This window comes from Haliotis asinina, chromosome 8 (genome assembly GCF_037392515.1).
Source record: "Haliotis asinina isolate JCU_RB_2024 chromosome 8, JCU_Hal_asi_v2, whole genome shotgun sequence".
NCBI classification, from domain to species: domain Eukaryota; kingdom Metazoa; phylum Mollusca; class Gastropoda; order Lepetellida; family Haliotidae; genus Haliotis; species Haliotis asinina.
Window position 1 is genome coordinate 41,081,448 of NC_090287.1, and position 144,179 is coordinate 41,225,626.

Consider the following 144,179-nt stretch of genomic DNA (forward strand, 5'->3'; position numbering starts at 1 on the left):
CAAACAAAAACAGACACACAACACAAACGGCATATACGCAGTACCGGCAGGAGTAAACTACCAGGATTTCTGTGAGGCTAACGTAACGTCATACGATGAATCATACCGAAAAAGATTCTGAAAATATAGGGAAAATGCTTATCTGATCACTGCATGCACGAAACAAGGTAATTAACTGAAGCGAAAGAAGATAAGGAGTCCAAAATACACAGGACAAGTGGTGGTTACGGTGGTGGTCTTGCAGACAGCCCTGGAACATGAAGAAAGATTGGTTTTATGCAGCATTTCTCTTAAGTCAGGCCTTATAAGCTGCGTCTGGGAAGAAAGCTCAAAGGGCTGCAAGTTGTTTACCTTTTGGTTAAACCCACAATCATGGTTCTCATGCTGAAAGGTCCCTGGAAAGAAAACGCGGTCGAGTTGAGAGGGATTCTTGATTAAGGTAATATTCAAAACATTTCAATGAATATAATTGAGTCTGGATGACAAATGCCTTCTTGGTGTGACATAACTTCCTCATTCTTGTGAAAGGAGGTTGATTATAGTAATTATCTGGTCTGGTATCGTTTAGTATATTGCGCATTTGGGAGACTTTTATTAGTAATTAACAGACATCAAATTTAATAGTAACAAGACATAGACGAGTCGTATTACTACACACGTCTCCGAAAGTCATTACAAGCAAAGGGCTATTTGTTTTACAAAGAAATCTCTTTGGTACGTTCATGTTAAAATCAACTATAAAAAACAATTCTGCCTTTTTTGAGTACATTTAAGGCTATTTTGTCTAAGCATCATTTTACATGTGTTTATTGTAAGTCCAAAATAGGAGCTCTTGTTCACCCCTACAGTCAACTATTTACCTACTCATGCAGTCACAGAGGAACAGAAGTGAACGGAGTTGCTCTCCCATTACCCGAATCCCCCCATCAGTCGACAAACTGTGGAGTCGCCCAGTCACGCAACAGTTGAACGCTATAGACTGCTCTGTAGCATATCATCGGCTGTACACAACAATTTGGATGACACTTGATTCTCTCTTCAATTCTGATTTTGCATTGGATTCCACAGTTTAAAGGAAAATGCACTTTGACAAGGTGTTGTGTGCACTTTGTATTACGTTGTTCAACAGTTTACCCCTCACAGATGGTAACTGTATTGTTAACGATTTACCCACTCAACCCAACTTTGACCTCGATAAGGTAAGCCATATTTGATGCATTTATTTACATAGTCTTTCTACTGGATGGGGATGTATGCTTAGGCAGCCTAAATTTGCCTTAAATTATGCATTTAATGTTTTGTACATTTTGGAACCACCGTTGACTGTGACATAGAAAGCTACAAATGTCGCAGTGCAATGTTTGTCTTAACTATGTCACCAGTGATAACATTGTGTTGGAAGTAGAAGATGTGTCTACTGGAAATGATCGTATTATACATGTACATGGACATTCCATCCCAACACTGCCAGAACGATTTGGGGGCAGCCTAGTAGCTGAAGCCTCGACTTCGAAGACCCAGGTTCGATTCCCCACATGGGTACAATATGTGAAGCCCATTTCTGGTGTCCCCCGTCTTGATATTACTGGAATATTGCTAAAAGCAACGTAAAGCTAACTCACTCAGAACGATTTGACTCGCGTGAGATGATTAGATCAAAGTGGTGGTACATGGATCATCAACAGGTATCTGACCTGATGTTCGTCATTTGCATGAGGCAGTTTCAATGAATGAATGAATGAATGAATATTGCTTAATACTGTAGATTGTACAACTTTCCTTTCAGTTTCGTGTTTATCCGTGAAGACGCGATTAGAATTGGTCCCCAGTAACCTATGTTTGTTGTAAGAAGCGATGGTCACGCCTTAGTAGACCTACGTCATCGTATCCCAGTTGCATAGATCGATGTAAATGCAGTTAATCACTAGATTGTCCAGACTAAATTACTGAACTCCGCCATATGGCTTGAATTTGCTGAGTGCGGCGTAAAACTGAACTCACTCCATCAGTTTCCATTCTGCCCGTTTCCAAAAGAATTCATTAAAATTTGCATTTGGTGGTGTTGATCTTTTGACCATGAAAACACATGTACATATCGAAAAGAAACTATCCGCAGTGTATCAACTATTGACACAAATACAAAGAGTAACCAAGGTGAGCATATAGTACTAGTTCCTTTGTTCATAGATACAAACATGACAGGGTACAGGGTAAAAATGACTTCTTTCACATGTTAGATATATGTTAGATACATATACACACATGCACAAAAGTTCACTGCCACCCAATATTTTTGTGATCTTATGGATATGGATACTTATGGATACACAACGGTAATCTATGACTGTCATTGGCATCGTTGGTTTGATTATGTTTGGCAACTAAACGGGTGATGACGGAGTGATGACGACCCATTTGCCTTGCAATGGCCCTGCATGACATGCCAGCATTTGTCATGCCTATATCACATGCCATCTCTCAGTGGTAGTTAACTGTCTCCTCACCATGACTGATCTCAGAACAGACAGTGAAACCAAGTGTGTGAAATTTGATTTTCAAGATTCAGATGGTAGAGAAATGGAGTTGCCCATGCAGAACGTCTTGACAATCTTAGGTTCAAGAATGTATGGAAGGCTAATTCAGTCTTACACATTTATAGTTTTTCTGATTTATGTATTTCTGATCTTCAGTGGTGAAATCAAGACATGAAAATAGTAGCCCTTAACTTTTGTGCATGTGTATACATCGGTACTTACTTGTTACCTACCACTGAAACTCTATATGCGTTTTTGTTACGCATTCATATGCAAAAATGCTAGTACTATCACCGGAGGGCTTGGGGAATTTGAATTACAAATGACATTTTATGTCAAGAAACGAGATCATGACAAACAGTACTGTAAATGTGTGGCATGACCATACACGTCTCCAGTGTCCTTCATGTTGCAGTATGTAGGCAAGTGGTATGAATATCAATGGCATACCAAGATCTACTATCCGCCAGAAGATAGATACAACGACTATTACCACTACTATGTTCAAACAACGAGTGGCAACATCACAAACTACATCAATGGACGGTAAGACACAAGAGTAAAGTTTGTCATTTGTACTTGCATTGATAAGCATGCCTATTAACTGGTCTTCAGCAAGACATGCTTGTCTAAAGAGGCGATTAACGTGAACAGATGGTCAGGTTTACTGATTTGATTGCTTCACGCCACTTTGTCCTGATAACATAGATTGTCTGGTCCAGAACATATTATTTAAAGACCTCTATCACACTCGTAGTTGGATCATAAATGAGATTGGTGTTTAATAACAAGCAAATAAATAAACACTGGAAACCTGTCTGAAGTAATGTGGTTATGGGGATTTAGAAAGTTCATTCTATTTCAAGAGTATTTGAATCGGTAGTCACTGTTGGAAGGTTCTGCTGTAAGTAGATGGTTACTTCTTTGTGTAAAACCCACTATGTTGGATGTTGGTACTGATCGCGGTAATCAGAAATAATAAGAGAAAACAAATTCACCAGAGGGAAAAGAGTATGTTGTGCTTATGAGCGGTTTGAATAGTCAGCATAACTGAGTGACAGGAGTGCATGTTATTACGAGTTTACCTAAGATGTAAAGGCAAAGTGACGAATGTGATGTAAAGAAACCTGAAGCATAGTCTGGGCGAACTTCGATTGGAACCTGCGGAAATGAAAAGCAACTAGAGTGTGGGGAAACAGCATTCACGCAGTTCACCAGTATCGTACAGATACGCTGGTAGTGAGTGGAACATATTGGAGCAGATAACACGGAAATATGACATATACACATTCAAAACCGCTAATTCATTTTCCTTTTCAGTGACCCCACAGCCCCGGATGGAAAATGCTTTTTCGTGAATTTCAATCTCTACCCAACAAACAGTCCTGGAAAACTCATCTACACATCCGGAAGTAAGAATCGACAGTGCATTAAATATAAACACGCAATCTGCAAACAAGGTATAACAGCCGTTCCTATCTTCAGGCTGAGAACGAACAAAACTACAAGGTATCTGCTTACAAAAGTTAGTGGTCTCGTGCAACGTAAAACACAACTTTACAGATTTTTATACCTTTCAGTATGCACTTAACGAAACAAATCATCAAAAAATGCCAATTCTACCTACAAAGATGAATACAACCGCAATGAAAAAAGCCCGTAAAATCGTAGTTGCAACGATTCACTAATCTTTCCCCAGCGCTTGGGGAAAAGGGGTTTCAACAGCTATGACCCGCGGTGCTCATATTCGCGAAATTGCATCAGACCATTTCGACAGAATTATATTAATAAACATTAAAAGCAAAACACAAATGATCAAAAACGTTGAAAGTCCGACCCAATGACACGGACGACACAAATCTGACAACGGGGTTCAGTGAAAGGTTAGGAGTCAGTTTGAGATCTACACCAACTGTAACAGCGAAGAGCTATGGCTAGAGGAATGCAATAGCAGGTTACACAAAAACATTGGTCCCTATCGGTATGTTTCATTACGTGATAGTCTGATGGAAGTAAAAGGACCTATTAAAAGACTTAATACAATAGACTAAAGTACATATGGTTTTTGTAGGTTTAGAGTGTTTCTGTGACTGTCAAACACATTATCTCTCTGATATGGACACATGCTACACAGCTATTCATCCGTTGTTATAATTGTCAATATGTCAAACGGTCAAAGAAAGTCATATCAGCAAAATATGTAAAATGCGTAACAGTAATAGTTTGGAAGATGTACCATATTTTCTAATTGTTTGTGATGCATATGCCAATTTAAGAAACAAATATTTACCAGAATTACATTGTCCATCTACCATAGGCAAATATTGTAAGTTGTTAACATGCAAACATAAGAATCTACTTATAAAACTTGCGCTATTTATTAAACATGCTCTATATAAAAGGAATGAAACTGTGCAACACCTTGGGAGAGGATGTCCACCGCTGGCACAAATACAGTGTCTTCAGCAGTATAATGGTGTTACTCATTTGTTAAGTTTCACTACCGTCATGGTCACTGTGGCTTGGAGCTGCACTATAGAATCAGTCTCAGACCTATCTAAAACAACAAACCTGACCTTGTACCTTGGCTGATATTGGGTGAGGTGTCCTGTCAAGAACACAGCCCATCTAATACTCGGCGGAAGACACAGCAGTGTAGTGGATCCTACAAATTCTCCGCAATGTTTTTGACTGGGCAGGTCTTCTTGTGAGACGTCCCGTTTACTGCCCAGACTACATGTAAAAGGAGCTATTTTCCTGAAAATCCTGAATATGAGTCTCACTAACCTGATTGTGGATCACCCAAACTCAGCTTTGATGCATTCTCTTATTCTATTCTTTAACTGAGAATAACAGTAATTTTGATACTGATCGACATCTTCAGCTCCATCTCACGACAGATTAATATATTTGGATTTGTTTAAAAAGCAAATGTGCCATTTCTCTATGACTTAACCTGTTAGCTTTTCTTTAAGAGGGAGAATTTCCGTACTGGGTGTTGGAAACCGACTACACCCGATACGCTTTCGTCTATGGCTGTTATAACGTCTCCAACGACGGGACATGCAATGAGGCCCAATCGTGGATCTGGAGCCGCACTCCAACGTTTCCACAGATTATCAAGGACAAAGCTCCATCCTGGTACAATCTTACCTGCCTCCCAGCTTCTTCCTTCCTTGACACTAAACAAGAAAAAGGTAAATACTGAAAGCATAATTGTTTGACAAGACAAGTATGTGTGAAACTACTAGTAAGTGAAAAAAAACTGTATTGCTTTGCAGCTGTATGCAATCATTCAGCAACAATTTGAAAAATAAGTATACCAGCGATTACACACAGTGCCCTTAACAATATATTTATGTACTACTTTTTCTTAAACCCACTTGATTTTTTCATATATATGTATGATTTAAGCATACTTCAATTGGATTAAGACAGTGACCTCTTCATATGTCTTTGTAGATAGTGTACACTTTTAAAACGTTTTCTCACTTCACATATGTACATGTGTATAACCAGTAAAAAGACCACACAACGTTATACCACCATAAACGTATTTGATTAGTACTTAATCCCTTCCACCGATACAGTACAATGTCACAAATATCTAAACTGGTGTTCTTATAACTAACATCCCAATTACTCATTTCCCTTTCCACAGAATGCGATGTACCTGCCCAATACAAGATAACACCAGACCAAAGCTGTCTGGTCTCCGATGTACCGATACAACCGAACTTCAACATCACACTGGTAAGTGGTGAATGCTCAGTTGTAATGTTGATACGAACATATATAGACACATATCACTGACTGATTCTTAGCACTGATAGTTTCACCGCTCTGCTTTCCCTTCGGAATCTTGGAAGAGGAGCTTCATAAAACGTAATCTGAATATCATTAAATTGTGTCACTGTGATCTCTGTGTGTTTCAGTTTAACGGGACCTGGTATGAGATGAGATGGTTGGCACAGGTATTCATCCCTGCATCGGAGTTGTTCCAGGATTACCAGCATGAGTACATACTTCAAGAGGATGGATCTCTCAAGGGGTACATCAGAGGAAGGTCGGAACAATTTAAGTTGGTCTCTGGTCACGAGTGAACAACGTATTTATCTTACCGAACACCTGAATTTTAATTTTGAACTGTTTGAAATGTCTTTTGAATGTAAGGCGAATCGTTTCGTCGCCATTAGGCAGACGACACAAGGAAAATGAATTTAGAGTTATCTCCCTTCCATTCACTTCCAATCACAAAACATCGGTAATTTCCGTTCATCATGCGTGATTCAATGTTATTAGAAATAAAGAACAGTACTACCATGAAGAACCAAATGAGTTCCACATTCCCAGCGGTGTACATTGAAAAAAATACATCGTCTGCAAGCGTGGTACATCGACAAAAAATACAAGGGCGCTTAGCCAATCAGAAAGCGACATTCATGTGTGAGGTAAGAGTTTAGTTTAGTTTTACACCGCACACTACCTTTCACTGATCTGCTTTTACGATGTGTAGTTTCTTAGTTTAAACGAGGCATCTCATGTTATTGATTGTATGAAACAATTGATTTAATGGTAACCTGTTATTTTTCTGACTGGAATGTAGTGACTGAGTGAGTTTCGTTTTACGCCGCGCCCAGCAATATTTCAGCTATATGGAGGCGGTCTGTAAATAATCGAGTCTGTACCAGACAATCCAGTGATTAACAACATGAGCATCGATCTGCGCAATTGGGAACAGATGACATGTGTCAACCAAGTCAGTGAGCCTGACCACCCGATCCCGTTACTCGCCTCTTACGATAAGCACAGTCACCTTTTATGGCAAGCATGGGTTGCTGATGGCCTATTCTACCCCGGGACCTTCACGGGTCTCACTGGTCACGAGAGGGGCATGGGTTGATGCACCCTCCATGTCTGTTTATGTCCCCAGAACCCGAAGGGCGAGGGGAATATGAACAAAAATCGAGGTATCTCAACCCATGGTCCCCTTGGGACCAGTAAACAACGTGTTTATTTTACTGAACACCTCAATGTTAATTTTGAACTGTTTGACGCATGGTTATCGGATCGTACACTTCAGCCAACCTGTGTGAATCAAACAATTCGAATCTTATATCTTGCTGGGTTTTTTTTTTCCAGCAGGTATTGTCTAGTAGTGTTGCCGCGATATAATTACCCTCCTTAATATTCCCAGGGATTACATTTGAACGTTTTGTCAAAATTTATGTTTGGAATGCGAGTCCAGTGTTGTAATAGCCATCACTAAATTTTACGAACAATACAAGAAAAACAGATTTAGAATTATCTCCCTTCCAAGGATTTGCATTCGCAAAACATTGTGATTCAATGTTATTCGAGATAAAGAAGTAACTATCACGAAGTACTGAATGAGTTGATACTGGCAATGGGACACAAATGAATTTCAACTATTTCTCTAAATGGTTGCAAGAAACACTTATTCCTAATCCACCCCAACTCAGTATATCATGTAGATGCACTTCTGAAAACCCATTGGCATACTATTCCCTGCATACTTCCATATCACGCCGATTTCAATGCCATATGAATTATTTGGCGAATTTGAAAAATTGGATCTGGTCCCAGAATTTAGATGTCAAATTGGCTTCTGTACAGAGGGCTGGCGATGAACGATTGTCATCTAGGAATGGTCAGACTGTTGCAGACATGTGATGGAAATCAAAGATCGTTACTGGCATCGAGAAATTGTTCTAGAGAATGAAATCGAAAAACTTGTCATCAAATCTTGGCGTCGATACTGATGACAGTGATATCAGTGATATTGATGACGAGTAGCAGATTCAAGAAGCTTACATGTCGCAAGTAGCAGATAATCTACCACTGAGCAGTCAAATCACTAAGGTGTTTCTTGTATTAGTCTGTTTATTGTATTAGTACCCCTTTTGAATTTACATGACGTTTTTCATTCCCATCGAGGACAGCACAAACGCATTATCCATAAAATATTCACACATAGAGAATCTTGCCTAAGACAGAAAATAACCACTCGGTATTTCTTTATTGTTAAACACAAAATGTCGAGTGTTGTATTGGGCTGTGTATGGAAATAGTCAACTGCAAAATTGTAAACAGAACTCGTTCAACTAGTGCGAGAGTAGACTGACACGTTTCACAATGGTTTATCGCTGTACATACCCTCGGCCCCTAAATGGTAAAATGGACTGTATCGCTATTCAGATTCACATGGTCAAATGACATGTCGGCATTATTCTTAAGTACGTCTCACCATATGTCTTCTATTTTAAAAAAATATTTTGGCAAAAGGCCACAGCTGCGTTTCATTTGCTGTTCAGTATATTGTTTTTGACAGGTCAACGTTATCATGACTGGAGACAAATACATTTTTAATACAACTACCAACAACTACTATTGCCTGAATGTAGAAATCCCAACGTATGAAACGATTAAGGACATCATGTAAATTTTCTAAGATCTGCATATTCCATCTGTTTATTTCCAGGAATGACAAGAGATGTTTCTACAGACAGGCATCCTTAACGCTATCTGAAACACCCGGCAAACTACATTTCAACCTCACACAGGGAGGATCGGGTACGCAATAACCATGAATGTACATTTCGCTTTCGACATTTGCTCATATGTTTTAGGGTTTTGTTCACTCCAACGAGAGTGATTCAACAGTTCCTCGTTTCACGCGGCTGACCTCACTCTTTCTCCTTCAGTGCTTCTCCCCTGAACCTGAAGTATAGTTTGCATAAAATGCGGTATGCGGCATAGTGAAGTTTGTATTTTAATTATTGGCACAGAGAGCTACCCATACTGGATCGTCGATACTGACTACAACAACTACGCTGTCATGTACGGTTGCCTGAACGTGAGCACAAGTGGAAATTGCACCAGGGCGAGATCTACTGTATGGAGCCGTCGCAAGTCTCTTGCTCCAGATTTCCAGTACCGCGCTAATTCTGTCCTTCAGAATCTGTGTGTGAACCCTGCTGCGCTCCTATCGACGTCCCAGAACAACCGTAATTGTACCTTTATTGTTTCTTAAGGGCCAGTCAAGTAATCCCATTAAACTTCAAATTTTAAGGGATATCTAATTGTTCCTGAATAGGATACGTGTCATGTTTTGTTTCTTTGCTTGGTATTAATCGCCACATTTAGCATTTCTCCAGCCATATTGAAATCATTAAGCCAGACAACCCAGTGATTTACATCATGTGCACTGACCCGATCAAATACAGCAACCAAATCTGTAAGCCTAGTAACCCAATATCGTGAATCCCTTCTTACAAGAATCATGTTAAGCTGAGCACATAACCTAAGTCGTCATGGCCCATGTATCATGTGGATGAATGCCTCACCGAAATATTCAGGCCATGTTTGTAAGACATGAAGAATACAATGCGTCTCTTTCTTTCAACAGCGTGTACACCGTGTTACAACAAGCAGCCCTGTGGAACAGGTAGGTTGTGACCACATAAAAAAGCCAACCCCTGTGATCGGAATCCGCACATGGATTTGTCAGCAATGTATTTACGACAAATGTTAGATGTACTTCTCAGACGTGGGCATAGTCAAACTGGATTTTTAGAACATTCATGCAGTAAGGGAAACAAATATATGAACGCACAGAAGTACAAGTCTGCCTTTATTCTTTTCTAGGTTTTTTCACAACCTTTGTATAACACTGAGAGTGAAGCTCTAAGAATAGATATAGGAACACTGCAACTAGGTGGTGCTGTTTCCCTCAGTATATATTCCAACTTCACTCTTTACACTAACAAACACGAGGAGACACTGCTATAAAAAATGTTTCCACACGCCAGCGAGCATTGATAAGCGAGTATTACGATTCTTACCTTTATTCTTTATATAGAACATTCTAAAACATTCTGTTCATGATGACTATGTGAAAAATGTACATAATGCTTCATGAAGATATTTCTCGTTCGCGAAGCATATACCAGTTCGTTATTGCCAGAAAAGACTGTCATTTCCTTATTGTTGATCTGCTTTTCATTTTGCAGAAACTGACGGAGGAACTACTTACATCTCTAACTATCAGCTTACCCTACTTGCACTTGTCATCCTATTCTCTATGTGATGAAGCACATGCATGAATGCATGAGGTAGAACATACCACTGGAAGCATAGATAGAACACTTTTGGCGACGTTTGATGAGGGTTGCGGCATTTGCACTAAGGAACAATCATGGGTGCAGTGACGTGGGGGAATCAGATGCGTCAACATATTTCAATCCAAGAGTACATATTTACACCATTTCATTTACATAAGTTTACATTTTATTTTTAAGATATGTATGAGAAAGAGCCTATCATTTAAAGTATTGACTGCTGATCTCGGTTGATGCAAAGCGTCGGGATATTTGCATAAAAGCACAATTATTTCAGTAGTCAGTGACTCAAATTGTATCAGGTGCATTTACATGTAGTTGTCACATATATGTGGGTGAGAGTGAAGATTCCTATTTACATATAATTTAAATTGTGTAAATGTGAATCAGTATAATTGCAAATTCATTTAGATCAAATTAGACCAGTCTGCTCAATAAGTTTATAACTGAAAACAAATAAACATTGTTCCTGAATCAGTGAGAAACCATTCACCCAAAACACAAACCAGCCGAAGTACCGGTCAGGTTACATAGGATTTGTTTGATTGAAGGTACCAGTGGAATTGAACCATGAACTATGCTGGTGCAATAAGACATCTTTTTAACTGTTGCCTAAACTTGTGGGTTGGGCACCCGATACTAATGTTTGAATTACAGGGGAAGTACAGGGGGAATATGGGTTAAACTTTATGCTCATTGCAGGGTTTTGTATTCTTCTGGGCATCAAAACAAATTGCGAGAGGAAGAGACTTGCTCAGCCAGGGAAGCACCTTTGATAATCATATGGACTTCTTCTTTATCAGTTATTAACTGAAGTCAATGTGTCAGTGAAATCTGTTCTTCCACATGCGCTAGGCTGTTGTGCTTGGGTATTTGAATCAAACATGGTGCTGATGTATTTCAGCACCTTTGTTTTTCGCTGTTTTTGACACTGTTCCATTTCACTCCAACTCACACGAATATTGACTCGGTTGTTTCACTGCATGCTGTAGCATGCCGTGTAAAGTGGCCGTTAGGCACACACAAAGTTACACTTACCTTAGAGTATCAATGACCACGTTTAAGTTTATATATGACTATCAAATTTTAGGGTGTTCCTATACGTTTTATTTGTAGAATATATTTAGCTCTCTTGCTGTATATAATACCGTCTCTTCCAGATGTGTGTGTACAGTTCTAGTATTTCTCAGTAAACATCATTTTTCAATCGCACCTTCTTTGTTTGTTCACACAAAATCGTTATGTTTTCTTCACAAGAATTATTTACAGTCATGTTGAAACGATACTTGCAATCCATAACACAAGCACAACGATGTATATATTAATACTCACCATAGTGGATGCGATCAATAACACAGACAACAAGAAACACGTTTCAGTGAGCTAATCTTCGACGATTGTTTTAATTGATTTACTTAAATCATTTGGTTTCCGTTGAGAGTTTTTTTCCATATTTCTTGTCACACAAGTACACTTAGCCCCGCAATATTAATCCGTCCGTGACCTCCACAACATCACATACCTCCATGACCTCCACAACATCACATCCGTCCGTGACCTCCACAACACCATATCCCTCCATGACCTCCACAACATCACATCCCTCCATGACCTCCACAACATCACATCCGTCCGTGACCTCCACAACATCACATACCTCCATGACCTCCACAACATCACATCCGTCCGTGACCTCCACAACACCATATCCCTCCATGACCTCCACAACATCACATCCCTCCATGACCTCCACAACATCACATCCCTCCATGACCTCCACAACATCACATCCCTCCATGACCTCCACAACATCACATACCTCCATGACCTCCACAACATCACATCCCTCCGTGACCTCCACAACATCACATCCCTCCATGACCTCCACAACATCACATCCCTCCATGACCTCCACAACATCACATACCTCCATGACCTCCACAACATCACATCCCTCCGTGACCTCCACAACATCACAACCGTCCGTGACCTCCACAACATCACATTCGTCCATGACCTCCACAACATCACATCCGTCCATGAACTCCACATCACATCCCTCCGTGACCTCCACAACATCACATCCCTCCGTGACCTCCACAACATCACATCCCTCCGTGACCTCCACAACATCACATCCCTCCATGACCTCCACAACATCACATCCGTCCGTGACCTCCACAACATCACATCCGTCCGTGACTTCCACAACATCACATCCGTCCGTGACCTCCACAACATCACATTCGTCCATGACCTCCACAACATCACATTCGTCCATGACCTCCACAGCATCACATCCCTCCGTGACCTCCACATCATGTCACGTAGTCCAGCAGGTAATATACGACTGCAGAAGACGTTACACCCAATCCTTCTGATCTTGTCTTGTTTAATTTTCCGTTTCTTATTTATCGAATGGCAACAAGTTGGTCGAGATACGAACGGTGCCGAGTGTAGCGACAAGAACTGTGATACGACCAGAACAGGGATAACAACCATGTCCTCTTGAAATAGATGTGAAATTCACTGAGCTCTTCATAGCAGCTTGAACTCGTTATTCTATGCTCTGTCTGTCAGCAATAATAATAATGTCAATTATACCCGATATACCTCTCCCCTCTTCCATTCTGTATGGTGTAGGATACATATTCGATATACCCTTCCCTCCTTTTATTTTGTATGGTGTCAGTTATATACCCGATATACCTTTCACGCCTTTCATTCTGTGAGGTGGAAGTTATATATCCGATGCGCCCCTCTCGCCTTTCATTCTGTGTGTGAAAGTTATATTGAACAAAATACCCTTCCCTACCTCGCCGACCCAGTCCCAGTCTCTCTCTCTCTCTCTCCCTCTCTCTCTCTCTCTCTCTCTCTGTGTGTGTTTGCGTGTGTGTGTGTTCTCCGTGATAGGAGGAATGTATACGACACAGAGCCTCCTTATCTTTCAGCCTGAATTATATTACATAACGCACACGCACACGCATACGCACACGCACACGCACACGCACACGCACACGCACATGCACACGCACACGCACACTCTATCTTGTTTTCAACACTTTTATCTAAGGAATAGATCATAATTGATGGAGTGTGATGCTGATTTGTATGGAGAAGCATGTACAAGTGAATGACACTCCCCACTTACAATTTATGTACAAAGTATAAGTGAAATTTCCATTAACGTGGACCATTATATGATATTTATTGCGTGATCTAAATAACAATATGCTTGCATTATGAAACAACACAGTTAATGAAAATGAAACGTCGCACACTATGATAGGTTTGCTTGAGTAGGAATTGCCGCACGATATATACGATTGAATAACTGACGAGTTGAAAATAATCAGAAACTCTTATGTTAATTTTCAGGGTTTCCGTGTTTCCCCACAGCATAACCTAAATCATGCTTCGTGCATAGATCATTTTAAGTTTTAGAGTTAACCGGCAGCAGTGCTGCAGTAAATGGGGATTTACGAAAGTTATCCCAGATCTGGCCGTATCCCAGTTCTGGTAGCTACACCCAAAACTCCTTTAACATGGTGACCTATGAGATTCTACATTGTGGAACAATACGTAAGTAGATAAATGTGATGTCATTAGTTCAATAGAGGTCGGAAGACCTAACTATGTGTGAGAGCAGACATGATTTCACATTCCCCTGTGGAATTTAACAAAGATCCTTCCTAAATTTACTTCATGAAAATCATTTATGATCCACTGAAATAAAACGTTACTCTATGGAAACTATATAAGTGTCCGAACACACCTGGCGCGGGTCTGTATGAGTAGATGAGGTGTTAGCTCGTCACAATGAAGACCCGGGTTCAAGTCCCCACATAGGTATTTTGTCTGAAACCGTCGCCGTGATATTGCTAAAGGCGACGTAAAACCCATTTCACTCTCTCACAAGTAAAACCCCAAATGATTCTTACACTGCATTCTGCATTACAGCAATCCAGTATGTACCTGGTGCATTTGTTTGACATCTGGACAAGAAAATATGACAGTAACGCGCCAAACCAAATGTGACATGACTGAATCAGTATATTATGGAAATGAGAATGGTGCTATCCATGATGTGACACGACTGAGTGATTTGCCTGAAAGAGTATGCTATTTAATGAGAGACGCAGTTTGTGATTCACCAATTACAACAACATCACATGTACCTTGCAAAACATGTTCACATAATAAATCCGAGATCTACACTCTTCCAAAATAGACAACAATAGGTGTTTTCGGCAGTTCATTTCGACACTTTTTGACAGCTGTAGTAATTGTGTAGACAAGTTCTGTGTTAAAATCCATTAATCATGTCGTGGTTGTTGAGTATTGCGCGCAAACGCACACCTAAATGTGTTTGTAAACGCTTGTCTTTCAACGTGAAAACGATACAGTGGAAGCTGTATAAACAGGCACTCATCGGGACTAATGAAATAATCCAGTTTAGACAACGTGCCGGATGGTAGAGTTGATGATAAATGTTCAAGCCACAGACGGGATTGAGATGTTATGCTGGTGCTGACATCTTGCCGGATTGGGCAGATGCCGGTTTTGACAGCTTCCACTGCACATTAAAAGTGCAAAAAGCGTCTTCCGCGTAGTGCATGTGTAATATGACCACACATGAGTAGAGAGTTGAATGAATGGTCATACCAAATTCATCAGTTAATGTCACTGATCGAATTATCGCCAACCATCGTTGTAAGCAGGGGAGCCCCACCCTGCCCTTGCAAGACACTTCAGTGTCCACCATAGCACCATATCCTGATGATGACATGCATACAGTGATAGATGTGGATTGGGTGTTCCAGTGGTGCGGTGGTGGGTGTAGTTGTGTCGTAATTAGTGGTGGCTGTGTTGCGTCCCATGTTGTATCGCTGGCTGTGGTGTCTATATATAATTGTTCATGCGGGTGGTGCCCCTTGTATTGGTGGATGTTGTGGTGTCCCATGTAATGCCGGTGGTGGTGCGCTATGTATAGGTGAATGTGATGGTGGTGTCTCATGTGCAGGTATAGTGGTGTCCGATGTTGAGATGATTTCTCACTTTCAACAAAAAGTAAACCATACATAGTGAAATTAATATTGCGAATCCACATAATTTTATCTTGCCAACTGAAAATTACAGTCTTAGAATTTTATTCAACTTAGGATAAAAGTTGTTTAACAAACGATCGTTTTATTTAATGTGCATACCCCCTTGTAATACAAACAAAGAAAATGATATGAAATGACGATTGTTAAACAACTTTCATCCAAAGTTGAATAAAATTCTGAGAATTAGATGCTCAGTTGGCAAGGTAAAATTAATATGATAATTTGCAATCTTAATTTCACTTTATTCGATTTACATTTTGTTTAAAAAGACATTCATCGGTACGTTTTCACGGCAAACAGACTATTGTCGCAGATTAACACGAGTGAGTCACGAATGCGATGAGCAGTGATAAGCACATCACAATTTACAACATTCCCACCCAAGGACGACAGTTTGTTTTAATTCATTTGTATTGAATGAGCCATACACCTATGTCACTTTTGGTTTAACTTGTAATTGTGAATTTACAGTGCGTCATACCTGTATCGTATTAGCCGTTGATTGTGTTTTAATCATGTTGTCTTACATAAATAAATATGTAATTAATGAAAGAAATTTTTGTTTCGTTTTATCTCGATAAAGAATATTACCAGGTCTTACCTGGTTCACGCTAAATCAGAAAACATGTCTCTGTGCAAACAGTTGTGATTGAGGTGTTTTCAATAGCTTTAATCCATTGTTTCGGGTTTGGCAACTGGGACTAGGTTACGTAAGGTGGCTGGTTTGCACTTTGTCGGTTCCAGCTGCATAAAACCACACTTACTCGCTGTTGTTAAACCAGTCTACATACGTGAGAAAAGTGATTCCGGATGCGTATTCATGACTGATTTCTTTCAGACGCAGGAATCCTGGCACATTCTGGATTTGGTGTTGTGTCCCACTAAACCCTTCCACTTTGACTTTAGTAAACTGGCTTTCCAAGGGACCGATGGGATGAGCTTTTGTCTCATGGTGGCTCCATCGTACGTCCGCTCTCCGCGTAGCCCCCTGCCGACTGTACATGGAGTAGGTTCGGTGCTAGGGCCTGATTGTACAGTCAGGATGGTTGTTACAACAACCCAACTAGTTTAGGGTTGGCACACTCTGTGGCCCCAGTCTTTTCAGCATCCCCAGTAGGCCCAATGCTGACTGCACTTGACTGGTAGATTTAGGTGGTAGTGTAGATAGGGCCCCCTTCGTGCATTCCCTGTACGATGCTATCTATAGATGGCATAACTTAGTGTTAACCCACCATTCCGTCCTTCAGTAGGTAGTTCGAGACAAAGCAAGTCCCGGATGGTCACTTTGAGAGTCAGTGTACTAATCGACTACGTGGCCACCAGCTGGTAAAGTCTTTCAATATTTCAGTTTAATATTTAGATTAAAGTTTGTTTTTCACGTCCTGACATATTTCTTTTCCATTTAAATCTATGGGGATCGTCGAATAACCGAATGGTTAAAGCTTTCGCTCATGACACTCCAAACAACCCTAATTTGATTTCCCATATGAGAGTGATGTGTGAAGCATATATATTTGTTGTTTCTCACCGTGATATAGTTGGTATATTGTTAAAAGCAGTGTAAAAAGTACACTCACGCAATCATAATCTGTGTGGGAAGCATACATTATGTAAAGTGCTCTTTGCCTATTTCCTCACGAAAAGCATATACATTGTTTGCAATGACGTCTACTGCAAAGTCAGAACTTGAGTTTCATGTTTAAGCTGTTTTTTCGTAGAGGCATATATCTTGCATTAATATACACAGTATCAATGATGTAATATATGTTTACCTTTGTTAGCAGGAGCGTTGATGCCATGGTTCTGGTGGGCAGAAATGGACCCTGAAGTCCCCCAGAGGCAAGAAGACATGGACAGAAGATTCTTCTGGAACGTGATGTGAATGTTTTACTGTTCGTACATTTTGTGACAATGAACTATGCGTGTCTACTACTGTAAACTCTCCAGTAGAATAGGTAGCGATGCATACGTTGAGGGAACACGGTTCCAGAGTTGTTTTTTTCCTCAAAAACGTTTTTTATCTCTGGTTTTACGTGTCGGGCTTCAGCTACCTGTGGCCTAGTTCAAATCTCAACTTTGAATAGGGTCAATTTAGACACACATTCTGCGGCAGCAATGCCGGTGTTCGAGGATTTGGTACTGTTCCATGTTGTGACTGATGACATTAAAAACTTAATCCGCCCACCTGGTCCAGTTGTACTTGTTTGTTTTGTTGTTTTGTTTTTGAAAGTTGTCAACTCGAGAAGAACGGTTTTTGTCCATGGAAATTGGATGTGCCCGACGTTATCGCCGTGTAGGAGTTCTTGTTTTTGCCATATACTGCCATACACTGCCAACACAAAAACACATCAAGAAACAAGTCCAACAAAAATGCATGAGTACATGGGCGTATTATAATATCTACAAACCAGAACTTACAATACAAAAGCCTATAAACATTACCAGATTGCACAGACTTTCAGTTTAATGTATGTACTAAACAATCCAGTGATGTCTTTAGATGAGACAAGACATTAAATGAAAAGCTCCCACCAACATCCAGCAGTCTAGAATATGACATTGAGCAAGTAAACTATCAAGTGCATGTTTGGAAACAGTATCTGCAGCCAATCATATTCCTTCACCAGTTGATCATGGTTGGAGCATTTGTGATGGCCATCTTATCCCTTTTCTGGTGTTCTGATGTCGAGAGATTCTGCTCCCCGATGATTGGTTGAACTGCCAGCAGAGAGATCTGTGTCAATGCAGATGAACCGTTTTATTGTGAACAGAGACATGTCTTTTTGTTTGGCAGGTGATTGTTGCCCGACCAGCTTTGGTTTTTAGATGACTTCAATTCTGACATGATGTAACATATGACATGAAAGAAAGTGAAGATGTGAGTCACTTGTAAGCTTCTGAATGTATTAAAAGTGATTAAGAGTTATCTGACAGACCACTTTGAATATCTACAACAAGAGCTTAACGTAGTTATCGATCGTGAAACATACTAATACTTTGGATAATGTTATTTCATCAAATATTTTAGAAAGGTGAAGCGTTTATTAACCATACCACTGAAAATTAGTTGTTTTTTTCTATATTGTGTTAAATATGTGACACTAAATGAATTGTTTGTGTACATATCAGTACAAACATAGTCCTCTGCCATGTATAAGTAGTAAAACTACAGTGGCGGCCATTTTGAATTCTGTATAATATGAAACATGCTGTCACTCTAGAAGATAACAGGAAACAAAAACAGCTGATTCTAGTTGCAAGAATAATGTTAACTTTCAATAAATAAATCATCACCACACATTTCCATGAAAAGTCGGAGAATCGCTAAAATCCCCTGTCTCAAAGAATAAGCTGTAAGACATAATATTACCACGACATGACCATACAGGATTACTTGTTTGTGCCCAAGCCACCACTAGAAGAGACAAGACTCAAAACATCAAAAGTTTCAACATTGGATGTGAATGGACACATTCGGTGTTAATCTTTATGTAAATGTAACTGCCGAGAAGGCTTCACTCGACAATTCTAGATGGCGGCCAAAATGGCGGCCATTTTGATTATTTCCAAAAGCAAAAATATGTCAAATTCTACATCCTTTTAGCAATACACAAAAATCAAAATGAAAGTGATCAGATTGTTAGTAGTAAAACTATCCATGATTAACTTTGAGATGTTGTCGGACAGCAAACCAAATGTCATGAAAATGCTCTCAGAGTCCCCACCACCTAAATGAGACCAAGACTTGATACTAAATAAAAATAGTGTCAAACCAAATCAGTACTCGGGAGGCCACATCAGATTTTTCAGCTGCCTCCTCCTGGACTAGGAGCATCACACACTACACACAAATCACACTCTTCACAATCACTGTTTCCCTCAAAATACTTACGGTTATTTCATGCTAGTCACTAATGTTTGGATGGTAAACAAAAAATCTACTTCATACAATACACCCATTTGAACACGAATGTGCTCGAATAAAGATAGTGACATTGTTTCCTTTTCACACATGAAAAAATATGTGTTCACAATATGTAGCTGCCATAACATCAGATCTGGTCTCCTTTGGCAAACACCCCTATTCGGAAACAGTTCAGGATGTATTCAATCTCCTTGACACCTCCCTGCTGAAGTATGAGAATATTCACTGTTGGGATATTTTCTATTGCAAACGTGGATGAATAGTTTCTTCGTCTGATGGTTTGGAAGTACATCTTTTATTAACTAGGCCATGAGTAACCACTTTTGTTGTAAGGAAGACTGTATGCCTGCTTCACAAACTCATGTTACTCCTTGACAAGAGCACTGTATGAATAGCACTGTCCAAATATCAAATTACTATTCAGACATACCAAGAATCCATCTTTTGACCTCTCAATGTAGGTTAAACTAATGTTCCTCTTCTTGTCACGCACCGATGCGTGCGAGTCCAATAGCTTCATGTTGGCTTCTACATTACATTACTGCTCACATCAGATGACAGGAATGCATTCCGATACATTCCACAAACCAATTAATCAAATAATTGGAGTGTCGACTGAGAGGGACAGATGAAAACGAAACTGCCTCAATAAACAGACTCAGTGAACAGATATAATTCCAAACTTCCACAATTTAATTTTGCTAATGTTTTACTCAAGCATACGACAATATTTCCAACCCACTCTTTCTCTCATTCCAACGACAACGACATCTACAACAATCATTTATATCACAACAACTGTGACTCCAACTCCCCCACCGACAACCGCCAGTAATATGCATACAGATTAAAATTATCTTGTGGGTATGTGGGTAATTATCTTATGGCGCATTAGTATTCACAGTACGATAAAGAACAGGGAAACAGCGATCGTCACCACCAGCTTCTATACGCCCACCTTTGTGAACATGAATAATAATGGTGTCATAGAGCTTGCTATACGAACTGAATAAAAAACATATTAGCCTCTGCATTTCAAGCGATTGAATGATTGAAATAACTTTTCAAATGAGACATCTGACAGCGATGTCTTTTCAACTGCACTTTAAACTATTCATCCTGCGTGAACAGGCAGTCAGTCCCTTTTGCTTTGCATGTCTAAGAATGTATGTGCAAAACGTTTGGAAAGAAGATCGATTTCAACTTTCCCTACACGTCGAGCACTATTCAATAAGCTCCAGCTTTATTCATGCAGCTTTAAAGACCATTGAGGTGCAACCCAGCATGCTCTTTCTGTCAAAGAGAGGCCTGCAGGCCTTTTGATCAAGACATTCACAGTCTCAGGTAAGCGTTGAATACGTTTTACTTGGAGGATGTTCAAACTTAAAGGTGTCGTATAGTGGCAATAATTGTGTTCGATGCAAATTCTAATATTTGAGTTGTACTAAAGTACCATGTTTTAATGTTAAACTTAGGCAAACATTTGATTTGCCTCTGTACGTGTTTGTGAGGCATGACTCGTTTAGCTATTTGACAGTGATTAATAAACACATGTTCATGAGAGATTAGGAATCAAGTTCTTAGATTCTCATGGCGCTGGTACATATCATAGACAATAAAATCTGGGTGCAATTCAAATGAATTCAGTTCATGCATTGTCCTTCATTTTGCTTCAGTAGATATGTTAAATGAAGACGTACCAACACATATATCTTCGAATGTTTAATATAAATAAAGCAAGGACATTAAACCTTTGGTTCCTCCGGATGAAGTGTACAGACGGAGAGAAGAGAAGGGAGAAATTCATCCTGTGAAGAAAACGCCTGTAGACTAGCCACGGGGACTAATGTTTGATATTTTCCTTTTTTTCTTTGCTTTGAACTTGTTGTTCGTAAAGAATCATCGTCAACAGAGAAATAGCAAATGAGCGGTACTGATAATTGTGAATATTTTGTGATCATTACTAACCGAGTTCCTTTCCAACCGAAACAGTTTAAAATTACAATTCGAAGCTAAAGTCGCATTGCTGACGTCGTTCTGGGGCGTCTTTTGGACTGTAGAAATTCATGATGTGAAGAAAAAACAGATGTTATGTGTGAACTTTCTCATTTTTCAACACATTTTCTGTTCGTAACAACTCTCCGTCATAGTCATAATGGCCAATGATTTTATGGGCGGTATTGATAGTTGTGAATATTTCGTGTTCCTTGCGGACAGAGAGTTCCTTGCGGAGAGGGAGTACCATCCTAGGAAGTGTAAATTTGAAATGCCGAAGGTCATCCGTGTTTCGGAAGGAGGAAATTGATCATTCGAAGAAAAAACATGTGAACAAGCAATTCATATTTTCTTAAGTTTTCTTCGGATTTGCTGTCCATACAAGGGAGAACAGCCGATGGTTTCATGAGCTGTACTGATAATTGTGAATATTTTGTATTCACTGCGAAAAGACAACCAAAATATTCAAAAGCTGAAATGCGAAAATACCCGTCGCGGTTCGAATGTATACTCTATTGGCGTCGCAATGAAGCGTCGTCCGGATGTAAGAAATCCGTCAAGTTTACTCATCTATGCACAGGGTCATTGCATTTTGGCAAGCAATGAAAGGAATGGGGTGTCATTTTACCATTAAATAAAATTTCCACACTTTTTTACACTGTAAAAGTGCGTCCCAAAAAACGGGACAATATGCAGATCAGGGAATCTATTAGGCGTAGGTAGGAGGAAATCAAGCTCGTAAGGCTGACAGTTTACACTTTCCATTTGAAAGCTTTCAAGGAATAGAAAGGAACTGACATTTATATGAATCAGTGTGTATTGACAAATTGACACCTGAACATTTCATGGGCATTCCTTGTCCTATAAAATGTTCTGATGAACTCAACATGCTGTCCCTCACGTATGAAAACCAAGGGTACAGAGTTATTTTTGCGTGATAGGTAGGTGCATTCATACCCACATCTGGAGGAAATGAGGGCCTTGGGTAAGTATTTCTTAGGATTTCATAATAAATCATGTACATATTTACTTCTAGCTCTTACATAAACCTCATTTTATGCCAGTAAGTAGACTATTGGTTTGTAAGTGCCAAACTAAGTAATAGCAAAACCATGCGTTCCATGGTTTAGCAAACGCAGCTAGATAGTGAAATTTGTCGATCATTTGATGGATCGGTAAGGTCACGGCCTTAACATTAGCATGACGCCATGAAGAAGGCAATTCCAAATACTTTCAAAACTATCTGAAAGGGTTTCTAAACACTTTGTAAGTGCTTCAGGAGTTGATACCATATGGTATCAGTTCCTGCAGAAGTATCTTGAGCATGTTTAAGAACTTCATGAAGATGATGAATAGAAAACAGTTCTTTATAATCTTCCACAGCAGAGGGCTTTGGGGTACATTCACAACTAGGAAGTTTCGTTCATCCGAAAACATTTTTTGGGATCAACAGTACGTATGAAATGTGCAGGTTTCCATTTGATAATACACATAGTTGCATATATAAGCCAGTTTGATTAAACTCCATGAAAGCTTTTGAATTATAAGACTCAATTTTAAGATTTCAGATGTTGATCTCCCACCACCTATGTCTAATATAGTAACTAATTTAAATTAACTTAATCTGCGTTAGTGGAAAATTGAGTGTGGAAAAAATGCAAACCATTTTCATTGTATTTTTCTATTTGAACAACGGTAGTTTCAGACACATTCTAATGAACTTCGGGACCAATAAAACAATCACCGTACGTCACACTACGTCGAATTAGCAGGCGGCCTGTCTTGCTGGAAGTGGCCATGCTTAAAGAACTTAAACTGCACAAGCAATGTCAATGGTTGGTTCAATCACCAAACAATTTACTCAGCTTCATTTACGTTACTGCAAGTTTCCTTTTTTCAACAATTGGAGAGACATGATTTTTAAGCAACCGTAAAAAGGGACGATATGTATAAATTTCTTTATAACGCGTTGTGTGTTCATATGTGTTGGCCATGTCATGAGGAGTGCACAAACCAGCTACTGTAGAAAAGGGGTCTTCCAATGTATCAGTCACAATGAAGAACACGTTCTAGTATATGTTCTTTACTGAGAAAGAGCAATGCGAAATTTAACATACATTACAATGGTCCCAGTTGCTCGTGCATCTACTGACTTTTTGCTTACTGTTGCTGATATATTTTCGACTATTATATACTGTCATCGTAGTGTATAGTAATTTACAGTAATTTTAATAATTTGCAAACCTAGTAATTGTTCAATACAGTTGGCAACCTGTCAGTGTTTGCTAGATTCATTTTCAGTTCTTTCGTCAACAGAATTCTGGGTTAATCTTATGTTTCGATTAAAGGTTCACTGAAGTTTTGAGCGAAACAACAGGTGCAAAATCTTAACAGTATTGTATGTAAAAAGAGAATCACAGTTTAAAAATAAATAATACTTTTAAAGGTTGAAACATGTCCCGTTGAATAATAGGCCCTACAGTTCAGGCAGATGAGGAACAGGGGGTAAATTTTGACGGAGGTGCTGTGATTACTGTGAGATGTCTTTGGGGGAGAATGGACTCGTTATTCTTTTTACGTTTCAGCTCAGGTAAGGTACTTTTTGAGCACTGAAACACAGATCATAATACCGGTGACGGTTCTGGTTTCAGCAGACACACAGTCACAAGTATGTGTCATTAATTCTCGGATCGAGTTAGTGAGTGAGTATGATTTGGTGGTGGTGTGTCGTCTTGTGCATATAACTCACAGATCAGATGAAATTAAGTTGGGTGCGGAGAGTAGATCGATGGGTGCCCGTGTTTGGCAGTTTGACTCCTGAGAGTTTCTAGGACATCCTGAGCCACAACTAAGCACACCTTAGACATGTGGTTTTGAACAAAATTGCTTCTGTTCACCCAGCAGAAAATGGGTACCCGGTGGGATAGGCAATGTGACTATATCATATTGTTACTAGTATGATATCATGCCGTTTTTAGCCAAATTCCAGTAATTGCAGTTAAGGAAATGAGGACATGTATTTACATATCGGTTTCAGGTCATTCGAATTCTATCACTATTCATTTTAACCATGTATCTTTTTGTGCATACACGTGAAGGTCCGTAGTAGAATGGGCCTTCAGCAACCCATGCCTGTCATGAAAGGTGACTATGCTTGTCGTAAGAAACTACAAAGGGGATCGACTGGCCAGGATCGCTGACATGTCATCGATTCCCAATTGCATAGATCGATGCTCATGCTGATCATCACTGGACTGTGTTGTCCAGACTCGATTATTTACAAACCACCGCTTTATAGCTGGAATATTGCTGAGTGCGGCGTAAAACTAAACTCACTCACTACTGAAGATCAATCCTAATCCGGATCTTCAAGGCTCCTAACGTTCAGAACATGACATGCATGCATATATCATTTATGAAGAAGTGGATGTGGACAATAAGGAAAAGGCATTTTACTTCAGGAACCTTTTTTTCAGGTACACTGAAAATTAATGGATCTTCAACTTTACCGTATAAAACTAATCTCACTCACACACTTCTTGAGTATGCTTTCATCTTTTCATCGCGTTTTGTTTTGTCTTTTTTTAACTTAATAGGTTGAATTGGCATTTTTGATGAATTGTTTCGATAAGTGCATACCGAAAGGTGTCAGGATCTGCAAAGTTGTATTTTATGTTGCATGTGACCTTTAATGTTGACAATCCAAACGTATTTACGTCCTAGTTACGATAAACTGTGTGGTGCGTGATCTGGCTTCATGTAAGGTTAAAGTGTTAATGCTCACACTGACGTGGAGCGCTTTAGTCACTATATGTTGAGTATATACATACGTTGTTCGCTGTTCACTGGTCACGATGTTTATTTATGTTAAGCAAACGTCGAGGATAGCTCAACGCATGGTCCCCGAGGTACCAGTCAACGACGCAGTTATCTTACCGAGCATCCCAATGTTAATTTTGAAGCATGGGTGTCAGATCATACACTTCAGCCAACCTGTGTGAATCAAACAGTTCGAATCTCGCATCTTGCTGTTTCCCGTAGGTATTGTTTTCGTAAAGTCGCCGCGATGTAATTCCCCTTCATAATATTCACTGGCACCACATTTGAACGTTTTGATGAAATTTGTTCATTGGAAAGAGAGCAAAATGTTTTCGTAGCCATTGTTAGATTTTACGGACGACACAAGAAATACAGATTTAGAGTTATCTCCCTCCTGCCGCTTACATCGTGCGGCATTCAATGTCATTCTGCATGAAAAGGTAGCTGACACATAGTACCGAATGAGTCGCTGTTGGCAGCGGGGTGTGTTGTATTTACAGACAGGTACTCTTAGTATCCTCAATCGTGCACTTAGCTAATATAGTCGTATGTATGTAAGAGAGTGCGCATAATTTTAGTCTGAACGGGAAGGCAATAGGTACTCTCAGTTTATTCATTCGTGCACATAAATAAAACAGTCATGTATATAACAATGCACATGTGTTTCCTTTCACTTGGAATATATGGGTTACAGATGGACATGGACAAAACTCGGCCAATCATGCATATTAGACATATATAGAAGTGTATAAAAATACAGCATTTACATAAATTTATATCATTCTCTTCTCAATTTCAATTTCAGTATGACGAAAACCTTGGACTCAAATGTCGGTCATATCTTTTGTTTTGAGAGGATGTAATACTATGTCCTGTCCTATGTTGCTGTGTAGCTAAAATAACGCTGATGTGACGTAAAATCATAACTCTCTCACACACTGTGAGTTTTTATTAGAATGTATATTAATATCATTTTCGTATTTCTCAGGAAACGGTGCAAATTGAGGCTGCAAAGACGAGTTTTCAGCCTGTCTAATCACTTTAGGTTTTTAGATACGCTTGCTAAATGAGACATGAAAGGAAGGAAGCTGTCATTTCTGAAACGCTACCAACAAGACACGTTATATAAGAATAAAAATAGGTATATTCCCTTAAGCACTTACAGTTATCAATAGGAAGCAACTTAAAATAGTTAAAGCTAAAGCTAAATTAAATGTCTTCTTTAAAATTGTGGTCATCTTAAATTGAATATTTCAACTGCGTACTTACTAATGTAAATGTAATTATATAACATATATTAGGTGAAAACACATTAAAACTGGGAACTTTCTGTTTAGGTCGGAACCCCTCTATCCTCGTAACACTGCTTTTGACAAAAGATGAGTTTAAAATGTTGACTAACAAAGATAACACAGAAACAAGTATCTAGACTGAGTTGATAATCACTCACATCCGCCAACGGTTTCTTTAAATTCCAAACGTGACTTATAATTAAGAGTGAGATGTGCGATGTCTCGCGGGGCAACCGTACGTGACATAGCGTATGTGTGACTTTCTCTAGTTGATATGAAAAATTGCACATCACCATCTACTTTGTGACGGAACATATCGACTCATATTACTTTATATACATATATACATATATATATAGATATATATATATAGATATATAGATATATAGATATATATAGATATAGATAGATAGATAGATAGATAGATAGATAGATAGATAGATAGATGTATGTATGTATGTATGTATGTATGTATGTATGTATGTATGTATGTATAACACATAACATCTCTATAATCTATGACAACATCAACACATAACATCTCTATAAGTTATGACAACGTCTACACATAACATTTCTATAATCCAATCAAAATAACATCAAACCATCAACACATAACATCATCTTGACACCTGCTGTTTTGCGACTTACCAGAACACTCTCCACAAAGATGGTAACATTTGGTAACATTCAATGCTTTAAAAAACCTTCCAGACTACACACACCAGGGATGCACATGTTTGTGGAATCACCTCAGTGTTCAGATACCTTGTGTCAACCTGGCACTACCTTCACGCACGTGTGAGTTACAGTCCAACGTTGCTTAAAACGCCATGCCAGAAGAGAAGCAATTAATGTAAAATGAAATAAAACGAAATGTACTTGGTTTGGAATAGCAGTATATTGATATATGCATGACATAGAGATCTTTGCAAAGGTAAGAAAGTGATAGATAAAGCATGTTCACGTCCTGTTCATCAACACACTGACCGCGTATGTGAATAATCTCCAAGCATGTTTCTGGGTTACTGTCAGGGGTAGTTGTATACAGCCGCTACTCTGTCACGGAACATTAACACTATAAATACCTACCATTAAACGGCAACATGTGTCTGTCAGCTATGGAGTTTCATTACAGTACAACTTTGCATCTGTTTCAGGTTTTGCAACGAGACCGTCCCGTGGACAAACATACTTCTGCTACACCGTAACAGTGTTTCCTCATATATGACCGAACCCCCATACACGAACAACTGGAATGGTAAAAAAAAAACAGCTGTTCGGTATGAAGGTTTACCCATGACCTTTGCAGAGAAACGACCTTCACCTGATTGAGGTCAATGTGCTAAGTGAGCTGTCATAATTCAAGTCAAGCATCGGTGTGTACGTGAGCTGGTCTAGCGTTCAACGTTGCATCAGCATGTATCGTGCAGTGCTCCGACTCTGTAGGAAACAGGTATTACCCAAAGCAATTCAAAGTCTGGATCAGGAATGCCGTTTTCTTGGATCGGCCATCTGCTACAATTCAAAAAGATTTGCAAGCCGAACAGGTATTGTAAATACATTTCTGTATCTCTCTCTCGGCATAGTGTGAGAATTTAATTATTCTGAATTTCCAAATACCGCGAATGGTAGCAGCATTGCTGACACAGCGGTATTATTTAATTGCTAAAGTCCCTATAGGTCACAGGAACGGTTTCATGAGTTTAAGGTCTCTAAAGGTAAAGACTTTATATATTATCTGTAGCAATTCCCGATGGTTTCACTTCTTGCTATCTTTCATAGTCTTTGAAGGTCAGTTAAATTCCGTGTTGAAACAACTGCGAAATCGACGACTGATCCGTAAAACATTATTTACACACTGCAATACATTACCTTCTTCGATGTTACCTTGTTTTATTGTATTTCAGTAAAACATAGTTAAACGTCTTTGCAACCAGATTATCATACAGTCTTGGGATGAGATAAAATGGGGACTAAAGACGTGCAAAATATTTTTTTCGCTCACATGACGACGTGTATTCGTGTGTGTCTGTGGCTGCTTGTACTAGCCCAAACGTAACCTGGTTTTATAGTACTAGCTCACTGAGATACCATGCCGCAATTAAGCATAAATACTCCACACAGACACATTATACTGACTCCGGGCCGACTAGTCCTTGTAGTACCCAGGCAGAGATTATATTTTAACGTCGTGTGGTATGACGCGGTCGGCGATTGATCCCGCCTCCTTCCTCTGGGTGGATGCTCTAACTACTACACTTCAGAGGTGTCCCATACATCATTGAAACTGACAAACCAGGTGGTCGTGATGACGAATATTAACACAGTTATCAGGATACTATTTTCTCCTTCATGGAGAAATGTCACGCCACCAGTATTCCCTCTAACTCGACCCATGATAAAGTGTAAACCAATACTAACTGATTTAATACTGCAACTCTTAAAACAGCAGATGGTGTTGATATTATCTTTACATGGTGTTGTGCTTGTAATGTAGTGAAATGTAGCCTCACATCAGCATTGCTGACACAGATTACAATACGTTTGTCAGTATTATAAAACAAAACCTTTGAAATTATTGAGCGCTTAGTTTCCAACCATGAAAAAGTAGAAAATGCTGTTATTCCTTCCGATGTAGAAGATTAGGAAAGAGCTTATAGATACCCAGAGTGGGCAGAAATCCGTGAGCGAATCATTTCAAATACATATTTAACTTTTTTTTTACATAATCCTTTATAACACGTTCCAAAATCAATTTATCTACAGAGACGATGGGTTAGCCTAGTGGTTATAGCGTTCGCATGTCTCGTCGAAGGTCCGAGTTCGAATCACCACATGGGTACAATGTGTGAAGCCCATGTCTGATGTCCCCTATACGTGCTATTGCTGGAATATGTGTTGCTAAAAGCGGCGTAAAATTAAACTCACTGCCATTTAGTTAGCTCGTGTTGAAGTCATGACAAGATCCATTAAATGCGCAGCCCATCCGCCCAGTGCCAGCACTGACCTCGTCACAGTAGTTTGTCGATGGCAACCCATGAAGATAAGGGTTAGAATCTTCAGTAACCCTTGCTACACGCAAAAGGAGGCTAACAGGATCGGGTGGTCGGGTCCTCTGACTTTGATGACACATGTCATCGTTTCCCAATTTCGTAGTTCAATGTTTATGTTGTTGACCACGTGACTGTCTGGTTCACATTCGATTATTTACAGACCGTCGTCATATTGCTAGACTATTGGTGAGTGCCAAAAACTAAACTCACTCACTGTGTCGATGGTGTTTTACAAACACAAGTGTACCATTTAGGATAATTCATGTTCTTGCTATTTCTGCACTTCCATCAGAAATACAAGGATAAATGTCTTATTTTACACAAAAAAACAGTCGAGGAATAACATCAACACTAATCCTACTCGCAGTATTCCAGACATACACGGGTCGATCGACAGACCGGTCGACCGTTCGTTTTTCGTCTTATCAAGGCGCTCCTATCACTCTCGGTTGATTGAAACACGTCCGTCATTCGGAGTGCAGACGGGGCATTTGCCTCTAAATTTGAAAATGCTGAACAAACGTAGGGTGCTAAATGTGAACGAATAAATAGAGGATACTAAACGACCTTCCGTGTAATACCATTTTTATTAAACAAGTTAATGATTTGGTATCAAACGAGCGAAAGCGAGTTTGATACAAAATCTTTAAAGAGTTTAATGAAAATGGGATTTCATGGAGGCGAGTTTAGTATTCTGTTTATTACTCGCCAACATAAATTGACAGAAACCGCGGCGAAATTGCCTACAGTGTGAGGACACTCAGCTTTCAAGTCAAGCAAGGTCTAGTAAACTCGCGACATCAACATTAGCATTGTGACGTCACAACTTTGAACCATTTTGACGTCATACGTCAAGCGGTATTACACTAAAGTAATACTGAAGTGAAAAATATTACACTGCAATATCTTCCACGGGCGAGTAATAATAGGTAGTACTTAGTTTCACTATAGATTCATCATCCATCTTCTCCATGAATTGTCAATGGACATGTATTCACCGCAATCGCAAGACATGTCAATGAGCATGTATAGATTAAGTGTGTGAGGCTGCGTGATTTATATGGTTGAGACAGTCTGGCGGTCAGGCAGTTTGGATTATCAATGCTTTGGTCAGTATCAATACTGAGCCGTTGCCTTGTGGGACCTTGAACACATATTGTTCAGTATGATTTCCATCATTAGTGACGTCATACCCATGCATGCATCCATTTGTTTGTCTTTATAAGAAGCGTCAGTGGTGTAATTCCAGCAAGTGTTCAATGGTGATAAGTCAGATTGTTTGAAAGGTTGAAGGACGACACATGTTCGTTGACAGCAGCAATTTAGCTAATCCTCCAATGTCCCCAGATAGAGTGAGTTAGTTTAGATCTAGGCTACACTCAAAAATATTCCAGATACATCCATGTGGTGGCGGTCTGTAAATAATTGAGACTGGACCAGGCAGTCCAGTGATCAAGACCATGACCATCCTTCTGTGCAACGGGGATACGATGACATGTGTCAACAACGTCAGCCAGAATAACCACCTTATCCAACTAGTCGCCTCTTACGACAACACTATGGGTTTGTGAAGATCAAATTATAACCTGGATCTGTACGGGTCGTCCCCAAATAAAACCATAGACAATCGAACCAGAAAAACTGAAGTTTAGGCACATACCTCACCGAACGTTGGGTTTTTTCATCCATGAGGCAGGCATGGTATGGTATGTTCATTTCTGAGTGTAGTTATTTGGTCCCAATCTGCCGGTTATTTACATGACTTTCATCCCCGTCTAGATTTCCTAACTCACTCCGCTTTTAATCACAGACACAATATGATTTTAATCAAATAGGTGACTTGAAATTGTTGTCTCAGCTAGATAACGTTTTAAAAAGAAGTCAGAACCGAACAAACGAAATCCAGAAACACATGCTCAGTGAATCCAGTTGGAATCGGATCAACCTCGCTAACTCTGGTGTGTATGTTTTAAGATGTCTTCCTCGAGTGAAGGTATGTTTCCTCGTTCAAGAGTACAACTGGCTACAAAATATTTGTTATTAAAAGAAACATGTGAAAACTTCAACCCTTATAAAATGTCATGTGTGTGTGCGAATCCGTGGGCACCAGCGTGTGTGTTCCTCTTTGCCAAATCTTTTGCGTCACTACTGTTCAATTTCCAGCCCCATCCACCTCAACGTCCAGTTATGAGAGTCTGGTCGAAAGACAACTATTTCTAGAAACAGCGGTAAGTCCACTTTATCAAGCAAAAACAAACGTAGTATTAAATACGGTGCTAGACAGTATCGTAATTTCAATGTTTCGTGGGAGAATGCATTATTCTATAAATTAAGTTTATGAATGAATGAATGAATGAATGAATGAATGAACCATTTGTATGATATATATTTTCCTTTTTAACTGAAGCATCACAGAAACTTCATTACCTCTGAAATTGAGATAGAAGTATTTCAAAACGTTAATGATTTTGTGTTTACGAACCAAAATGAAAAGAAATGCAATTATATATGATACATACGTCACCGTATCACCCGGCAGTATTCAAGGTCAGCAGGTGCCAAGGCCGCAAGCGTAACAATAGTTGACGGTGGCAAAAATGTTGAAATCAAATGGGACGATGGTAGCATATCAAGGTAAGACCTAAAGATTAATAAAACCATGTTAAGACGAAATTATAATGTCTTCCATGCATTGATGAGTGTCACAAACATTCAAGATACACACAACAATGTAATTATTTAACAGATGGATAACTGTTCCAATATGATTTCCAGTAATTAAGAAATAACCCTCCACATTTCCCATTGTTCTAAGTTTATCTTAACGTCTCATACACATGTAAGTTCCCATGTATTACCTATCCTGTATCAATATTTTAGATAAAATAGAGCTAACTTATTGACGGAAACATGCTTCAAGCAGTCTGTAGCATATGTTAATCTACATGTAAGATATCCAAAGATCGTCTTCTCTTATCATTTGTCATCGTTTTGCTTCGTGTCCTGATCTTGCTGGATCATACAGGCTGCATTGAACTTTATACACGAAGGCAATTATAAACAACTCAAATATATGTATGAATCATTTGCGTTCATAATGTTTATTATGATCCCAAGGGCGTTGGGATTGATATTTGTGAAGTTTGAGACATCCAAGGATCGACGGGAAAACAAAGCGCCTTTGAGCGGGTGATCTGGATATTATGATATTATTAAATGTGAAATTAAAACGAACTTTGGCACACATACACAATGAAATATCTGTTAATACTCTCCGAAATAAACAAAGACTGGTGTCGTCGATGTAATAATGATTAAGGTGCACAATCCTAGGACACTGAACATCAGAGCCTAGATGTTCGAAGCTTGCCTAGACCTAAGATAGTCGTAAGTGCCATACATTTTCATTATCTGACGACTATCGTGACGCTAACAGAGCGTCGAAAATCTAGGCCAACGTACACTAGCATGTCTTTCTACTTGTGCTGAATCTGTTCAAAATGACGTTTCTATTCTTAATACATTATGATAATGAGTACCACACGGACAAGAGGTCTGATAGAGTTCGAATTGCCATAGCTGCGATTATACATATTTAGCTTTCTTTATACAGATATCACAGTATGTGGCTGCGTCAATCATGTCACTGTCCTTCCTGCCGTCTGTCCACCAACCAGCCTATTGTGAACTTCAAGGATGTCGACATAGATGCCATTGTGACAGCTGTCCAGTTGGACGGTATGCCCAGGTTTTTGATAACAAACGCCATCCCTAAATATCTCATTTTGGTTTTTTGGATCACATAAACCTAACATTACTTAACTATTTAAATACAGTGTCCAGCGGACAACCAAGTCTGTCGAAACAATCAACATGTTACCTGAATTTACATATCAACGATAAATCATGATCATGGATTACAGTTAAGGTGACCAGAAGAAACGACATATCCTTGATGATTTAACATATAACATTTTCGTTTTTGAACATTCCTACTGACATAACTTTGGATTTACGGTTACCTTCACTCCGATCTTCACTGGACAGGTGACAAGGTGCTCAAGGTAATCTGGAGTGATGACAAGGACCACACAGGAATATTCCCCGTACCTTTTCTCAAACACTACAGCTACAGTGACGAATCCTTGGCAGAAATAAAAAAACAACGGAAGATGGTCTTCAACAATGAGGTAAGGCATCATTTTCACCTTGTGATGATGCTTGCTCAGCGGTAATTTCAGTAACTCAAATGATGGTTTGTCGTCTGTTTTAAAGACATTCCTACTGTTTAAGACACGGTCTTCAACGCTGGTACAAGGCATTAGTTCCCCTTGTGGTCACAGATGTGGCAGAGGTGTCACTTCATGATGTATTATGACAGGATTTATTTTCCAGTGTTTTTAACACATTCCTTCCAGAGTTTTAATCATCTGAGACAGCTATACATGTTCGCCAAGCAGCGTGGTTTGATAAGAATATTTTGAAGTTTTAATTCAAGTATTGCTCAGAGGGTAACAGAAGGTAAACTATATCATGACCTTGGCCTTCAGTGGTGATGATGGTTGTTGAGAATGATATGGCTATCCTTTCTGTAACCATCTGCTGTAACTTTCAGTTGTTCATGAATACAGACTTTCAAACTGATTACTAGGGTTTCATTTGTTTATTATCTCGATTTTTTCCCCTATTACTATTTTCATGTGTTCTACACCATAAGACTCGGATTCCTGAGGTAACGTACAGTGACGTTATGGAGAGCGACACCGGTCTATTCAAGTAAGTTGTACTTTGATGTACGATTTTACACCGCATTTAGAAACATGCCAGAAATGTAACGACAGTGGTCAGAAAATAGCGTCAAGCATTGTGCCCATGTTCAGCGTGACGAACGAACACCTTAACCACTAGACTACCCCACCGCCCCTTACTATTTAACTGACAAATATCTTTTTCTATCGGTTCTGTAGAAGAAATCAGGTTCTGTGAGAATATAGACGTATATTTGATGATGTATCATTATCAGATGGCTAAACTACCTCAGCCAGTATGGGATATGTCTGGTGAAAAACGTACCGACCCAGGAGATGACAATTAGAAAGGTGAGAAGCTGTTCCATGTGAATGAATACCTTAAACATCTAATTAAATCTCAAATTACAAAATATAATTGAGTTTACGCATGAGCATCACCTTGTAATGTTATGTATTGAAGATTAATGTTGAAAATAGTTTTGTATCACGAAATGCATTTAACACAAGATAAGTTATTTTCATTATTGTATTCTGTATACCAGGTGGTAGAGAGAATCGCTCCCATCCAATCGTCTGTGTACGGAGAGGTAAGAGATACGCATCAGCTGCGTCTTATGTCCTAACAATCCTTGTACTGACAGCATATCACGGTATGAAGCTAAGAAGAATGACAATTAGAATGATACACTGTCCAAATACTGTTGAGTCATGCATTAGGCGCAATTTAGATTTGTTTACAAATTTGTCTTGATTGCATTCTATGCTGGATGGTCACTATCAATTACGTGAAATAACAATTGATCATTCAAAAAGACGTTCCAGAACATATGAAAAATATATTGAACATTATGGTTTGAATATTGAAGCTTGACCTCACCTCATCTTTTCAAAGATATTTGACGTTAAAGACACACCACAGCCTATCAATTTCGCCTACTCACCGGTGAGACTGGAGCTACACATGGACCAGCCAATGTACGAGTCTCCACCAGGGCTACAGTTCCTACACTGTCTCAGGTTAGCACAGCTTGTTTATTCAACTTTATTCACTTTACTGCAACATTAAGATGACAGCACGTATAAACTCACTTATTAGGTAGACATTTTCTTACATACCTTTGCAGTAGACACATTAGTATGCTGACTAACTGACACACTGGTAGACACCGCTGATAGGCTGACATATTAGTGAGTGAGTGAGTGAGTTTAGTTTTACGCCACACTCGGCAATATTCCAGCTATATGGCACCGGTCTGTAAATAATCGAGTCAGGACCAGACAATCTAGTGACCAACAACATGAGCATTGACTGCTGATGGCCTATTCTACCCCGGGACCATCACGGGTCGACATATTAGTAGACAGCCCTGACTGACTGACACAATAGTGGACATCACTGACTGACACTTTTTAGACGGTTGCACTTTCCAACGTACAATAATATGTTCTCTTGTCATGTCTCATATCAGATTTGACAAGCAAGTCACCGGAGGAAAGAACTTCTTTGTGGACTTGTTCCATGTTGCTCACAAGCTTAGAGAGGAATACCCAAAGGAGTTCCAGATCCTTGCACGGATTCCTGTCAACTGGGAAACTGTACACTATGACAGGTACAGATGCTTTTCTTTCAGTAGCATTTTAAAAGTTGGGGAAACAAGCTTGACACCTTTACAAGAATGTGTATGGAAATGACGTCACGCTCATGACATTTAAGAGGTTAGGTTATTGATAATCTTTGTCTAAAATATATATCTGAATAGGGACACGAATATTGATGAAAATGGTTTCAGTTTTTCTGTTAAACATGACAGCTGTAGCTTCCAAAATACTTTCAGATGTGACCAACATTTCATAATGTAGAGGAGCGTCACTGCAGCGGTTAATGTAGGCTTTCATGAAACATCAATAGCGTATAATAACAGACCCTGTGAAAATATCGGGCGTTTACTAGAAATCTAGATCAAATCAATCTACCTAGTATACACAATACTTGCATCTTTGTTTCAGAGACTTTCCTGTTCACATGTCTTACCAACGACCACACATAACGCTCAACGGTGACGAAGAGGTAATACAGAGATGGTTTGTGTGACTTGGACAAATGTGCGTATGGTGTTAGGTGTAGTTGACAGTTACATACCAACAATAGCTTCAAGCTGTATAATTGTCTTCTGTTTCAGATTGTTGGTGTTACATGGCACCCGGGTCTTGGTGGGCCTCTGCTTACTCAAGAGGTACTGAGTGAAATAGAGATCGGATAAACAATCACCTTTGTTCAAAAGCATACACAACTTGTACATTGGGGCCGTTCTGACAAAAGGAGCTAGCGAAAAATAACTACCTACACGGAATCGCATCAGCGTTTTTAATGCAATGTATTTTAAATTCAGTGTATGGCTGTAGGTTCAAGATTGAATTGTCTCGTCTTTGTTCCTTTTGTTCCTTCCGTGGAGATACTTTGGCTTAGATACGAAAATATATATCCCTAGAAATTCTTAATAACGGAAATGTTCTCTGGGATGTTTTGCGACTCCCTTTCTGTTTTTGATATTATAGAAGAACGTGGAGCCCTACTTCAGAGCTTACAAAGTCATGGCAACTTTGCTAAACAACTTCCCGTCACAGGTAAATAAATTCCCAAGTTCTTCAGTTTTATTTCTGTTGTTTTCACTGGAACTGAACAGTTCCAGCTTCCAGCAAGACAATGACGTTTGAAGATCTACTAATTAAACATTTGTGTAAAGCGGTTGTTTGTCTGATCATAACTGAAGCAGGTAGGTTTTGATGGTGCTACATTGTTGATTTGTCCCTCAGTACCGATACCGTATGCAGGAAGGGGATATGATCTCATTCAACAACAGACGTGTCCTCCATGGAAGGGAGAGTTTCAATCCTAACGATGGGATCAGACATTACCAGGTACCTCAGCAACAAATGTACTCTTATATATATTCCACTTCCATAATCCAGTACAAATACATTTATTGTCTTTTCATATCATGTCTTTTTCATTCTGATTGTTCTTATTGATAACTTGAATAAGAATGTAAACGTCCGAAGATTTTGAGGTCCTAAAGATCGCATGGTAAATTAACTGTTTGCGTGTTGGAACTATGTCACGTGATTGTTTATATTTAGAAGGACTGAATTACGCGTGCTTGTTTTGAACAACTGGGTCACTATAGTCTAAATGAAAATGTTCTCATGTAAACGTTCAACCCAACCCTCTTCTAAAGAATGGTATGGTATTCATAGATGAGTGTGCCGGTCCAAAAAGTCATGAATCGTGAGACAAATGTGAATGGAAATATCTGTTGTAGCTCCTCACAGCGCTGACAAACCAATAGAAGCATCATGACAAATCCACGATTGGAACCAAAGGTTGTGAACGTTAGTGTAGACTACAGACGCTCCAACTGTTCTGTATGTTAACCTGTCACTAGTCATGCTACCCAGGTTCTCTGTTTACGTTTTGTTGTAGGATATGGCTAATTCCTAATGATAATTCTTTCTTTCAGGGATGTTATGTGCAGATTGACGAGTTCAAAAGCCAAGTTCAGGTGTTCACCAACAAGTTTGGTGATGGCAAACTGGCAACTAGAGTGGGCAACTTAGACATGCAATAATAGCTTATAAGGTTTTTGAAACTTGAAGATGATGATTGTGACAGTGATTTTGCATTGTCAGTCTACGCATTGTACATTTGCTTAAATGTGTATGTACGGTGCCAATGCGGCACAAATTACACTGTCGATCATGCCAGAAGTGTAAAATGTTTTCGGAACTATGATGTGCTAATTGTACAACCTATTCTTCCATTTATTCGTTAACAACACTAACCCGATCGAATAAAGTTAGAACCTCCAATTATTGTATATGCAGCGTTCTCATCATACTTTTGCCAGTGTAACACAGTCGCTTACATACATGTATACGAGCTTTCATTTTATATTCTGCTGTATGTCAGACTTCTGTATTCGATTGAACGCGCCTTTCCAGGCTAGATAATCTGCTCGAAGCCCACAATCTGGTCATTATTACCACGGATAGCCCATGTCTCCTGTTGGGCACAGGAAGGGTAACAGTCACATGACTTATGTCACTGGATATCCATTTTCTGTTCGATGAACAGAGGAAATTTTTAAGGAACTCATTTGCATGAGGTGAGACCACATATATCACATATGCTTCGTTGTGTCTCGAGACAGAAGTTACAGAAACTCTCAGCAGTCACTCTGCCCAATACGGTCACCCATCCACATACTCTCCGCGTCCAGCGTGTGTTTTGTTGTGGGGCAGGGCTGAAGTTACAGGCACCAGCCAGGACACCCCAAGCCAACTTTGCACAACTTCAACTGATTTGTGACCTGAGCTCTTTCCACAGGACCACACTCCAGCATTTCTAAATATTTTGAGCATGGACTAATAACGTATTACTGAACTGCAAATGGTTTTCATAACTCACAATGTCAACCTAGATGTACATCAAATACAAGGTGAATCCTAAACAGATTGCAGGAACGTGTGTGTCAGTATTCCTGCCCTCGTTCTATCATGACAATGCAATATTTTTTACTGTACTTCCAAAATGCTATTAAAAGGTATCGATATTGAATTTGCACGAGTTAGATCATAAATGACGACAGGCACAAAAGAGTCGGACACTGCCACCGCCACATATTAGCGTTTTTAGGTAATGACACTCAAGTGGGATGCGATGACGTGGCATGACTTGACGTGCACAGTTTTACATTAAAGTAGAAATACGAACTTTGCTAGAAAATGACGAAGCAACTCCTTTTCCAAATAATAATACGAATCTTCATGCTGGATGAAGCATAAGTTGCTGAAAACAAAAAACAAATCGTTCACAGGGCATGTTGTGAAGCCTTGAAATCATCTTGACATAAGAACATTTCAGCAAAAAAGCATTTCGACTTCTCCACAACTACACAATTGATACATTCTGTCATTGGGAAAATATATTCACCCGAACATTTTACCGAAAGCTCTGTCGTTCGAATTACAGTATTTGCTTGTACGTGCATTGGATGTTGTGTCACATGTACTGTAACTGTTCATCACACGCGGACCTACCAGATTGGTCCATACATAGGGCTGATGGGACAAGCTGAACCTGGGATAGACGTTAGCCTCCCATTGGCCTGACCTTGACATGACGTGCAGTATGTGATATACATATTATGTACTGTTCTATTTTTGTAGCACGTTGAGGCGAGACTTGAATAAAATATCTGTCTGCATGTCCACAGTTTTTGGATGGGTGGTGTATTTTGGTTTGATTTTTTTTGTTGGTTTGGGGGGGGGGGGGTGTTTGTTTTTTTGTTTTGTTTGTCTTTCTGCGCTTCCATTGTCAATTATTAAGATATGCACATATCGTGATCCATCATTACTGCATTGAGGTCATTAACTGTGATTATTTATAAAGACACTGTCCTTTATCATTGCACAGTCTGTTAATCATCTGTTTTAAGCCATTCCTCTTTTTGTATGAAACAGATTTGTCAACTTGGTCCCGCCAGTGATCCAAACCATTATCTAACACGCGATACTGTAATTTTATTATTAAAATATCACAATTTCCTTGACCTCGTTCTCGGTCGTAAACATACGTATTTACTTTCAAATGCTTAGGACATTTTGTCAAAAACAAATGCAAATGCCAATTGAAGTATACTAAGAAAGCATTAAGTCAGTGATAGACTTTTGTCATTTACAACACCTTTTTGAGTTCTTTGGGTACAACAGGAAGTAATCAATACCGTGAACACCAGCAGTGTTGGCCTCTTTGGGGATCTCTTTCTCTGTGCATATGAATCGAAATCAAAACCTGTTCGCGCTGGTCAAATACAAAGTAATTAGGCCAAGCCCTGAAGTTTATGGTATCAAATAGCCACCCCCCTTTCACTGATTTAACCACTTGATAAAGTGACAAACGAGACCGTCCCCTCTTCATGATGGGTGCCCCTTGTTGGACAGGATGTGCTCAACTTTTCGCGAACGCTTGGTATCATGACATTTTTATAGTGATTCATAAACATATGATGTCAATCGCCGGATTGCCTGATCCATATTCGAAAGCAGTGTTAAGAGCACACATACGCATGCACGCGCGCGCTCACACACGCACATACACGCATGCACGCACACACACGCATGCAAGCATACACACACGCACATCGACAGCTTTTCCTAGCCTAGTCATCATGTCATCCTATCTCATTTACTCATAACGTAGTCAGAATTGTACGATCGTCTCTGGCGAACATTTACCTCATTGCTTTACATCTACATGTATAAACATTAAGGATGCAAGATTTTGTTCTGTCATTTTTGCTGTTAACCATACATTATGGTATCATCTTTTGTTTCTTTGGATTTACTTAAAGATTATGACTATGTATACGTGAAAGTCCCGGGTCTGAAGTGTTTTGATCACCAAACGTTTTTGTATCCAGGAATTACAGGTCTCTCAAATTGTCTCTTAAATATGTAACGTTTGATTGCAATGATTCTGCCTTGCCCAAGCGATGTTCGTTTTGCGAACTGACGTGATGGTATGACAGACATGTCTACTGGATGTCACATTCGGGTCATTAAATGTACCATGCTGAGTGTACCTACATACGGACCATCATAGTATTTTTATTTTCTTGTTCCCTAGAATACTAGTGAAAACGAAGACACCTGTCCTGGAATAGATTATACGCCTGGCAAACACTCTATTAATGTAATCGTGCGGCATCCAGTCGCATATAAGATAACTGTAACATATGCATAGTCATAAAAATGGTGTATGTCATGGGGGTACCGTAAAGACTACTAGAATAGATAAAGTTGCAACATAATATCCCACGGGCCAGTATTTATTATTCATTGGTCTAAAGATATGTACGTGAACAGTACTAATAGTTCTTTGTCGTTGCTGAATACTTCGTGCTGATGATACATTTTATCTGATGCACTCAGTCAGGATTCTGGGTAGCACTGATGTGTATTTTTCCTTGTTGTGAGGGTTAGACACTGTGGATCGGTTGGCTTGATCGTGTGACCGTGATGCTCTGTTTGTTAAGCCTAGATTCCATGTTATCACAAGATGACGAATATAGTGAAATATATAATTGTTGTTTGAACGTAAAACATCATATACTCATCAAGCTCGGATTAGTTTTTACCCCCATCTCTTACACCCATGGAATATTTCTCTTTTTCGTTTCATTTTCTGTTGCTGTAGATGTTAAAAATCGATATTTTGTATCTTCCTTTGAGCAAGATAATAGAATAGGCAATGATAGCCAATATCTCTAGGCAGATTTCAGGTTCCGACAGTTTGCTCTATTTCAAATGACATCATGCGACAAGATCTAATAATTTACGGAACCTATCTCATGATACCCATCAGTTAGAACAGTCCCAGCGCCTTTATGTTCATTTGCACACATAGACAAATACGTTGTTGGTTTTCAATACGACATGGTGACTGTGCTTTACTAATACGAAGGATGACAGTACAGACACAGGTATAACACATAGCAGACTCAGAATGACCTCTGCTCTGTACTGAAGGTTTGAAATTTATCAGGGATAGCGGTGACCTCTGATATCGGGTTCTTGGTGCTTTGCATCGTATTACAATTCCATGGTGACAACTTCCTTCAAAATAATGGCATTGTTTTATTGCTAAATATTATTTAAAGTATTAATGACTAATGGATACAAGCATAATATGTACTGTTCTTGCTTACCTCTAAATATACTGAAGTGAAGATTTCAGTGGGATTAGAAAGCACCTCTGCGACATAAAACCAATTGCCTCAGACCCTGGGAGTCTGTTAACGAAAGTGTCAATGTGTAACGATATCTGGTGAGCTACTATTCTGGTGTGTCGCCATACATCTTTCAATGTCAATGGACCTTTCAAAGTCACTTTTGCCAGACACAATGTTTGAACCCGAACTGAAAAGAATGTGATTCTAAGAGTGATTATAATTAAGGAATAAGACACACAAAAACTTAAATACGCCCTTGTAATGAGGACAAATACCTTCTGATGTGAAGAAACTGATTCAGCATTTTAAGAGAATATGTGTTTTGTATTGTTTAAATGTGGCAGTGAATGAGTGATTGAGTTTACGCCACACTCAGCAATATTTCAGCTATATGGCGGCATTCTGTAAATAATCGAGTCTGCACCAGACAACCCAGTGGCCAACAGCATGAGCATCGATCAAGTCAGCGAGCCTGACCACCCGATCCCGTTAGTCGCCTCGAACGACACGTATAGTCGTCTTTTATGGCAAGCATTGGTTGCTGAAGGCCTGTTCTACCCCGGGACCTTCACGGCTCTTTAAAGGTGGCAGCATATTTGACATTTCCAAAACCAACATAGGTATATGAAATACAATGTGTACAGTTTCCAAAGACAAAAGACCTTATGTTTTGCATTGAAGTATGTTGGTATTCGTTAGCTGATTTTGTTGTAACATTTCAAATAGTCTTTGTTGGAACCTTGGGAACAGTATTTGTTGGAACATTGCAAACGGTATTTGTTGGCACATTGCGAACAGTCCTTGTTGGAACATTTTAAACAGTTTTTGTCTGAACATTACAAACAGTTTTTGTGGGGAAAACAGCATGTACAGGTCGGCAGAAACACCCGTTGGCATGAACTGCAAATATATCAGTTGCACCGTTTCACCAACTGGAACTGGGGAAATTTTAACTCTTACACTTGTAATGTCTTCATATTTACGAAGTCAATTATATCAAACTGTGTCCATATGGGTATTGTGTCACTAGTATCATATGACACTGATGTTAACATGTGTAGACGTGACCGAATATTTCATACATCATTATAACACGTTATGTACGCTCCGAAGGCCTTATGTACAATACCTTATCTTCATAATGTATTCTGCAAAGCACCAATGATTTGACTGATTATGCCTGTTTTTTACGACATTTCAATCGGGTCGGATTGGTTCATTTTCACCCTGAAATCTGAGAATGGCACTTAGAAGTGATCCATGTGGAACATCTAGATGTCAGATATATATATATATATATAAATTCATATTTGTATCTGCCTACCAATTTGATGTAAATATCTAAAATATCTAACAAATTTTGATAAGGTCATTGGTCCTCCAGTCAAGGTTCTGAACTCGTCTGAAATCCAGAATCTCGTTTGTAGAAGGAAAATATGGTATTAATTTTGAGACATGCAGGAAAACGGCTGTTCTCGGAAACAGCTGGACTGAATATTCTTTGTACGTTCTTGGTTTTAAAGTACATCAACATTATTTGGATAAGTCAGTGAAAGATATTCATATCAAAAGCAATCATACTACATGAGCGTATATCACTAACTGAAAAATGTTGTTCATCAAAGGAAGGCACAGTTTTAGAAACCCATGAAATTAATGTTTCGTAGCGCTCTTTTCAATACATGACTGTCAATTTTAATGTTGTTAAACTTGGTGGAATATTACACCGTTCGTATATAGGCGAGGGCAGTACCTAATTCTGCACGTTTCGTTCAAGTCCTATGACACACTTACAAGGGTGTCATAACGTCTTTAGTACCCATTTGATGCATTACATCTGTGCAGTAAAACATCGTAAACTGGTGTGACGCTCTTATTCACTGACATCGCGTTCAATTGTTTAATGACGCCCAAGGGGACGAAATACCGAAACAGTGGTTGCTAGGTAAATGTGATATGTACACAAGTGCACTTATGACGTTTCACCATATAGGGAATACACGTTAAGTCTTGCACGACATTGTGTGATGCTCTATTCCGATTCATCAAAATAAAAATTTAAAGGGTAACGCGTTCGGTTTTCCATTTATTTCAAATCAGCTATAAAGGACCGCAAACTTTAAAACAGGGTGGCTTTATCTTCTAATTATTCCACAAACGTATATATGCCCTGCTCTGTTGCCTAAACTTCCGGATGTACAAACCCGGATGTACGAATCGTGTATATATACGAGGGTAACAGCACTGGAAAGTTGCATACTTTTCCCCCTTTATTTTCTTCACATTGTTGAAATATCTGCGATTACAGCCATATTGAAAATATGTAACTTGTTCATCTATGAGCCAGTCTTTTTCATATGTCAACATGTAGTTTACCATTCTGGGTGAGTGGAATGAACTTTCTTGTTGTTTGGCGTGTTTGGTTTTTCCTGATAAATAAACTCCATAACACTGATAACATTGTATCACCTGTAAAATATAATGTTACAAACATTTCAGAAAAATCTTCATTTAAACCACTGATCCTTGTCATCGACAGGTGTATAGGTCCGGGATTATACATTTTACAAAGTCTGGAAGAGTATGTACATATTGTGACTTGAACAATATCTATATATTACTTGACACTTACATGTCCACTGCTATAGAACATTCGAGTGTAATACATACCATGTGTAAACACGTAAATCGACCTTAAGTGCATTTAATCAACACTTTATTAGGCTTTTGTCAAACACATATTTTCACGCTTTTTAAAATCTGTCATACTTCCGATATGTATTCGTATGCAGAAACGGGCTGAAATGAAACGTGAATGTTTTGTTTAAGTGATCCTATACTGTACTATACGCACTTCATGTATATGGACCTATGTATACGTTTCACACAATAAATGTTTGATTTTTTCAGCCGCATACCACTCATTTTCGATCGAATTGAAGTCTGTACCTTAAAATCTGCGCAATGGGATCGGTGAAAAAGACATCTGTCCATTAAAGACCTTTACCCATAACCTACATGTTTGTCAGACAAAATAGTTTTCACTAGAGAAAACTAGCTATATCCAGTACATACACGATATCCGTGTGTATGTACTATATAAATACGTTTATTTATGTTATAGCAACTATCAACATTGCAGAACCATGCATCGTGCCGTGCTTCGACTCTGTAGAAAACGGGTATTGACAAAAGCAATCCAAGACTGGCAACAAGAATGCCGTGTCCTTGGGTTGTTCGTTGAATCCGGTTCAAAAAGATTTGTAAGCAACGCAGGTATTGTAAATTGATTTGTACTTATATGTATTTCAGAAAGATCTTCATTTAAGCTACTAAGCCTTGTCACTGACGTTGTACAAGTCAGGTGTTACATTTCAAAGTCTGGAAGAGTGTGTACTTGTTTCATTTAAAACAATAGATGTACCACTCTACACCTACCCTTGTGGAAATTTGAAAACAATAAGTACCACATAAATATTCAATTTATGGTGTACCCGAATATTACAACCCTGTCTAACCACAATAGCTGAAGTATTTCTGTTGTAGACTGAAGCAATGTCTACGTTAACATTGAACATCTTCGTCCCCACATTCTTGCAAAAACTTGTTTAATGTAAATACGTTCCAATATCTGACCTGCGAAAGGCGCTGGTCTTTGTTCTCAGCTATATTATCTTATCTTGACTAGACCTGTAAACACGACTGAAAAGGGTTGCATAGATTGGGTGTACCTGACCACCCTTTCGCAATACATTCGTATACATCACTCCTTCAACGCGTAAACCTGAAGGGATCCATAAGACTGATTGTGGAGGTTAGGTGTTGTAACACTTGTCAATTTTGTTGTGTATGTTTGTTGTTGCCTAGAACTGTTATGACCGCGATCGATAAAGAATCGATAATCTGGTTAGATATAAATATGCGTAGCATGGCCACACGAAAGCGCTGACGTCAAACATAGAGGAGAATTTCTAACCCGAAAGGGTCACACTAAGTCAAATAATGCTGAATAATAATGCTGATTTTAAATACTTCTGTACAACTAGGCAAACACAACTATAAAAACGTTGATTTGAATGTTGGGCAATATAAGGACGCATGATTTTAGTTATCCTCGAAACCATTTTAGTATTATCATCGCGGCTGTCATAAGCCTACAGCTGTGCTATTTGGATGCTTGTTACTTCCATTGTGTGGCTGATGTGAGCAAAGGTCGGTTGCTTTCACGCATGTAGCTACATTCCACTAGAAGCTAACCATTTTCAGCTGAACAGTGCCGAAACGTCGTTCACTTAATGGAACTGTACCATCAGATAATACTGTAGTACCTTGAAGGACCAGAACACAATCTCATTTTGGGTGTGGCGTCCTGTGTGCATTTACGGCGACCAGCTGAAGAGATAGTTCCTCAAAACTAGAGATTACAGAAGCGATATTTGCGACGTTGTCAATGATTCAGTTTTTGTCATATTTGATCAGTTCACCAATCATCCAAAATTGATTTTAAACATGTTTAGAATAAACCTGATTTAATTCATAATTTGCTGAGGAATTGGGGTGTATAAGTACTAGTGTATAGTCGATAGCCAAGGGTGCCTGGTCCGTAAGATGGGTCTCAGGGAGGTAATACCAAAACTGACGTGCAGTTAAATACTGACTTTTACCAATATGTTTATTAGGAATTTAGTAATATTCCGAGAGTGTTTGTGTGACCTCAAGTAAACAGCATGAACGTCAAACGCCAGTTCTGTAGTCAGGCCTGAAGTGACGCACTGGTCTAACAACATACCTTCTCACCCCGTGAATCCAATGTTGATCATCATATCATTTTCACGCTCATGCTGATTCGAATACCTATTTTCAGAGTCTCATGCTGATGCACAAACGTCTGTTGGAAAGGTCATATTGATTCCCATATTCCAAAATGTTCTCATGTTGATCCTCACACTTTACGTGGGAATGCCATTTCCATTCACTTACGTCTGTTGGGTATCTCATTTTAAACTAAACGCTAATCTCATAGCCGCAGCGTAGCCGTCCGTTGCGTTTTTCATTTTGATCCGCACATGTCTCAAATGTGATCCATTCACGTCTGTTGAGAAACATGTTGATTCGCACACGTCTGATGATAATCCATCACGAGACATTGTCACACCGTGAATCTCATGTTGAATACCACACGTCACATATTTTAAAATTCACCTTTTGTTTTTTATTCTGTGTGTCATATACGGTCCATGTGATGATTTATTTTTAGGTTTTTGTGGTTGTTGCTGTTTTGTTTGTATGAGGTTTTTGTTTTGTTTTTTCCTTCTTTTCTACTTCAGGATTTAAACCCATCCTAAGACGTCTTAGAATACTTCTCTACAACGACTTGGACACGCGCATCTTTCATGGCTATCCCTACACAATGTACTTTGTTGCTTTGTTGCTTTAAATGCGCATAAACATGTAAATTATGATATTTCTATGCGTTTCATTCTGAAAAAATGTCTTCCATTTGGCATACACATTATATATCATATTTGGATATTCAACAACACAGTAACTAGAGACATATCCACTAGAGACATATCCACTAGAGACATATCCACTCCGGTATTGTCAAACAGACTCAGGACATTATGCACTAACACCAGATCCTCTCCACCCAGTTCATTTTTACGGACCATTATCCTGGTCAGTTACAGTTCATGTTTTAGACACAGTCGTCAGAGAAGGAGCTGAAATCTGAAGATTACATAACATAGTGTTTCATATACAAAAGATTCCACTTGTACTGGATACACGTGTACGACACATTTGTTCTCTTCATCTTCTTCTTCTCCCTCTTCCTCTTCTTCTTCTTCTTCATTGAGACTCCCCATACTACACCGAACGAAATGAAAGGACCAGACTAGATAATCCATTGATTCACCTTCTCAGTAAATTCATTTGATGTGAATGATAGTTTCACTGAAATGTGTCGTTCATGTCAGAAATCTCTGCAGTTGACTATAGATACAATATAGTCACAAGTTATTTCGTTCCATGTCGAAACAGCGACAATATTCTGTAAATACATAAACGAGATATATAGTAAGTAATAGCATCAATACTTATACTAAGTCTCATACACATGTGTATAATGACGAAAGACAGTCTAGAGATCTTTTAGATTTGTTTGAAGTTGTATAAATGGTAGCAGATTATTTCTATTCAAGCTGGTTCACTGTTTGTAAACAGGAGGTTAAATTTTATGTGGTACTAATGCTTTGAAAGTAATTAATTTGGGAGGAAAGGAAATCAAATACGGAGTGTCTTACATCTGAATATTTACTACAAGACATAGTGCTTCATCATCCTCAAGGACTGAGCATTGATCCCAGAGACAATCTTCCAATCACGTAGGTGTACCCTGTTTGTTTGTGAACACTGAAAGTAAAACAACTTGCCTATTTTAACTGTGATAAATATATGTGTTTAAAATATGAAATACATCAGCTATAAATTATACCTGCCCGTAGGTTTCATTAGTCATTGTTTTACAATATTCAGCAGCAGTAGCAGCAGCAGCACCATTGCCCTCAAGTAGCAGCTATGAGAGTTTGGTCGAAAGACGGTTATTTCTCAAGACAGCGGTAAGTCCAACAGCTGACTAAATTTCAGCATTTCAAAGTGTACATTTCATCATAATAGTTCCAAAGTTGGATTAGAGCGTTTATCCTTCAATGTAATATGCAAAGAAAGGTACAACAAACAACACAAATAGCATGACCGTAAACGTAACGGGTATTTGCAGAGGTGTAGCGCAATACATATAGACTTTTTGAAATGGCGTATATGATCAAGACAGAAAGGCGTTGGGTGTTGGGGGTATTAGTGATTTCACTAATCAAAATGAAAACAAGAAATGCGAGGCTATTCTAAACCTGTCATCATATTGACAGTATGCAAGGTCAGCAGATGCGAAGGTCGCCGCTTTGAGGACAATTGACGGAGGAAAAAATATCGAAATCGAATGGGAGGACGGTACCGTATCTAGGTGAGTCATTAATACCGAACCTTTGCTAAAATAAGACAGATACAACTAACAATCGCTTTATGATATACGTATTGAAGTATCAGCGGGCTGTGACATAAGTAACGTTTTGAGGTGTTATCCAATATATACATGCTGTCGTGTATGCATTGTTCCTTAATTGGGACGAATCGTGTGCATTTGCATGTGGATCATTTCAAAGGTATTTTGGAGGTGGGGTGGGGACCCTGCCCGTTTCTGCACTATCAATCTGAGAACGCAGATACTACCTAATCACGCAGTGATATTTTTTAAGTGAAACTGCAGTGTCAAACAGGCTGTAAATGACATGTGTTTATCTGGAGGGTCAGTGATCCACATGTTGTTTTCCCACCATCTGTTATCTGTATATTTTCTTATCTCATCTTGGTTAGTCTGTCTGTAAGTAGGCAACTCGACCTAGAAACGGAGGTGTCAAACCGTACCATCATTATTATACCTCAAGTACTTCATTAAAACCTACACTGCAATATATAATCACGTTTTGTACCTCTGATGTTTCAACACAGAACGCGTTGTGTTTGTGTTTGTGAAATCTAAACAAGGAGGTGATAGTAGCATGGAGATCAACAAACTGTCTTGAAAAAACAAAGATGTGTAACGACATTTTAATAGATTTAAATTTGATTTAATCGAATAGAATATCTCCAAATTACAAGCAAAAGCGTACATTCATACGCATGCCTACATACACAAACTATATTAAATTTCACGTTTAATACCGCCTCACGACATGAATCTGCATACATTTTCCTCTTGTTATATCTATATGTACGCATTGTTTGAAATCATTGACGTGTATACAATCAGTTCAGCCACGTAAAATATTTATTTATTTATGAGCTCTTCGTGAACCACTGGTATGTAATGGTTAGTAATGCTGATGTTTTCCCACACTTTTGGCAACATGTATACTGCTTGCTTTACGCAGATATCACAGTATGTGGCTGCGTCAATCATGTCACTGTCCTTCCTGCCGTCTGTCCACCAACCAGCCTATTGTGAACTTCAAGGATGTCGATATAGATGCCACTGTGACAGCTGTTCAGTTGGACGGTATGCAAGGACGTTTTCCTGTTAACAACAGCTATTCATCCTTTCGTCCTTAAATATTTAATTGTACATTACAAATATAATGCGTGAATATATGTGTTATTGTCACAGGTATCAATATATGCTACTCAAATAAATGACTCAAGACATATGCTACGAGGGGCGGTAAAGAAGTGTTGACAACTCACTACTTAAAGCTGCGAAACTTCTTATTCCGCTGAGTAGAATTGTAAGCATTGATCATTCATGAGATACTTGTGAAAGAACGTGAAAGCACATTGACATGAACAATACTTCTGTACTCAGTTTTAGAATTTCCACTATATCAGTAGTGTATCTCTGTTCAAGGTCTCACAATATTAATGTAGCAGGGCGTGGAGTCATCCCACAGATGACATCCTTACCTTGTCAGCTTGCTGACGGGGTTAACCTCTTTGGTCATGTGGACAAGGCGTCCGACTTCGGATCAGAGGGTCCGTCGTTCGAATCCCAGCACGGGACTCGGAAATTTTGTGGCCGCTACATTAATACTGTTTGTTACGGAATGTATATCATGAATGATCAAAGTATGAATTATTACTAGCGGCAGAGTTGTTTCACAAATTTAGGTAGTGAGTTCTTAATACTTTATTTTACCTCCCCTCGTGTCTCGTACGTTGAAAAGTTGAAGATCCCTAAAAGTATTTAGTGATAGCTTGACTAACTGGAATGACGGAACCACAATTCTGGGAGAACAACTAACAATATTCATAGATCTATAATATCAAGAGTTTGAACATTACGGGTATATGCACACCTGCACCATTAATGTATGTTCACACTTGCTGGAACTATACTGAACTACAAAACAAACACCAGTTTCGAAGAAAATGAATATTCATAAAAGTAAGTGTTCATGACTTCTACTAGTATTTTAAAACTTGACAAAGAGAAGAGAGTTGCATTTCTTTTGTTGTTCAGTATATGCGGTATTTATACGATTGCATTGACTCCGATGGTTAACTTGTCAGGCGACAAGGTGCTCAAGGTAATCTGGAGTGATGACAAGGACCACACAGGAATATTCCCCGTACCGTTTCTCAAACACTACAGCTACAGTGACAAATCCTTGGCAGAAATAAAAAAACAACGCAATATGGTCTTCAACAATGAGGTAAGGCATCATTTTCACCTTGTGATAATGCTCACTCAGCGATACTTTCACCCACTTGAAATTCACTTTCAAAGAAGACGTTCCTGCAGTAACTGTTATATTCATGGACCTCGGGTGACATTTTTATATGTAACATATTTTGGAATAATTCGTTACGATACTCTAGATATTTGTTTACTAAGAAGGTGGCAGAATTCTTCTGATAATTATGATATAGACTCTACCATGATCCTGATATTCCATGTGTTTTTTTGTTGGTCAGAAATAGAATGGTCATCCATTGCTTAGTCATCTCTGCCACTTTTACAGTCATCCGTGAATACGCATTCAGAACGTACTGCTGCCTGTTCATTGTTTCTTAAAGCTGATAAGTCAAACAAACTATGTTCTTTATAAGGCTCGGATTCCTGAGGTGGCCTACAGTGACGTTATGGGCAGTGATGCCGGTCTATTCACGTAAGCTGTACTTTTCATATTTAACTGTAAAGTATTGTAATCCGTCCCACAGAAGAGATCTTCCACACTAATATTAATGTGACGATGTTTCATCTGTATCGCCAGACGGTTGATCACTCAATAAGCATACGTTATGTCTGATGAAGTTTCATCTGTATCGCCAGATGGTTGATCACTCAATAAGCATACGTTATGTCTGATGAAGTTTCATTTGTATCGCCAGACGGTTGATCACTCAATAAGCATACGTTATGTCTGATGAAGTTTCATCTGTATCGCCAGACGGTTGATCACTCAATAAGCATACGTTATGTCTGATGAAGTTTCATCTGTATCGCCAGACGGTTGATCACTCAATAAGCATACGTTATGTCTGATGAAGTTTCATCTGTATCGCCAGACGGTTGATCACTCAATAAGCATACGTTATGTCTGATGAAGTTTCATCTGTATCGCCAGACGGTTGATCACTCAATAAGCATACATTATGTCTGATGAAGTTTCATCTGTATCACCAGATGGTTGGACAAGCTCGACAGGTATGGGATATGTCTGATGAAAAACGTACCGACACAAACTATGACAATTAAGAAGGTGAGTAGTCGTAAACCCAACTGAAAACCATAAACATATCACTGAATGTGTGATAAACATGTCGTTTAATCTCTGATAAACATGTTGCTGAATCTCCGATTAACACGTTATCATACCAGCCGTTCATGAGAACCCAGTATATCTCCATTCTAATGAGTACCTTTAATGTGCTCTGGACACAATTGTTACAATAGCATATTTCCAGTCTTTGACAAATAAACAACGTTGCAACAGATCAGGATTTAGATTAAGATGGCGATGTCAGAGGAAACCTTGCTGGCGGATCATTCTATCATCGACGAATGTCATAATGCTGTATACTAACTGAACGATGGACACAATTTTATCTCCCAAGACATTTGTCACTGATTACAAATTGCCATGTTGCTATATTGTGCTACAACAGGTGGTAGAGAAAATTGCGCCGATCCAGTCAACTGTGTATGGGGAGGTAGGTGATGTATTTGTGTTGTTCGTGAAGTTCTTGTTCTAACAATCCGCACACTGCAGTCATTGCCTTATAATAGGCAGAATGAGAGTATGTTTTTCCCCTGACATCCCAGATATAGACGTTTTCAAATACAGTGTCTAATCCCTCTTGACGGATCACTTTTGTACTCCGAAAGCATAGCTGGCTCTATAATTATTGAAGAACATCCGAAACACCTGCATGCAGCGGGAGTCCGAATAGCTACTCGTGGACGTAAGAGTCGGGATCTTTGGCAGTTCGACCAGGCTGATTGTCCAGTCGTCCCTTTATAACGGGGATCTGTACTGACGTGTCCAGTTAATGGTTTGTGTGATCCACACTCCACTATTCAAGTGTCGATAAGTTATGTAGTGGTTGGGTTACAGCTTGAACAACTGTAACAGAATTAATTTCTCACTCCTACAGAAAAGCTTTCATTAGCATTATAAAAAATAAATCCTGTGGCGGTTATTATAATGTGACCTTCTATAATATAATCGCTTTGATTATTTTAAACTTTTTCCAAAGTTATTTGAAGTGAGGGACACACCACAGCCTATCAATTTCGCCTACTCGACGGTGAGACTGGAGTTACACATGGACCAGCCAATGTACGAGTCTCCACCAGGGCTACAGTTCCTACACTGTCTCAGGTTAGCACAGCTTGTTTATTCAACTTTATTCTCATATATTTAACATTTAGAGGACAACGCTAAGTGACGCTCACACTGAAGGTTAGGTTGCATCTTACCTATAACATATCATCACGTTCATCAGATTCGACAAAGACGTGAAGGGAGGAAGCAACTTCTTCGTGGACGTGTTCCACGTGGCGAACGTGCTCAGAGAGCAATACCCAAAGGAGTTCGAGGACCTCACGCGGATACCTGCCAACTGGGAAACCGTCCACTATGACAGGTGACTATATAGCCATGGATAAAATGAAGGAAGGGTTTAGGGATGTGTTTTACACATTGTCCATCTCGAATATCCAGCTGGTAAGAGATTTCATCAAAAGTGACCATTTTTCAAGACTCAACGAATCCTATCAAATCCTGAGTTTCAAATGGGTTACCCCAAAGCTGTAGAGAAAATGGATACGTACTCAAATGAAGTTAATGTGGGATTATATTTTGTCCAGGCAACACAGCTCTCTAAATTATCTTGTTTTGTTTTTTTATTCGACATAGCTACATAGACACACACACGCACACGCACACGCACACGCACACGCACACGCACACGCACACGCACACACATGAACGCATGTAAAGCCATAGTTGGTATAATCAGTTTGAATATGACGTCTCCTGGAGATGAAGTACAATTTTCGCTTGTGTACATATGTTTGTGGTTTCAGGGACGTTCCTGTTCACATGTCCTACCAAAGACCACACATAAGCCTCAATAAGGACGGAGAGGTAATGTTGATATTAGCTCATGTCTTTGAGATAAGTGTCCTTGGTGTGATGTACTGTCGATGGGTTAGATTAATACCAACTTTGTTTTGTACATTGCTCTTTCTTTTACAGATTGTTGGTGTTTCATGGCACCCAGGCCTGGTTGGACCTCTGCTGACAAACGAGGTACTGTATGGAACAAAAATCACCCTTTGACCAAACTATCAATACATTGCTAGAGCACTGTGGTCGAGACAAGGCAATCGTCATCACCATAGTTGATGGTAACTTAAGCGATCTAAATGTCTATCAATCATGTATGTGTACCCAACGCAGTCAGGGCCAAACGTGCAGTTTACCTAAGTTTATGATATGTCATTGCATTTAAACAGGCATTCGAATAAATTGCTTCTATAATGGAAGCATATGCTGGCTTGCTGCATGAATAATAGTTTTATCACAGTTACTTTGCGGCGATTCGTGAGACCTTAGTTGCAACCTTTCATTATTTATTGTTGAGATTTATTGTTATTGACGATTTTCTTTTTCCTCTTTTTTATGTTCCTTTAACATGAGTTGGTCGAGTCGTTACCTCCTGTCGGTTTCACTGTTTCAGGAGGATGTGGAGTCGTATTACCGTGCTTACAAAGTTATGGCAACTTTGGTGAACACTTTCCCATTAAAGGTAAAGATAATCTTCAGTAAAGTGTTTCATTACTTGATGTTTGATAAGGGTTAAATCAGACCAGAGTGTTTACTAACTAAAACACAATTTTATGTTATATTTCAGGAACATATTTTGGGCATATAACGCCTTCTCTATTTTGTATATTGTATATTTGTTCCACAGTATCACCTCCGTATGCATGAAGGGGACATGATCTCATTCAACAACAGACGCGTCCTCCACGGCCGGGAAGGTTTCAATACCAGTGAAGGCATCAGACATTTCCAGGTAACCTATGGCCTCTCAATAATGTGCGGAGGTTGTAATTATCCTATAATATTAACTTGACTTCGTTCATAAGACTAACTATACCAACCGTCTTTGGTTGCAAAGCTAGCACCACAGATGGATAAAGTGCAGCTTTGAGTATTGTATTCCGTGTTTCAGTGTATTTATTTATTTATTTATTTATTTATTTATTTATTTGATCAAGAAAAAGTACATATTTGCAGTTTGTATCATACGCGCTTTCTCTTATCAACAATCATTGACTGTTACAGGGATGTAACATTCAGATTGACGAGTTCAAGAGCCAAGTGCAAGTGTTCTCGAACAGGTTTGGTGATGGCAAGCTGGCAACTAGAGCGGGCAACCTGGACTTGCAGTAGTTCATGTCACGTTTCCAAACCCAATATATGACGCTTGAAACGAGATGACCGCCCAACATGCATGATACCCGTAAAGTTTGCGTTACATGTGGTGATCTTACATATTCCATTGCTAACATCTGGTATGAGTACTGATTCAATTTCCCAATCATTTACGGTACATCAACCAATAAAGGAAAAGCGATATTTAAACACCAGTATAGTATACTGAGGAGTTAGTGTGAGTTTATCGTGCAACATGTCATGCCTTTGATAAACCAACTTTGTAAATAAATCATAATGGAATGAAAGAAAAAGGTCCGTTTTTGTTTTGTCATAAAAAACTGAAACTGCACTGAAACCCCTGACTGATCAATATGCATGGTAAACTTTTAAGTGGGTGAGTTTAGTTTAACGCCGCCTTTTAAGCAATATTCCAGCAATATTACGGCGGGGGACACCAACAAATAGGCTTCACACATTGTACCCATCTGGGGAATCGAACCTGGGTCTTCGCTGTGACGGGAAAACGCTTTAACCACCCGGCTACCCCACCACCCCGGTAAACTTGACAGTTTATAATTCGTCAGATGGAAAACGGGGTGAATTGAGAGATAAATGGGTATCAAATATATCATTGGTAAACTGTGATGACAGAAGACACATTTATGACAGTTCTCTGTTCAGTATTGCATGTTAACCTCCTTGAGTAACATCAGAATTTGGATAGTTTGGATAGTTGATGGATATGGTGCATCATTTGGATTGTTTGCACACATGAGTACAAACTGGATGACAGGATATGAAATATTTCTATGGCGTTATCACTGGATATGCAGTCTCTGAATATGATACGGAACATCTATATCAATGTAACCTCAGACCTTGCAATCGTAGTTATATCTAGTAGTTGGGTCACACTGTACCAACGTGATTTAGGCTACTGTGTATTGAAATCGTGGAACATATGCTCAGATCGTCGCCGTTGTCATGACATGGACTTCACGCTGACCTCTTGGACTGCTAATGAGGAACAATCAACAAACCTCGTCCATGAAATTAAAACTACGTCAGTATCGACACTCCCATTTCTACCATGGACCAGTGTTCAAAATTAACGTCGGTCCTTAGGCCTGAAGCAGACAGTGAGTGAGTTTAGTTTTACGCCACACTCAGCAATATTCCAGCTATATGACGGCAGTCTGTAAATATCGTGTCTGGACCATACAATCCAGTGATCAACAACATGAGAATGGATCTGCGCAACTGGGAACCGATGGCATGTGTCTACCAAGTCAGCGAGCCTGACTACCCGATCTCGTTAGTCGCTTACGACAAGCATATTTTATGACAAGCATGGGTTGCTGAAGGCCTATTCTACCCCGAGACCTTCACGGATCAAGCAGACAGTAAACCACTCGAGCCTACGGCTTGTTTTTGCGCAGGACCATAACAAATTTTTCATCCCCAAAACTAAGGGTATTATTTCCGTAATAAAATACAGGACCTACACATTCTGATCAGGACCCCAAACTTTTTTGAGGTTTGAGGACGTTATGACCGGCAAGTATAGAAGATTAAGGGCAACACTGCCATGGATGTATGCTTAGTTAAGCATAGAGTGTCCGGGTCCATAGTTTAGGTTTCATTCTCATATTTCATACTAATTATCAATTATCATCAATGTATTATCAATGTGTCATCAATTATCATCAATGTATTATCAACATATCATCAGTGGAATGTCAGTGAACTTGTTGGAATACTGAAATGTAAATGTTCACAGTCATTGATATGATTATCTTAAAATAAACAATTTATCCATGTGTGTTTTAAGTGTTAAAAACTTAAATACTACAGACATTATGAAACAGCTAACATGACAATACTACCTGAATATATAAAAGGAGCAAACACATAATTCATTTTTTTTTTATTGAGTTTTACCTGAAAATCTTCAATAATCTGAATAGACCACCTGTTATCATAAACAACAGAAACAAAATAATCCCTGATATATTCCTGATAGATTCACTTGTAACAGAGATGGGATACCTCAGGTCAATAGCAACAACGATGCATTACCTCTGGTCATTATTACCACAGATGGGTTATCTCGGATCAATATTAACATTAATGGGTTACCTTGAATCACTATTAACATTGAGGGGTTACCTTGGATCAATGGTAACAGATGGGTAACCTCGGATCAATGGTAACATAGATGGGTTACCTTGGATCAATGGTAACATAGATGGCTAACCTCGGATCAATGGTAACATAGATGGTTACCTCGGATCAATGGTAATATCGATGGGTTACCGCAGATCAATGGTAACATTGATGGGTTAGCGCAGATCAATGGTAATAGATGGGTACCCTCGGATCAATCATACCATAAATGGGTCAGTTCAGGTCAATATTAACACAGATGGTTTGCCTCAGATCAAAGACAAAAATCAGATCAGATGCAAAGTCAGATGAAGGGTCACTGATCTGTGAAATTTTATAGCAAATCTGATTTGATTGTGGCCACACTGTTCACAGAGTCTGTACTCTTCATTTGCAGCCTTTCATAACATTACCACAGACAGGTACAGACATAAGACATGGAATATGCAAATATATAATTCATGTTAATAAAACAAAGAGGAAAATCTCATTATGACAAATCTGGTGGTCATACCAGACAAGCAATACTGTGTCCTGTGTGAACTGTGATACCTCAATAATCCAGACTCACTCATTCACTCATTCACTCACTCACTCACCATATAGTGAAAGCTATTAACAATGGTATTGTGCTTACAAAGCCAGAAGAGGCTAGCTGGATGTTAAATGTATGATGTTATGTTTTGGCATGCGATGAACCATGTAGTCAACCTGTGTGTACAGCCAAACAACTTGAAGTTGTTGGAAACAACAGTTCAGCCAAGTCAGAAACACATTTTTACGACCTACACTTATGCATCACGACTAATTAGAAACAATGAAATATACTCATACAAACCAGACTCAACTGTGAGTGAGTTTAATTTTATGCCAGTTTTAGCATAATTCAAGCAATATCATGGTGAGGACACCAGAAATGGGCTTCACACATTTATGTACTCAGATTGAACCCAGGTTGTCAGTGTGATAAGCAAACACTTTAAGCACTAGGCTGCCCCATCAACCCCAAACAAGGAACATACTTCACTATAGCACTTGGGACATGTTGATGCAAGTCTCTGTGCCACTGACCATCCAGGTAGCCTCCGTATCTTCACCAATCAGTGCTCTACAGCGTTGGTCTTCCCTTGTCCATCACCAACCAGCACTTCTTGTGCTGCATGTGGAGGCATGCATATGTGTGTGCACTCACATTCAGATGCAAGGAAAACTAAACACTGTGATGACACAAACTGTATGTTTGCCTACACTACAACCAACTATGCAAACATACAGGATGGTATACCCGTTGTACATCTATACTACAAGCTTACTGCACATTCATCTATACTAAATACCCTTGAGGATCTGGCTTAGAACTGAACTTCAGTAACCCATGCTTGTTGTGAGAGTCGACTTACGGGATTGGTTGGCCAACTAAGTTGGCACATGTCATCATATCCTAATTGAGTATATCAATGCTCATGCTGTTGATCACTGGCTTGTCCAGTCCAAACTTGACCACCCCCATATAGCTGGAACATTGCTGAGTGTGGTGTTAAACAACAAACCAACCAACTGACTAACAGAGAAAAGCAAGAGTTGCAGCAAGACATTTCAAGGACAAGGAGGAAGAGCAAAATGCAGGAGACCTTTACAGGAATCAGGCAAGGAAATTATGTCCAGTTTTACAACTACACTTACTTACAGCTGTATTTTCATTAAGCTACAATACATTATCACATTTTCCTTTACATTAAAACGAAAAACCTTTACAATATTTTCTGTTGTAGACTATTAGTCACGGCAATAGTGAAAGTTAAGACAGATTCTAAAGTTTTGGGTCACAGTGTCATTATTCACTTATCTGTAACAAGGAGTTATTGAGTTTTTTCTGTTTGTAAAACGTTAGGTGAAATGTAACAAATAAATATTCAAAAAACAAAATTATTGCTCGAAGCACCTTTATTGTTAGTGTATGTGATTGACACAAGTTGTAAGAGTTTTCTAGGTCTTCACAGGGCAAACTGCAAAAAGTAAAGAAAGGAAGAAAACAGAACAATATTCTAGATTTGTAGGTAAGCAGAGAACAAGGACATTCTGTAAAAAGAGTAATTTGCTGTGTAGTAAGCAGGGGAAAATATTAATCATGATGACCTCATTAGACAACTTTAATTGGGTAAACAGGCAGAATGTGACAGTGGTGCTATGAATGTTAGAAAGAGAAGAACATAAGGTGTGTTTACAAATTCAGAACTTTTTCAACATATATTACTGTAAACATTCCACAAACCAAAAAGAAAACACTCTAGTACAGATTAATGGAGGGAATATTACTTCAGACGAGGACGTCTGTTTCCATAAAATATAGTATTGTCAAAACATAACAATGTATAGGATATTGCTGATGTAGACAGTATGTTTGAATATTGCATCAATTTAAAATGCTCAATGAGCAGCATGACATAAGTTACATTATAAAAACTCAATTTGGTAGCACACATTATACAGGTTATCACAATACTGAGTCATTATGTCCCTGTTTACAATAATATGTCATTTAACCATATCCAATACATCGTATACGGGCCATAAAAAGAACAATTGTCACTACAATACAGCAAACTATGTTTATAACGAACATGCTCATAGCATGAACTGTTGGATATAATAAACTGTCCATGGGGCATGTCCATTTGTTGTGTATTGTAGCTGAAACGTGTACAACAAACCACAGGTACAACAAATTAAAATCAGAGTTCCCTTTGAGTTCCTTGCAACATAGCCTTAGCCCAGCTAACACACAATGTTGTGTGAAGATTGTAGATTGGTAAGATCATGATTGGTAAGATCAAAGTATTATGTCATTTTATAATACTCTGTCACAATATAATGACAATGTTACAAATTTATGTTGAGGAAACATTATGCTCACAACATCATAACAACGTTTTTCATAACTTGATGTCATGACAGTTATCTGTAAAACTTTAACTTTAAGATTCTTCCTTCACACTTCAGCTACGGCCTCAGAAAACTTACGACCAAAACAACATGCAAATTAATGAATAAACATTAAAGTGAATTTCTTCTATGTTTCTCATGTACTTTTCACTACTGGGATACCTATCAAACTATGAATGTTAAACAGAACTTCAGACAATGTACATAGTAAAATACGGTAGTAAAAAGTAACCTTGTGTCGACGTATGAACAATAGATCACAACGTCTGGACACAACATTGTGAGAAGGTAAATAGGAGTTCACGTTGTTACAATGTGAAATTGCTAACAGGCAGTTTTACATATATTACTTTTAGGTTCATAATGACTCATTGATAACATGAACACAAACAGATAAATACATTAAACTTAAGTAAGTTAAAAAGTGACTCACGGAGTAAAAAAACAATGCTAAACAGATGTTAGTCTGTTATTGCAAAATTCATTGGACAGTGGCACAAATAATGGGTAAATTACACTGTCTGTAAAATTCTCAACCATGGCAACAATCTCACAATTTAACCACCTACTTTGTAAATGTTAGTAGAAGTGATAGACTAGTCTGTAACATAAAGATAGCATCTGATACCTTTCATCACTGTCCACAAGGATGCCTGAAATAAAACAACTCTCTTATATAACCACAACCACACGTGATGAACAAAACAATACAATAGAACCAGTATAAAAAAATAATTCAGTTCTAATAATAGAACAATACAAATAATAAAATGATATTATATTTTTAGATAAACTTTGGTAAGCTTTGGCCTTTTCTTTCATATTCAAATCACGTCTATGTTGAGTTATCCAACACACGCACCCTCTGAAACATATTTGTGATCCTTTCTCCTAGTGTTAGTTCCTCATCCCCATCCAGCAGACGGTAGACTGTGAAGCAGGCCGACGCCACGCCCACTACTGCCATCCCAACACACAGCTTCTTTATCACCTGAAGTAAACAATTTCATCACAAATTATTGTACTGATACAGTGCAGTCACTGTCAGTTTGAAATATATTTTAAGTATGTTATTCTTATGTCAGTAATCAACAGCATAAGCATCAATCTACCAAATGAGATACAAAGACATGCCTCTTTTAGTCACCTACGGCAAGCAGGGTGATATTTAGAATGTGGATATTAAGAATTTACGCATATTTTGTGACAAAAACATTTTTGTTGCTTGTGACTGCGTTTCCAAATTTCGGAACACACATATCAATGAAACTGTCTGGTCCTGACAAAAGAATAGTTTTTCATGGAAACAGTAATCACTCTATATTAAAAAGCATGAATTAAGTATTGTTACATTGGCGTTGATGGGATGAGTTGAGCGATTGCCCTAGCTGTTTAATGCAAGAGAGCATTCCTGGAACAGGTTCAATGGTATTCAGAGTCATTGGCACAGACAGCTGCAATATATCTGATGCGGAATGTTTTCAATATTCACCAACATATTTCAAAACGCTCACTTGATCTTGCCACTTGCGCTTGTTGATACATTCATGATACCTTGTCCGGGTGAAAGAAACCTGAAATTACATTACTGGCACATTCAAAACTACTATAGTCTCTCAACATCCTTCATTTTACTCCACACCTCTCACAAGTCAGCCAGTGTAACGTACATTGACATTATTGCCATATGACCTCAACTACAAACTTTCAATCAGTTCAAGGTGATGGGATCAAGCTGTGATTGTGTATTAAAACCTTAAACGCTTGGAGTCAACTTTGTGTGCAGACTCTCTCTGTGTTGTCGCAACCCCTAGTGTGCAGTACACAATCTGTGCCCTTGATAGAACCTACAAATTCATTGGTAAATGACCAGACAGCAAATTTGAAGGAATTGCAACTCAAATGTAATCAAATGCAGTCCACTCACGAAACAATTGCAGCGATATTGGTAGTTTAGCGGTAAGAACGTAAACACAACAGCCCTATGTCGGTAATACTTGAAACGCGCTAGGCCATCGTCAGAGATTTCTCAGCTCCGTTCCGTGATTTGTCGTTCGCATCCTGAAAGTCACACATCAAAATATGGTGTTACTAGGAAGAGCATCCGTCTCAGTGAGTTTTGTTTTTAGTTTCTACTGTTTCTGACCATCCGTGTTGAATGCGTTTAGGTATGAGGTGTTGTCAGAGTTACAGATTCTTTTTGTAGGAAAAGACCGGAGGTTTCTTATGTTCATACGTAAACAACCTCCTGGGGCATGACTTACAAGTAGAAACTAGAAACAAAACTCGCGTGTGTTCCTAGTCACGCCATGTTTTCATGAGTGAGTTTCAGGACACGACCTACAAATCACAGAATGGAGCCAGGAAATCTCCAAAGATGGCCGAGCGTGTTTCAACTATTACCAACATTGCTTCCAATATGCCCGTTGTGTTTCTGTTATTACCGCTAAACTACCGAATTCATTGCAATTGTTTCGTGAGTGGGCTGACTGTGTTTACATTTGAGATGCAATTCCTTCAAATTTGCCGTAATTCCTTCAATTACTTAGGAGGGCCTGATGTAGATGGGATGGACTATAGCGCGAATACATACACATCTGATAATACTGATACTGACTCAGGCAGTCTTTACATTAAAAGGTTGGGCAACAGCCTGTTTTATGGCATTCATGAACTGACTCTAAATGAACACTCAACTGTAAAGGAAAAAAGTATTTATTCAATATGATACGAAACATAATGCTGTCTGCACCAATGTGAGATGGCAATGATCCACACAATCTGCCATGCATCGCATGCAGTCTAAAGTACATCAGGTGCAATATACTGTGCATAACATGCAGTATACAGTGTGTCCAATGCAGTGTCTGAAAGTGTATGTTGAGAAAAGGTACCAGACGTTGTGTGACAGTGCTATTTAATGTGTCACAATGTTCCAAGTGTAACAGACTTTACATGACAGTTAGGACCAGTGGTGTACTATAGGAAAGACTAGTACTAGATTTATAAATAAAAATCAGGAAGGTGCTACAAACACTCTATTCCAGAATCAACTGCCTCAAAGCAGAGCCAAGTTAGATAAAGGGAGTTAACTCTTGAATCTCATCTCCCATTACGTCAAACCCCTGGAAGACCAACATGTGTGATCATTCTGTATCCAGAATTCTCAGTCCAGGCCTAAATTTGGAAGTTGAACATAATCACAGCACTGTTGGTCTTAGCACTACATAAAAGGATCCTCTTACATAGTGCTAAGACCCTGTTAGTGACAGTACATATCTCAGAAGTAGTTTTTAGCATTACAAGCCCCTGTGAGCATAATCATCACTGTCTTTACTGGGATACAGTATGTAATCCATAATAAAGTACGCAATCACACCATGATGCAAAGAGTAATCTTTGGCCAATAGAGAAAAGGAATATGTTATATATGGTCTTACTGTTGAATACATGAACTCACTATGGTACAAGCATTCACTATTGGTCATTAGAGAGTATGAGTATGTCATAAATGGTCTCACCATGGTATACAATGGAATCCAGGATTTCGGGAAGAGTGTATACAACAAATTATCAATCCGCTTCCTCAACAGGAACAGTGGTGAGTTCACAGACTTCCTCATCTGAAATATTTACAACACTTGTTTGGCATCTATACAGCATATTTCAAAGTAGCCACAAACATGCACAGTGAAACCGGTGTAAACAGGATCTTCATGGACCAAAATAAAGTCCTGGATCTGACACTGATTGCTGCCATTTACACTTGTCAATCTCTTTATCTCTAAAATGCCTCTTATCTTTCCCAAATGTGCAGCAGATGACAGAAAATTATTCATTTGTCACTATGTAACATTGTTCAAATAACAAGTACATATCAGCTTTAGAGCTTCCTGATTATCTAGCCCTCATGTCTACTGTCTAGAATCTCACCCTCATGTCTACTGATATAAATTATATCAACACTCGTTGATAAAAGTAAAAATATCCTTGGCAAGCCTCGATATTTGTTACTCTATCAACTCGTGTTGATATATTTGATATCAGTAGACACATCTGTGAGATATTCTATTATCTTTTATGATGAACAAATTATAGTTTGTATATGAACCTAGCAACTGACTACTAAAAATTAATTAATTGATGTGATCAGTGTTATGAGGCCTACAAGTTGAGGATTTAAGGGATCGTGGCAGAAAGTGAACAAGGCAAAAAGGGATAGATTTCAAGGCTACTGGAATTTTCCTTTTAGTAAACGTAACATGTCTACTTTAGGCATATATTTTTCACATACATACATATATTAATGACATCAATGGCACAAACATGAGAACAGAGAATCACTCACTTCAATGTAGTTGTACATGGCAAGATCACAGATAGCTTGAGCGTCTATGTTTCTGAAGTTTGTGAACTGTTCAATAGATGCAGCTGTAATACAAAAACAAAGTCATGACACATTTATAGATGCACACCTTACTCTAACATGATTTACTGGCAAATAAGGATAAGATGAGCGTCGACCTGACACTTGACTCGTATCAGCATGTATGGACAAGGCATGTCCCGCCCACAGAATCATTGTATCACTGTCATGCACTGCACATGTACTAGCCTACATCTTCTCTCCCTTTCACAAAAGAAAGACAATGTCATAAATATACTCATCATAAATATGTCTACTAACTATGATAACAATATGCCTATATTTTGGTGTGCATATGGCAGAGTGGAAGGGGAGTATTTTAAGGTTTTTCAGTTTTGCTCTGAAAAAAACCCCACTATCACCAAATTCAGTCAAGGTCAAACCTGTTGCTATGGAAGTGCAAAATCATATTATTCAGAAATCCAAATCTACCATAAGGCACTACTTTACCACCAGGCCTATCCATGTGCAAAATTTGGGGAAGAGTAGTGAATGAAAAAGAGCACAACCATCAATTTCAGCCAAGGTCAAACTTCTTGTCATGGAAACCACAAAAAACTAAAATTCACACACTGGTACAATCCTCAAAAGGCACATCTAGGGATCGTTGTGAACATATGTACCAAGTTTAGTAAAGTTACAGTTTCGAGATCTGCTCCAGTCAAAATGACATCCTCAAAGCCACAGCCTAAGTAGTGTTTCCATGGAAATCACAAAAAAATAGAATTCATATGTTGATCTAATCCCCACAAGGCAAATACAAGGATGAAGCTGATGAAGCTAGGATGTATAGTGTGAAGATCTGCTCCTGACAAGATGACATCCTCATCATCAATCACAGTCATGGCCAAAGTAATGTTACCATGGAAACCACAAAAACCAAAATTCATATTTGGGTCTAACACCCAAAAGGCACATCTAGGGATCATGCATGATATGTGTACCAAGTTTTATTAATCTATCAGAAAAAGTTTAGGAAATCTGCTTCAGTCTACTCACACCAGTTAGGGACATTGTTCTGACACACTACAACTTCTTTGCATTGACAGCAAACAGTACCAACTCGCTACATGGGGGATGGTACAGATTCACCAGAAAGTTAGAGTACTGACTCATCACATAGTGATCATGCAGACACTCCATGAGGAGGTGCTAGTGATCACACAGACACACCATAATATGGTTGTATTGATTCACTACATGGTGATTGCATTCACTCACCATTTAGTAGTGTAGCAATGACATTTTTCATGTTCTCTAAATGTCATTTTAATTTGTACAGAACTATTTTATAACTATTGGATAGAAAATGGTGTTGAGTGTTATATTCTTTATAAGTAAAATAACAATAAAAATATCATGTAAATCATAAAAACGTCACTAAAACTCTTCAAAGTTGATGGTAGAGTTCTTAAGTTTGTGGTTTGAAGCACATGTCAAGAATATTGACGTTTGGTTTGAGGTTAGTTCTACGCCGCACTCAGCTATATTCCAGCTATATGACAGCAGTCTGTAAATAATCTGGTCTGGATCATCAATTTGTAAGCTGTATCAGTGTTTGTACTGACTCCCCAGAATGTGGATATACATACTCATCAGATGGTGGTTGTACAGACTCACCAGATGGTGCTTGTAATGACTCACTAGATGGTAATTGTATTGATGTACCAGATGGTGGTTCAACAGGCTCATCAGATAGTGGTTGTACTGACTCACTAGAAGGTGGATGTACAGACTCATCAGATGGTGGTTGTACAGACTCATCAGAAGGTGGTTGTACAGACTCACCAGAAGGAGGCTGTACTGACTCATCAGATAGTGGTTGCACTGACTCAAGAGTAGGTGGAAGTACAGACTCAGCAGATGGTGATTGTACAGATTCACCAGAAGCAGGTTGTACTGACTCACCAGATGGTAATTGTACTGACTTATGAGATGCTCACCAGATGGTAATTGTACTGACTAACCAGATGCTCACCAGATGGTAATTGTATACTGACTCAACAGATGGTGGCTTCACTAGCTCACCACTTTGTTGTTTCCATCATCAACATGTTTCACATCTCACAGGTCATGTCCTACTTACACAGGTCATGTCCTACTTACACAGGTCATGTCCTACTTACACAGGTCATTGTCACATTGGTCCAGTATTTCATCAAATACCAGCAGGTCTTCAAAACCCTGGAACAGGTTAATAGTCACATAAATATGTATCTGGAAAACTTCTGAAAGAAAATGTATAACCAGATGTCATGGGCAGTGAGGAAAATTACATTACTGGATATATAAACAACTAATGAGTAAGTGAGTGAGTATTATGCTACTCTTAACAATATTCCAGCAATATTACAGTGCTGGACACCAGAAATGGGCTGCATATACTTTATCCATGTGAGGAATCAAACAAGCATGTTTCTTCAGCATGATGAACGAATGTTTTAACTAATTGGCTATCCCACTGCCCCACTTGATGAGTGATGACTTCATCAGTACACCCTGAGTCTACATCAGTGTACTCTAACTCTACATCAGCACACCCAGACTCATCAGTGCACCCTGATACTGCAATAGTACACCCTGACTCTGCATGAGTACATCCTGTGTGTACATCTGTACATCCTGACTCTACATCAGTACACCCTGACTCTACATCAGTGCACCCTGACTCTACATCAGTGCACCCTGATACTGCAATAGTACACCCTGCCTCTACATCAGTACATCCTGTGTCTACATCTGTACATCCTGACTCTGCATCAGTACACCCTGACTCTGCATCAGTACACCCTGCCTCTGCATCAGTACATCCTGTGTCTACATCTGTACATCCTGATTCTACATTAGTACACCCAGACTCCACATCAGTACATCCTGTGTCTTACATCCTGATTCTACATCAGTACACCCTTACTCTACATCAGTACACCCCTGACTTTCCATTTCTTTGAAGAAGCATAAATCTTAGGCTGCTATCAAAAAGTACCCAGATTAATCCATTCAGACAGATCAAAATGCTGGTTTCTTGTATTGATGCAGTCAAGCTGTAACATGCTAAAGATAAAAAAGTGTATTTGGAACTTGGGGAATTACTTTGCATAGATTTAAATCAGCTTTAAGTGTGAAAGGGGTATAAAAGCTAGTAAATACATTATATTTCATTTATTTCTAGCAACAGGGGACATCAGTGACATTAGTGACAAACATCTGTCTCTTTTTGTAGATACCACACAGTTTATATGTTTTCTATATGGGTCTCACTGTATAATAGAATCTGAGGTAGCTTAGTGGTCAAAGTGTTTGCTTGTCATGCAGAAGACGCAGGTTTGATTCCCCACATGGGTACAATGTGTGAAGCCTGTTTCTGGTGTCCCAATTGCGATGTTGCTAGAATATTGCTAAAAGCAGCAAAAAAGAAAACATAGTTAAGGGACTGTTCATAATCTATGGCTGGTGGGGGCTGACAATGATTTTAAGAGGTGATCACCCATTTTGTTCTGGAGGGCTAGTATTGGTCATTGATTTTGTACCCATGTACTATAGGTGCTCATCATTTAGTATATGTGATATGCAGATGTGTCATATACTTTGTGTATAAATTTTAAGGGGGGTTGGCATCATTCACAAGAACTTACAGCATTCATTCCTTGCCCATAGAACGGCACCATGGCATGTGCAGCGTCTCCCATGAGTAGCGCCTTGTCGCCAAAGTGGTACGGTGAGCACTGAAACATTGATGTGGACATAAACCTTGCCACAGCAAGACTGATGGGATCTTATCAGTATAATTGCATGCTTATCAGTAATACTCATTCAAGCACTGCAGATTGTGTAGATTGCTGATTGTTGATAACCACATCAGTTGTAAAACATATTGCTTCTGAAGCAGCCAACTGTAAATGCTGTTATCATATCAACACATTGTCACAAATAATTAGAAATAATCTCATGACCTGGCAGACATTTTCATCTGTCATCATTTCAACAACAGCTGAGGTTTCCACTGGTAATCAGGAATTCAATATTTATCTGCATAACCTCAACCCGAAAAATGACAATCAGTGGTAACCAGCTAGTTCAAACTTTTCAATTTCTAAATAGTTTTTAACATAACAACGACATTTTATCTTTATGCTGGCAAATAAATCTTCAAAGCTCTAACCATGACGGGCATCTTGAAAAAGACACAACACATTACCCAGGATGACAAATACTAACAGTTCATGTACTTCCCACAAATACTTATATTTAATAATGACCTTGACATTTGCTTGATAATGATAAGGTTACCTTGATAGACACCATTGGCAAACCTTTACCACTGAAGAAGGTTTTCTTTAATGCATCTCTGTAATACAGATAGATCATGATATTACATGGGGTATGAAATAAGCCAAAAACCCAGACATCAGGGCTGGTACCTGCAAATTGTCACGGCAAGTATAAAGCAAGTGATAACATTGGTGCAAGTTAGTTTTTCATCCAGAGGTTCATCAAGTGCTTAGTTTGTACCAAGCAGGGTTTTTTTTTAAATTGTAGATCTATATATATGTTTTTAATACCCTCATTTCTTGACAACCTACTGTGCATAAAATATGTTCTTAACCACTGTGAAGGCTGTCGCTAAAAATGTCAAAAAAAATCTTGATCATGTAAATGTCCTTCAGAACATCTATCTTCTTCTCTCTTTATCTCATTTATATTTGACAATTTACACAAATTACACTGTTTTCATATGTTAGGATGCTATCCCGGAATTTCATACATTAGGGAATGTTACTGAAAACAAAGTATATTCCTGTTAGGAGATATACAGTTCAATGCTGGTCATATGGGAACTAACATTTTAACCTTTTCATTAAAAAATCCAAAATATTTCACTCCATTGACATAAATTTACCAATAAATTATTTTTTTTCCAGAAGATCACCTATCACACAAAAGATATCAATATATAAAAGTTTGTGTGAACACAGTATGCTTTCCCAGTTTCTGTGATAATAGTTGAGTGACAAAAAGAAAAAAGAAGATATATAATACAAAAACAGAATATTATAAAGTAGGTAAAGATTACACGGAATAAGTCAAGACAAAGAGAATTTTGTATGAAGTATTCCCAGCACCAAGGATGTTTGTAGCGCATCAGGTAACAGTGTGAGTTATCCCCTGTAACTTATGATCTAAACTCCACACCAATGCATGCCACATCAACATTGCTGTGAACAGAGGCGTGTTCAGAATCGCGAGTGCCTGTGAATGCCCGCAAGCGCTCAATCCTGAATGCCTGTGCCCCAACGAACACCTACGAGTGCCCGCAAACCATCCTCACAGCTGCCTCGCCAAGCTAACAAAGATGGCGACCATGTTTAATGGAAAAAACAAACCCATCCAAATCATCATCATTAGTTATCATCCCTCCGACGAAGAGGCGAGGAACAGCCAAGAAACGTTGTGTGAACAATAAAGAAGAAGTTGACATCCATAACATTTTGTCTTTTACTTGTTTAATGTCATTCGTCACCACTCGCCCCTTTCCATAACCTTCAACAAGAAGACAAAAAGCTTTTTCCCGGAATAACACGAGTTGGTCACAAATGGTTTGATGTAAGCAAGCCCTCGCATCCGTTCAGGAACCATGCGAGCACTCACGGGAGGCAATCGCGCAGGTGCTCGCGGTTCTGAACACACCTCAGGTAGTGGCTGTGAGGACCTTGGCAAAGATGTCTGCTGGAGACAGAAGATGCAGAAGATAGTTTTGGGACAGTTGGCAGCATTTTCTCTTATTCATGCCATGGGGAAGACAGATAGGTTAAAGTTTCTAGGATTTGTGAAGGTAAGAGATGAATTTGTTCAGAATTCTTTACACAGAATTTGTTTGAATTCTATACACAGAGCCTTTTTCAGGCACACTGGGAAAAATATAGCATTTTGGTTTAATAAGTGTTTTAATTTGAATTCAGAGGTATTTGAACATTGTTGTAGCTTTGAAATCTCTTCCTGTTCACTGGCCCAGTCAGCTGTGAAACAAAAGTCACCTCTATGCCTTAACATTAGTTTAAAACTATATGCAACTTGAATTGGGAAATTTTATTTCCAGTTTTTGAGTTTTTTTGTCATGTTCTGGTGAGAACATTGTGTTGCATATTGGCCTTTAAGTAAGTCCAAACTAAATTAGTAGTGATACTCTTTGTTTCAGTAATGTGTCTCAAATGTAGGTAAACCATACTTTCCCTGAGATCTACTGTTCCTACCAGTGCTGTATTAGGTGTCCTTCTCCACATTGTACGGTGTGCTCTCTGTAGTTACGTCCAAACTTCTGAATATTTCCTGTGCTGTACATAATGTTCAGAAACAAGTAATAGGTCCATGATCTAGTTGTATAAGTCTTGACTTAGCAGTTTTACTCTTCCAAGATTCATAATTCAACCAAATGTTTATTTTCAACAGGATGCAATGACTTTTTCTTGTGAGTTATTTCAAATAGAACTTATGTTGTAGAAGACTAATGTCAAAAATACACAATACACAAATGTATGGCGCATTACCCTTACAAAAACAGATGCCAAAGGAATGATTTGAAAAGACAAAAATCTTTCATACTGAAAAGATTTAAGTAATTTGATTTTCGTGAAATTTAGCTTTTTGCACTTCTCCTGTCGAATTAAGTGACATATAATGGAGTTGGAGTGATGTGAATCCTGAAATGTCCAAACAACTGTGTTCTGTCACATAACACTTCAATATATCCTCGATCGCTACAAAGATTTTGTGAGGCATCCACTTATTTCTTTCACCAAATGTGGTGGTGATCCCTGACCATATTTGACATGGTATCTGCAGAGAACATTACGATTTGACTTTAAACATTCCTATTTGGGACAGAAAATGGTAATCTGGCCAGTAAGCCTTCCACATTTTCCAGTCCAGTTGCTTATGCTGTTTTCAATAAACTGTTTGTGAGTTTAAAAGTACGTAATTGTAGAAAAATTTCAGGAAAGACAATTGATTTTAGTCACTGTCATTACCATGTTCAGGTGATTCTTCATACAAAAAGATATGAATCTACAAGTTAGGCCCCAATCAAAACATCAACTCACTCTCCAATGAGCGGTATGGAGTCAGGAAACTTTGCTGTGAAGAATTCCATGAGTTCCTTTTCTGATGTGATTTCTTCAAACATGGCAAAAGGCATGAACAGGGTTGCAGTGAATGTCTTGTCTTGATTAGGCAGACCGATCATCATAAACTCATTTCTTGGCCAGATATGCAGGTAGTTGGTAGCCATTGCAAACTGGTAACAGAAACACACTGCTTGTTATCCAAGATGTGTAGTTATAAACGCAATCAGTTTGGTTAACATATGATTAATATATGTCATCAACACATTGCTGAGATCACAACTGTCATCAACACATTGTAGAATGCTGATATCACAACTGTCATCAACATACTGCTGATATCACAAAGGTTGTCAACACTTGACTAGCTATACTGAACATCATTGAAAACGCACCACCTGTAAATTTTGAAATAAGGCAATAGAATCTTTTGGAAATGGAAAATTAATGGTGGGAATTTTGATAATAACACACTAGATCGTAAATAACGCTCTACAGTAAAAAACGGATCGTTCGAACACATCATCGAACACATCACATGAAAACAACAAAATTCATGCACATCACACACGAAGGGCACAAATTGCATGCAGAAAGCATTCGGCACAAAACCGTTCTCATTTTCGCAGTACTTTCGTAAGTAAAGTTTTTTCACCATGCCAAGATTGTCACCAGAGGAGCGAGAACAGGCCTTGGGTATCTTGCAGGTCGGCGCTTCAAGCAGAAACATTGCACGACGATTTGGGTGTCATCATTCGACCATTCTGAGGCTTGCTAACAGATACCAACAAACAGGAACCAGCAGGGACCGGCAACGCCCAGGTCAGGCACGTGTTACCACCCCTCGTCAAGATCGAGACATTGTACGGCGCCATATTCGGGATCGAACCTTGCCCGCTGCCAGAACCGCCAACGCTGTCCAGGGTCGACGTGGTTTGATCAGCGCTTCCACCGTCCGACGCCGTCTCCGTGCGGCAGGGTCACGTTGTCGACGCCCTTACGTTGGACCCATCCTGACTGACAGGCATCGCCGTGAACGCCGACAATGGGCTGAACAGCATCGTGTGTGGTTGTTACGACGTTGGCATGGTGTGGTGTTCTCCGACGAGTCGCGTTTTCACTTGCGAAATGCTGACGGGCGTCTACAGGTATGGCGTTGACAGGGTGAACGTTATCATCAGGATTGTGTTGTGCAAACCAATCGGTGGGGTGGAGGCAGCATTATGGTGTGGGGAGGGATAAGTTATCACCACAGAACCGCTCTGATTCTTTGTCGTGGCAGAGTGAATGCCGTTTACTACCGTGACAACATTCTTCAGAACAACGTCGTTCCCTTCTTTCACCAGCATCAAGATCTGCACACATTTCAACATGACAATGCACGAGCCCACACTGCACGTGTTTCGATACAGTATCTGGCTAACAACAACATTCCTCTACTTCATTGGCCTGCATTGTCACCAGATTTGTCACCCATCGAACACTTGTGGGATTACATCGGCCAACGCCTCGCACGTCGTCCGCAGATCAACAACCTTGGGGAACTCGACAATGCCTTGCAGCAAGAGTGGAATGCAGTGCCTCAGGACTTTATTCAGAGACTTATCCGTTCAATGAGGAGACGTTGCACAGCTTGTGTTGCTGCTAACGGGGGTCATACACGCTACTGACTTTCCATTTTGACCCCATCTTTATTTCATTGTCAGCTGCATTAAATCTTCACTGTTTTGCTTGATTGTTTTTTGCTTCTTTTCTTTATCAAACATTGGTCTACACAAATATGTAAAATTTACATAGATTGCTCACTTCTGCTCTTAGAAATCCACAATTTTAGGGGTGGTGCGTTTTCAATGATGTTCAGTATATTTCAAGAGATTAAACCGCGAATTTGAAGCACTGACTCATTAGTGCATATTGTCAGGATATGAAATTATTGAACTTATATACCACCCAGTTCCAGCAACCTGTTGTCCACTCACCTCACCTGATGATGTAGGCTTAATGACCAGTTCCATGTACCCGTGTGGGATGTACTCCTGGGCATAGTTAAACCTACTGCTCTGTCTAATCATTTCTTTTCTCACAGCTGAGAAGGCGCCATCATTGCCAAGGATTAGATCCACTTTCTGTTTCACCTTCGTTTTATCTGGCCTGAAAGTACATTGAAAATTAACTGTTTATAAAGTTTTACCCTGTTTTATCAAACTTTGGAACCAACAGAAAATCACAAGCTTTAACTTGTGAACCATGATAAAATGATTCAAGCTAAACAACAATATATGTATAGCATTAAGCTAAGCTATCGAGATCTTCAATGGATGACATGAAGATTTATATCTCATTGCTATGGATGGATGATTTTTTTAAAAATATGTACACCTATTAGGTTTTAATAGACAATTACAATGCGCCCATGCATGCACACAGAAAAACAGCGACAAAAATAACTTTATATTGGAATATATCTGTTTTGTCAAAATGATACATGTTTCTGATCATTGCATCAAATTTTCCTAAAACTATATTTAGGGTTATATTCAACTGAATCAGGTTTAAGAGGAGACTAGGGCTAATTTCTATATCCCACTTCTATGAGAAAATATTAAAAATAATAGTTTCTACATATATAGTTAGCTGTGTCTAACAGTGCAAACAATACACTTAAGATGGTAAATCACATGTCCACCAGTAACATATCTGTGGCTTTACATTTTATGCATCAAGTGTGTTATGACCTGTTCCCTTACCTGAATTTTCTGAAGGAATACAATGTAGTTTTTTTGCTGTGTATAATATGACAATATGGCCAACAGCGTCACTAATACACTGGTTGATAATAAAACATGTCAGTTTAGTTACAGCTTTTTCTTGTGTAAATTTTGTTGTAAGCAGTTTCTCTTTCTTCAATAAGCCTATACATGTTGTTTTGTGCTGTAGAGGGAGAACAGATCCAAGCTCAAGGCGAACCAGGTCACCAGGTTACACTTTATAACCAAGTCATATTTTGAATCCCCAAAGAAAAGGCAAACCCATATTTTCAACACCTTCAGTGTTGGAGTGTTGTCATCCTTTAGAGAGTCCCAAGCACAGATATAAAGCAACCCTTTCAAAAAGACTACAACACATACCACTGACTTAATCCATTTCCTGTGTGTTGTGCTAGTGTATTGTGCTGAAATTACACACTTTGCATTGTAAAATCTTTGTATAAGACATCAATCCATCATAATAACAATCACTTTTTCAAAAGCAAGCTGCATGTTTTCCTTGTCGGAAACCCATTGACTGAAAATGTCGCTCTGACCCACATCCACTAAACACATCTTGTCCAAGAACCAACCAACACTCATAATCATTGTATATATTTCTTCAGTAGAGGTGACTGCATCATTTAAGGATTGATTTGTTACAGCACCTTGTTTTGTACACTGTCACATGGCATGATGGCATGACACACAATGTAGTAACAAAAAATGCAAAAAAAATCTTCCAACACAATCACTTGATGAATTTGGAACACTGGATCTTAATTCATTTCTGTTCACCTGTTGCCTAGTTAGTAACAATGGCTAAAGTGGACCATGCCAGACTGTTGAATGCATACAGGTCAACCAACTGAACAATTATTAAGAAAGATGGTCAGGTAAACACAGGTCTGTGGCCTGCTCATACTGAAGACGCACATCTTGGGCTTTTTTAATTAGTGCACAGCACATACATATTCAGGAGGTGCTCAACCCCTTTGCAACCTGCTGTACACCTGTGCACATATTTATTACTTGGACTCATAATGTGTGAACTTTGGGACAGTAGTCTAACTCAGCTGAGGTTACATCTCTTTAAACAGTATTTCAAGGAGTTAATGTGCAAAGATTCACAATTAGGAACCTCCTGATCCTGTGAAGATCCCGCTTAGAACAGATCCTCAGTAACCCATGCTTTTCATGAGAGGTGACTATCTGGATCAGGTGGTCAGGCTCACTGACTTGGTTGACACATATCATTGTATTTCAATGTACACAGACTGAAGTTCAAGCTGTTGATCCCTGGATTGTCTCTTCATGACCCGATTATTATACAGACTGCCACCATATAGCTGGTATATTTTTGTGTGCGGCTCAAAAATAAACTCACTCACTCAAAAGCTAAGGTACATGACTCAAATCAGTGGGCTGTGACCTAATACACCCTGCATGCAACCTCTGTATAGAAGTCATGACGTATTGAATCTGTTGGGAGGTTGATTCTGGTTTCACTGCAGGGAACACCATAATTGGACTTCACACATTGTACACATACAGGGAATGAAAGCCTGGTCTTCAGCATGAGCAAATGTTTTAACCACAAGGCCTATGCCACAATGAATGAATGACCACAGGATCAACTGATATGAACATGTACAAGACTTGTTCTGTTCACATCACATTATTTACTCACTTTTCAAAGATGATCTCCCCAGTTTTTAAGTCACAGTTGACAAGTTTGTGTTCAAAGTGGAGAGTGACATTCTCCCTTTCATCTGCAGCTGGAACATGAAGACATACAGTGAAACAATGGCTCCTCCACTCTCTATATTCACTGCATCTTAACAAACAGGAATCACATAGAAACAAATGTATTGTGACATACCTTGGTTGCCTTCTTTGAAACTTGACTCATTAAGGCCAAGAGACGCATATGTGGGGCAAATTAATTAGGTTCTCACAGCGAGAGCCGCGTATTGGGGGTTTGAAAAGCACCTCTTATTCAGCAAGAGCCGCGTTTTGGGGGTTTTAAATTTTTAAATTCATATTGTACCTATTATTTCAATCAATCTAGCAGTAATGATCAAAGATTAGCTTTTCTTACGAGATAGGTTACTTTCTGTGTTAATCAGAAGAACTATTAATGTGTTTTGATAACAATTGTTTGCAATGTTGGAGGCTTATACTGGCAAATGAACACATGTCTGAGAGAAAGGGGATTATGAGATGTTGTTACAGGAGGTAAGTGTTTGTTACTCGTCATTGGGAGTGAATACTAAGATACTATGTTTGCGCATTGATTGAATTAACGGTGACAAGGTTACAAAACCTTCTTCTAAATTAAATCATTCATTCATTCATTTTGTGGAGTCCATTGTCAATCTTCTGAAATTCGTTTGCTTTCAAAACAAATACAAGTATGCCCATCTTCATAAATATTTGGGGAGATTCAACTGCAAGTGTGTACATCACAATAAATCAGTATCGTGTAACTTATTTTAATTCTATAATACATGCACTTGAATTATGACATTTATTCGTAACAATGTGCAGATTATATTGAAATGTTCAGCAAGCCATTATGTTTGATGTACAAGTAGTGTGCGCAAAATGTATATGCAAATAAATACTATCTCTACTCAATGGTTGGATTGTGTTATCCAGGGTAAAAATAATCAGATTGTAGCGCTTTGAGCGCTTTAAAGAAAAATAAACTTGTCAAAGTGCTTGTTAGTCCTGCATTTCAGGCATCCTTACAATTATGTATGTTCACGATACACAAACGTTTTCATGATAGCTAAAGTTGATAAAATGGAAATCCAGCATATCGATTGGTCAACGATCAAACAAATAGTCAGTTTGTATCCAAGCTGTCTAGTGACCGAATGTGCTCTTAAGAAATTTAGCCCACGCCCCATCACCTGTCATTTCCTCTGTGACAGGTATCTCATGATATGATTGGTCATAGATAACAAATCAGCCACTATATTGAACAGCTGAGATACAAAACGTCCTATTCGGGAACTGTGATGACGCCCATCCCATGACCCTTTGTCTTATGTATGTGCAAGGAAATGCATTATACAATATGCATACATGTATGTTCGTGTGATAACGTATATTTTCTGCGTTAAATCTAGAAGAACCAAAATGACAAACAGTGAATCTGTTCCATGTAAGTCACACATTAGCTTATTAGTACTTACCTTAAAATATTCAGTATATACTAGCAAGGTATCAGCGAAAACGCTTCTTTTATAGAAGATTATTAGGTATGTGCGTAAATTCGTCTTTACTGCCATTGACATAGATATTTTGAACAATTTAAACCTCACACAATGATATGAGAGGGACAATTTGTTTAATTATGTCTTACATACAAAGAATACAAACATGTGTTAAGAAAATACACATGCACCAAGATTATTAGGCATATGCGTAAATTCTTCTTTACTGCCATTGACATAGATGTTTTGAACAATTTAACCTCGCACAATGATATGAGAGGGACAATTTGCTTAAGTATGTCTTACATACAAGGAATACAAACATGTGTTAAGAAAATACACACGCCACCACAAGTCTACAAGAGAAAGTGTAATAAAATTATGTAAAACGTTACATATATGACATGTATTCACTCCTGCTTTCTTTCAACATATACCTTTACAAGGCAATTAAACAATTAAACAATCAGGACTTGCTCGTATGACGAGACAGTTTCCTGTAATCTCCGAAACCTGCCAAGGATATCAGGCGTAAATAGCCCTAATTAGTCTCGCCACAGCCATCCAGGCAATCAGCATGCGGTTCCAGGTGTTGAGCAGTGAAGTGGCTTTCAGGCTTAATGAGTTAACATCCGATTTTCATGATTATAATTTACAAGATTGCACCACTTTCTAGTCACTATCATGCCTCCTATGAGTTCACTGCATTAATGTCAAGCCACTTGTCAACCCAAGCTCCAGTATCAAGATTGTGCCACCTTTGTGGCTGCTTTGTTTATCTTTGTCCCCACCCTCGTCCATGGATTGGTAATCAGCAATGGATGGGCTGCTTGGTCTGCTTGGTGATATTGGTTATCTTGCTATACTTTATACAGTGGAAATCAGTACTGATTTGAAACTGCTACTTGTGCAGTGTAAGACTGTTCAAATTATGGTTCAATGAAATTTGATCTTTTTAGATTTAAGTTGATAACAGTAAATCATTATCATATGCAGTATCGCCTTCTGCCTTTCCACTTACATGTCATCAGTACTTAGCACCTTGCAGTATTCAACAGATCAAACTATAAAATTTGGAACTTGTTTGATTGAGACTGTCAAGGGGGAGTGTCTTGTAGCCATTCAGGTTCTGTCACACAACATCCTATCTGAAAATAAGAGTCAACAAGAGACTGCCACACATTTGATGGAGGTTACCAGAGTTTTATGTCCAGCTTCATGAGGGTATATGTATCCACCTGTCTGTATACAAGTTATAGAGCTATTGACAAAAAGGAATAACAGATAAGTTTATTGTAAAAGGAAAAATTCTGAAACTCCCTAAATATCAAAAGGCACCAGCTGACCCCCTGATCAGTGTGTGTGCAAGTATTTGTGACTGAATAGTCATTAGTTTTAGAGATATGATCTGGTAAAGGACACTATCTTGTTGCCATAGTTCAGAAAAGTTCTAAATATCAAAAGGCACCATTTGACAACTTAACAATGTGTTTGCTAAGTTTATGAATAATTACATATCAGTTTCAGAGGAACTTGTTGGAATGGTAACAGGGAAAATTAAAAATCTGTAAGTGGCAAAAAGGTGCCTGTTGACAAGCTTCTCCAATGTGTGTGCAAGCTTTGGTGAGTGAATATTTTTTAGTCACAGAGATATGGTCCAAACAATGACACTACTATCAACAGAGTCCAAGTTAAACATGTCGCCATGTGTGCAAAGTTTCCTATTTGTGTTAGGGTTATGGCTCACACACACAAAAATTATTACAGAATGACGGATGGACAAACAAGCTGATTACAATATCCCCCATATTATTAAATGGGGGATCACAAATGAGCCATCTGAAAAGGAGAAGAATAAGCACCAAAGCACATGAATCATATTGCCTCCATATTACAAAAATTTCGGGGTGCATATGATCCTGTGTTCCCACTGGATCTTCATACGTCTAATTAACAGCAGATGTTTTGACACAAGTGCCCTGTGTGAATGTTTCCATGATCTGGACATCTCCTATGGGTTGAGTAGGCTCAAGTGCACTAGGTACATGAACTGAGGGCATTGCCTGTCTACAGTGATGGGCCACAGACAGAACAGCATCCTGGTCACTACTATGTTATTTCCCAAGATTTGCCCAATAGCAAAGGATCATGATACCTATTTTTCTCAAGGTTTTTGGCAAGTATTCATATATCCACCTTGTGTGTGTTACAAGTTAAGCTAGCTGAGTGTTTAAGAAAAGAAAGCCATAAATAAATGTAAATGTTATGCCAACAGTTTGATTCAGACTTACGTACAAATATGCCAGGAACTAAAGTATACACTGACTTTGATCTCAAGTGAGTGAGTGAGTTGACTTTTTACGCCACACTCAGCAATATTCCAGCTATATGGTCCGGTCTGTAAATAATCAAGTCTGGACAAGACAATCCAGTGATCAACAGCACGAACATCGATCTGCGCAACTGGGAACCAATGATATGTGTCAACCAAGTCAGCGAGCCTGACCCCCCGATCCCATCAGTCACCTCTTACAACAAGCACAGTCGCCTTTTATGGCAAGCATGGGTTGCCGAAGGTCTGTTCTACTCCAGGCCTACACGGATCCTTTGATCTGAAGAACTTGATTTAACTTGTGCCTGGTGCATGTTGCAATGCAAACCTAGGTGCACCAGAAAAAGACCATGCATGTTGCAACCTGATGTTATAAATATAATGTGAAGCATGAATGCATGATTTAGTTCAAATAAATACAAACTCAGATATCTGAAGGTCACAGCTGTAACATAAAACTTTAATACAAAAATCATGCACATGAACTTAAACATAGCCATAGTCTGATGATGACAAGTTACAACTTTCAAAGAATGTGGTGATGTTTTGTGTGTAGAAAAACTGGGTTAAATTCTATCCTAAGTATGGGGCATGGGAAAGCATAAATATATATTTCATCATTACATAGCACATATAGAATAGCTGTGTATCAGTTAGTCTTGTAGCACATTGTTTCACTTGCCTCTGATATGGGATAACTTTCCAACCGGGGTGACTGTTCATCATAGTGCTAAATATGTTGGGTAGGCCACGTGGTTGGTGCTAAATATGTTGGGTAGGCTCTGATTGGCGGAGACATCCATGATCAGTAAGTGAACCCATGTCGGAGGTCATTCTAGAGTGCTATATAAGTGACCTGGCTTTCCATATTCAGTAGTCTAGCTTCGGTCAAACAAGTAACATCAGGTAAACATCGCCCCTCAGATCCTGTTTCAGGGTCATTCCCTCCCCGTTTAAAGAGTGGATCATTTAACAGTAGACTAGGCCAGGTATTGTTAGGTTTCTTCTATTAGTGTTAGGTTGGGTTGGGGGAAAATTAGGAGTAGGAAATGAACTAGGATTTATAGCTTTTGGGTAACGTTTGTATAAGAACAGGGTTGGTTTAGAGGTGGTTTAATAGTAAAAGTTTAACTGATCTGAATCAACCAGTTGATGCAATAGTGTGTCATTTATCAATTGTTAAGTTTTTGTTTGTATTTTTCTACATATTCTGTTTTGTAACAAATTATTGTCAGTTGTTAGCTTGTTTCTGTTATTTTCCCTCCTTGCCCGATTAACGGACTGGTTACTGAGTTTGAAAGTGGAGAACACATCAGCCTGAAACACTACATTTTTATAAATACACAACGCAAAGTCCAATGAAGGTTGATTAACATCTTGTTCCTACCCAATTATTTCTCAAACTCAGCTGTCACTGGGCGAAGGTAACGAACATCAAAACCACGCCTATTACATGTGTATGTTCAGAGACAGTACGTATAAGTGTTAGTCAGGGATCTGCAGTAAGTTGATTTGCCCTTAGGTTTACAGTTCTATTACGGGTAGCACAGGGTATCTTATGTATGGTTTATATAGGCAAATGAAGCAAATGATTGCTTCAGTTTGCACTGAAAGACACATACTTGCTCATTTCAAGTATGTGTATCTCTTTTGCAGGACTCAGGGGTACAGACAGGTCGCATATCTCAGGGATTGGGAAAGGCCGGAGCTATGCACCATTTTGCACATTAGAATGAAAAATGCCCATTAAAATTTGAAAGTTTACTATTGATACAAGGGCAGTGACTCATTCTAAATTCAGAAAATGGCTAATAATTCTGAAAATGCCCCATTCCCAAAGTTCTCTTTCCCAATCCCTGATATCTGAATGAACTACATAAATATTTATCAGAAAACCCAATTCCTACAAAGTCGATTGCATACTAGTATACTTTAAGTTCTGTGAATACTAAACAAATTTGATCTTACATGCTGGCAAAGAGAAATGTCAAATCCTAGGTTGCATACCAGTGAATTAGTTCCTGTCCTACAGATGACGGTTACTAACGATAGATAAAATAACTGAGGGATATTGAGAGGTTCTACTTCAGCATGAACTTCTCATATTGCAGAACAAATATAAATAACAAACACACAAACCATCATTTAATCTATATCATATCCGTACAATTTATGGAAACTGGCAAAATACCCAATTGGGTTTGAGTGAGGTTGGTACAGTTTATATGATTACTTAAAGACAAATTCGGACACCCAATTGAAATGAATACAAGCTACTTGATTTATTCTTTCATAATTTCATCATCATGATTATGTCATAAAAATGAGGGCAAGTGGAAAATTAGTCAGGACAAGTTACAAGTGGCTTTTAAAAACAATTTTCAACCCCTGCTATGGTAACTCACTCACTTGATTAACTAGGTTGGAAGTCAAGGTACGACCACATACACCCCAACTGTTTTCAAATCTTTGTAACAGACAAGGTAACTTTAGAATACGTATGTTCCTGTTCCAGTTTCTAGAAAAGGACTTTTTCCCATCTTACCTGATAACAGTAATTCATTCAGCCGCCTCCTGTCAACTGACATGATATACTGCAACAGAAACACTGTTGACAGTTAGGGTATTTATGATGTCACATATGTTGAGAGAGACAATCAAACATATAATACCAGCTGTGTAGTTGACCTGATCTACATTTGTGCATATACTGTCATTCAGATAAATCAACAAACTAACACACATATACACTCAGTTTGACTACATTTCACACAAAAATGAGTGATTAATGATAGCCACAGATATCTTATTCATTGTGACAGCCATGTGTACATGTAATATTTATACAGACATTCCATGAATTCTTTTACACTACATTTTGATGAAAATGGGTTCATGTATTATGAATGCAAAAGTCTTCAAGACAAAAGTAGCTTTTCACATACATGTTAGAAAAAGCATGAAGAAAGCCTGCCCTTGGATATGACTACATATGTTTCTTAAAACTTATGATAACAATAATTATGCACTGCAACGAAAATATCTGCATGGTGATGTTTATGAATCACAGTAATACAAGATGTGTTCATATATCAACTGATTTAAACGATCATCTGTGGTCTTAAGACTGAAACTTAGCAATTAATGACAAAATCTGTGATTGATGAGTTTAGAATCATACTTGAGGAACATGGAATCTTATGCTATTATGAAATGTCAGAAGAAAGATCAGTTTTGAAAATATATTGCCAGCACATGGGAATAGTTGGGACTTATCTCAAACCCACTTAAAACAATGCACATGAATGTGTCTGGAGGCATCAAAATGAAAACCAGGGGAGCATCACTGTAAGGCAAGGTAACACACTGAGCAGGATCACAAAGACATACAGAACTCCACACATATTTTTAATGGAAGGATCACCTGAGTACCCTCAAGACAACTTACCGTCAACTTTTGTTGAGCTGTTTGCATGTCATGGTCCATATTTTGTGTGTCAAGACATCATACCTTGGATGTATCATTACTCAAAGCGACAAAATATGACAAAAAGCAATAGTCAGCCAAAACCTTCCTCTAACAGAGAGCATCTGGGACATGGACTGGAGACAGCTACAGTTGCAGTAGTGACATACCTGATCTCTCCTGCCATAGGGAATGGGTCTAGTGCTTCCATCTTTGTTGTGTATCATACGGGCGTACATAGGGATACCATTCTGTACCACTTCATCTTCCAGTCCTACATGCTTCAAAGCCTGTCGACCACGGTGTGACAAGGCAAGGTTGATGCTTCTACCTCTCACAATCTCCTGTGTGCGGATGTCTGAGGAAAACATGCATAATTCACTAAATATCTAGCCAGGGTTTAGAATTCAACAAAATGGAAGGCAGAGTGGGCTGGATCATTGATGCAATCCTGGATGGATCTCAAAAAAAAAACAGTACTGGTATATATTCTTTAATGAGTGAGTGAGTGAGTAAGTTTAGTTTTACGCCACACTCAGCAATATTACAGCTATATGGCGGCGGTCTGTAAATAATTGAGTCTGGACAAGAGAATCCAGTGATCAACAACATGAGCATCGATCTACGCAACTGGGAACTGATGACATGTGTCAACCAAGTCAGTGAGTCTGACCATCCATTAGTTGCCTCTTACAACAAGCATAGTCGACTTTTAGGGCAAGCATGGGTTGCTGAAGGTCTATCCTACCCTGGGACCTTCACGGATCTATATTCTTTCATCATGAATTCTAATAGTATAACACGTAACTTGATGTTATGCTTTAACAAACATGTACTAATCACAAATTACAAAAAGGGCCCCAAATGATGGAACAAGCATGTACTATAAAAATAGTTACATCACAGGAAAATGCAAACAGATTTACCTGGCCTCTTTTCATACAAGTCCACATGAAAACCTCTCTTGGCCAAAAAGCAGGCATTTAAGGAACCAACCTGTAAACATTAAAGTCATAGCTCGGAAATAATATTCAATACATCCTTGCGACAATTACATACCAGTTAATGCAATAACAATACCGAAAGAATCCAGTGGTCAATATCATGATCAAAATGGTTTTACGTCAACTCACAAACATGGGTGTCCCATAAGGCTCTGTGTGAACAATATGAGTGAGTTGACTTTTACGCCACACTCAGCAATATTCCAGCTATATGGTCCAGTCTGTAAATAATTAAGTCTGGACTTGACAATCCAGTGATCAACAGCATGAGCATTGATCTGCGCAATTGGGAACTGACGACATGTGCCAACCAGGTCAGCGAGTCTGACCACCCCTTCCTGTTAGTTGCCTCTTACGACAATGAGAGTCCCCTTTTATGGCAAGCCTATTCTCTCCCAGGCCTTCACTGGTCTGTAAACCATATGAGGGTCCTGTGAAGTATAAGTGTAAAGTACTGTAAATTTTTATATCTTTAGAGCCTGGAATGAATCATTGATCATGTGGACTGATGGATGAGATGGTGCACATAACTACTCTGGAAAGAACAATCAACCACTTAGCACAGTCATAGATGTGTTGTCAGTACAATGAACTATATTTCACATCTGGAAACAGTGAATTGGTTTTCTGAGTCCCTTCTCTACATTTGTGCACAGTGGATGTGAAGACAAGTACATTCATCCAGGTGTCAAACTATATTTCATCCATGCTGACTTATTTAACCCAGTTCTGACTAAGGAGTAGTATTGGACACATACCGTATATACCCGCGTATAATGCAACCTCGCGTATAATGCAACCCAACTCTACACCCCTTCAAAATAGAGGATAAATCATATACTCTGTGTATAATGCGATCATGGATGAAGCACATCATCGGCGCCAATAAAAAAGTGTTTTGTCATGCATTGTTGCTTTTATACGAAGCTTTGTGGAGCATATTAACTTCAAAATGTCCTACAATGAAGCACATTACCTGCATACATCCAATAAATATGTGTTTGTCTTGCATTGTTGTTTCTTCTACATAGCCTTGTCAAATGTGTAACTCCAAAACAACTCGCCATTTTGTGTTCAAATGGCACGAAACGAAATTAACACCCGCAAAATATAAGAAAAGTCAAGGTACAATTTATTTTGTACAGTTATGTGACAGATGTAGCAGAATTACAGGTCAGCTGCTGTGAATCCATTAAATTCAGTGTCAGATTCACTGCTGCACAAATAACTCCATGTGGACAAATCCATCCTGTCATCGTAAAAGTCCCCAAATTCATCCTCTGGTATGTTGGATGAATCATTGTCTTCGGACCTGACCCCGGACGACTTCACCATATCATCAAAAAGAATATCATCTTCAGAGCCATCCATGGCATTAGAAATACCACACTTTATGAACCTACAGGTCACCATTGCAGCTGGGATACCTTTGTCCTCAACAGAGACAAACACACTACTGGGGAACTTTTCTTTTGGCATTGTCTTCCACTTGAAGGAAATCATAGGCCTCAGTTTTGTTCCATCTGCCATACACGCCAAAACCACTGTGAAATGTTGCTTTCGAACGAAGGAACACAGTCAACTCCCCTTCATCTCAATGGTCCTCGAAACTCAGCATGTCAAAGTTAAGGGGGGGGGTGGGGAGGTTCATTCATGTTGCTCATCTGGCTCAGGTCATAGTTAATCTTCTTCCTCTTGCAGAGAACAAACTGGTGAAAAACTTCAACCTTCATCTCCACTTCAGCAGGAAGCTTCTGTGCAATGTGCATCTTCTGCCTGAATGTCAGGTTGAATCTTCTAAGGAAACGAGAGCACTAGTTTCTAGAGGCTTTTATTCAAAATCCTTGCATAACTGATGTATGAGAAAAAGCACATAAAGAGCTCAAAATGTTTTATAAGTATGGCTATAAACTGATCCTCCAGTATTTGATCATATCTATGCATGTTTCTTGCATGTTAAACAAATAAATTATATTGTAGACTGATAAACAGAGAAAGAACCTGTCTTGTAATTTATTTTCAGCTGTTCATACATTGCCCATAACATCTGCAATCTTTTCCTTTTGGTCGTTATAAACAAAAATGTCTTTGCAAAATAAACAGTATAATAAACACTGAATTAGAAAAGAATATTACTGTAACTTCTTTTTAAATCCTTTTTTTATCTTTTTTGTAGTCAGTAATGCTAGTAACATATGTCAGTTGGTCATGTGGAAGGAAAACGCATTAACATTGCAGATAACATTTTCATTTGTTTTTTGAAACAGCTGAATCCTAGCTTTTGTTACATAGCAGTTACACTGTCACTTTGCTCCAAACAACGCCACTCTTCTCTGGTTATCTAACCAATATTCTTTTCCACTGGGTTCATGTAATTTTTTAACAGTTCCGTAACAGACACATTAACGTTTCACATAAACAATATCACTGGCTGGTTCAGATTGGTTTGGTAAGTAACAAGCTTTTTAATGGCCTGAACTGACACAGGTTTCTAAACACTCATGATACTACCAGAGCACTGACAGTCCAATGTCATGTATTTATCTATCCAGGTCAGAAAACATGAGCAATCTGCTGTGTCCCTTGTCCTAAATGACTGAAAATTGTGCCACATCAAACATAGATTATAATCAAGAGCACTATCAACAGAGAGAACTACTTCACAGAAGTTGCAGTCAGCCAAGCTTATCACTTACTTTCTGTAACAATGTTGAAAACAATAGTATTATAGAACATGGAACAACTAATAAACTAACCATAGTGCTCCTGTATCTGGAGAACATGGTGTACTGTTGTGGCATGTTGAAGGGTGAGTGAGTTAACATTTAAGGTCACATAAGCAATATTTCAGTCATATCGTGATGAGGCATGTTGAGTTTCTACTCCGAGCCCTGAACTTCTAATGGGAAAAGGTTTCTTTATATCATAGGGGCTTTTTAGGTACAGTAAAATGCAAATGTTCTGTGATGCTATCATCATAAGCAGCCTGACACAAAACTTCAATTTCCTCAGTCTCACACGTTCCTTGTATACACCATTTCAAAATATTCTAACAGCATTACATACTCGGGACTGAATACCTGAGTATTTGGCACATGCATTTTTTTAAACGTACATTGAAACTCAGATTTGAACCACTTGAATAGATATAGGTTTAGTCATTGGTTACATGTGAACTATACAGTTCAAGCATTTTCTGAGAAGAAATATATATTTTTGAGTGTCATGTCAGAAGTAAAAACAATATAAGCAAACCTTATGGACAACGGCTTTTTTTTGTGTTGTTTTGATACAGACTCTTGTGAGTGAGTGCGCTTAGTTTTACCCACACCAACAATATTCCAACTATATGGCGGACTATTTATGTAAATAATCAAGTCTGGACAAGACAATCCAGTGATCAACAACATGAGCATCAATCTGCGCAATTGGGAACCGATGACGTTTCAACCAAGTTAGCGAGCCTGACCACCCAATCCCGTTAATCGCCTCTTACAACAAGCATAGTCGCCTTTTATGACAGATTCTTGCACTATAGTCACATATACATATTTACAGTGTCATTAAGTTAAGTGTTTGTACATATTTCTTTGGCCAAATAAATATAAAAATGTATAACATTGCAATACTGGAATGTATTTGTTGAGCTCCCATATTTAACACACGCATACCAAATTTAATTACACTAAAACAATGGCTGAGTGATGGACACGTTACAGCTTTCAATATGGTCTGACTATCCATGTTGGCCACTGTATGACAGATGCCTGACAAACATGCCATGACATATGCCTACTGCAGTTTCAGGCTGTGAATTAAAACATTGGATCAGATCATTGTTTGTCCACTTCTATACCATGAAAAGAGTGTTGTCTGAATGACAAACAAAATGTCAAACTAGAAACAAGGGAGGGTTGTATTAAGCTTAAATCCTTCACCTATGGATCAGTCCAGATTGGTTTTGAGGTCCTCACATAACACGTACCTTTATCAGATCATATATCTGAAATCATTGATATAACTTTTCATGTGTAACATAATTTATATATATTGTTTGGGTTTTTTTAAATAAGGCCAGACCAATTTTATTTCTTGTATTGTGGATCAGTCTGCCATATTTTTTTCAAGCATAAGAAAATAAAATAAATATCAACTTTACCTGCTCAAAAAATACAATCCTAAAGTTTTTATTGGCCAAAAATGTAAGCTTACAAGAAAAACATTTATTAGTTTGTTTTTTGCACATATACACCTAATACATTGCCCAAAGTAAAATACTTTGAGTATTCAGAAGGAATATTACTTGCCTGGTGATTTTATTTTTATTTTTTCCCCCTCCTGCTTTTTTCGTTTTCTGAATACAAAAATCTGTAAGACAAGAAATAGAATTGGTCTGGCCTAATGACTTTTTATAATATATCTTAATCCTTTTCTAACACATTTAAAGAGAAACGTATTGCAAAAACAAGTACAGGCCACTACACTAAAATTTATTATTTATATTAGATCTATTGGCAGGGTAAAGGTGCAGGTTTTCCCAGCAACCACCCACCCGTCCATCCTTCCCTTCAGCTCACAGCACCTTATCCTGTCACAGAAGTCCCACAACCAGCCTCAAGGACTGCCATTGACCTGGTCACAGCCTGGACAGTACTGCAACGTACTTTGGCCCTTGTTCACCTAATACATATGGGCAAGAAACTTATGCACTGGGTATTCCAGATAGCCCACACCATGCATCTTCGTGGACCAACACTTCATTACCATGAAAGATGGATGAGTAATCCACTCAGACAGGACTTCTGCTGTCTGAGAAACAGGCAGACGTTTAGAGAACAGTAGTTCTCTTTGTGTCAACAGCCATACCAACTGAATCACATTGTGAACCTTCACATGAATTTATTGTTCCATAAAACAACACATATAAGAACAGGTGTTGATAGATGCTGTTATGCAATGGATGACAAATGAAAACATAGTTTTCGGATCAACAGCTCCAGATTTGGGTAGTGTTTTCAATTTTAACATAAATGTTTGGCTGCATAAAATAATTATATGTCTCTTGGGCACATTTTTTTCAAGAGTGATGAGGGTGGTAGGACTTTGTTTTTTGATTTCTGATAGAAAAAAATTGACTAGGGAGGAACACATTTTTATTTTTTTCCTCTCAGAAATAAGCTTGGGAAGTTTAGCATGGGTTAATAAGTTGTAGATTCAAACACCCTCGTTCTTACAGACACTGATTCTTTTAGTGGATGAAACTCAATGATCGGGGTGCGGCAAAGTCAAAACTATCTAAAATTGCTATAAAAAATTGTTACGCACACAAATAAATGTCACACACCGATACCAGAGAAACATTTTTTCACTTTTTTTATTTAGCCCTAACGTTCAGGTTGAAATGGATGGAAAGATGTTGTCCCTCTGTGGTCTCCCTCTCCCAGATATATGAAAAAAACACAACCCAAAATATGGTAACAGGTAAAAAGAGACGCACAAGAAAAATACTTGTGCATTTACATGTTTGAATTACTGAAGTCTGTGTTATGTATGACTTTGCACTGCAAACAGATCATAATTGACAAACATCCATTTCCTTTTAATATCGGGTGGTAGGGCAGCCTAGAGGTTAAAGCATTCGGTCAACATGCCAGTGGTCCGGGTACAATATATGATGGCCATTTCTGGTGTCCCCTACCATGATGTTGCAGAAATACTGACAAAAGTGGTGCAAAACCATAGACAGCCTGCCAGTTGATCAGTACTTTTAAGATGAGATAAATATCCAATTTATCATTGTTCATATCATCCTTAAAATGTCCCTGTGCATTTATTAGTACCAAGGATTTTAATTTGTAGACTTACAATGAACAAAAATGAGTTTTCACACAAGTTACGATTGTGGCATACTCGATTTTATATTCTGTAGAAATCATAAATCAACTACCTTCTAAAATATGCTAATGGGTTGTGACAAATATTCATCTTAAAACCTGCTTTTAAAATGTGCACCTGCTTTTAGTGTGTTTACAACTAGAGCTGGGAGTTAAATGTACTTCTACTTCTGCAGGAATAGTGTCACTTGACAGCTGAAGGAGTGAAATAATCATCTGAGTTTTAATTAAGCAGGTTGAATAACAATATTGCTTGAATTTGCACCAGACAGGTAATTTAGGTGTGCCTTTGTGAAGTGAGCATGGTGATACCTTTTGATGATCCAGTTAACTATAAACATCACCAGAATTATGTCGTTTCAATTTATTCTATAATAAATCAGTGAACGATATGTTAACCTGCAAATGTGAGAGTTTGATACCCTTAACATATTAAGAAATGTTCAGCTTCATTTGTCCTGGACACATAAACTTGTCCACAAACTATGTTATCTAAAACAGGATTTCCTGCTATGCTCATTGTTTTGCTGTGGGATGGAGAGAGCCATTTGACTGGGTGAAGAAATAGGTTTTGAATTATTTTAGTCAGTCAAATGCATCACATTTTCTATTAAATAAATCATGTGTCTTAGTCATGTTATTTTAGCTCAGCTGGCAGAGTATATTATGTCATTTCAATATTTGTTGTGCCATAGACTACAATGAAGCAGTCCATTTGAACCTATTATAGTTTGTATAAAGTAAAATTAATTAATTTTCGTAGGCCACAGACAGCTTACACTTTCTCTTTATGTCTCTAGGGACGGTGGGGTAGCCTTGTGATACAGGCAGTCACTCATAACGCTGAAGACAGGGGTTCAGTTCCCCACATGAGGCCATGAAGGTCCGGGGTAGACTATTGGCCTTCAGTAACCCAGAAACTTTTTTTTCTATAATACAGATGTTGTGGGAATTATTCTGGCAGTTTCTAAGACAATTACACTACTATGAATTGATATTTAAACAACTTCAGAATGTCATGATGACAGAGTAAGACTTGTAATTTGTTTTATTGAATATACAAAGGACAGTATACAGAATTTCTATTAATACAGCAGATGTGAAGTGAGATATGCATATATGCATTACAAATAGATATGTCATCACCTGGAAACGACTGTTTGTACGGGTTTTCAGTGAGTTGGAGTGTGTAAATGTTACATTTTCAAGAACTTGTAGAAGTGAAAGTAGCTAGGTTACCCTTGGGTGGAGATAACATGTAAAGGTGCATGTCATACTCACCAAGCCCCCACCAACGACAGCCACTCGTTTCTTGTTATCGGACATTCTCGTCGCTGATGTCAGTGTGCTAGTCTCGCTACGCTTCGCTTCCCAACTTTTCGGCCCCATGTACTAGGAGTGACTGGTGTGTTGTGGCTGTGACATGCTCTCGGGGTCACGGCCAAATTGTTGACGACAGCTGATTGGTTCGTTCTGTCTAAAACAGATTTTATGGGTCTAACCATTGGCTTTGTGGTTTACGCCCCCTTCCCGCACATGGTTGATTTCTCAGGCGAACAACCGTACGCTTGTGTGAACTTTTGACAGGTGATAAACAATGTTGACAGTGGTCTGCCATGTTACGAAATGCTTTGCGCGGAACATTTTTCTATGTCACTCTTGGTATTTATTCTGAGTGTATGCAATGCAATAACAAACAACAGCATAAAAACAACAACAAAAAACTGTAAAAACACACCAGAGACATATGGATTGCACCGTTACGCATGTCAGGCAGTCGCGTCTCTTACACAGTAGGTTCACCAGAATCTGTATGGAAGGAAAATTTCCGTAAGTCACATGGGCAGTATTTCAGCTATATCGTGACTAGGACGGTCAGACACACGTAATGATAGGCGGATCCTGAAAGGTTTTTAAATGACCATTGAAAACGGGTGAAAATGAAGTGTACAGTCCCACTTTCACGAGAGTGTTCACACATCCCCGGTTGGACAGGTGACTTTTAAACAAAATGGAACATAACAAAACAGGCATAGGAATGGAATGTCGTTGTTTTTTACATCTCTGATAAACATCATATTTGAACATCAATGACATGCCATCTCAACCATATCCGCCTCACTGATCATAAATTGATATAATCCCAAACACTGGCTGTCTCCAGGCACAGTTAAACAATACTTAGCGCAACGGATTGCGCAGCATAGAGAATATGAGCAGTCTTCTGATATGCGAGCGAAGCGAGCAAAGGTTGGCAACGTACTCTCCTCTCTTCGGTTCGAAAAATATTTTTCATGTCAAAATTGAATATCGCCACCATCAAAGGTATACACCCATTACTTCTCTGGGTTGTGCTCTCACATTTCCAACCCCATGTTGAACATGTTCTCACTTCTAGTTTGTTTAGTGTTTTGGATTTTTTTTTGTTTGTTTGTTTGTTTGTTTTTGGGTTTTTTTGGGTTTTTTTTGTTTTGGTTTTTTTGGGGGGGTTGGGGTGTGTTTTAAGTTGTTTTGTTTTTTGTTGTTGTTTTATTGAATGCGGGGAGTAATCTTGAGCATTTTTCTTTCTTGAATCTCTTTAGGGTATTGTTCCGATATAGAGAAGTTTGTGGATAACAGGAACTCTCTCTCTCTCTCTCTCTCTCTCTCAATTTGAGTTCATTTCAACAATCAGTGATAACAGGATATATGCTTTCATCAACCTTTTCTTTTAAATGGTGCATCGTTTGGAACAGCTGTTACTGTCCCATTACGCATTATTGTAATAGATATTTTATACATTTGTAGCAAGCCTATGCAATACTGTCCTATTTTCAACGTTCATAGTAACTGATGACGAAGGGACACATTATCCTCGACGTTCCTCCAGGTGAGTAGGTAGAACAGATTACGTGTCCAACAGCAGTTTACCAGATGTGATCTACGAACTAAAAGAAGCTGTTATCCAAAAAGTTTATTCAACGTTCATTGATGTACACAAGAATAACAAGGAATAAGAAAATGAATGTGCAACACGTCACCGTGACAAAAGCCTTGGACCAGATATTGGGATAAATCATAAACATCACGTTACATGTAAATGTGTATCTGGTATGTCATGTCCGCTATTGGCATGGTGTATGGTATTGGATATTGGGACACTGAATTAGTTTCTTTGTAGTCGGTGCTTTTTGCCAGGAGACACCTTCAACCAAAGACAGACAAAAACAATTAATCCTATGCACACAGCTAGCTAGTTTTCCATTTTTCGTATGGCATTTTAAGTGGCACGTTGAGTTTTCGTTAACACTACTACATGTTATAGTCATATAATCATGGGCATATGATGGTGTATATTCAAGTCTCAGCTTGTCCGGTGTGAGTGAGTGAGTTTAGTTTTACTCCGCATTCAGATATATTGCAGCAACACCATGGCGAGGACCACCAGAAATTGGCTTCACACATTGCACCAATATAGAGAATCGAATTCGGGGCATCGCGTGACGAGTTGGCTACCCAAACGGGTATCTTCCCATTATGACTAAGCCCACTTTGCCTACTCATGACATAAATATATGATGGAGCACCCCTACACTTAATCATGTACTGTAGGTATATAGCGGATTAGTCACAGTTTGTCTATTCTTTGAAATATACCTATTTGGGAGACTCCCAGGGCCTGTTTGTAATGATTAGAAGGTAAGTGAATTGGGGATCTTGTGATCATTCATTGTTTGATTTGATATATGGAGATACCTCCTCTACTCGGGTTAAAACTTTTCAAACTTACAGTAAAGGTTGTTTGTTTTGAAAATTGGGAATAATCCCTCCAACTTCAAGTCTGACTATGAACTGTAGAGCCCACAAGATATTCCCAGTCGTTGTTACCGAGCGCGATTATGTGGTGGAAGTTACAGCCCGGTGGAGCTGTAAATTTCTAAAATATTATAGAGCACAATAAGTTCTTATTCCACTTATTGTGTAGTGTGTGTGATATATCGTGTAACTCAGTATATGTGTATACTTGAACTCTTCCGCAACAATGCCCTTTGTATTTAGCTGAATAGATGTTGTATGAGCCTGCTACAGCTACAGTTGTTAATTAATATATAGGAGTTGGTGGAGCAGTATAATTGATGGAGATGAGAGAACTAGTAATTAAAAACCAGTCGACTGGGACAGGCTGCGTATTGGACGGGTATACTGGGAGTATTAATAATGGGAATGTACACCGCCCCTCCCCTGATGTTGATCACAGAAACCATTGATTGATATCATGATTAACCCGGGCCCAGTTTCACAAAGCTGACGTAGCGCTTCGACTGTCGTTCCTCCCATAATCTAACATAGACGTACTACATTTGTAGCTCTACGATAGCTTTGTAAAATGGGGCCGTGTCATCCAGTCTGGCACAGGTGTGACTCACTCGTATTATTCCGTGACAAATTGTCTTGGAGGTTGAGGCAATAAGTGTGACACTCCCGATGACCACAGGTTGCGGGGACTTCACATAACCCTGAATTCTCATTATATATCATTTGAAGAAAAGATAGAAGGCGTACATGTATACTGATGTCAAATCAAAACGTTTGTCAAACCAGTCACATCACGTAACTGAAGTAACATAAACGGATGTAAAAGAATACACCTTTGTCCTCTGCACATTGTACGTTACATGTAGTTTCACGAATCCCACTAACTGAGTATTACGTTGATACAGACGATAGCTCGTCTGGACTAAGTGTTAACAAGAACGTTACCTCTAATCAGCCAAATTCCACTCTGGCTGTATGTGAGACCTGTTTTGAGAGCATCTGGCTAAGTGAGAATGCCTGACCAAATAAATAGCGTTTGTATCATGGTTTCAGGTACTACGAGGTGTCAGCACCGTCATGTTACAAATACATTCATTTGCAATATCAATCTCTTCCAACATGCTACATGATTAAAACACTGGGATTCTGTCGACAGGGGACATATCGGCTTCATCCAGTGACGTTTGTATCGAATGTATCTTCAGCTCTCATCCTGTACTAAGATACACGTCGTTGTATTACTGCATGTTGTTCAGTACCCCGTTAAATCTCCTACACATCTGGCACGGTGGAGTAGAGCATTCTCTCGTCACGCCGAGGAGCCGGGTTCGAAACCCCACAATGGTTATGTGAAGCCCAATTTTGGTGTCCCCCGCCGTGATATTTCTCGAATATTGCTCATATCGGCGTAAAACCAAACTCAGTCACTCACTCTTACAGACACACACAAACTAGCACCCACCCATGCATGCACAGACACAGCATTCCTCTCTCTGTTACGTACCTCTTTCCTCCTTGTGTCTGTATAATTATAAGAACCACAAAAACACCCGACTGTCTTCAAGATTATAATATGGATATGGCGCTTTACACAAATCATCCGTTTTAGCTGATACATGCTGCAAGCTTGGATAACTGCCTGGACACTACGTGCCATATACCCACATCATGAACTTCCCCAAAGGCAAAAGTTTGTTGAATGTAAAACTATTTCTTCGCCATGTTCTAAAATTCCACCAAATCAAAATGTTTTTGTAGGTGATGATCTCTCAGTAGACGGTAGTTGGTGACCCGACTCCCCTTAGACAATTCCGGTCTGTCCTCTTAGAGGTCCCGTGGTGCTTTAGAACAGGGCTTGTGGTGAATGGTGATTGAGCTTCGATAGTGCCCTTTCGTCGCGATTTGAAGTCGACCTGGGTCGCCCATTGGTTTCCCTGTATTGTCCGACAAAACCACTGAAAACTGTGTAGTGGACACTCATTTCCTGATCCGATGCTTTAAGCATACTGGAATTGTGCATACGAACATGTTGCCCTCTCTGACCATTGGATAATATTCTTAATACAATAGCCGTCAGCACATTCAGGGGTCCTTCAGTGTTTACCGAGTGAACATACGAACACAAGAAACAGGATAATATGCATTTCGTATTCATTATCTTCAGCAATTTTAGTTTTTGATTCAACGTTATCCGTTGGATACTTTCTCGCGAGCATCTGCCATTTGATATGTAAGTGATTCATAAACACCGGATTATCATATTGTCGGATTAAAACAACAGATTTAGTGTTAGCATACTTAGAGATGTCTTTATATCACCGGACTTTGTACTTTACAGAAAAATGCCTATCACATGAATTAGTGAAATGCCTGTGTCCAAGACAAATGTATCTATTGCCAGTCAAGATTGCCAACTCTTGTTGCCAGTTTCCCATTTCCCACTGTGTTGGAGCAAACCTGTACCTGACTCTTGAATTCGTCGATCTGTACATAGCATCCCTGTAACAAACTTTCATATTGACTACCAATCATGAATATGGGGAACGATGTTTTTCATAGTCCCGCACAGCCATTAGTAGTGAAAAATATATGGTTATTCGTATTCATAGTGAAATGTTTGCAGCTGCAATAAACGTTATTCGAAAATAGTTATTGTATGGGAAATTCTGACCATGTGTTTCAATTTGCTGTGTCAGCAAGAAAAATCTACTAAAATCCTAATATTTCGCTTGTACAAATTGTGAATTATCAATATTAGAAAGCCGTAAAGCGCGTTACGAGTTGTGTTGTTCATTTTTGTTATTTATCGAAACAAAACAATATTTTACACGCGTCATTACTTTGTCCAAACGAATAATTCAAACTTGAAATGATAACTACTCACCAACACTCCATTTCATCCAGAACCACCGATTTTTGTCAGTCAGCAAGTAGACCGTGATCAAACTGTCATGGTTTATTTTCTTTCATATCTTTTTATGTAAACCTTGTAAATGCTTGAAACATATGTTTTGCATTTGATGCGTTTTCATTTAACGTGAGCTTTCGTTTTAAAGATTGATAAATCGAAGATTTCTTTCCATTTCAAGCCGGACAAAGTTTTGTTTTAATTTACAAGATACGAGGGTATGTATTTTGCTGAATTCTCAAATACGAAATACCTGCAAATGTCTGTCGCCCGATTTTGCATCATAATGATGTCGTCCGTGAAGAATACGTCTGTTATTGAATGTGATTAGGTCTCCCTCCTCCAGACGACAGTTATACTGAAAAGTGAACGTATAATTCTACTACACAGCTGCTCATCCAACTACGTTTGAGAATCAGTCAAGTTAGAAACACATCAACTTCCTTACATGACAGACTTCCTACATAACGTTGTTATCTAATCCAGACGAGCCCCACGAAGGGCAACATCTATGAAATGTGGAAATCTCGTTCTCACTACCTGATATGGGAATGTGTTGACCATTGTTGCCATGCACTTGTAGGCTCTGTAGTACTCCTCCACGTCCTCCTGAAACAACACATATCGGGAATCACCCTTAAAGAACTTGATACACTCTAAAACAGTGAAATGCAAATGCGGTTTTTCGACGTTTACCTCTTTTGTCATTAGAGGCCCAATCATACTAGGATGCCAGGTCACACCAACAATCTGTAAAAGGCAAAAACACGTCGTCATTATATCCCTAATGCATTACTATTGGTGTTGTCATTTACTGAGTTTATATTTTGTCTTCCGAATGAACCATCACACAAAACGTAATACCTTGCCGTCATGGTTGAGAGCAATGTGAGGTCGTTGGTACACCATATGGAATCGGACATCTCTGGAAGCGAAAAGAAGCATAACTGACGTCTGGGAAATGAAAACTATGACATGAATTCGCATCTGATATTATACAATCACTGATTTCACTTGGGTTTCATCTAACTGTTTCTTGACCTTGAACAAGTTACATTCACCAAGGCGAAGTGTGTGCACGTTACCTGGTGTAAAAAGTATTGTCGAATGTTGCAGGTATCCTTACAAGACTCCGAAATTCTTCGGGATGTGTTGTTCTCAACGTCTCAGCCACGTGGAAGATGTCAACAAAGAAGGAGTTACCGCCCTTTACTTCCTTGTCAAATCTGAATGCGAAAAGGTAAATCAGCAAACACACATTCATTTTCATCTACCATGCCGTAACGCTATATAGTTTTACCAAAGCATATGTCTTTATCATTTTAAGTGGATCAGGTGTCTTTTTGACAGACCCCGAGTTGGTTAGGCAAAAGGTATGTTGCAAAGAATAGTGGTTGCTGATTGCCGACGAAAAAAAACTTGCATTCAGTTAAACCTTTTTAACATAATTTTCTCAGAGGCCAGGTTATGGTCACCTGAGGTAATGAAGAAACTGGATTCCAGTTTGCCTATCCGCAGCGATAGTGGTTGCTAATTGCCGACGAAAAACACTTGTATTCAATTGAACCTTGAAACATTTTTTTCAGAGGTCATGTTATGGTTACCTGAAGCAATGAAGAAACTGGATTCCAGGTGGAGATTCATAAGGCGTTTGATCCATGTGCAGCTGTAGACGTTGTTCGCTATAGGCCACATTTAGAGGGTTAGGCTTGTCTGTCACATCAAATGTCTAATTAAGGTAAACAAAGAGTGTTGTGTTATACAAATCTGGAAACACAGTGGTCGAGGATTACAATGCCAAGATCGTAAAAATACGTTTTTCACATTACTAAATATATGAAACAGTTTTATAGATAAAATGATAAAATCAGGGGTAACAGAAATAATGTGTGTAGTCAAAATTTTCTCTATTGAAGAGTGTATTCTTTATTTTTATGAACATTGCATTTAATCTCAAACATTACTAACCTCTCCATATACAGTCGCATGAACTGGGGCAATCCTCTCTGCCACCTAGGGCAAAGTAGCGTTATGTCTTGTCAGAACAATGCCTGGGACTTGCGTTAAATCATGCACATGCATAAACTGAGATATATTGTAGAAGATACATGATGTAGAGTTTACACGGGTCAATGCATTCTTTTAATCTGGTTCCCTCGTGCTCTATGTCAAGCATCATTTTACATACATACATACATACATACATACATACATACATACATACATACATACATACATACATACATACATACATACATACATACATACATACATACATACATACATACATACATAATGACCTCACCTTCTTTACCTCGAGGGCGCGAGTAGGAACGTCTTTCACCAGACAAATGCCAACTTCGTTGAGAATTTTCAACCAACTCGAAAAGAAGGGTTATGAATATACGCAATGCATAAAAAAACGTTACTAGTGATACAACGACCATATGTAAGAATCGTGATGATTCAATCCCATTATCCAAATCACCACCAACTCTTTTGACAAATGCTAATTTATGTGTAGCAGAAGTTTCCTTCTTCGAGTTAATATCATTGAAATGATGACCCGGTGTCGCTTTACATCCGAATCATCAGGAAATCAGTACTTAGCAACAATGACTGTGGTTGTAATACGATGAATGACAATCCGCCATGTGAGGAATTGTGATCACCAACAGTCGTCATTCCAGTCGACACTTGTGTTTTCTTCCCCGTAAAGATCGTACCACAAGAAACACATATATTCTGTGTTATATATGAACACTCAGTTGCTAACTCACTTGTAGAGTCCTAACTCAGTTTTCATTACGTCGCTGTAAGCAACTTCAGGTATTGAAGGCTGTAAAAGAAGCTCACAGTAAATATTCATCCTTCATTCAGTTGGTGTATGCCGCGCTCAGCAATATTCCAGCTATAAGGCAGCAGTCTGTAAATAACCGAGTCAGGACCAGACAATCCAGTGATCATCAACAACTACTAAATTGAAATTTGACACGTGTCCACCAAGTCAGCGAAGCGAACTTGACCACCCGATCCTGTCAGTCGCCTTATAACTACAAGCATGCCAGTTCTTACCCGTATCTTCAAAGGTTCCTTCATTCAGTAGTATATGAATCTCATGCAAACACGTAGTTACACAATATGTGTACCTGAATTTAGAAGAAAATATTAATGCATGAGACAACAGTAAATATTTAAGTTATAGTGAATGAAGGTGTAACCTTTGGATTTGTATTGAAAACCATTTTCATATCTTCGTTCCTTTCCTCCCGATCTCTGTCACTGTAAGAGTACCGCTTGAGGAAAGGCGGAGGAAAAACTCCAGTGTGGTATGGGTCATCACTCCAGGTCACTTTGAGCACTTTGTCACCTGTAAGAACGTAACCGGACGAGAGGAAGAAACTGTGCCGCCAATTTAGTTTGTTGAACTGAATGACAGTTAATTCAGGTTCAGGCCTTGTTCACAGTCATGGATTTCAAATCCTTTATGGTTTAATTAAGCTTCTTTCTGAAATCAACACTAGTCACACTTTTTTAATGATGAGCTACCAAACACATGTTCACATGCCCAAACCAACAATGACAATTCGAAAGTGAGAAGTAGCTTTGCTGCCGTTGTTGACTATTCCTTATGTCTAGTACAAAGAGTGTTTGTTCATTAGCTATTCAGTTGAAAGCTTAATTTATGATTCTCTGGAGCCACCGAGTATTACATGAGTAAATAAAAAAAACACGTGTGATATAATTTTAGAGATTTGCAAGTTTCAACAAAAGCTAGATTCATCTGTGCTGTTTAACGTAGCTTGCTCTGAAGTAATCTGAATAGCGCAGGCCACATTCTGCCGGAATATATACTGAACGATGTGCATGCTCCCATAAAGAGACAACTAAAACAATTATTTTGTCTTCCTCTGTGTGAGGCCTGTACCTTCTGTCTCTGCCCGTACAATGACTGCTGCAACATCAACATCGTTGAAGTTGACTGAGGGCAGATTTGAGGAGTGGCGACAAGATGGGCAGTGACACGACTGTCTCAACCACAGGCTATGGTACCTACAATAGATCAACATCTTGCAAACCTACATTCCATAGTGTTTACTTATATTATTATACAATTTTACATATAGACACCCAAGCTGTTTCTTGATCATGACTACCGTAAGATAATTGCGCTCCCAAGCTTTTTGACTAGTTATTTTTATACATGTTTCTGATCAGATCAAGTTGTATGTAATCTTAATACTGTATCTGATACTACACTTTTATATTATTTTTTTCTGATTTATTCACTAAACAGGTCATTTAAATTACCAGTGAGACAAATCACCTGGAGGCATATTATTAACACAGTCTAAAACACTTTGAACGTTGATGATACGTTGATTTACAAAGATGGTACTATGAGAATCCTTATCATGATTCCGACTGTGGTATCGTCTTATGAAGTGGAACCTTTACTCATATCGTTCTTGCGAACACTTTATGTGGTTTACTCATGAATACATTTATTGAATATATATATATATATGTCTGGAGCTCTAAGCTCTTGTCTGCGCCTTTATACCTTACTGAATTCATTAAAAATAGTCAAACCGTCAGCGACAACACACGAACTCAGATAAATTCATTTAATTGATATAATTTCGACAAATCAAAATCAAGTTTTTAGTTTCTCAGTAAAGCTTTACGAAAATTGAAAGCGAAACCAATCGCTCATGCGTTATGCTATGCTATGTGTTAAAACTGACCTTGACTTGGTGCCGTTGTTCCACTGTATCTCCACGTTCTTGCCACCATCCTGCACAGAGGCACCAAATATCCGGGCACTGGAGAACCTGGCGTACTAACATCAGATATGCAGTTGATTCATAAGAAATATTTGCTAATATGTAAAATACCGTCCGAGTCTAAATTGATCATTTTTTTGTCGAGTTTTGTCTGTTCGTCATTTCCATCATAAACGTTTTTCCTATTTATAAACTGATAGAGCATTTTGAAAAATATATTTATAATACGGTATATTACGCGTAAAGATAGTTTTATTCCTAAGCAGTTAATGCAAATATGCAAATAAAGCAAATATGGACCCACGTGACATATTGTGGAAAATCCATTCTAGAAGGCAAAGTATAACAATTCTAAGATAAGTAGAAATACGTCTTAAAACATAATTTTAACGATATCAGCAACGGAAAACACTGTATTTTGTTGCGACTGATTATATGTTTACCTGTGGTATCTTAAGCGATCATTCATACCATGGCGGACTTGAACATTATGCGTGTGCCCATGGATATATGTGAAAAGGAAATGACAGGAAGAAATTAAGCTGGAAAGTCTCCTGAGGTATTAGGTATATGTTCATGATGAATATTTGCATATTCCGCCGTTTACAAACACGAGATCTTGTGCACATTGGACAATGATCACCGCACAAAATCACTGTATTACCTAAATGTACCTACGATAGAAAATATATGTGTTTTCCGGCGGCCATATGAATAACGTTTGAAATCTACGTACCATCTGGCCGTTAGATTTACTCACGATTAAAGTGGTGTTAAAATAACAGAACAGTCAGATCTGCATTCACGTGTATTTCGCAGGTGTGTAAATCTGGCCATTGTTTCCATGTGTTTTCTAGCATGTGTAACATATGTATATGCTGTGATTGTAGTACATGCATTCAATACCTTTGAAATCTCGTATGACCAAGCCTAGGTTTGTCATCTATTTAGTACACTCCCAGTGATCGGTAATGGTTAAGTAGAGTGTTACAAGACTGACACTACCTTAACATGTATTTCACTGGTTCTGTAAAATAACTGTCAGGGTTCGTTAGCTCGTCCGACTGTAGTACCATAATGTACGGAAATCATTAGAGACACATCGCGAAGTGATACCCATGATTGAGCATCACTGTAAACGTGCGTGCCTTTCTTGACATACACATGCTGTCTGATTAAAGGTTCACAGATTGGGTGTATGGGTCAGAGTGAGTGAGTGAGTGAGTGAGTGAGTGAGTGAGTTAATATTTAACGTCACATCGGCAATATTGCAGCCATATCGTGACGAGAACCATAAATATCATACATAATAGTGAACGGTAAAAATGTCAACGAAGGACAACACTAAAAGAACTAGATTATCACAGATAGATATTTAAAACCAGTAATTAATTCTAAAACAGTTTAACTATAGAGGACGCTACAATATAAAACACGGGCTGTAGATCGCCAACAACTGAGGATAGATCACCTTACTAAGGACCATGGAGACTTACGGTACCTTTGCTACCTGCATGGACCCTAGTTGGATTTACATCATCCCCTCAGCCGCTGGCGATTGTAGGAACGTTTAGCCAAAGTTTTACAAGAACAAATATGCTACGTTTAAAATCGGACAAGCAACGGGACTAATAGTTTTAAGTTGCTTTTACAAGTTCCACCAAGCCATAATCAAGCTTTGAGCGGACAAGTGATCTGTATAGGTGTTAGAGAGTAGCTTGATCTCCTCCCCACCTTGAAATAGTCTTGACTTTCAATAAATCAAGTGCCTTCAGACATTACGTTTTTGGGGATTTGACAGAAAAGTTAAATATGAGTCGAAAATCAGGCCTAAGAGTTTGACATCCTTGACAACTTTGATGGGAGTATCATTTAAAAACAGTTCTGGGTCTTTATGTGTTTTATATATGTATGCAATTAGTTTTTGATTTATAAAATTTCAAGCCGTTTTCAAGACACCATTTATTTATTTTGTTTAAGCACAATTGCATTTGACGTCCAATAGTATGCATATTTTTTACCGCGACAAGAGATATTAAAATCATCCACAAAAAGTGATCCATCAATTGAGTCACTTAAAAAGTTGGATAAACTGTTGATCTTGATGCTAAATAAAGTGACAGAGAACACACTGCCTTGAGGGACACCCTGATCATGATTGTAATGGTCAGACAGGGTAGAAATTGTCTGTCTTCTAAAAACTGACATATAAATTGGGGTAAAAGGTCCTTCAAACCAAAGTCATGAAGATCTTTAAGAATTTCCATACTTCCATGTCGTATCATATGCCTTTTCAAGGTCGAAAAAAAATGATATTAACATGGAATTTTCAATAAAAGATTTTAAACGTACCAAGTGATCGATGATACATCGATTGAATGTTAGTGATTAGGATTTTGGTTTCCAGGTACCAAACTAAACGATTATTAACCATACGTTCCATATTCTTACAAACACAGCTAGTAAGTGATATTGGTCGGTAGTAAGAGGGATCAGAATGATCCAGACCATGTTTAGGAACAGGAATGATAATAGCATTTCGCCATGATGAGGGAAAATGACCAGACGTCCATATATTATCAAAGATATTCAACAATATTTCTAAAGACGGTTCAGGCAAATGTTGAAGGAACTGATACTGTATGTTATCAGCCCCAATTGTAGTATCATGAGCTTGCTCAAGGGCAGTATGGAGCTCATGAATGGAAAAGATTTCATTCTATTCCTCCACATTTTCCGAATTAAAATCAATTTTCTTTTTTTTCTCTTGTTGATCTTTAAATTTCTTTAAGGTTGGCAAATAATTAGACGAAGAGAAATGTTTTGCAAACGTTTCACTAATTTTATTTGCAATATCAGATGTTTCAGTGAGAAAAGTGTCACCCTCCTTGAGATGGTGAACACTACACTTTGATCCTTTACCTTCGATTTTCTCTACCATATTCCAACCCATAGAAATTGGCGTAAGTGAGTTGATTTTAGAAACATAGTTTTTCCATGACTGCCGTTTATTTTGATTAAATGTGTGACGAGCCTTGGCATTAGAAATTGTAAATTCATTCAAATTATGGACAGTTGGGTGGCGACGGAAAGTATGTGTCAGAGCGATAAGTAGGTGTATATGTGTTGCAGTGTGATGGGGTAGGCCTAGGGTGGGGTGGTGGCGATGTGGCGATGTGGCGATGTGGCGGTGTTTGGGTACTCATAGGTCTTCCTGATCAGTAGGTAATATCGTTTATATTTTTCGTAATGGAAACTGCAATACAGTTTAAATTGCTGACCATTGGTACACTTCTTATATGTGAGGAGACGCTGATTATTACAATAAAACACAAACAGATGTGTACACACAGACATGACCGGTTGGTGTCTAATTATGGTGCACACTTGTATGCGTTAGCCGACTGACCATAGCTGCACAAATTTCATGATCTATACTTTCCAAATATATGATTAGAATGTTTTAATGATTCCCAGTGTATATTATTGCTGTAAACGTGTAAACCTGCTCATAGTTGATATTACCCCTTTTTTATTCGGAATACAGATATTATCTCACACGGACATTTTCTCAAATTTTAGCTACCCGCGGAATATGCTGTATGGAGGGTTATCCTACCAGTGGTATGTAAATGATGGGTTTATGTCCCTTGCTATTATTGCTGCGACAGTGTAAACGCACATGTTGTTATGGTCATTCTGTAAGGAAGGCATTACGGTGTTTCCCGATAAATCAGCACTGCACACCTATATATATGTTATCTCTTGGTTAAATCATGAAAAATATTCTAACGATTGCAATTAATTCATAAACTTAGATAACTAAGCAGCTTCGATAGATGTTGGAAGTTCACTGCCTCAAAACATTTCTGTTGCTCATGAGTTTTCTTTCTTGCCTTTGCTTTTTGCTGATTTTCCTTTTTTTATTATTTGATATACACTATACAATTATGTTCATCACTTTGATATCACATTGCCATGGAATATAGTGCCCAAACTTATTGTCTGTGTGATTTACTGTTTTTGGGTGAAACTGTACAATATACCTTCGTACATAATTTCCTCGGAATAGAAACTGAAAATTGCTAAATAAATGGACAACTATATTGGATAAAGATTTGAAACAATTATTATTTATATAACTGTTATATATCATCAGTGTGTAGATCATGTCACTAACATACAAACTGAAGGATAAATGGTGACAATCTGTTTCAGTCTTGAATTTGTAATACATGTATCAATGTACGAGTATCAAGGACTGATGAGGTACGCTCGTGGTTAAAGTGTTCGCTTGCCGTGTCAAATACCTGTGTTTGATTCCCGACATAGGCACGGCATATTCTTTGTCACACGGAGTTTTGAAAAGGTGCAAGCGACTGTAAGACTCTTGTAAATTCGCAGTCGAATGAGATATGGAATTTATAAGGGTCTTACAGTCCCTTCCACCCTTTCAAAACACCGTGTGACGAATTTATTACCCTTAAGATCGATTGATTTAGCTTATCCTTAAACAACATTCAACATTCGGGAGAATGACACGCAAAATGTTTCGCCTTGATATTTCTTGAACGGATGTAAAGGAAGATATCTTAATTTATGATAAAAAATTATCAAAATTTAGATTTTGTTAAGCAAGCGAAAATCATAAACATTTTGTATTTTGTATACATTTATTGACACAAACAAATAACAAAATTATGGCAACAATTTTATTACTCTGTTTATACTCATAATTGTGTACCTCAAATATAAAATTTCAAAGCGATTAGCCGTTTAGCGGCCACATGCCATCTAAGGTCAAAGTCATACGTATAATCCTTGCAGCATGTTACATGACAGATTTGATGGCGTGTACGATTATCCTTCAAAACATCATACATACATTTAACCACTTATCATTAAGTGCAAGCAAAGCATTACAAAAAGGCCATAATTTCTGGAAAGCATAACGTCAACTTTACCCAAATATTTGACACCTAAAGCCTGTCCGGTTAAACACATAGTCACAATGAAGTAAAGTTTGCCATGTACGTGTCTTCCAATATGTTTAAGTCAGGGAAATACTAATATTTACCAATTACAATTTTAAAGGAGCCTTTCTTCAATCAGTGACTTACACCTATACATAACTAGGCGTGCATGATTATAGACTTCATGTAAGTCATCATGATATTTTACAAACGTGGGACTGGACCCTAAGCCTCATTAAACGTTGGAAGATGTTAATGTCACTGTAGATGTTGGTCCCGACAGACATGTTTACTCAATAACCCGTACCCTGCAGGTTCCCTGCAGATTTAATGTAACAGACGCTGAACCTGCCTCACAGTCCCCGAACCACAGTTTTGTCCAAATTGCATAAACCGCTCTGCATAAAGGTTTATGTGAAGCAAGTCACATGCAGTGCAATTAAGTACTGTCAAAAATATGTTACAACAGTGATGCGCAAACTGACTTAAGAAACTGCGAGTTGGTTCGTGTGATGTATTTGGTGTGGCTCCAAGAGAGATGAAGTGCTATTGGGAAAGAGGGATAAAAGGGCAAAGTATCGCCCTTTGCTCACCACTGAAACAGTTAATCCCTCGAAACATGCACCTCACAGGATTTGACAACACCACAGACAAGGCGTAATCTATACTGGTTGCAATAAGTAGAGTATATGAGCATATGCCCGAAGTTAATATCTGCACACGTAAATCCGGTCATATCGTGTATTTGCCACAAGCTATATTTGTGTTTATTTCATTGGTGTACTATCCGACTTTTGGTCCTGTGAATCTGCCTTTGACAGTTATCAGATTTGCATGTTTATATCATATGAGTATAACATTGTCTTATGTAATGGGTAATTACTTTAGCTACACAATAACTATTAATAACTGACAAAAGGCGTTGAACTCGTAATTCGGTGCGTTTCTAATTCTATGATAGTACGTTCGAATGTTGATTCTCCCTGATTATGATTCTTGATTTTATTGCATCTTTTTCGTGTTCGTGGGTTTCCTAATAGTGGTAAAGCTGTGAAACCTGTGTCACCTCGGGTTTCCCAGCTGAGAATATTACATTAAATACAGTTCTAACTCTCTACTACCATCAGAGAGCCATGACTTGTTTGTTGTTGAGATATGACCAGCTGCTCTTCTGGAATTAATAAATGTTGATGAAGTGAAAGCATACCATGTGGAACATCATCCGTTGCACATTTACCTGATGCAGCTTAACAATCTAATATGACTTTTCAACAACAATCACAAATATTTTTCGGCGTACAAATTATTAACATTGATTGTAATATTCACCAGCATTATGTATATTTTCCAGTTATACGTTTATAGATATACATTTATTATAGTACCAGTGTGCCTGACAGTAAGGTATGTTTGATAGCTTGGGAAATGAAAACAATATTACGTCCGAATTCATCAAATCCGCCACGTAATATACGTCTCCCTAATAATATCATATCGTCTCCCTAATAATATCATATCGTCTCCCTAATAATATCATATACGCCTCCCTAATAATATCATATCGTCTCCCTAATAATATCATATCGTCTCCCTAGTAATATCATATACGCCTCCCTAATAATATCATATCGTCTCCCTAGTAATATCATATAAGTCTCCCTAATAATATCATATCGTCTCCCTAGTAATATCATATCGTCTCCCTAGTAATATCATATACGTCTCCCTAATAATATCATATCGTCTCCCTAATAATATCATATTGTCTCCCTAATAATATCATATACGTCTCCCTAATAATATCATATCGTCTCCCTAATAATATCATATCGTCTCCCTAATAATATCAAAGCCCATTGCTTGATCATGGCCACATGGACGCTGTGCTGAGTGAGTAAGAATTGGCGATTCTGACGGATACTGCCATGCAGCCTTCCTTTTCTTTTGTCAGTGTGAGCCAGATCTCTGACTGGGTATGTAACCTATAGATATGAACCAACATTCACCAAACACCATCTATTATAACAAATAAAGTGGTCTTCATATGCCTTTCATAGAGATCGCATGATAAAGGATTCCAAAATAACACATACCTCTCTTTCCCGATATAATCCCCTATCCACCAGAGATTTATAATGTGGCATGAGCACCGATGGATCTATTTTAAATAGAAATGCATGCAGGATTTGTTTTTAATATGACTTCTCAAGCAGGAATTTCATATAAGCACTACCTTTAACACCATGAAATTTGAGTCAAGATGGAAGCCACGGTAAAGCCACGTTTATATATCGATCCAACTTAAGTGTCAAGGTGAATGGCACTGTTTCTATTGTTTAATAACAATGAACACTTATAAGAATCTTAGTAATGTTTACTCTTAGTCCATAGCTCTGAATAGTAAGCCTTACAACGCTCAGTCTAACGTCCAAACAAACCCAATAGTCTTTGGATACTTACTGACTATAACATAATCATTATAAGCATAAAACATCTTTCCGGCCAAGGTTGTTTGGAGCGTTTCTGTCAAACGGAAAGTCATAACTTTAGTACTTGTAGCCGTGTAATAGTAAGACATAGGTATACAAAATCACCTTCATGCGTGGATAATGTTCTCGAAGAGGCGATATATACCACTGTCCTGAATGTACACTTCGCCTGGTAGTTTGAAAAATACGAGGACATCTTCGGGGCACAAGCAGAAAGAACACGGAGCATTGTATAGTCTCAGTAGAGTCGGGAAGAACAAAAGATCCACGATAGATAGCTGTAAAAACGTACTTCCATTTAGTGAGTGAGTGAGTGAGTGAGTTCAGTTTTACGCCGCACTCAGCAATATTCCAGCCATATGGCGGCGGTCTGTGAAGAATCGAATCTGGACCAGACAATCCAGTGACCAGCAACATGAGCATCGATCTGCGCAATTGGGAACCGATGACATGTGTCAACCATGTCAGCGAGCCCGACCACCCGATCCCGTTAGTCGCCTCTTACGACAAGCACAGTCGCCTTTTATGGCAAGCATGGGTTGCTGAAGGCCTATTCTACCCCGGGACCTTCACGGGTCACTTCCATTTAGATTTACATGGGCACGTATAACATCTAACAGTAGCCCTCATGTAAAGTTATTGCCAAGAAGAAAGATGTCTTCATGTTTGACGGCTGTACTTACTGCTTGATCTGCTGCAACTGTGCACGAATCGTGACCAAACCTGGCATAGAACTTCGTGAACAACACTGGATCTAATGCTGCATTACATTGCTTATCGGAGACTTTATAGTCTGGCATGCAATCCCGGCTGTATATTATCCACAGTTGCACTGAACTGATGACGGTTAAGCATTCATCTCTTTTGCTACTTAGTTACTGAAACACATTCAGCTATTTTGGACCGTACCATGTTAAAATGTTTCATTTATTCATATTGCCTTGAAATTATACGTATCATCTATAAATAACCTTTTAAAACCAGGCAGAAATAGCCTCTGAGTACAGTGTGATGTACAATTCATTCATCTTCAGCTTAAGATACATTCAAATCATACTTGGGATGACATATACTGAGAGGTATACGTAGACAGATGCATCAGATTAGTGTTTCATGGTTAGAGTTCACTATCAATACCACTGTTAGTCACGACCTTACCTGCCGAACGCGTTAAGCAACATCCGACTAACAAAATCATCTAGCCTGCGTGTAATACCAGCGCCGCAGTATTTTATGAGTCGGCGATTCTGTTAGCACGGGGACAAAAGCTGGATAGTACTCAGTGGAAATACACGTAAATACAACAGGAAATACATGTTGTGGCCGGATTTGCATTTCCCGATATTTTATAACTTCGGTTTCTTATGTCATGTGACGCTGCGCCTTTCGAATATACCATCAGCGTATATTGCCGGATGCACAAGCACCTTTTTCAAAGAATGATTACAGAGAATGCTGCCTGAAGGAAATACCGGCATCACGGTGGTTGTTTTTCATAAAGGATCGAACCTTTAACAAAAGGCGCATATGACCTCATTACGTTTCTACCGATAAGGGTCTGGCTAAACAAAGCTATACAAGCGGACAAGCGTATTAGGGCCACGATGAATTTTTTTTTTGGTGTCACTATCTCCTACGTTCTCCTACGTAGGACTTAGTATCGCATAAAATAATTTGTGATCAACTCAACTGCTGTTACTTATGTCGTATTTTCCGTCTGTTCAGAATGTTGATGGGTCACTTAACCATGACCCAGCTTTCTTGCACACACTGGATTCCAAACTCACCATTGCCCTATTGGATGAGGAATTTCGTGTTATGTTACATTTCACTACAAAGTGTCCTAGTCACATCATCATCGGCACAGGCCACCGCTATCTTCCCATCCTTTTCCGACAATAGTCTACATGTAGATGAGCTTTCTATGCTATGACCACACTAGTCAAAGAGATTGTAACGTCATCAAGCGGAAATCTGTTTGGTTACACGCCAAGTGTTGTTTTTTTCTTGATCCAAATGTAACGAAGTTTGCCTTGTTTGTGTGTTTGTTTCATTCCCCGATTTCTTAAAAACGTTTGAAACAATAATTTTAAACAATCTACTCTTCCACAGATATAACATACCTTGGATCTGGTCCCAAATCACGAGTATTCCATTATTCTCAATCACTTGTGTTGTGCACTCATTCTTTCACCTTTGGTTTTTCAGTACGCTGGGGCCTTGTAATTTGTCCACCTTTGCTTTGATATTAAACATTAATATTCCGTCTTTTTTTCCTGGTCTCTGATATCCAGCAGCAGTTTGTATATTGTAGTCAGTCAAATTCTGGTCCTTCTCAGTGTGCTCTGCTTGACAATTTATGAAAAATGGAAGAAAATGTCACGCAACCTTTAGTGACAAATAGAATATGTAATGTAAGACTTCCCAGAGGAATCGCAGACAACATATATGCAAAATTTGGGGTAAGCCATTTAGAAGTGGACATCTCCCTCTTGCGTATTAGTTTTTATGCATGTTTATAACTCTACTCGGAGTCAAAATAAAGTAATTTGGTCAACTTTAGATTCAGAATGACAACTCTACAGGACTGTATGGGACGAGATATTACTTCAACCGTCCCATTATGTCGGGCAATATCCCTGCAGCTTCTGCAGTTGGTGTGTACATTCACAACATTTGAAATGCAACTGAGTATGCTGTTTTTGCCAATATTTTCAGTTATTTTTATGGAGGTTACAATTTTCAAGACTCCAATCAGCATAGCGTTCGAAACGTTCGGTGCAGAACATGCGAAGGACATTACCAAATGTGACGTATCAGCGACCAAAGTGACGTCTGATATAGTTCCCCATTTGGGTTCTATGATATTTTGGCAGGCATGTCCACAGGACGTGGAAAGTGCTTTGTTTCTACTGAATATCGACATGCAGATTGATACTGCTCAGAACAGGCTAGCTGAGAATGCATTTGGAAATGATTAAAATGTTTATTATATGCACACTCAGCCCAAAATGTCCTCAGTCTCTTTATCTACTTTGATATGATGTTGTTCATCCTTGGGGTGTTTTTCTGTCGGCATCTGAGACCTTTTACAAGCAACAGTCAACTGGACTTCAGGCGACCTGGTAAAATGCAGATACAGTTCCATGTTTATTGGTATCTGGAGCTTATATAGATCTGCTAAGAGTGGCACCTAGTTGTTTAAGTGTCCATAACAAATGCTGCTGACCTGAACATGGTACCAATTGTTGTTGGTGACTTTAACACCGAACAGGTGAACACAAATTGTGGACAAAATGGAAATCTAGTAATGCTTATAGGAATTAAACATGCCACCATTGAATCATCTAGAATCACACAGGTTTCCAGCGCTTTACCTGGTGCAAAAGTGGTGTCCAACGTTGATTTGGTATTTGGTCTCATTGGTTGCGGTCAAACACGAGTCCTGGCAGGCTAATGACCGAGAGAATGTGAGACTATCGGTGTATCCTAAACTATAGTTGGCATAAGAAAAATCTACCTGTATTTCTGTAATATTTAAATCATTTTGGGGAAATGCAGTCACTGACGAGTGTGTTCAAAGCAAGAGGTACCAGCGTGTCTGAGTGAAAATTTACCTGATAGAACGATAATCATATTATTGCATTTTAACCAAAGTGAGAGTGTGGTTACCATAAATGGTGTGTAATAATTTATGTTTAATTTTCGTTTTATTTCTTTCTCTTTCCGATGTTGTTAGATGCTGTTGTCATTCCTCACTTACATGAGCAGAAAGTTTGTATAAATCGTTATTTTTTTATCCTTTCTTATTTTTTTTGTGCTGCATGTAGACTTCTGTGTGTGGTTCTAAAGGAGAGACTGTTCCTGGCAGGCAGAATGGAACTAATATTTTGATGGAGGGTGTCAGGTGTAACAAGAATTGCAAATACATACTTTCAGTATTTGAAATTGTGACAATCTAGTTGTTTTACTGCCCTTTGTCGGCACACGTTATACTCAGATATTAACTAGTATTAATCTGTTACCTGTTTTACTCACGAGATGGCTGAAATCGGGGCGATGTGACTATAAATTTTAACACTCACTCAACCTGTAGATATGTGTCAAAATGACCCGGCGGAGGTTCAAGACGGCCTCCCAGAACACAGTTGTATATGTACGTACAAAAATGACATGCCAACAATTTTACTGAACTTTTTCTTGTTGTATCCAAACTTGCCTTAGTAGCATGCGCACCAGACCATAAATAAACTATTACCGTCATAACACGAATAACTGAAGTCGTGCATATCAAAGCAGGAAGACAATTAAGGCAAAATGTAAGTCAAAGTATAAGACCCCTTTATTGTTGTATATACATTTTGATATGGAAAGTTATAGTCATATGTACATGTGCTGGTCGCTTGGACTGACTGGAATGTTAAATAGCCAGACGTTACAATTCATGGAATTCATGGATACAAAAGGACATGGCTAAATGTATGCCATGTCTAGTATGAGCGAAATCAGACAGCAGCTGTTACATCCAATGCTTACTAAATTGATGTAATGCTAGTTTGTTCTCTGGAAATCGATTTGCCGCTGGTTACACATATGTTTTGCACAAACGTTTGTGTGAAATACCAAAGGAATGCGACCCTTCACACCACACAAATATTCAAGACCGATTATAGAAAAGAATGTAAAACTAGTAATTATAAGTAAAACAGGTTACCTATAGGGGACAATACAATATAAAAATGGGCTATAGATTGCTAGAGGACAATAATTTTACACTACTTTAAACCCCCCACCCCCACCCCTCGAAGATACAACCACTAACAATCTTAGTTATCTATTTACACTTCCAATCATAAAATACTTATCTATTTACAAGTCTGTTATCAATCTAAGTCTTTTAAAAATGCTAGAATTAAACGAGAACTTATGTTACTAAAAAGATCCATCATAGTTCGTGATTTGAAATATTTATCGCTAGTGATGGACGTAGGTGATAGAAAGTCCTACGTAGGTGATGATAAGACCTACGCAGGCGATAGTAAGTCCTACGCAGGCGATAGTAAGTCCTACGTAGGAGACTATCTCCTATGTAGGACTTAGTATCTCCCACGTAGGACTTAGTATCCCCCACGTAGGAGATAATGAGACTAAAAAGAACGTGGCCCTGATACGCCTTCGTACATTCAACCATTCCATATGAAAGACTTATCGTTAGTCGTGGGAGGAACATCAAATTAGTTCTTTATAAACTTGCGGCGTTAACTGATACCGGGCGATTAAAGGTTGCCAATGAGTCGTCTGCTTCATTCTGGCCAGCCAACGTAACCACAGACATGTGACGTATGTTTTCTGATTTCTTGACGTCAACTAAGACATGCAGAATTGTTGCGTTTCCGTCGATTTGTCCAAGGGGTCGGGTGATGGTGTCACAGATTTCCACCGGGCCTGGCAGTTCGGGCTAAGTGGATTGTTTGTGAGTGCGAAGCGAGTGGTGTGGAAGCCTATAGTATTACATGTATATTAAATCGAGTGGTTCGACCCTACCTCCCTTCACAGGTTGAAAATAAATACTGTTTAGAGTTATTTTCATTGAGTTGAACCAGAATAACAACTACTTAAGAGTTGTCGTAAATGACTGATGCCCAAAGGGATTTTGCATGATGAAAGCTGGAACGATTTTTTCCTTAGATGCACAGTTGTGGTAGAAATGGCAGTAATATTATAAGTAGTATACTCGGACCTCGTATAGCGGCATTCATGGCATCGCGACAAAAGGTATTTCCGGTTTTCTGCTCGAGACACGCCTCCTAGCGGTCATTTGCATATGTAAATCGGCAGTCAGACGTCAGTCGCTTGTTTACATTTTGGAAACAATCACGATGTATCAAATCTTCGTAAGAATTATCCAGGAGAAATATTAACATTAAACTCTGGAATCTTTTGGAATCTATTTCACCCCTATCCATGAAATACCTGCAAAAATATTTACGCGTCGTTTATAGCCCTTCACACTTGATTTGAACTAGGTCGCCTGCATCTTATCTAGCCATATAAGGTAACGGAAGTGAGCTATATCAATCTACTGATGGATGCCAAAAGCTGTAATTCAAATAAGGAAACAAAATGTAAAATGATCCCTGTTCAGTGAAAACGAATTTGCCCACTCAAACAAAATAGAAATTACGAAGAATTTTATTGCACTCTTGTACACATAATTATTTATTCATATTCTCTCATTATTGCACATCATCTTTTGCATTTAAATATGGTTGAAATCATGCCTAAAGGATAAAATTAAACAATACTAAAATAAACAAATATATAAAGAACATTACAATGAAATTAAAATACTTTTATGACATTAAATTTTCGGAAATAGTCCTTTCTCTTTTTTATTCAAATATTTTAAAATGAAATCATTTTTTAAATAATAATTTCAATTTAAAAAATAATATTTTTCAGGATTTTCGCAAAGTTAAAAGAAAGCTCAATTTTCGTGCTAAGGCAAGACGACAGTATGATCCTGTTAGCTTGCACCAAGCATTTGCTGCCACCCAGACTGGGATGTCAGTTTATCTCAACTCTCCGGGACAGAACAAGGGGTAATGTTGCAGTTGGGACACAGCCGGATGGAGATACCCTTCTCTCCCATGAAGAGGAGAAAAAGAAACATGTTAAATACATGTCTTCTATAGGCTATGGGTACACCAAACTTAATGTACAATATCTTGCTACAGACTTCGCAGTCCCTCAAGGTAAAACATACCAACTGACAAACCTTTGAATGACAACTGGTTTCATGGTTTCCTGAGACGCCGACCTGACTTGAAATTGGCGAAACCTTAAAAACTCTCAATGTTGCGAGCTCAATATGCATCGAAAGAAGTCCTCTCTGCATACTTCAAAGAGCAGGCCACCCTCGTGACGCTTCATGGTTTACATGACAAGCCTGAACGTGTCTTTAACTTGGATGAAATAGGTGTGACAACTGAATGCGCACCACCCAAGATCGTATGTGATGCTACATGTCAGCCACAGGCTGTAACATCATTAAGGTCCACTACAGTACCAGCATTGGAGGAGGTAAAGCTGTAGAAGTATACATCCCCCTAATTATGTACTTCGTGGGAAGAGATAGAATGATGAGTTACTAAAAGGTGCTCCATCAGGTTCCATTGGTTCCATGTCAATACGTGGCTGGTTCAACATAAATATATTTCAGGACTATCTGACCAAACACTTCATTAAGTATGCTGGTATTTCGGTATATCCGTCAGGATCCAAGACTCTTCTTCTCTTTGACGGCCATAGATCACATGTTTCTTTGACGCTTGTGGAATGGGCGGAAATGCAAAACATCACTTTGTTCGTGCTGCCACATCACACATCCACTGGATGTTGCTGTATTTGGACCATTTAAATGTATGTACAGCAGAATGCCAGCTCTTTCTTCAACAGAATCCAGGAATGAAGATCACAAAGTATGAAGTTGCCAAGGTCACAGCTAAACCATACTTGAAAACCCTTTCTCCAGAAAACCTAACTTCAGCATTCAGAAAATCTGGCATTTTTCCTCTCTGCAATCATGCATATCATGAGATATGAGTCTCACCGGCTACTATCTATACTACTGTACAAGATCAGAATCAGAATCAGAATAAAGAAAATGAAGTGCAGGCATCAGCTAGCATTCTACTATCATCTGCACAGGCATTAGCTACTAGTCCACCATCATTTTCACAGACAGCACACGACATGAGACGGGGAAAATTACTTCAGTGACCGCCAAACCGAAAACGAAGAGATTTGTACCACCATATCTTGGAGGAAACCTGCTCAAACAGAAAAATGTAAACATCAAGAAATCAAAAAAAAAAGAAGAAGAAGAAGGAATTTGTTCCTCCAGTAGAGAAAAGCAAACCTTCAATAGCAGTACCAAACACTTCTACTTCCAGTCCACAGCCTGGTCCATCGGACCCCAGCAATTCTTCCCATGCATCTGATGATGACTACGAAAATTGTTTTTGTTTGTGGTAAGAACAGTCCTCCAGCCATGAGGTCCATTTGTAATTTTGCACTGACATCACTTGTGTGAGGCGCCACAGTGAATTTCTCTGTCCACATTGTGAATAAATTCTCTAAATGCTGTGAAACTAATTTGATTGAACATTTGTGCATTCTTTGTTTGGAAGTCTGGTGATTTCCCGGGATACTGTTTTGTTATGGACACAGTTTTGTGCAACTTGGATAGCACAAAAAAATATCTCAACCGACTTCACATTGAGGTGAGTAAAGAAATTTAATATTTTTACCTATTTCACCTTGCAATCCGAGTGTTAGTGTTTACTGCGATACGATGAAGGCATCTCCTTTGGTAAATATTAACCGGCGTCGTTCGTCGAATGGCTCTCGCCGAAATACTATCAAAGTTAAAATAATATTTTCTTCACAAATGTGCTGATTAAATGTCATGTTAATCGGATTTTATAATGGAAGAGTTCTTATAAGTTCCACATTTTATTGACGATTACGACTATCCCAAGTACCGCGATATAACGAGGTCGCAGGCTATTTATTGACACCCACCCACTTGTTATGTTATAAGAAATGTTATGCAAAATCCCATTGTCCATCAATCAAGTAAATATTTTCCTACCAGTAGAATGTGGCTTAGATTTTGTAACTGGGAGACCTAAACAGCACTTATTCTCAGACTGCGGGATGTTCGTGACAGGGCGCCGCCATTTTAAAAAAAAATCGTCGCATCACGGCCTAATGACAGTTCGAGAATCAATTAGATCATGGTTTGTTTCCATGAAGTTAGAAAATCAAAACTACTTCCAACTCGTAGTTAAATATGTTTTTGAAGCAAGACCAAAAGGATTTTGCACGACACAGGTTGTAACATAACGATAATATAACCGTTATGACAACAAACGAATTTTACAGAATTGTCTGTGAAAACCTTCACAAGGCCGATGATCAGATTTTGTGTGCAAGCCTGTTGCTTTAGGTGAAGTCATCTCAGTAACGTCATGATGTGTGTTAATGTACCAATGTGCAACCGATTAAGCTGATTCTTGCACCAGACAACCCCGTGATAAAAACACCGATGTGGGCAGTTGCTAAAATCTAGTTCCCTTCCACAGTTCTGCCCTGGGTCCACACGGGGGACGGGCCCTTAGCTTTACCAAGCACCCACCACGAGGAGATGGCTCTTTACGGGCGCCATATTTGAAAGTGAAGTAAATTGCGTGAAATACTCCACTTGTACAAAACGGGTCTTCAAAAGCACCAAATCCGTATGACACCTTCGTTTTCCCCTGTATTATAGTGCTCTGCATTTGTCGATTCTCGTCGCCACAGTAGTATCTTCAGAATGAACGACTGTGGATATAAGGGAACGAAACGAGGGCTTTTCGAGATCACCTTCAACAACATGAATAACTACTTGATAAATGCGGACCCATATAGTTACTGTAGGTTCAAACCTTGTCCTCTCTTCAAATTACAATTTGAAGATTTTGTCATTTAAAACACAGTTTACACGAAGAAATGAAATATATCTAACACAGTAACACAATTTATATACTAGGTTTTTTTATTCAAACGGGTAAATATGGTCTTACTGGCTTCCTTGAGGGAGGAGGGACGAAAATAAAGAGCAGTGTCTGTAACCTTTCCTGAAGACAAGAACAAAGTCTTGAACAACACCCCTTATTAAAAGGTGCAAAGTGAGCAAATTCTTCATCAAACGTTTATGCAATAATACATTTCTGTTGATATAGCTATTCCCTTTCTTCCTAGCAGCCACTGTTTACTCCACCGCTGCATTAAATTTGTGCCAGCATCGCATTCATCGTACGTCTCAGTTCATCGATTTGTTTTTTGAACTCCGCTCTCATCCTCCTTTTGAGTTTCCTCAACATACGTCTCATCTCAGCTTTACTCAGCCCTTCGAAGTCTGGTGATTCCTTCAGCTTTCTCCCCTCTTCTTTTTCCTTTTCCTTCTCCTCTCCTTCCATCTTCAACAGCTGCTCTTCTAACCTCCGCTTCAAAAGTTCCCGTTCTTTCGCTTTCGTTTCTTTTAGTTCACTCATCCTTTGTCTTATCTTGGCAGTCACCGTCTTCCACAAATCCATGTTATCCTTCCAGTATAACTTGTGGTATTGATGTCTCGTTCTTAAATTCACCCACCCTCTCATTATCTTTTTGCTGCCCTCTCTCTCCAGCAGCCTCTTCACACAGATCTTTGTGTCCAGTTCCCAATCACATTCTTCCTCTGACGGTGCTGTAACCAAATAAAATGCATATGCAATAACATATATTAGTCACACAATATTTTACATATGGCCTATAATACCTGTCACAGAGTATTGCAACGTGGTATCACAATCGAAGGATGTTCAGTTTTGTACAGCGAGATTTGATTACATACCTGTGACATACATTCATGTGCTTCGATAGCATCATACGCAACATTTCGAATTATTGAAATACAGGACTGCTTGAACACCATTATGTCTGATGTCACTATTGTAGTACCCCAAAAATCAAAACAGAGTGATGATTTCTAGTTTACCAAAAACTTTTAGTAATTTGTCTGTGATATTGATGGTGACAGGGGTTGAGTTCTTGACCGTCTCGTTTGGGATCAAGGTCACACATACATAGTGACTCAGGTCAGAGACAAACTCCAGATTGCCCCAATATTGGGTAAAAATTGAATATTAAGCCACTTTAAACCAGTTCCATGATGACGCTGGGTCGTTGATTGATCTTTCAAGAAAGATCTTCAGAGTATTGCAATCTCTCAACGGAAGAATATGCCAACGACAGACCCCATCACTTGTTCCAGCAATCACATATGTATGTAACAATCATAATGGATGGATGTTGGCATCACTAACGTGGAGGCGTTCCACGACAGAATGCAGTTCAATGACATGCATTCATTCATCTAATTATTTTCTTGAGAAGTATGTATAGCCTCTCAGTAAAACAAGACTTCGCATAATTTTCTTAAAAGAACCAAGGACATTGGACATATATCATTCTGGATTTTAAATTTGTTGATGATTCTGTAAATTTAGATGAGTATCAATCACATGATGAGTTATGAATCGAGAAGTCTTTCTGGGAGATTTCATGTGCAGGATGTTCAACTTAATGCTCTGCTATTTTAATTTGGTCTCAACTCAGGAACTGTCCTTGCTGTTGATGTGAGACTTCAGGTACCTACTCCGTAAACGCAGTAGCGGAATGTGGTCGTCTTGTTAACATGTGGAGGCATGAGGATGACCAGCTCGTGGCAATCATCATCGTTGTCGTCGTCATCGTCATCGTAGTTATATCTTGATAAATATGTAATGAACGGTTCATTATTTCCTTTCGGAATAATATAGTGCTATTTAACCTCACGTGAAGTTGTGAAGCAGTTACATTCTGTAATATTGCTGAGTGCGGAGTAAATCTAAACTCACTCATTCCTTCAGTATATCAACCTAATCCCTGATCAAAGAGTGAAAACCCCTCACCTTCAATTAATGGCGGTTTTTCGGTGGCGAAGTCAAGAAACACTAGTGGCTTTTCGAAACCATGTTTTTCAACTTGAAAAAGCCTTGCAGTCACGGACACTGTCGCCACCAACACCAGTAGAGGCACCAGAATTACCCTTCGAAACATGATGCACTGAAAAATCAAAGAGCATTTCAATTAATATAGAATGTAATCATAAAACACCGTACAAATAATTAGAATATTGGAACAAAAGAAGAAAATACACCTTTGCACGTCTGAGACAAAGGAGAACTAAAAATAACTCTCACTGTCCATCTGCCATATTGTCAATTTCGTCTGAGCAGGTGAAATACTGGATTCATACCGCTTTAGTTTATTTTCAAAATCTTTTCCTAAACTGCATCACCCATTTTACTGGTTACGCGCTATGTACATTTTACAATAATACTGTTCCAAAAGATACCAGTGTTCCTGTTCCTCCTTTGAACCTGAAAATCTCATGAACAAATGATAATACGACTATTCTCGCTCTGGGTAGTGATCTCTGGGTTACTTTCAGTATACGTAGATATACATCACCCTGTAAACTTTGATAAGGCATTTCAAATATGTGTAATAAATGGGTAAGTGAGGACTGTTTTACGCCGCTGTTAACAATATTTCCGCAATATGGGGCATCCGAAAAGTGAAACCTATTTTCACATGTCCAACGAGTCTGACCACGTATACAAATACCTAAATACCAATGGCGAAGCACGATTTAACAATAATTGCCCACGTGAAATGGTTGGGGAAGATTTGGCGTTTGGTTCCGTAAATCATTATTTTTATGACATTATATCCTTAAAGGTCACATGCAACCAAAAAATCAAACATAATTAAAACACATTTATCACTTATTCATGACATATAATATACATTGCTGCTGTTTAAAAAACAAATAAACAAATTTATAAGCGTACAATCGCGATTCAAAAGTGCAATATTTTGTACTTGGGCTTTCTTCTCCCGAAACGAAGCCCTCGGGAGACCGAACCCAGTCATAGTGGGTGGCTGTGCATTTAAGTGTAACGACGGCTTATTGGCTCTTTCATTTGCTGATATGCTGGGAGTTCATTGTGTGTACAGAAAGATGATCTGTTTGATGGGCATTTTAAAAGTAAGATTCTTTATGGATAACAACTTCTTTTTGTGTACTTGATGCGTCGTTTTAGGATGGATTCATACACTGTTGTCAAACAAAATCATACACACTAAAAGAAGTCGTTATCCATGAAGAATGTATATAGAGATGTTGGGTTTTGAAAATACGTGTTCTCTGAATTTGCGCTCAATCCAATCAAAAACCATGTCAGTAGACATGGTAAACTATTGAGTGGCTGGAATCTGTCATTCGTCCAAGTACAAAGCAGGACTTGAAACTGACAAGAGTTTGCACCAGTTTCCGTCAGATCCAGTCATCCGAAAAAATGTGAATGTAATTTGTTTGCAACCCACAGACATAAAAACATGTCACGTGTATCACACGTGCCTAATTACATAATGTGGCAGAGACGGGACTCGGGTGCACGAGTCATAAATCAACTTATTTTCTTTATGCCGTATAGTCTGATAGGTGTTAAGTTCAAATTGCACGTGGTCAATGATTGAAGCTGTGTACTGCATGTTGCCTTTAGCAGACAGGCAGGCAGACATATAGGTGTGAATAAACCAGACACTGAGCTTTCTCTGTGACAGAGACTGCTTACCACAATCAACAAGTTTTTTTTACGTAACGAGTAGATAATTTACTTGTTTGTGTACACAACCAAGATTAGACTACTGCTCACGACCTCAGACGCTGGGCAGGCATACTGTTTCAAGCTCCGCGAACCTATTCATTGGACGCAGCGCAGCACAGCTGTTGAAACCAGTTTTCCCCCAGCGCGGACTTTTTTTCATCGCGTTTTTTTTTCAACTTTATAGGTTGAATTGGCATTTTTTATGATTTGTTTCGGTAAGTGCATACCGTAAGGTACCAGAATCTGCAAAGTTGTGATTTACGTTGCATGTGACCTTTAAGATCGAGAGTCGTCTGATCTTTTCTCTTACCACCAATCAAGACATTTGATGGAGAGCAGACAGAGAATCTTCTTTATATTTATAGGGCTTGAAATAAAAAATGACGTTTTTATTAAGGCGATGTATCCACAACAACAAACTTGGAAAAAATAGTATATTACATAAAGGACATATATGAGGAGATTAAAGTGACTGAAGATCTGATGACGCAGAGACCGACGTCATTCTCAGAAATGAGTTAATAGAATTAGGTGGTGGTAATTTGTAATCCTGTACAAGTAGATGGTCTCATATGGAGTCTACACTGGACGTAATGGTGCAGCGGTACATACCTCAGAGACAGCTGCGGTACATACCTCAGAGACAGCTCCTGTTCAGGTTTGGCACGAAACTGTCGATTCCCACCAAGTCGTGACGTTTTACAACAAATCTATATAGATATACAGGTGGTGCAGTGAATCATGAAATCTAAACGCACATAATTACTCCGGGGATAGATACAGTGTCTACTGTCTTATTCATGATATTATTCAGTATTGACTGTTTTCAGTGATGAATAGTGTCAGACAGTTCCAGCTACAAGCATTCGATGCGAATCTTCCGGATTTCAGATTATTTGTCAGGCAAAACTGGTGACATTGATACGTTGTCAGAGTGAGTGGGTTTAGATTTAAGGCGCACTCAATATTTCAGCTATATGGCGGTGGTCTGTAGATACTTGTAATCGAGTCTAGACCAGACAATCCAGTGATCAACAGCATGAGCATAGATCTACGCAAATGGGAACCGATGACGTGTGTCAAGTACGTCAGCAAGCCTGACCATCCGATCCCGTTAATCTCCTCTTACTCCTTGGGTTCCTGAAGGCCCATTTGAACCTGGATCTTCACGGGTCTCAGACAAGAGGAGAGAGTCTCAAGTGTATCGCATCTCTGAAATTAACGCATATCCTTTGCACAATATGTTAGTGAGTGAGTATGAGTATACAAACTTGGTGCTAATGGCTTATAAATCGATTCGTATCCCTGTTCATAAAGGGTGGACAATACCTCATGCCTGTACTTGGTGAGTGAGTGAGTGAGTGAGTGAGTGACCTTGGTTTTACGTCACTTTTAACAATATTCCAGCAATATCACGGCAGGGGACAATCAAACTGGACTTCATACATTGTGCAGAGTCGTCTGTGTGTTATTTGACGTTTTAATTGAACATAAAATGTCCTCCACAAAATATCATCCACTGAGGACCTAATGCTATATTTTGAGATTTTTTCCAGATTATAATAATGGGCAAGGGCACAGTAAGTAGTGGTGAATCACGTACGAATTTTCTCATATATATGGTAATTCTCTACATTCAGATATGTATATAAATGGGTACTTGACACACATGTACATGGTATTATAGTGTGCGATGTTTGTCAAGTTAGTAACACGTGTAAATCTAATTGACGCATGGATACTACCATTCACACCTTGACTTACATGCGTGTATGAGAACACTGAATTCACAACTTGACTTACATGTGTGTATGAGAACACTGAATTCACAACTTGACTTACATGTGTGTATGAGAACACTGAATTCACAACTTGACTTACATGCGTGTATGAGAACACTGAATTCACAACTTGACTTACATGTGTGTATGAGAACACTGAATTCACAACTTGACTTACATGCGTGTATGAGAACACTGAATTCACAACTTGACTTACATGCGTGTATGAGAACACTGAATTCACAACTTGACTTACATGCGTGTATGAGAACACTGAATTCACAACTTGACTTACATGCGTGTATGAGAACACTGAATTCACAACTTGACTTACATGCGTGTATGAGAACACTGAATTCACAACTTGACTTACATGCGTGTATGAGAACACTGAATTCACAACTTGACTTACATGCGTGTATGAGAACACTGAATTCACAACTTGACTTACATGTGTGTATGAGAACACTGAATTCACAACTTGACTTACATGTGTGTATGAGAACACTGAATTCTACTGTGGCAATCCAAGGTTTCAGATGTTTGATTCTTTTTCATCTCCTGTCCGCAGGCACTTTCGAATATTGATCCAAATGTGTTAAGTCTTCATCTATACTTAACACGGTAGATCAGAGGAATGGTAATGGAGTACCTCGCAAAATATATGTGACATAAGACCATGTTCAGTGGTTCGGCATAAATTCTTTACCTTCATTCACACTAATTGCAGTCTATACGTTAGTACACACATGGGCATGTAACTATTTTAAAGTCGAACTATATGCGATCTTATCTCTACCGCTGAATAGGAATGTAACCATTTGGCAACAAGAAGCAACGCGCCCCCCCCCCCCCCCCCCCCCCCCGGAAACAAATGGATCAGATTCGAAATCATGGTGAAACCCATGTATAGAATTATAACATGTGAAGCGCTTGTGTGGGACTTTCAGTAATGCGTATCTCATTTCGGGAAGGTTTTATTCTATTCAGCACACTTTCTTGGATAATTTGGCGTAAATTTACGCTTCATTCTGTATAGATGTTGAGGTTATTTTCTTGTAAGTGTCGATTAGCCCTTCTTGTATTTGTAACACTCTGCGCCGTACCTGAGGTGTACTAGGTCTCTATGACACGACATGCTCGCTGACTTGGTTCACACATGTCATTGGCTCCCAGATGCGCAGATCGATACTCATGCTGTTGATCACATTATTTGTCACATTGTCACATTATTTTCAGACCGCCACCATATAGCTGGTATATTGCGTAAACCTAAACTCACGCATTCGCTCATGACCTGCAAGTGTGACTTTTGGCGTTTGGGGTTCTGCACTTTATTTTCCTGTATCAATATTTCTGTTATTGATGTTTTCATGCAGTATGTACTTATACTGCCAAGGTTGTATCGAGGATATCCAGGGAGAGATACTGACAAAGAAAATTTCAAATTAAGAGGTCCTAGTCAGCCGCCCAAGTGAAAGATGAATAAAACGTGACATAAACCTTTGGGACAGAGTTAACCCGTTCGCACTGCACAGCCAGTAATAAATAACAATGAAATAGTGAAAATCAAAACAACAACGATGTCTTGGTTATGTGCACATTTAGTAAGTACCCATGCACTTCTCAAACAATTATGAAACGACATCTCGTGAAACTTGAGCTGTATGTTTTTTGACAAGTCGCCGTATATTTCATCATGTACAATTGTAAGGCATAGTAATTTTGTGTGTCTGGAGTAAGAGGTGTAGCCTATGAATGTATGAACCAGTTTATTTCTGGTATGAATGTGCCAGAATTTTAAGTCCCTTGGCATTTACTGTAAACGTGTATTAGAAATAATCACAGCAATTGCTCTGATCTGTACGATACTGACAAAATATGCAAAGGATTCGTTCATCGTCGGAAATGTTTGAGACATTCGACAAAAAATGTATATGTATTCATGTCTCCGTTGCAAATATTTACAAAATTGTAATTTGAGATACGACGACCTACAATGTTTGTCTCTACATTCGACACACTTCTGTGGTCTGTGTAACTGCTTACGATGGATGCTGTCAGTCGCCGAATAGTCACGTGTGATCATATTTATCCAGTATCTAAGACACATGCATTGATAGTCATGTGCATTGCTGCTTTTCATATTTACTCAAACGTCCACAGATTTCAATGCCAGAAGTTGATTACTTCAGTGTATATTAATATGGTTTATTACTTCTGTCAATGATTTCCAGAGATTCAGGTTTAACATCGCACCAGCAGTATTTCAGCCGTACAGAGACAATTTCCTATGAAATACAGATTTGGTCTATATAATATCATGCATCAAGTGGCCCCTTTACGATTTTACTCATCCACTTTTTTAGAGCTGTGGTGAGCCGGGTTAATTATGAATTGACGTATGTATACCATCGGAAAAAATAGCTGTGCGTAACATAAAATGGCACGAAATAGAAGTTATATGAAAAGTTACTAGTATATTAACCCTAAATAAACATGTAGCAAACGACTTTGCATGAACATTGGTGTCACGTATGGCGCGTGGCATGCTATACTTTTCAGTATGGCACCGGTTACATGTAGTTGACTAATCTAGATTTGGGGTTTCCGTGAAGTGTACAGATATCGCATGACAAAAAAGCTCAGTTTTACACTATTCGTGATAATAATATAAAGCACACTATTCAGTTTGATGCTATGGTCGTACTTGTTTGATTTCTTTATGGAGGCATATTGTGTATATTCGGTTTCCTCAGAAGAGATGCATGCACTTTACATACTCTCTCTTTGCTTGTTACGATACTGAAAATGGGCAGGAATTTTACAGATGACAAAAGAGTTCATTAAGAATAACTTTTATAGCAGGATGGTCTCAGCTGAAAACCGACGTATTTAGCCAACATTGGTCGTCTTTGTCACATTCCTCCGTTGCTTTACCACCATCCTTGTCTTCTGTTTCCCCGTGTACTTTCAGGAAGGTGGTAAGGCGCTTTCATTCAGCCCCCTTCTCCTCCTCACCTCTTTTTTCTTTTCTTTTCTGCAGCTGCTTGTCTTCCTTTTCAACCGTCTTCATCCTGTGTGTAGTATCCGTTGCGAGTTTATTCCATTCCTTCAATTGTGACTTCATTCTGAATATGTTCTGTAGCATTTCACTGTGTCCCTTCAGCATCGGCTTCATCTTCTCTTGCGCTTCCTTTATCATTTTCCTACCTTCCTTCGCCTCCATCTTCTCCATACAGTCTTCAGTGTCAAAAGGCCAATCGCATTTCACCCCATTCCCTGTGAACGCAACGCAGATCTATCAACAAGGTTTATAACATGTGACGCCATCATTGGAACCTTCATTGTCATTTACACTTTGGGGCAGTAAAGATTATGGCATCCCAGAAACCTTTGCGTGTCTTCAAAGACAACTAAATGGATTGTGGAATTGGGTAGCCAGGTGGCATTTCATCATGTCCAATAATAAGTTCACGGCATCAGTCATTTGATTTCCTGGCTGACACTCAGTCACTTACAAGTAGCTTGAATAGTGCTGACCATGGTGTTAAGCAAGAAAGAGTGAACCTTATCGTAAGTACAATAAATCAAACGTCGTCTTGACCCTAAAACATAGCTAATAATACGATACGCAGTTACACATGACGTTATTTAGACCTTTGGTCAATGATGACGTCATTGATAAACTATGCAGGTAATGGTGTTGATTGTTGACAGTGGACTCTCTACTCATTCACACCACACACAGGCAAATCTCTGTTATGTTACCGTTTTGTATCTCTACGAAGATACATATGGTGAAAGGAAACACATATTCTTGTATTATTCAGCATGGAAATATTCCGAAGCTGCCTGTGGGTGTCAAAATGGTTTAACAATACGTCCTAAGTATCATTTTGGGAGCTCATCCAACAATGAAACTCTGACCTTTCACTGAGGGCATGCCATCGATGCCTGAAAACACTTCAGATACTTCTTCGTAAACATGATATACTGTAGACGTTACCGGAGTCGGGGCCGTTACAGCCACGCACACCATCAGCACCAGCATGATACCTTGTCTGAAGTAATAACAAGGAGTTGCTACATGCATACCATAGAACATCTATTACTACGATCATATTGGTCTGCTCACGAATCCCCAAATATAACAATCATAGACAATTGTGAACGGTATCTTTATGCAGTATGTATACTTTAACTGACTGAGGCATAATTGGTAATGAACAATAACTGCTCTTAAACCCAAACTTGTCAACAGATTTCACAGCTTCAGCATATGCTGTCAGACGAAAGACTTCAACATACACTTCAACACACAATTCAACAAAACTTGTCAACAGATTTCAGAACTTCAGCATATGCTGTCAGACGAAAGACTTCAATACACACTTCAACACATACTTCAACACACAATTCAACACATACTTACCACAAGGAGATCCCTTTGAGATTTGAGATTTGGATATATGAATATATACCAGCATTATCGCAGAATACACAGGTGTTGCAATAAAACCTGAAACCTCATCCCAACGAAATTGCCTTCCATTTCACAAAATAAAAAACTTGTGATGTATGGGTTAGTATCCATGCCACTATAAGTATGGTAATTATAAGAGACTTTATCTTGTTTGGACATTTTAATGGGATAACTGCTAATGTTTTCAAAAGGTAAAACTTTCACAAATACGTTTTAACAAACGTGTTGTTACGGTCAAAACACGTATTTCCCTTAAACTTTAGTTTTTAAAATGATTTTTCGGTAATTTCAAGTTTTTTATTTAACCAAGTGTAATTGTACTCCTATTCCATTTAATACCACTGCCACTTTTAACAACCCTTATGAAGAGAGGTAACTGCCTCAGGGCATGCAACTTTAGGCCATGTGCTTGAACAGTGAGCAACATCAAGAATGTCCAAAGTAGTGGTGAGCATGACTATTGTGGTTTTTTTAGTTCATGAATTGTTATTTGGTAAGGTAAATTCAGTCTATCTTTTCATGTAAGTTAGGGTAAATTCATGTGTTATTTGTTCTTTTCTTTGGTAATTATTGTGGCAAGTTTTAACTTGGTCAAAATTATGTCAGCACATGTTTTCATGGCATAAGGTTAACACTTTCTTGGTGCTTTTGTAGATGTTTTCATGTTTTTAATGTTTTTATTGTATTTCAAATGTGCTTAGGAGCATGTAACAGTATTTTGTGCTTTAAACATTTGAATGAGTTGGGGAAGTGGCAGTGCAGACATTTGCTTATTTAGCAAGTTAAATTCTGTTTATAGACTGCAATTTCTTAAAACTTAGTTTGTCTACAATTTTCAGTTAATCTACTGTTAAAAGGCAACAGAAATATGAATATAAGAATTAGAACTGGAATGGATGGAATTGATGAACATGTCAAACAAGTGGACACTGAATAAAGTCATACATATGATAGCAAGAATCACGTTGTTCGCAACACGTGTGTTGAACGATAACTCCCAACTGCTTCCTGTACAAAGGCCATTTATTCCCTTGCAAAGTCAGTTAGTTCTGTACTAACAAAAATAGAACTGCGGACTTGGGGAAATGAATTACAGTGTACATTTAAAATGGGTCGTGCAAGGTACTTAAAAGAATGCAGTAATGGACAGTTTTAGCATGACACACCCACCAATTTTAAATTGTAAACAACGCGGGGTGCATGAAACAGGCATTTTTGTTCGGTTCACATGATCATAATGTCATGTGCCTAACGGCAAACACGTGTGCAGAATATTATAATTGGAGATTTGAATGAAGACGTGAACAAATCTGATCCCGCAGGTCAGGACGGAATCGTCCTATGCCACATGCAGAGGACAATCAAATCTGGCAATGTAATTTGCGTTACCCAGCAGCGTACTGGGGTCACATCTATGAGGTTATGAACGTCTACGCAAATGGCCAAATAGCTTGCAAAATGCGGGTATTGACACATCACCCGACCACCAGTCCGCTGAGCACGGATGGGTTGCTCTTTAAATAAACTTCCACAGTGTTTAAAATCTGGAGTCATGATGGCACAGCATACTAAGCAAGCTCCCAGCAACCCCATCCACCCCCCCCCACCCCCCCAAACTTCTGTTGTTGGCTGTGGATTAGCCTGACCCATTTGAACGAAATTGTACCTTGAGAATATGTAATCTGATTTTCATCTTTAACAGTGATAAGACATCAGAATATGCACGAAACAGCAGATGTTTCCAATGTGCTGTTACTCAACTACATCTGCGAATATCCAACAATAGGAGACATCCATACGAAACAGCAGCGATATTTGCATAACAGTCACTGGTAAGGCGGGTTTCCACATGGGATACATATAATACCAACTATAGTTGGGCAGGAAATGCCTGCGGACTCGTTGTTTTTGTAAATAACTCTTCATCCAATATTCCAATCGATCTCACATTTTGCAAGTGGATGTATTGTCATACAATCTAATCACATTGTAATTCATTTAAGCATTTTATGAAAGAATCTATCTATGTAACTGTCAAGAAAATAGATAGCAGAGCGCTGATAGCTTGCAGAGGGAGGGAGCGAATACCTGTAACAGCGGCAGTGTTGGGTCAGTAGGGTCGACGTTTGTCAATGTAGGACAGCTGTTCACGTGACAGGTATGCAGAGGTGTCCACTTTACCCTTTAAGGTGTCCTGACCCGTGAAGGTCCCGGGGTAGAATAGGCCTTCAGCAACCCATGCTTGCCATAAAAGGCGACTCAGCTTGTCGTAAGAGGCGACTAACGGGATCGGGTAGTCAGGCTCGCTGACTTGGTTGACACATGTCATCGGTTCCCAATTGCGCAGATCGATGCTCATGTTGATGACTGGGTTGTCTGGTCCAGACTCGATTATTTACAGACCGCCGCCATATAGCTGGAATATTGCTAAGTGCGGCGTAAAACTAAACTCACTCACTCACTCACTTTAAGGTGTCTCCCAGATAAATTCGATTGGGTTGAGATCACAGTAGTAAGGTGGTGATCTCAAGACCTTATGGCCGTGTTGGCGTAGCATGTTGTCAATGATATACATGTATGTGGGTGTAGGTTTGTTAGTTTTAATCAAAGAGTGCAACTGTGGTTTAGTGGTCTTATTTGAAAATTGCATATTGTTATTTGTTAGCCATTGCTGCATATCTGACTTCTTTGTATTAGAAGTTGGGCACCTATTGTTTGGATCTGGAACACTGTGATGGGAAGCTTTGTCCGTGACAACAAGACTTTAGTCAGACAGAGGTTGGCAACAATTGTTCCTCATCATACTGTGTGAAACCTGTTGAGTCCCTACCATCTGTGCTCTTTGACCTAAATACCACATCACACCAGGGTAGGAATCCACGGTGGGAACCAGCACGAAGAATGTTCCCCTTTGCCTGTTTGTATTTTCCTACCACCATTGGGATCAGTGGGTAGTAGCCACTGTCTGGCAGAAGTATGGTTTGCATTGGCCCAAGTCTCATCCATACATATAGGTTCGAACCCATCCTCTCTTGTCTGCTTAATTTCTCTCAGATAGTTACACATTATATTGACAATATTTATCACACATTATCTCTCACACATTACAAGTTTCTGGCTTGCTAGCGTCTTGTACTTGTATCCAAATTTGAGCATCTGCAAGGGTGTGTTCTAACTCTCTTGTGTTCATTTCTAGCAAAGAGCCGGCGAATGACCTCTCCGATGACCCTGATGTCAAAAGAATCTAACTTTGGATGCCTACCCTTTTGTACAAGGTTTTGTTTATTGGTTGTTGGTTTATGTCTCACAGGTTTTAGCACGATGTTCTTTTTCATGCCATGAGCAAAAGTTGTACCTTTCGTAATCTGACACCTTATAAATCGGTTTGCTACGTTTGCTCTCTTTTTTTTAGAAAAAAGTAAACACCTTTCTAATTAAATGTTTTGGTATCACCTGAATAAGCTTTCATGATGATAGCTAGAAGTAGTCAAGGTGAATAATCCAAACGGTCTATCACTGTGCAGTGAACAGGTAACTATCATGAACTCCACGTGCATTTACCTTTCTGATCCAACACTGCCGCTGTTACAGGTCACTGGCTCCCTCCCTCTGCAAGCAGTCAGCGTTCTGCTGTTTATTTGTTGACAGTTACATTGGCAGATTCTGTCATACATATGCTTAAGTCGGTGACTTACAGTGTGATTAGGTTGTCTGACGAAACATCCACTTGCAAAGAGTGAGATTCGATTGGAACATTGGATGAAGAGTTATTTACAAAACAAAACCCGGGTCCACAAGCATTTCATGCCAAACAATATACATTAAAGTTTAAAATTTTAATTTGACAAATACAAATCTTCAAACGGTGTGTCGTTTCATTTTATTTATCACTATATGCATGTTGTTGACTATTGCTGAAGTTGATCTTAAACTTTAATCTTTATAATGTACGAAATGTTCTACTTTCGATGTAGACTCCGTTCGTACTCCGAATTAGAATATCCTTGTTGTTAGAGGCGACCATGATGGTTGGGGTGTCAGAACTAGTATCTATATAAAATTTGTGTGTCACCGTACATCAGCGCTCAGAATATTAATCAATTGGTTGTAGGGTGCAGTCACGGTTATCTCGAAATGGATTAAAATTCAAATGCACTGTATAATCAGGTGTCATTTGATATTCATCTGAAAACGAATCTCAGGAGATCCCTCTGCTGGAACGTTTCTGTTATCCAGAGCATAGAAGAAATCCAGCCCCGGACAAAATATATAATATATACACGAAAATATTGCATCCGGCTTTAGATCAGTTCACTTAACAAAAGTATTCTTTTGGGGAAAAGGGAAATATTTTTCTTTTCAGTGCGCATTGTCTATACAACTGGATATACTAAGATGACTAAAAGCTGCCTTGAGAGAATCTCCTCTAGTGCTTCATAACGAGGTCAGCTTATTTTTTTTTCAGAAATGGCAAATAGTGCTATTTATTATTATTTCCTTATTGTAAGATATTTGTACAGCAGACATATCCACGCAACTAGTACATGCTTTAGGCGCTGGTATTTGTTTCCTTCGATCAATTGATGTCAGTCTCAACGGCATATCGTATTATCAATCATACACCTCTTGCAGCCACCAGGCGCACCGAGTTTCTGCGGCTTTCTCGACCTTACGAGGTACCCAATTCACAGTTGGTCAGATGGGGACACAGTCACAATACTTTGTCCACCTTTACAGCACGTTGTTGTATCTCAACGAGGTGTTGGCACTTATTCATGTGGCCACCGTCTGATCGTATACAAACGGATTCGTGGGTTCCTTTAATTACACATGATTGTATACTCTACAAAAGTGGTTGTGACAACAGTGAAACAATCTGCACACAAAGCTGACTCTAAGATTTTTACACCCGGTCACCCGATGGGCTCGATCGCTACAACTCAAGCTCGCTGGATCACTAGCCCTGCGCCTTAACCAGCTCACACACAATGTCACCCCCATGATATATGAACTAAACACACCAGGATGAATAAATTATGTAGACACACCATGCCCCAATATTCATGTTCTATACTCACCACTTATGATACCCAGAAATGAAAAGAAATTGAAGTCTGTGATCAATTTGGACGATATTTAATCCATAAAACAAACGAAAAATTCCTTCAGTATTCACAAACAATTGTTAGATTTCTGTTTGACCAGTCTCTGCATTAGAACAGAAAATATCAAATCAAGAAGCTAGGTAACTAAGTTAAACCCTAAAAAAGCTGACCCGTGAGCATCCGGAGTAGAATAGGTCTACAGCAACCCATGCTTGCCACAAAAGGCGACAGAGCTTGTCGTAAGCGGCGACTTACAGATCGGATGGACAGACTCGCTGACTTGGTTGACACATATCATCGGTTCCCAATTGCGCAGATCGATGCTCATACTGTTGATCACTGGATTCTTGATCCCTGGAGTCCAGGCTCAATTATTATAAACATATAGCTGGAATATTGCTGAGTGCGGCGTCAGTCTAAACTCACCAACTCCTAAAAAGCTAAATGTAATATTATTAAATATTATAGAGTAAATATTATTTGACAAAATCCAGTTTATCGTGTATAAGTACAATTTGGTGAATCATAATTAATGTGATAAATAGTCATGACAAACAGACAAACATTCATTCAAAGTCAATCAAATTGAATAAAGAAATTAAACTAAACGTACCCAAAAAAGGGAGCCAAGGCGCCTCTTAACTGCCACAAGAACATCTGCAAATTGATATTGAGTCCACCCATCAAGGAAACACTATTTATTGACATCAGGCTTCGGCAATTACTTAAGTGATATATGAGTGTCATACAATTATTTATCGATATGAGTGTAATACAATTATTGTATTGACATCAGTGTAGTACAGTTATTTTATTGATATCAGGGTTCAACAATCACTTTACTGATTTCAGTGATACACAAATACATTATCGATATCAGTGTAGTTCAGTTACCGTGTCAATATCAGTGTCGCACACCTACCTGATCGGTATACAATTACTCTGTTGATATGAGTGTTATACAATTCGTCTTCTTTACATTTCATACCATGAACAATTGTGAAAACTCACGTATTCATTGCTGCATTTCTTCTTTGAGTACCTGCGTGCACCATGCCATGTTCAACCCCAGTATGTAAAGTCAAGACTATATGTGAAAACTAACGCAAAACGAACAACACTTAACGCAAAATGCAAATATAATTTCTAACTAAAATATTTGCAATATTTCTGGCAGACTAAACTTCATATTACTTTTTTTGCAAAGTTTTAGCTCGTTGTTCAGTACATGTGAAAGCATAGTCGATAAATATATAATTTACTTTCGAAAGTTTTAAAGAAATAATTTGATTCTTCAAACACTGTTTTCATCAGTGGTATTGTGGGTAAAATTGTATCTTATTCCAGAAGGTTTTACCTTTGGGGTTTGACTCCTGCAAACTGTCCATTCCGTTGCTGATAACCTGCAATTACCGAATTGGACTTTTAAGGAAAACCACGTATTGACCCTTTGTTATTAATATATCCCACTTTAATTCATTAATTCAGGGTTCGAATCAATTGCAGTTGCTAATTAGCAGCGAGAGGGTAGGTATGACTATTGGTTTTCGTACCTTGTCAGGAGAGAGGAGAGAGAGCCAACGTCACCAATAGTTATGAGTGAGTGAGTGAGTTTAGTTTTACGTCGCACTTAGCAATATTCCAGCTATATGGCGACGGTCTGTAAATAATCGAGTCTGGACCAGACAATCCAGTGATCAACAACATGAGCATCGATCTGCGCAATGGGGAACCGATGACATCTGTCAACCAAGTCAGCTAGTCTGACCACCCGATCCCGTTAGTCGCCTCTTACGACAAGCTGAGTCGCCTTTTATGGCAAGCATGGGTTGCTGAAGGCCTATTCTACCCCGGGACCTTCACGGGTCCCAATAGTTATGAATTTGAGGCGGTTTAAGTGAATGCTGGAATGGTTCCTTAATCCATGCATCTTGACCAGCCATAGCTTAAGTTGCAGGTGGGAAACAACGTCACGTAAACCAACTGATAATATGAAAGAAGATATTCCCTTAGCCAGGATTTTATCCAGTTTTTATCTTGAATTACTGTCGTATTTTAGTTGCCAGTCCACTGCTCTTTCCATACAGTAGAAGAAGTCTTCAAACACGAACAGTGTAAAGAATTTTGTGTAGAGGATAAAGTAGCTTTGGCCGTTTAATGTCAATGCATATGGCAGTTTGACAGAACCGACGGTTTGTACACGTTATTGATCTATAGACATTAAAAAATCTGTTGCGGAAGTCAAACGCGACAAAGTAAAAAAGAGAGCAGGCGGGGATCCGATGTGGTAGAAATTGAAGCCAATAACACCCCTGTCCCATTGATCTGTACTGTCAGACAACCTTCTCTCTCACTGTCCTATGGTTCTGAACTACTTTCCCTCTCACTCTCCCACTGTACTGGACCACTTTCTCTCTCACTGTCCCATTGTTCTGGGCAACCCTTTTCTCACACCGTCTACCTGAACTGTACCAACTCTCTCTATGCTGGTTCTACCTGTTGTACCCTTACATTGATCAGTCGCATTTAGACTCATGTAGTGTTCCCCTTCATTTTAAGGAAAGTAACCAAGATATATCTCTGGACTATTGCCATGGCATGGTTGTTTTGAAAAACGCTAAAGTAAACCTTCTGAAAAATTTAATTTCAGTCGCCAAGACTTATAAACAACAGTTTCTTACAGATTCGGATAATTCTTTTACAAATTGCGTTAAACATGTTTTAACATTTTGCGTTAGGTGTTTACATATTGCTTTAAAGACATTTGGTGTTATTTTTCTACATACAGCGAAATGATTTACGTTTTATGTTAAGCGTTTACATAATGCGTTTGTTTTTACATTGTCTTGATTTTACATTAATTGTTTGAGCAACATATTTAGAATTTGGAAGTGAAATGGAACAAGCATATATGGATAACCACTTCCCGAGCACGACTTTTCGCTACAGGTTGTTGTACAGTTTTCAGGTATGAATGATACAGGGAGAGAACAGGACAATTGCAACAACTCTATCGCTACCTACTACCAAACCCCCTCGACCTGCAGCTGAACCCCTCCTATACAGATTTCCATCCCATACATCGACAAACCAGTCCGAAGTTGTCGTCCAGGTATACTTGGTCTATTCATTTTACATATTGTGTTTGTACAGACCATAGACGGATTTATATCATTCCTCCCATCCATTGGCGATTGTACGTAAACTTCAAAACACAAAAATACCGCGTTTTAAATACTCGGTACGTTTAATTTACCTTGTATGTTTTGGGACTTATCTACCCCCACCGGAGGACAATAATTTTACAATACGTCAAACTCTGTGAGGATTCAGACAGTCACAATCTCAGTTGCTAATCAAACTACCAATGATACAATATTTATCTATTTACTACTCTGAATGGCTGTGTGCAGTCACGGCTTTCGGCTGCGGGAGCAGTTCCAGTTAACACCTGTCAGAGGGGTACACAAAGCCCGCAGTCTAGACTATCAGTTGTCCAAATTTCATTATTGTGGAAGTCGCGGCGGCTGAGCGGGTTAGGTGGCTGACTTTGTGTGCTGGCGATTAGGTGTCTGGCTGTAAGGGTGTGTTTTCGAATCCCGGATGGGACTCTACTCACAAAAAGTACTGGAATCAGAACTTTACCATGAAAGTGTAATCCCAAATACAACATATTATATATTTACAAATCATTAATCAAAATTTATGTAACAGTTCCATTTCTTTTAAAAAAGTAATTGATAATAACGTTTACATTTATATGTATATTTATATGAGTACGAACATGAAAGATACATTACATAGAACAGACTTCATGGGGATATTGTCCTTGTGAGCTTCCTTTGGGCGTAGTTAATATAAGGGTAACGCTATTTTTCAGGACATTATCATTTGCAGAAGCCCGAGGTCTTTCATTAACTGCCCGACGAAGGGGGGCAGTTGAGAAGACCGAGCGTTACTCTTATTATAGCTAGATAGCGTTACTCTTATTATAGCTAAAATGAATAGAATTTTTAATACAATAAGAATAAAAACAGCGACAACGGTTTAGAAGCATTTATTGCCAACAACAAAACGACGGAGGTCACTGACACACATTTTGCAAATATAGACACGTCATAGAACAACACAAATGACGTCACTATTGAGAGTGACGACATTCGACCTTGACCTTTGCTCATACTACCAGCCGCCATTGTTTTCAGTGATCAACAACGTTAGACTTCAATATTTTCATTGCTGTATGTTGTCATTTATGGTACAATTGTTATGGTTGGCACAGGCAGGAAAGTGCATAATGGTTCAGGCACATGTGACGAATGAGAGCCAGATATATGGTCAATAATGAACCCAAATTTAAACGAGCCATAGGTGATTGAACTTCAACAGCTGAGCTACTTATGACGTCACCTAACAACGGGTTTGATAATGGTCCGTCGTCAAGCATTTTGCGGGCGTTATCAAGTTACAGTGGACCGCTCATTTCTGATTACGTGCGGTCGTTTTAATGATAATTCTATCCATTTTAGCTATAATATAAGGGTAACGCTATTTTTCAGGGCATTATCATTTGCAGAAGCCCGAGGTCTTTCATTAACTCCCCGACGAAGGAGAGCAGTTGAAAAGACCGAAACGCCACAGTGGTATGTTTGATTCAAACGCACACGCACAACAGCATAGTGTGTGTGGAAGACAACATGTCTTTTCAACATGTGGCAATGTTTCCTTCAAAGCTACAGACAGAAGTATTACAGTGTTCCTGTATCTTTTGTTTGTAATAAAAAAACTTCACAAGTCATATTTGAAAATTGTTTTGAGAGTGTATTTTCCGTTATTTGAGTTATTAATTATTGCGGTAAATGTAAGTGGGTCACAATATTTAAGGTTTTAGTGTTAGGTATTATAGGTCACATTTCCTACAGAGAATTATTTAAGCAACATGCTTCTAAGGCAGTACTTTAGAGTTTCCTCCCTTTAAAAAACATAAACGCTACTGTTCTAGAGCATTCCACGTTACTGGCGATGGTCGTATGAGCTCGAACTTTTAGGAAATGTCTGAATGTATATATAAATGCTACTTGCCGTGTTGTCGACACACACGGACTCGGACACATTTACTGGAGTAGCATCATCAATCTCCGTCAACGCTTGGTCTGCATAACCACAACCTGACTGCTCGCTGTGTTTTATTCTGCATAACTGTTTCTCACTCACTGTATAAATCAAGACTTTGGTGAATTTGTCATATATTTTGTGTCCCACTGCCTTGGATTTTGTCTCATTTGTACTGTATTTGAAATCGGTAGTGTGAAAGTGACATGTGACTTTGTATAACATGCTCTCTTTGCTTAATAATACAATATTTGAACGTTTTAGACTTGTCTTTGTTCTGTTTTGGTGGTTCACAGAGATTTTCTTACACCTTTTGTCACGGCAAATTTTTAACCGTAACAAAATAGAGATATGAATTGTTATTGTAGACAGTTATCGGGTATGATAACATTAATCCTTCAAGAAAACAGCTGAGCACAATACATTTGATCCACCCAACAATAGTACTGAAACGTGGTTTTCATTTGCCTCTGGCTACGTGCAAGTGAATTCGATCGCAGTTGCTTCCGTCAGCTGCATCAAGTGAAAAGAACGCACTTTAAAGCACTAATTAAAACAGCCAGACGTGCTGCGTGAACGTGCCGTGGGCATGTTAGGGGCAGAAACGACAGCAAGTGACGTTACAAGGTCAATGGGGGTACAGCCGATTGTTTATGATTTACAGCCTCGACTGCAAAAAATTGGCCAGGTTGACCACATGTGACGTCACATTGTGTTAGATCACATGACCCGTATTTGACGTCTACAGGAGTCAGAAATGAGCTAGCTATTTAAGGATCACATCTGGACAAAAAACGATTGGAAACCAACCAGATCGCGGAACCATTTTAACGCCTACACTTCGACGTCAGGGTTTGCCTTGGGGCCGACGACACATCCGAGGGATTCAGAGAGACTGGAATGGAATTGTCTTCAGTGATGATTAGAGATACGAGCTAATCGTAGGATGAGAGCATGGAAGCGACGCCGTGAACGTTATGCTGTTTTAAGTACAGGATTTTGACAGATTTGGAGGCAGAGGTGTCATGGTTTGTGGTGCTTTTTGTTCGAATGCCCGTTCCCAACTTTTATCCATGGGAACGTTAATGATGCAGTTTACCGCGACCAGGTGCTAGCAGCCGAACGTATTCACTTAATGGCAGCACATGATCAAGGTCTGTACCTTCAGCATGACCTGCAGAACAAAGAAATCAACTTTCTTGACAGGCCGTCAAGATGACATCATCCCAATCCAATCGAATACGGTGGGGGTTATGTTTTGAGCAGGGACAACTCCTGCTGGTAGTGCTCCACTGCACGAGGTCGATGCTAATCATGCCGGACAGCATCAATGGTATCTTTAGCAGTGCCATTCCTGCATGGCTTTTATGATGTACCCTCTTTACTGCACAACGGCAATGCTAGGCTTCATAGTGCCAGGACTGTCTCGGAATTCCATAAACACAGGGCGTAGAGCGGATGGAGTGGCCAGCATATTCGCCAGGCATTAACCCAGATGTGCATGCCTGGGATGAATACACCTCCCCCACAACTAATAGATCTCCAAAGACTCTTGATAGTCTACACAAATGATGTTTTGCTAGTGATGTTTGAACTTTTTGTCTGTATGTCTCGATGTGTCACGTTTATCAACTCATTAAACATTATGATGAAACCCTCAGTTCTGTTATATCAGAGAAACGTTTCTTAAGATGTGCTCTGTATCATTTGGCCCTTTATTAAGGGCACCACGTAAGAAGTTTAGAAACCGTTTATAGCCTTATTGCTACAGGGATAAGTCTTTTAGAAATTCCATTCTAGTTTTATTTCGGTCGTCAAAGAGGTGTTAGTGTGGCACCCAAGATGGTTGGAAAATTAAACTGCACTCCTAGTTACGGCTTCTGAAAGAAACGCGAGATTTGACATACTAGACTGTCCTCAGATTGGCAAAGAAAGTGATTTTTTTCCTTTGATTTAATTCCCTTTGCAGTAAACGTTCAACAGACTGTGTAACGTGATGTAGAATTTTCTATAGAACATAACTACAATGTGTGAAATTTATATTAAGTATTACACTCATTCCCAGTGTTATTCTTTAACATTTTGTACATCCCAGCTCACACATTCCTACTAGAAAGTTGGATTAAGAAATGTATTCGTCACAATCTTACTTAGCTATGTCATTAAATGAGACATATTTTCATGCGTATATTTTCTGTGCCTTACACTGTTCGTGTGTTTACGGTCCCATCGCCCATAACGAGACTTTCTCGTTAATTTTCTGATAATTGCGGCAGAGTTGAAATTTAATGTAAAGATGAGTAAGACACATTCTTAACAAGGTCAAAACGTTTTGAATATTTCCTTCAAATTATCTGGAACCTACTGGTAATTATACAGCTTTATCTGATGAGTCTTGTTGTATCATTTCGTAAGACAAATAAATTGAATGTCCACAGATGATAAAAGGCAGTGACACATCTTCAATAGCATTTACTTTCCTTTTATTCATTCCAAAACAATTTAGTAGCATTCACATTTATCCTGTAAGCCATTTATATTTTCTACACAGTTTAATGTTCATGTTATCCTCTATGAAATGTTTGCTGTTTTAATTTTTTCCCTTTCCTCGTGCGGAATTCTTTCCTTTTCCTCCAGCAGAATTCTGTCTGTTTCCTTCAGCGGAATTGTTCCTGTTTCTCTGAACAGGCTTCTCTCTGTTTCCTTGGGTAGAATTCTCTCGGTTTCCTTCAGTAGAAATCTTCCCGTTTGTCTGAGCAGAATTCGTTTTGTCTCCATCAACGGAATTCTTTCTGTTTCCTTGTGCAGAATTCTTTCTGTTTCCTCCCAATGCGTTCACGATTTTTCTGAAAATGTTCCATTTCGAGGAAGGCTTTTTCTTCCGGCTATTTTTTGGTGTCTTACTCTTCTCTACACATGCGTCAACATTTGAAGACCCCTCGCATTCTTCTCCAATTTCCGCCCCGGGCTCAGACAACACTTTCAATTTCCGGACCTGAGATACAGTTTTCGTTCCATCCAGTAATGCCAGCAACATCCTCCATGACCACCTTTTCTTTCTCCCTTTATCTGACTTCATCTGCTTCAACTTTTGTTTACCTATAGTCTCCTTCACCTCTGCTATCGATTTCCTTCCTTTCAGAATTGTTTGCAACATCTTCCATGCCCACGTTGTCTTTTTCCCATCATTAATTTCTGCCATCTCCTTCTTACAGGCCTCACTATCAACAACGCCCTTGCATTCCTCTTCCTCCAGTTTCTCAAGCTGATCTGCTTCTTCCACTGTCTTTTCTTCATTAACTTCCTCACCATCCTCCGACTGCAACTTCTTTAACTTCTGCTTTTTAATGGCCTCCCTAACCTCTGATATTGTTTTCCTTCCTTCCAGAAGTGCCAGCAACATTCTCCACGCCCACCCTTTCTTTTTTCCCTTTTTTGACTGCATCTGCTTTAACTTTTGTTTACCTATGGTCTTTTTTACTTGTGCAATTGATTTCTTTCCTTTCACAATTGTTTGCAACACCTTCCATGCCCATGTTGTCTTTTTATCACCTTTTATTTCCTTCATCTCCTTCTTACAGACCTCACTGTCTGTAACACCCTTGCATTCCTCTTCTTGCAACTTTGCCAGAAGACCTGCTTCCTCTTCTGCCTTTTCTTCTATCACCTTTTGCTTTTTGATGGCCTCCCTGACCTCTGGTATTGTTTTGGTTCTTTCCAGGAGCTCTAACAACAACCTCGAGTCCCACCTGTTATCTCCTCTCCTTTCTGACTTCATCTGCCTCAACTTTTCCTTGCCTATTGTCTTCTTTACTTGTGCTATTGATTTCTTTCCTTTAAGGATTACTTGCAACATCTTCCATGCCCATGTTGTCTTTTTCCCATCATTTATGTTCTCCATCTCCTTCTTACAGACCTCACTATCTGCAACATCCTTGCACTCCTCTTCTTCCAATTTCTCAAGCTGATCTGCTTCTTCCACTATCTTTTCTTCATTACCTTCCTCACCATCTTCCGACTGCAACTTCTTTATTTTTTGTTTTATAATTGCCTCCCTAACCTGTGATATTGTTTTCCTTTCTTCCAGAAGTGCCAGCAACATTCTCCACGCCCACCCTTTCTTTTTTCCCTTTTTTGACTGCATCTGCTTTAACTTTTGTTTACCTATGGTCTTTTTTACTTGTGCAATTGATTTCTTTCCTTTCA

The 144,179-nt window shown here is 38.8% G+C and overlaps 8 protein-coding genes, 1 long non-coding RNA gene and 1 pseudogene across 13 annotated transcripts in view; 4 read left to right on the forward strand and 6 right to left on the reverse strand.

Moving 5' to 3' along the window:
* Positions 1-870: 870 nt before the first annotated feature.
* LOC137293997 (uncharacterized) lies at positions 871-11,887 on the forward strand. Its single transcript, XM_067824906.1, has 10 exons — positions 871-1,199; positions 2,950-3,080; positions 3,855-3,946; positions 5,510-5,731; positions 6,196-6,287; positions 6,470-6,600; positions 9,037-9,128; positions 9,344-9,562; positions 9,964-10,002; positions 10,568-11,887. The coding sequence occupies exons 1-10, from the start codon at positions 1,080-1,082 to the stop codon at positions 10,642-10,644; spliced, it is 1,215 nt and encodes a 404-aa protein (XP_067681007.1). The 5' UTR covers positions 871-1,079; the 3' UTR covers positions 10,645-11,887.
* Positions 11,888-12,149: 262 nt separating this feature from the next.
* On the reverse strand, positions 12,150-12,956 carry LOC137295275 (uncharacterized). The gene has a single exon (XM_067826591.1). The coding sequence runs from the start codon at positions 12,954-12,956 to the stop codon at positions 12,150-12,152; it is 807 nt and encodes a 268-aa protein (XP_067682692.1).
* A 14,840-nt stretch (positions 12,957-27,796) lies between these two features.
* Positions 27,797-39,236, forward strand: LOC137293688 (gamma-butyrobetaine dioxygenase-like). The gene is made up of 15 exons (XM_067824387.1): positions 27,797-28,364; positions 32,034-32,098; positions 32,410-32,504; positions 33,484-33,608; positions 33,918-34,060; positions 34,588-34,646; positions 34,894-34,969; positions 35,164-35,208; positions 35,514-35,638; positions 36,091-36,231; positions 36,629-36,689; positions 36,802-36,855; positions 37,178-37,246; positions 37,436-37,540; positions 38,140-39,236. The coding sequence occupies exons 1-15, from the start codon at positions 28,235-28,237 to the stop codon at positions 38,245-38,247; spliced, it is 1,401 nt and encodes a 466-aa protein (XP_067680488.1). The 5' UTR covers positions 27,797-28,234; the 3' UTR covers positions 38,248-39,236.
* Positions 39,237-45,557: 6,321 nt separating this feature from the next.
* On the forward strand, positions 45,558-55,931 carry LOC137293996 (gamma-butyrobetaine dioxygenase-like). Its single transcript, XM_067824905.1, has 15 exons — positions 45,558-45,687; positions 48,949-49,031; positions 49,341-49,435; positions 50,403-50,527; positions 51,535-51,677; positions 52,075-52,133; positions 52,652-52,727; positions 53,134-53,178; positions 53,725-53,849; positions 53,974-54,114; positions 54,557-54,617; positions 54,729-54,782; positions 55,213-55,281; positions 55,447-55,551; positions 55,824-55,931. The coding sequence occupies exons 1-15, from the start codon at positions 45,558-45,560 to the stop codon at positions 55,929-55,931; spliced, it is 1,419 nt and encodes a 472-aa protein (XP_067681006.1).
* Positions 55,932-57,826: 1,895 nt separating this feature from the next.
* LOC137293990 (kynurenine 3-monooxygenase-like) lies at positions 57,827-92,765 on the reverse strand. 3 transcript variants are annotated; one of them, XM_067824899.1, is made up of 16 exons: positions 92,518-92,673; positions 85,265-85,334; positions 84,509-84,696; positions 83,418-83,466; positions 77,007-77,094; positions 74,549-74,720; positions 72,549-72,742; positions 69,742-69,799; positions 69,087-69,176; positions 67,578-67,635; positions 65,374-65,456; positions 64,547-64,648; positions 62,540-62,599; positions 61,888-62,016; positions 61,654-61,678; positions 57,827-59,238 (listed from the first exon to the last, which is right to left on the reverse strand). In XM_067824899.1, exons 1-16 carry the CDS (start codon positions 92,623-92,625, stop codon positions 59,183-59,185), a joined length of 1,530 nt encoding a protein of 509 aa, XP_067681000.1. In that variant the 5' UTR covers positions 92,626-92,673; the 3' UTR covers positions 57,827-59,182. The 3 variants fall into 3 exon arrangements, with proteins under 3 accessions (XP_067681000.1, XP_067681001.1, XP_067680999.1); XM_067824900.1 differs by lacking the exon at positions 57,827-59,238 and adding an exon at positions 60,009-60,088 and having other exon boundaries at positions 92,518-92,765; XM_067824898.1 differs by lacking the exon at positions 57,827-59,238 and having other exon boundaries at positions 60,009-61,678; positions 92,518-92,640.
* A 3,821-nt stretch (positions 92,766-96,586) lies between these two features.
* Positions 96,587-111,402, reverse strand: LOC137294362 (gamma-butyrobetaine dioxygenase-like). Its single transcript, XM_067825366.1, has 16 exons — positions 111,347-111,402; positions 110,294-110,466; positions 109,793-109,857; positions 102,688-102,782; positions 101,868-101,992; positions 101,161-101,309; positions 100,720-100,778; positions 100,245-100,320; positions 99,908-99,952; positions 99,544-99,668; positions 99,025-99,165; positions 98,804-98,864; positions 98,636-98,689; positions 98,480-98,548; positions 98,193-98,297; positions 96,587-97,530 (listed from the first exon to the last, which is right to left on the reverse strand). Exons 2-16 carry the CDS (start codon positions 110,415-110,417, stop codon positions 97,423-97,425), a joined length of 1,401 nt encoding a protein of 466 aa, XP_067681467.1. The 5' UTR covers positions 110,418-110,466; positions 111,347-111,402; the 3' UTR covers positions 96,587-97,422.
* Positions 111,403-116,953: 5,551 nt separating this feature from the next.
* Positions 116,954-118,283, forward strand: LOC137295276 (uncharacterized; annotated as a pseudogene).
* Positions 118,284-119,766: 1,483 nt separating this feature from the next.
* On the reverse strand, positions 119,767-124,307 carry LOC137295134 (uncharacterized). 2 transcript variants are annotated; one of them, XM_067826458.1, is made up of 3 exons: positions 124,126-124,307; positions 121,726-121,879; positions 119,767-120,479 (listed from the first exon to the last, which is right to left on the reverse strand). In XM_067826458.1, the coding sequence occupies exons 2-3, from the start codon at positions 121,871-121,873 to the stop codon at positions 120,022-120,024; spliced, it is 606 nt and encodes a 201-aa protein (XP_067682559.1). In that variant the 5' UTR covers positions 121,874-121,879; positions 124,126-124,307; the 3' UTR covers positions 119,767-120,021. The 2 variants fall into 2 exon arrangements, with proteins under 2 accessions (XP_067682559.1, XP_067682558.1); XM_067826457.1 differs by having other exon boundaries at positions 124,102-124,205.
* A 2,554-nt stretch (positions 124,308-126,861) lies between these two features.
* On the reverse strand, positions 126,862-129,787 carry LOC137294448 (uncharacterized). The gene is made up of 3 exons (XR_010957520.1): positions 129,706-129,787; positions 129,201-129,334; positions 126,862-128,552 (listed from the first exon to the last, which is right to left on the reverse strand). It is a non-coding gene; the product is annotated as an uncharacterized lncRNA (long non-coding RNA).
* A 12,647-nt stretch (positions 129,788-142,434) lies between these two features.
* Positions 142,435-144,179, reverse strand: part of LOC137295042 (trichohyalin-like) — an 8,790-nt gene continuing 7,045 nt past the window's right edge. For both annotated transcript variants that reach the window (XM_067826305.1, XM_067826304.1), the window contains one exon: positions 142,435-144,179. This exon is cut by the window's right edge. In XM_067826305.1, the coding sequence (XP_067682406.1) occupies positions 142,564-144,179 (1,616 nt within the window). In that variant the 3' untranslated portion in view covers positions 142,435-142,563.

Excerpts from the sequence above, each read along its gene's own strand:
- LOC137293990 (XM_067824899.1), bottom strand. The coding sequence starts at position 92,625 with ATGGGGCCGAAAAGTTGGGAAGCGAAGCGTAGCGAGACTAGCACACTG. Across the intron at positions 65,457-67,577 it reads CCAATGTGACAATGACCTGT|CTGCATCTATTGAACAGTTC; the intron begins GTAAGTAGGACA and ends TTTGTATTACAG. Across the intron at positions 62,017-62,539 it reads AGCGCAAGTGGCAAGATCAA|GTGATAAAGAAGCTGTGTGT; the intron begins GTGAGCGTTTTG and ends TGTTTACTTCAG.
- LOC137293688 (XM_067824387.1), top strand. The coding sequence starts at position 28,235 with ATGTATCGTGCAGTGCTCCGACTCTGTAGGAAACAGGTATTACCCAAA. Across the intron at positions 34,970-35,163 it reads AGGAGATGACAATTAGAAAG|GTGGTAGAGAGAATCGCTCC; the intron begins GTGAGAAGCTGT and ends TCTGTATACCAG. Across the intron at positions 37,247-37,435 it reads TAAACAACTTCCCGTCACAG|TACCGATACCGTATGCAGGA; the intron begins GTAAATAAATTC and ends TTTGTCCCTCAG.
- LOC137294362 (XM_067825366.1), bottom strand. The coding sequence starts at position 110,417 with ATGCTCCGTGTTCTTTCTGCTTGTGCCCCGAAGATGTCCTCGTATTTT. Across the intron at positions 98,865-99,024 it reads GACAATACTTTTTACACCAG|AGATGTCCGATTCCATATGG; the intron begins GTAACGTGCACA and ends TTTCGCTTCCAG. Across the intron at positions 98,298-98,479 it reads TCAACACATTCCCATATCAG|TATAACTGTCGTCTGGAGGA; the intron begins GTAGTGAGAACG and ends TTCACTTTTCAG.
- LOC137295275 (XM_067826591.1), bottom strand. The coding sequence starts at position 12,956 with ATGGACGAATGTGATGTTGTGGAGGTCATGGACGAATGTGATGTTGTG.
- LOC137293997 (XM_067824906.1), top strand. The coding sequence starts at position 1,080 with ATGCACTTTGACAAGGTGTTGTGTGCACTTTGTATTACGTTGTTCAAC. Across the intron at positions 6,288-6,469 it reads CGAACTTCAACATCACACTG|TTTAACGGGACCTGGTATGA; the intron begins GTAAGTGGTGAA and ends TGTGTGTTTCAG. Across the intron at positions 9,563-9,963 it reads ATCGACGTCCCAGAACAACC|CGTGTACACCGTGTTACAAC; the intron begins GTAATTGTACCT and ends TTCTTTCAACAG.
- LOC137295134 (XM_067826458.1), bottom strand. The coding sequence starts at position 121,873 with ATGTTTCGAAGGGTAATTCTGGTGCCTCTACTGGTGTTGGTGGCGACA. Across the intron at positions 120,480-121,725 it reads AAAACCGCCATTAATTGAAG|CACCGTCAGAGGAAGAATGT; the intron begins GTGAGGGGTTTT and ends ATTTGGTTACAG.
- LOC137293996 (XM_067824905.1), top strand. The coding sequence starts at position 45,558 with ATGCATCGTGCCGTGCTTCGACTCTGTAGAAAACGGGTATTGACAAAA. Across the intron at positions 50,528-51,534 it reads GACAGCTGTTCAGTTGGACG|GCGACAAGGTGCTCAAGGTA; the intron begins GTATGCAAGGAC and ends TTAACTTGTCAG. Across the intron at positions 54,618-54,728 it reads GCCTCAATAAGGACGGAGAG|ATTGTTGGTGTTTCATGGCA; the intron begins GTAATGTTGATA and ends TTTCTTTTACAG.